This window comes from Euleptes europaea, chromosome 7 (assembly GCF_029931775.1).
Source record: "Euleptes europaea isolate rEulEur1 chromosome 7, rEulEur1.hap1, whole genome shotgun sequence".
NCBI classification, from domain to species: domain Eukaryota; kingdom Metazoa; phylum Chordata; class Lepidosauria; order Squamata; family Sphaerodactylidae; genus Euleptes; species Euleptes europaea.
Window position 1 is genome coordinate 73702532 of NC_079318.1, and position 144179 is coordinate 73846710.

Genomic DNA, 144179 nt, shown 5'->3' on the forward strand with positions numbered 1-144179 from the left:
GGATCACCTAGTTTGGCCCTTAGAGCACAATTCTTTCTGGCAGGGAGGGGAAAACAAGCTTCTTGTAGCTACTCATTCTCTGGCTAGTTGAAGGCTGCGGGCTGGCTGGTCTTTACCTGGACATAAGAACATAAGAAAAGCCATGCTGGATCAGCCAAGGTCCATCAAGTCCAGCGGTTTGTTCACACAGTGGCCAACCAGATGGTGTTCTTCATGGGCGGGAGCAGGTGCAGGCTCCCCCCTGGCCTGGAGGCATGCCCATAAACCATCCTAGCCCTAAAACATATCACACTATAGTGACTTCACCATGACATTGATGAGCTCTGGCTTTGTCTTCAAGAGAGCATGCTTATGCTGGGAAAATAGCGACTTGACCCAAATCATTGCAATCCAGTGTCCATATTACTGGAAGCCTTAGCTGTACTGTAGTTCATCATGGCTTACAGACAAGTTCAGGCATTAACAAACAGTGGAGTATGGGGGGGTACCCTTCCAGATTGCACACATTCTTCACCTTGTGTAGAAATTTGTGTACGAGGCAAGTGTGTCTTCGTGAGTCACCTGCTTTTCATGATCCGTACATTTCCATAAAGGAAGAGGAAAAACAGAAATCACACATACCCCACATGTTTACATTTTATTGTTACGGCCATTGGCCAGCACAAAACAACAGTGCCCCACATGTCACATACCTACGGTGCGATCCTAAACAGAGTTACTCTTCTTCCTCATTGACTTCAATGGGTTTAGAAAGGTATAAGTCTGTTTAGGATTGCACTGTTAGTTATGTATAACTTCCTGTATTCTAGGGCGGAGCTGGTGGTACGTGCATACTTCCCCAAAAGCTGCTTTTTCAGGCCACCAGCAGGAGAATTTCATGCTGGTCAGCGTTTGAACAGCCCATGGCTTGTCTATTGCTTAAAGTCGTGAGTTTGAAGAAACCTAAACCCCCAACCCTCAATGGGTTTTTCTCAGAAATCATGGCTATCGATTTCAGTGAACCTTCATACCAAGTAAGCATCATTCAATTGACATGTTAAGCTGCACAAAGCATTTCCCTTCTACCTAGATTTTTGTAAACATCCACTCCTTTCTGTGACTATTGCTTCTTGCTTCAGACCTAGACTGCATATAACTGCCTTTCCCCCGTTCCATGTGTACATTTATTTTTAAAAATTTCGGTGTAGTTTTTTTTTCTTTACTGATGAAACGTATCCTTAAAAAAAAAACCTGTCTAAATTGTCACTGTCACCTGCATAATATTCATTAAGTTTTTCTCCACCAAACTGTTTTCAATGAAAGTCAGTGGCTGTCTTCCCTTGGACAATAATGAATGTATATATTGTTAAGTGCAGAGTACCCAGGAGAGTGGTTGAGTAAAGGATCAGAGGGGGTTTTGTAAAGCCTGTTTATTTTTTTAAAATGAGTTGAAGCATTTACTATTTTACCACCATTTACGTGGTTTTGGGGAACCCCGATTATGTCAAGATCTCATGCCAAAACAAGCCAAAATTTGTTTGAGTTGAGCGTCTTTCTTCCACGAACCATATTTTAGATGATACTTTAAATGTCATTTTAAATGTTATTGAAACATGTACTGATGAAAAGAAACAAACAAAAAACCACAAAAAAACAAAAATGTCATCTTGACAAAAGATTTATACATGACTCAGAAAGTATTTATTTCAATTTTGTACCTTTCCATTTTAATACATTATACTGTATTGACTCAACTGAGATAATATAAACAGTTCATTTTAATAATAACCGTTCCTGTGGTGTGGCTTCTTCTTTCTCTTCACCTGGTCATTCGTGCTGCAGTGGTCAAACAACAGAATTATCAAGGGCAACTGGGGTACTTCCATTGCGACATATAAAATGAGACAGGTGATATGAAATGCAAAACTATATCCTGCACTTTGCTTGAGTATAAATTACTTGACATCCTACTTATAACCATGTTCCTTTGAAGAAAGCCCCACTGATTTTAGTTGCATTTGGTTCCAAGGAAACAATCACAGGAAAAGAGCAATTGCATTGTCCTGTCCTGTTCTTCCTAGCATCGCTACAGAGATGATAAAGTTGCCTGCTGTGTGATTAACCAGTTGTGGCCTTGTTGCCATTTTCTGCTCTCCAAAGAATATCATGATGGGGAGCATGGAAAAAATGAGGCATGTTTGGAAATGCCAGTGGTCCAAAGGTCTCTGAGCTGGATGCAATCGGAATGGCTAGAGACCAGCTGGCATCCGAAGGGAATCACTGCACAGGAATTTGCTAATCCAGCCAGCTACTGATGATCCAAGAACTGCATTGCACTGACCTGAAAGAAAAGATGTACCGCAGAAAATAGTACAGGGAGAAAAATGGAAGGAAGGTTGGCAGCATTTAGAGAAGAGACCGCCCGACACAGGAGATTATCTAAGGTACCAGTAAATACAGCTCGCATTCTGCACATGTGGGTATATTGCTGATTGCCACACAAACCCCCCATCCTCCAATCCAAGAACTGTGTAAAGAAAAAAGTTCCAGATACCATGCTGGAATTCTAGTACAATTGGTTCCATGGGGAACATAAAATGTGCCTTACACTAAGCAGGCAATTAGTCCATCCAGTCCAGTAACTGGCCATGGGCCGTTAAAAATTCAGAAAGATCTTTCCCAATACTGGCTAGCTGAGATCCTTCAAATGGAGATGCCTGGGACTGTCTGCAAGCAAAACAGGTGTTCTCCCACTGAGTCACAATTCCTCCTCTGATGTTTAAAGGTGTGGTACCACACAGGTAAGGCCATTTGCGTGAGTCCTTCCATTGGAATTAGCACCCCATTGGGATCAGAGATGTTAATTTCATTTTAAGGGCTCCCAAAATTAGCTCATCCATATGGTTGCAGGTCTCGAAATATGTCACCCGCACCAGGGAATAAATTCATAGAAAAGCGGATCCCACCATGTTCCTGTAATTTTAAAAAAGCCCCTCCATGTTGCAATTTTAGGCAATATTCAGTAAACAAAAAATGTTTAAAGTGCTGTTTTAACATTTCTAATAATCAAGGAGACTTGCAGCGCATTCCTGAGATCTAAGGGTGAAAGCCTTAGGAGGCCAGGAAGGCGCCACTACAGCGTCTGGGGCCCCCCACGCCGGCGTCCGGGCAACCACAAACCTCTGTGGCTCCCGGACCCTGGCGTGTTTGGCCCCACTCTGGCGTAGGTGCCACCTTATTCCATGATAAGGCAGCACCTACGTCAGCACAGTGTCACACTGGCTCCTATGGAGCTTTGCCCCCGACCCAGGAATGTGTTCATAGTCCTTAAGGTGCCACTGGGCTCTGGTTTCATTCTTCTGCTTAAAGAATATGGCTACTCATCTACGTGTTATTTATTTTAAATACCAAGGACTTCCAAGGACCAATACCAAGGACTTCCAACACAAAGCAACTGTAGAATAGTCCAGGGAAAGTAATAAAGTACCCATTGCAATATAAAGCATGGAATGGAACTTATAGCCTTTCTCGCCAGCAGATGGTAAAGAGGCAGACTCAGGGTCAGGATCAAATGAGACTGTTGTTAAAGGGACATGATTCTTGGTGCAGGCCCCCAACTGAAAGCCATGGACCTTTTAAAAATGTTGATCCTAGGCATGAAGCAGTACACCTCATACAAAAGAATCATCTCTCCATGTAAATATTTTTATTGTTAAAGAAATCAAATAATTTATTTTCGGACTTACTAATAAAACTGTAAATAAATTAGCACATTCGTGAATATCATGAGCGTTTCTTCGGACGTCCTCAGTAGAAGCCAAATAACCTACAGGGTATTTATCTCATGTTCGAAGGCTAAGGCCTATTCTTTGAAAAGAAGCTCTGGTGACCCCAGGAAAATGTTTATCAAATAATTTTATTTCTTCAAAAATATCCTTCATTACCAAAAGTTTAAAGCTGCTTACAGTAGGTAAAAGATAAAAACTGAGACATGCATATAATTTAACAAGCTAAAAAGCCTGTATGCTCAATAAAAACTGGCAGTAATCAGTCCAAGGACATTAGCCAGTGAAAGGATCTCTGGTAGCAGGTACTGAGACAGACCTTTCTCTGCCTGAGATCCTACAGAGCTGCTGCCAGTTACACTAGGCAATTTGGAGCTATATGGACTAAATGTCTGATTCCGTATAAGATTGTTCATATGCTCAATAGGACAGTTTTGCACAATCTGTGAAAAGCCAATCATGAAGGTGCCTTTCACACACACACACCATTCCGTAGAAATGGAGCTTCCATGAAAAAGGAATGTACCCTCACTGGATGTTCACACCTGAGCAAAAGGCACAGCCAGGGAACTTCATAGTTTGTGGGCTCATCATCAGATAGCAACCATAGTGTAACTAGAAGGGTATTTTCACAGGTTGCCAGAAGAATACCTCTGTGTGAAATGCATCAATTGAAAATGTTTAAGCAGAAGAGAAAACAGAAGATAGCCTTTTTTAAATTCAATGTCTATTCAAGCCTATGTATGGCCATCCAGATATGAGAACTAGGAAACTTTATCTGTGCCATTTATGGAAATAATAATTAAAAATGTATTATAAAGCTGAGATCCTTTTTCCTAAGGATACTCAACATTGTCAGCTAGTGGTTTACATGGTAATGCAAAAGACTTACAAAGAAAGGAAACGTTTTCTATTTTCCATAAAAATAAGAAATGCCCTGTCTGCGTTAAGTGCCATCAAGTCGCTTCCGACTCATGGCGACCCTATGATCAATGTCCTCCAAAATGTCCTATCCTTAACAGCCTCACTCAGATCTTCCAAACTGAGGGTGGTGGCTTCCTTTATAGAGTCAATCCATCTCTTGTTGGGTCTTCCTCTTTTCCTGCTGCCTTCAACTTTCCCAAGAAATGCCCTACTACATCAGAATACATTATATGGTCCAGGCTAGCTCAAGCATGGTCAGCCCTGGTTAGTCTTTCATTGAGAGACCACCAAGGAAGGCCAAGATCACTACACAGTGGCAGGCAATGGTAAACCACCTCTGAACGCCTCTTGCCTTGAAAACCCTATGGGCTCGTCATAAGTCAGCTGCAGCTTGATAGCAGTTTCCACCACCAGTCTAGCAATTCCCACCACCAGTCTAGCATTGTGTCTAGCCAGATGTCTCTAGAAAACCTGCAAGGGCATGAACGACCTATCTCTCTCCTGTTGATAATCCTTATTATTCTAAGGCATTTTGCCTTTCCAATTGGAGGTTCTGTTTAGGAATTACAGGTAATACCTGTTGTGACCCTACCCCTTATTAATTCAGCAGGGCTAGCGGCCACCATGACAAATTGCTAATGAGACACTGAGTGAAGTGGTTGGTTTTTGACAATCCCGGATCTATTACCAACTGTCCTCACTAGATGATGGATCCTAAATGCAATCAGGAAAATCCTTTCCAGAGAGTAAGCCAATTGAGTACAGTAGACCTGCCTAGGATTGCTCCTGTAACTTTTGAATCAGGGTCTGTATCTATATATCAACCTCTACCATCCCTACCCATTTCCATTGTCAACTTCAGAGCCCAACTTCTTTAGCCTTTCCACATACGGAAGGAGCTCCCGTTTGCCCGGAACACACATTAGGAGCAGAAAGGCTTTTAGTAGGGGTTTCGTGGCATTAGGTTGCAGAGCAAATAAAAGTTCTGATGTTAAGGACGGCCTTGTGGAGATATTTCGCCTGTTGAATTTCAGACTGGAGCAGCTGTTTTCAAACACAAGCGCTCTAAGCCCGAAAAGGGGAGAGAACCTAACATCTTATTAGAAGCCCAGCAGCGCCTCCTCCCTGCCAAGTCCCGGCCTCTTACAGAAATCAGTGCTGGCCACCACATTGCCTGTTCTATTCTACAAAGCAGAGCTGGGAGTAAACCTCTTTCAGGCTAACTCCCCGCCTTCCTCCACCGCGACCTCAGTTGCTGCCTCCGTAGCCTTGTTTTGCAAGCCAAACCTGCGCACTCGACTTCTCTTTGTTTTGATCAGGCGCGGTTTAGACAGCCCAATCGGGCGCCTCGCCGGAAAGGGCAGTGCCGCGCTTGACGTCGTCGCGCGCCCGCTTTCGAAGAAGGCCCCTAAAGGGCAGCGCTTGACGTCGTCGCGCGCCCGCTTTCGAAGAAGGCCCCTTTGCCGGCCAAAGATGGCGATGCTGGCAGAACGTGAGTGTGAAGTCGGCGTGGCTGGGTGCCGTGGCTCTTGTGTGCGGCGGGACAACCGAGAGGGGGAGAGAGAGAAGCGGGTCCGCGTCCCCCGGGGATCGGCCGCTGAGATTCGGCACGGTGGCTGGCACGGCAGGGGAGAAGCTTGGTAGCGAAGGGGCGGCGCTTTGGTGGGCGCGGAGGAAATCGCCTATGGCCGTTCAACAGACGTTCCTGGTGCTAGAGGATGTCGCCTGATGGATACAGAGAAGCAAACTTCTCTTAAGCCAAACCCAAAAAAGCTCCTACCCTACCAGAAAATGTTTTTGTTAGTCTTTAAGGTGCTACTGGACTCTTGCCCTTTTTGACCAAAATAGCCTGTGCCCTTGATTCTGTCCCTTCCGTGTCGGCGGCAGAGCCTGCCTGCCTGCCCTGTGGTTCACGGGCTGAGCGCGATGGACTTCGGGGTTGAGTAACTAGTGAGTACCCAGCTTGCTGGGGGTCAAGGGAAGATGACTGGGGAAGGCACTGGCAAACCACCCCGCAAACACAGTCTGCCTAGGAAACGTCGGGATGGGACGTCACCCCATGGGTCAGGAATGACCCGGTGCTTGCACAGGAGACCTTTACCTCTTTAACTAGTGAAAACTCTTATCAAGCCCATCAGAAAATCGCTTCCCCCTCCCTTGATCGTGGTTCCTCAACTTCTTTCCCTGAGATGCCAAATGAATGAAGATCTAACGTGTTCCTCAAACAATTTTAACAATTTTACATAAAGATGCCTTATTGCTGTGTAGTGGAAAAGAGCAAGAGTCCAGTAGCATGTAAAGACTAACAACATTTCTGGCAGGGTATGAACTTTTTTGCTGTGTGGTATTCAATAAGGTCCCATTTTACGTAGCAAAAGTCACTTCTTTGATGTATTCGTTTACTTATCTCAGAGGTGTGTTGTGGAGGTAAAGTAACAATATGCGCCATATATGTCACAAATTTTTTGAAAGAGATGGTACACCATTCTGCTTGGGTGTTTGTGATGGATGGATTTAGCAATACAGAGTTGCCTTTATTGTGGCAGTATGAGGTTCCGTACACTGAATGCCATAGAGTCTTGGGATTTTCTTTTTTGCCTGGGAGGAGTGAAGAAATGAACAATCATGAAGAAAGTTGTGATTTCAGTTCAGCTTGTATTTAGCATTATCAGTTGTTCCAGGGTTGAGACCTTGGCTTTTGTTTTCATTGCTGAATCTTAAGAGACATGATAGTTCTAAAAAGACGCTCTTTGACTTTGGGCTGGGAGTTTTTCGAGTAAGGAGCAGTCAGGGCAGATGGAAGGGTGGCTCTCATTCTAGTAGTTAAGAAAAGAAAATGTAACAATGAGGCAGCCCTTCCAAACAGGACTTTTGTTCTATCGTAGGGGGAAAGGTCAGTGGGAAGAAGTTGACCAATAAGTGCTGTGCATTAATACAAGAGAGTAGATGGAGCAGGTGAACAGAGGTGGGGGGACGTAGTTCAGTTGGGGAGTATTGCCTTGAATGCTGAAGGTCTCAGGTTCAATCCTCAGAATTTCTACTTGAAGGATCTCTAATAGCAGCCGTCTGAGATGCCAGAAGGCTGCTCCCAGCCAGAATAGACAACATTGAGTTAGTTGGCCATAACCCTCTCATTGTAAGGCAGCCTCATAAAGTAAAGTAGGGATGCTGGTATGGTGGGCGTGGAATCGCTGTTTCCTTGTTTATTCTATTTAAATTATTTCTGCTCCGTATTGATGACAAAGGTTCTCAAGACTGCTTACAAGTCATTGTGAAGTACACTAAACACAATACCATAATTTACCACAAGTACCTTTAAGCAAGCAGCCTAAGAATGAGAGTCAAAAAACAAGGAAACAAAGACAGTAAAAACAATAAAAGACCACAGAGAGAGCCAAGCAGAAGTGTGTGGATATGCGCAAGTGTGTATGCTGAGGAGGGCTAATGTATGCCAAGCAGAAGTGCCAAAAGCTTTCATGTTGTTCCTGTGCTTTTGAATTCCTTGGCCAGAACACTGGATGCAGGTTTAACTAAACCATGGGATAAAATTCTGTCTGCACAGTTTCCCTTACCTTTCCAAGACTAGGAAGATGCAGGGCATACTTCAGCTACGGAGATGAGTCCCAGTGGTGCCAGTATACGAAATTTTAGTTGACACTTAATTCTCCCACTGTAAAGCAATAAAATTCTGAGTGGTCACTTTATTGCGTCATCCTTTAAAAAAAAAGCTGACAATGCAGGGAAGGGGCCTAAATGTCCATGTACGTCTGGCTTTTCCAAATTGCCTTGCCCTGTTTCTCACCCAACAGAGTTGGAGTCTGAGTTACTCCTCTTTCTATAAGCAGATCACAGAAGGTTACTGGTCTGTTGATCTCCTTAAAAAAAAAATGACTCGTCAGTGGGGGAGAGTTGGCCAGATGGAACGTTCATTGCTTCTCTCCCTTTTGTAGCGCGTCGCAAACAGAAATGGTCTGTGGATCCCCGAAATAGTTCATGGAGTAAAGATGAATCAAAATTTGGCCAGAAGATGTTGGAAAAGATGGGCTGGTCGAAAGGCAAGGTAATTTTTGTGGCAAGAAATGAATGAATCAGGGATTTTTATTTATTTATGTCATTTGTAGTCTGCCTTTCTCACTGAGACTTAAGACTGATTACACAATTTGAATCAATGCAATTGATAGGATGATACCTCTATTAAGCAATGAATAATTCTAGGATTACAGAAATTTGAAACACCACAATGCAGAATGTGTTGTTATGTAAATAGTAACCCAGTACTTTTTCTTGGACCAATCCTTTATGATGTAGCCCTGTTTCCTTTATACTAACTCCCTCCTGAACAATTATGTTTTACATAGTTTGAACGTGTCAGGAGAGTGGAGAACGTCCTGACCTCAGGCAGGTCATTTCACAGAATGGGGGCCACTACAGAGAAGGCATGTGTACAGGAAGTTGTTGATCTTGCCCACTTGCAGAGTGTCACTTACAGAAGACCCTGCTCAGATAAGTGAGGCTGTCTTGGTGGAGCATAGGGGGAGAGGCAGTCTTGCAGGTATGAGGGTCCATGGAGGGCTTTGTACTCGATAGCCAGTACCTTTAATTGAGCTTGGTAACTCATAGGTAGCCAATGGAGTGACTGCAAAATGGGTGTAATATGCATACGCTGCCCAGTTCCCAATAGTAACCAAGCTGCAGCATTCTTCACTAGTTGGAGACTCCAAGTTGATTTCGAGGGGAGACCTATTTAGAGGGCATTACAGTAGTAACAAGAATATGGCAACAAATCAGGAAAACAAAAAATGACCCACAGATATGAAACGCTCAATCTACATTCCAGTTCCGAAAAAAAGAGATGTCAAAGACTGCAGCAGCTATCAGATCATTGTATTAATTTCCCATGGGAATAAAGTGTTTCTCAAAATCTTACAACAAAGACTGTTATCATTATATAGAACAAGAAATGCCAGATGTTCATGCTGGATTCAGAAAAGTAACAAGCACTGGTGTTCATATGGCAAATTTACATTTGTTACTGGAGCGTACGAGAGAATTTCTGAAGAAAATCAGCTTGTGTTTCATAGATTTCAGCAAAGCTTTTCACTTTGGATCATGAAAAGTTATGGTTGGTATTAACAGAAATCAGTGTGCCACAACATCTGACTGTTTTAATGTGCAACCTGTACTCTGGACAAGTGGCTACTATTAGGACAGAATATGCAGAAACAGAATGGTTCTCACACCCATTAATTAAACAGGGTTGAATATAAATAACCTATATAGTAATGTTGCCAAGAAGTTCCCATAGCAGCTGAGCTTCAGAGAAAAGAGTACAAGCAGAACAGAGTTTTTTTTTAATCTAATATATGCTGTAGCAACTCCAAACTTTCATTAAACTCATCAGGGACCAGAGCTTCAGTCTCAAAATCCACTGTGCCTCTTTTTTCAATAACATTCCGTTGTTATGGCCCAAAATACAAAGTCTAATTGTGCTCTAAGAAAGGAGCACTTTTTTTTTTAGATGAATGTTGCTTTTATGTTCAGCAGAGCAACTGGGTTGAGTTGAATCCTGATACAGACATAGCTGGTTTAGCAGGGATGAAGTCTAGTACGGTAGCCTTGTTGGTCATTTGAATCCAGTACAACCAAGAATCTTCTGGCGCCATAAAGATTAACATTTTTTTGTGAACCAAAGAGCAATCCTAAGCAGTTGTACTTGGAAGTGAATCCCACGTTTTAAATAATATATGCTTTTTAAAAAATTTAAAATCTGGGATTCGCTTCCAAATAATTATAATATTTAATGTGGCTTACCCCCAGGAAAGTGTCCTTAGGATTGTAGTGAAAGTTTACTGCAACTGCTCACATACGATAGGATATTTAAATTTATTTGGAAATTCACAGTTTCTGCTGGCACTACAGATCTGTAGCAGTGTATTACAGGTTCCTTGTGGCACAATTTTGTGTGTATCTGCTCAAATTGTAGAACTTTTCTTATTTTTAAAAAAAAAAATTTCAGCAGCTTCTTAAAAGGGGGGGTTATCTTAAATTGGGTTACAAATTTGTACAGATCCCTGCAGAGAAAGGCAAGAGGGTGTGCAGCTTGGCCAAGCAGGCTGGAAGTGCTGCCGGTGCACCCTTTTTGCTAATGCTTTCTGGCTTGGCCAAAAGGCACAGAGGGAGAGATCAGCTGGGGAGGGGCTGGGAGCTGCCTGTGCAGGCCAGCCTGTCTGTCAGCTACAGAGGGGCTGGAAGCCTTGATGGCTTTCCCCGAGGTAGTGTTTGTGTGATGTAGTGGTTAAGAGCGGCGGACTCTAATCTGGAGAACTGGGTTTGATTCCCCCACTCCTGCATATAAAGCCAGCCGGATGACATTGGGCTAGTCACAAGTCGCTCTGAACTCTCTCAGCCCCACCTACCTCACAAGGTGCCTGTTGTGGGGAGGGAAGAGAAAGAGATTGTAAGCCGGTTTTATTCTCCTTAAAAAGGTAGAGAAAGTTGGCATATAAAAAACCAGCTCCTCTTCTCTAGCTGCAGCAGTGCTAGTCACTTTCAAACTGATAGCAGGTTGCAGCATCCCCTTATTTGACATTGCTGCTTGCCTCCTGTTTCCTCGTAGGGGCTTGGGGCTCAAGAGCAAGGGAACACGGAACACATCAGAGTCCGGGTGAAGAACAACAATCTTGGCTTAGGAGCATCTGTCAACCATGAGGTGAGCAGAACAAAATTAGGCCTGAATCTGCCTTGGAAGCTGTCAGATTCAGCTTTTCATTAAATGCAAATATAATCTGTGCTGAAATATTTTCTGGATGCAGGGCTTCCATGCTGTCCAGATCTCTTTGTCCTTCTCTGTGGCTCACAGAATTAGTCATGCAAAACTGTCAGTACGCAAATGCACTTGATTTGCATTGTGAAGGCACAGTCTTCGGCTTTCCTTGGCATCAGAATTTGTGTCTTGAAGTGAGTTTGAGGATGGCTGCATCAGATTAGATTTTGATTTTAGCGGAGAGCTACTGATCTGGTTTGGATATAACTGTCAAAAACGGCCTATTTTCAGGTCTGTGCTACATCTCTTCTTCCACCACCTGTGCCCTGGTGCACCTCCTGGATTTCCTGTTTTGTTGCAATCCCTTTTCATGGTTTCCAGTTCAGGTTTGGAGGACAAGTACAATATAGCAGTGGCAAGCTCTAGTTTGCCATGAAAGGAAGGGAATTGAAGCACATGGGGAAGCAGACGAGCCGAAGGTTCACTGAAACTGTTTTGAGAGCCAGTGTGGTGTAGCGCTTTAAGTACAAGACTAGGATTTGGAAGACCTGGTTTGAACCGCACTGTGCCCTGGAAACTAAACTGGTGACATTGAACCAGTCACTCTCTGAGCCTAACCTGCCTCATAGGGTTGCCAGTGTGGTGTAGTGGTTAGTGTTTAGTGCTGTAGTGGGTAGGAGCGGTGGACTCTAATCTGGAGAACCGGGTTCGATTCCCTGCTCCTCCACATGAAGCTTGCTGGGTGACCTTGGGCTAGTCACAGTTCTCTCAGAACTCTCTCAGCGCCAGCTACCTTACAAGGTGTCTGTGGTGGAAAGGGGAAGGTGATTATAAGCCGGTTTGAGACTCCTTAAAGATAGAGAAAAGGGGGGTGTAAAAACCAACTCTTCTTGTGAGGATAGAATGGAGGAGGGGAGAATGATGTTATTAACCACCTTGGGTCCCCATTGGGGAGAAAAGCAGGATATAAATATCTAAATCAATAAAAATTTAGAACATAAGCCACGAATTGGTGTTACATGTGAATGAAATAATTGAGTTAGTTTCATTCATCAGAAAAAAAACCACGGGAAGCTTAACCATGCTTTGGTATCATGTCCAAACTGACAACCTATAACTTGTGATCAGCCAGAAAGCCAAGATGGGAACCTGGGTGGGTTTTGCTAATCACAGTTTGTTCTAACTGTGGTTTAGTGGGACCCAAATTGACAAGCCTCAGTATCCGCCCTTTGCTCCAGAGGCTGTTATGTCGTGAAGACAGGGATGATTACGTGATGCAGAATGCAGAAAAGACTGGCAGCTAAAGCTAATGAGCAGCACTAAACCATGGATTCTCTGTACATTTTGAAACTCAAGCCATGGTGTGGGTTCTGAACTGTGGGCAGTGATGTATGAGCTTACACAGTATCTGGAAGGAATTGTCCTAAAATATCTAGGCACATAAATAATTCCAGTTCCCAGTTCCCTTTTCTCCTTTTCCTTTGCTGGTTCTCCTTCTGTGCCAATATAGATTGTAATCTTCTTGGGGTGTGGAACTGTCTTTTTTTTAACTTACGCTACTCTATAAAGATCTATGCGACTTAAAAAAGTAAAAATGCAGCCTGCTTCTTGTGTGATGTTTGTAGGACAACTGGATTGCCCATCAGGATGACTTCAATCAGCTTCTGACAGACCTGAACAACTGCCATGGACAAAACGATGCAGGTACATTAGCAAACCTTGCAAAGGCGTGCCAACTGTAATGTGTCCTCCAAGAATCCCATGTTCTGGGAAATTCTTAATGTAATGGAATTCCTCCTCTTAGCCACTCGAGGGCGCTAGTGCCACTTGTTGAGGAAGCTTATTGCCAAGATCAAAACCACAACACTGTAATCTCTTTCCTGCGATTAAAATATAGGGCAGCTGTAAGCCATGCTGCATGTTTCCAGGTGGATGCCGAAGACACTTTTAAGTGAAGACTGTGGAGTGTGAATGCAACAAACAAATATCTGACAGCCAAACTAGAAATGATGAAGGCAGCCATGTTACTTCATACAAGCAAACCCCATTCATGGTGGGGATTGACTTCTTAAAACAAAAGATAATGGGAGCTAAATCATCCTCCCACCATTTTATTTGCCAGCTGCTGTCTGTTGCTTCAAGCACTTTTATCCCCAGCTTAGCTCACTCTGGGTATTGGAGGCCAGCTGAGATACCATCTACCGCTGAAGTGCAGCAGGGAACGGCAGAGGCTTGGTGGCAAAGGTTATGAGTGGCGTCGGGAACATAGAAATTCCTACACAGGGAGTGGTTGTGGGAAATAGCCTGTAACCTGCAGGTCAGTCATTGTATGTGGGGAACAGCATGTATGTTTCTGCCTCCACACCAAGTCTATGAGCTTGGATCTAGTGGATATTTCAGTGGATGGAAGGGATCTCTGCCCACAGATTGCAACTTCACCTTCCTCCTGCTACTGCAGCCGAGAATATACCACCCCCAATGCTGCTCTTGGGTAAAAGGGAACCCCTTCAGGAGCAGCATAGGAGAAGTCAAGAGGTCTGCTGCTGGAGGGATGGATTGGTGAAAATCGCCCCCACCTTTCATCTGCAGAAATCCTCCAAGGGATCGAAGCCAGTATTAGGGAAACTCTGATTGGGTTCTGCTTTTCCTGCTCACAGGCTCTTTGCCAAAGACACACATGTGGGCGATTGTTATACATGGCTACCTAAGCATGAGTTGCTCCCTATTTTTCACGTAGTTTCATTTACATTGGTCTCCGTTTGTAGAAGGCAGCAGTAGTAGAAGGCATGAAAACATATTCTGTTGGCTAATAACTGAGGGCGGGGGTGGTCTTCATCATGGCTGGGTATGAATCAAAGAGGAAGAGCAGCAGTTTCATCCTGACTGAAGTAGTCGTGTGACCCGCACAGAACTGACGTTCTTCACAGCGAGGGTCCCCAGTGTGAATGAACCGTGAAAGCGTAACATGGAAAAAGTATCTCGGATCAGACTCCAGCAGTGTCCTATAGAAGTGAGGAGGCCATAAACACAAGAAGCTGCCTTCTTATGGGTCAGAGCATTGGTCTGTCAAAGTCCATATTGTCTATTCTGACTGGCAGAGGTCTTTCACATCACTACTACCTGATCCTTTATTTTATGAGCTGGAGATGCCTGGGATTGAACTTGGGATCCTCTGCGAGCAAAGCAGATGCTCTACCATTGAGCCATGGCCCCTTTCCTTTACCCCTTCTTCCAGGTATTTATTGTGTGTGTTAAGTGCCATCAAGTTGCTTCCTTGATCGAGTTAATCCATCTCATGTTGGGCCTTCCTCTTTTCCTGCTGCCTTCAACTTTTCCTAGCGTTATTGTCTTTTCCAGTGACTCTTGTCTTCTCATAATGTGACCTAAGTACGGTAAATTAAGTTTAGTCATTTTAGGGACATTTCAAGCTTGATTTTCTAGGGACATTTCAAGCTTGATTTGATGTAGAACCCACTGATTTGTCTTTTTGGCGGCCCCCAGTATCCACAAAACTCTCCTCCAACACCACATTTTAAGTGAATCAACTTTAGGCATTTATTTGTCTCACACAATGTTCTATGTTTGTGTTTTAGAGTCTGCATCTGGGGAGCAGAAGAAAACATTTAATCTTGAGGAGAAATCCAAGATCTCTCGGAAACGGGTTCATTATGTGAAATTTGCCAAAGGTACAATGGAGGCAACTAAGTGTGGTGTAGAGCCATCGTGGTGTAGTGGTTAAGAGTGGTGGTTTGAAGCGGTGGATTCTGATTCTGGAACGGGGTTTGATTCCCCACTCCTCCACATGAGCGGCGGAGGCTAATCTGGTGAACTGGATTTGTTTCCCCACTCCTACACATGAAGCCAGCAAGGTGACCTTGGGCTAGCCATACTCTCTCAGCCCCACCCACCTCACAGGGTGTCTGTTGTGGGGAGGGGAAGGGAAGGTGATTGTAAGCTGGTTTGAGTCTCCCTTAAGTGGTAGAGAAAGTTGGTATATAAAAACCAACTCTTCTTCTTCAAAACTTGAAAGTGATGCTGGGTTGGCAGAATAGTTTTCTGGATGGCTGGATTCCTGACAACACCTAATTGTAAAGGAGGTCCCATATATTCTTTTTATATATACATATTCTTTGTAAATACATACATATTCTTTTTACAGACAGACAAGCAGAGAGAGAGGGAATATGTGTGTGTATGTAGCCTTACTAGCATACTAGAACTAAACATGATATAGAAGTCTCCCTTCTCCCAGACTATCTTAAGTGGGCAAAATGGGGTGGAGGGTGTGGTCAGAATTTGATGGTGTATTGGGTCGGGGACTATTAGTGCAGGAACTGAGAAACTGCTCCTTTTCATGCCTAATTCAAGCAGAATAAATTATGTATGAAAAACAGATATATTCCAATGCGGTTTATCTGCACATTGTTATAAGTTGCAGAATAAAGGCCTCATCTAACAAGAATTTCTACTGAGTGAACCCCACTGAAATTAACGGGAGCTGCACAGAAGCATTACTGTCTTGGCCCAGACCTTTGTTACTTTCTGGGGAAATTTGGAGGGTTCGTTTCGTCTTTTGAACAGAGTGAACACTGCCCTAACTATATTTCTCAGGAACACAGCTAATTGCTCTGTTCTCCATCACTCTCTTCAGGAAAAGATCTCTCTTCCCGAAGTGAAGATGACTTGTCCTGCATTTTTGGGAAACGTCAGAAGAGCAAGAAAACTCTGGTATGTGATTCGCTTGGTAGTTTTCTCTTTGGGAGAAAGCAAGACTTTTAACTGCACTTATTCCAGCTTTTCCACAATCAGGATACCAATGAAAGTCTAGCTTAAGCTTCTGTTGATATCGGTGCCACAGCATATTTGCATGAATTTGAAAGTTATAGTCTTCACAGTGTTGCTGCTGTGCTTGTTTCTCATACTCTAGTTGCTTTTACACTAGGTGTTTTGGTTGGAATTACCTTGATTCATTCACACAGCTACAACAGAGAATCCAGCTGCTGCCCAACCATGGCAGTCAAGTGTTTTCTGTGTTGACCTCCTGACTTTTTTCTGGCCTAGTCTGCAGCGATGTTGTGGCTTTGAATGGGACTGTAGCACTCAGTTTGGGGTAGCAAAACACAGCTGATGACCTGACAGGAAGAGTCGTGGGTTTAATGATATCACCTGAGGGTAGACAGGTGGCAACCTCAGAAAGGGCCTTCTCAATTGTGGCACCAAAATTATGGACTTCCCTCCTCAGGAGATTCGTCTGTCCCCTTTGATCACTATCTCCTGCCAGTGCATGAAGACCTTTCTATTTCATCTGGCATTCCTTTACTTACCCTCTTTCTTGTTTTATTTTTAATTGCTAGTTTTGTAGATATACACTGTTTCTAAAATTGCTTATTAATGTCTTTTTAATTGGTTGCCACTTTGTGGGCCCTAACTGGGTGGAAAGACTGGACAGAAATAAATAATGACTTTAAATAAATAATGGTCGGGAATAGATGAGTGAATATCAATATGCCAGAATTTTTTAAAAACCCGAAAAATACCTTTTCAGTATTTTAGTTTTTTAAAAAAAATGGGCATTTAAAAAGGCAGCGATAATGGAAACAATTGCTCATTCCAGATAAAGAAGAATGGAAAGACAAATTAATAGAATGTGTTACCTTGGCAAAAATGACCAATATGTTAAACGCAAGTAATGATACGACCATTGAACAACATCATGAGATATGGAAACTATTCTATAAGTGTGTTGAGGCTCACAACTAACAAATTTTAAGTGAGAAATTAGACAATATTTAGTGGTATAGCAAGATAGTTTTAATTCTATATTTAGATAATTATGTGGAGTGGGGAGACATTAAACAGCCACAGATGATGACTATTCAATGACTATGCTATTTGTATAACTAGCAAAATTCCGAAATGCAAAGCAATGTTGTTTGTTTGATCTGCGTTGAAACTGGGTTTTTTTAGTCTGTTAACGGGATGTTAGACATTTCTATTCTTCCCCTTTCCCTTCTGTATCCCTCTATTATATAATAAAAAATTAAAATTAAAAAATAAATAAAAAGGCGGCAATAATGGGAGCCAAATAAGCAGATCCCAAATAATGCCAGTTTTTTTTAGCATTATTTGGGCCACTGTGGCCCCGCCACCATTTTCATCCCCCTCCCCTCTTCCCCCTCCCCCTCTGCTGCACGGAGTCAACAGAGCCCGCCTGCAGCGAGAACAGGAAGGCTCCTGCCTTCCTCTCCGTGCTGCCTGCCGTGTTTTCCGGATTTGTTGGAAATTTTCCGGGTTTGATAAACCCAAACCCAAAAAATACCGGGGTGGGGAATTGCACAGCCCTAGTTGGGAATGCCCTGCTATTTCCTGGCCATGGTGTCATTTTAAAATGTCCTGCAGGGTACCCCCTTAGTGTGATTGCAAAGAAGAGAGATCAGGGGATTTTGATTAAAAGACCAATTAGGGGAATGGGTCCGTGAGCATGAGTTTGTGATGTTTTTAAGCTTGTACAAATATAACTATTACTTGCTTGTAAGATTCAGTTCAGAAGGTGGGCAACAATGTAACTTGTAAAAGTTTCCTGAAATTTACCAGAACCTTGCCCATTTTATATTTGAAGAAAGGGGTGGTCGAGCAAGGGGGTTTGGGGAAGTTTTCCCCAAGGTGTTGCATGCCTGGAGATAGTCCTTCTGCATTAATCCACTGCTGAGAGAGGGGAGGGAGGCAGAAGGGCTTCCTTAGCTGATTTTCTGGTGACCAGTCTGAGAGGAGCTGGTAATGCCCTGGCTGCTTTTGCTTCTGCCGTGGAGGAGAGCATTGCTTTTGAATAAGAAAATATTCCTGTTTTAAGTGTTGCTGTTGATTCTGTTTACCCACTGATAACCAAACAGTGACAGTACTAAATGTGGAATTGAGCTCTCTTAATTTGGTAGGGGGGTGGAAAAATCTGACTTCCCCCTCCCAGATAACATAGGGCCTTCAGTTAGGGGGAGGGGCAGGGAGGGAGAGACAGGGGCTACCTTAGGACCAAGCAGGTAAGAGAGAAGGGAAGGCAGAAGCAGGGAGACTTCATGGCAACTAAGAGCCATGAGCAGAGAGTTCGTATGCTGCTCAGGCAAGGATGGAAGCTCCAGCTGAAAAAGGACTGAGGTTCGCTGGCATGGGGACTGGTTGCCGATTTCACGGGTGTGCAGTTGGCCTAAAACTCATAAACTTGCACCAGAATTCAGAACACAAATAGAAAACTTCAACCTGGAAGTGTCTGGTATTGTTGAAACCACATCTCGTCCCTCATCTTGTTTTCAACATCAGTTACCACAACAAGCGCTCCCCCCCGCCCCCAACACAGGGAAGCCATAGGTGACACTGTGCTGTTTTTTTCTGGATTAGTAGCTGTGGAGGGTCACTCTGAGCCCGCTCGTGCTTACTGAGTTGGGTGTTGGGAGAGGGACAGCGAAGGAGGTATTTTTAAGGAAAACCACAAATGGAAAAAAAATGTCATTTCCATGCAGGTGTTCATCTTCTGTGATCAACGGTTTGGCACGATTCACAAAGCTGTTTTGCTTTTCCCCATGGGGTAGCGAAAAGGGTAGCAGGGAATGTGTTTGGAAGAGTGCTCACCACCCCGTACTGCCCTGTGTGCAGTCAGGATATGGATGCTCGTGGACTGTTCCGAGTGTGACGGGGCTGCCTCAGGTTGGGTCATTTCCCCAGAGCTGCAGTGATCTTTGATGGCCAAAGTTCCAGTCGCACAGGTCCGTGCGGCCACTCATACGCCTCTGAGCTGTCTTCCAGACCTTGCCTGGTTGGCTCTTAAAATGCCTCACTCTCGCATCCTGGAGTGTGTCACTGTCATGCCTACAGGAGCAGGGAAACGCTGGAAGAGAACAGCCCTGTATTTTTTCCTGTGCAGATAAACCGAGTGGAGTGCTGCTGCCTGTCAGAGGCTGGGGTTTTTCTGTCAGACTGACTTAGCTCAGCCTTCACTCAAGCCACCACCAGGTGGGCCAACCAGGTGAGGAACAAGTTCTTCTACCACCACACACATAACTTGTTACCTGCCTTGCTTGTTTTTTAGATCTCTCGGCTCCAGGGGCGGTGGTGATCTGGGCTCTGAGAGTCTCTGCTGTGCCTTGGGGAGGTTGACTCTCCCCCTCTTCCTCTGCTTATCCAACAGCTGCTTGGCTGGTTACATAATACTGACAACTGCTGGAATCGCTTTCCAGTTCCAGTGGGACTTGGGCACGTCAAAATTTACCCTAACCAGTGGTGTTTCCTACTGAGAGAGTTCAGCAGGAGGGCCAGCACAAGGGAGAAGGAGCTCTGCTTTGCTTTTCTGAACAAACATCCATACCAGGGATGACCAGCTTCAGCACCCCAGAGTCTGCTTTTCCCCCACCAGATATCAGTCTGGGGTCTGTAGCTGTCCAAGCCCCTCATTGACAGTAAGCCTGTCATCTGTGTCTGCTGTTCTCAGAGGCAGTGCTCAACCTTTTCTGGATTTCTTTATTTTAAGACCTTTATAACCTGCAGTCTCAGTTTCTAAGGTTCTCAAGGCAGTTTATTAGTAAGCTAGAAATTACAATAAAGCTTATTGGGAGCATGAAAGAACCATAGAAACGCTCAGCAATGTATCTTTAAACATAAAAATCAGCAGAAATCTTCATTCTCCCCACCCCCAATACCAAAAAGCACCAAAACAATACCTACTTGTATTTTTTGCATTATAATAGGAGCAAAAATCTCAGAGTACTTTAAAACTAGCAGGCCTAAAACATTCAGAACAGGATTTATCTAAGGGTTTTATCTTTTTAGCTGTTTATGCTCTGCTACTGGTCTGAGGTCTGTTCTATTGATATTCTTAGGGTGCTTAGTGGTTGTTTTATGCTGTTCTCGTGTCCCTGTCTTGTTTTAATGACTCATTTTGTGATTATATTGCTAGTTTGTGAGGATTTTATGGTATTGTTTCTACTTGTAAACCACCTCAAACAGTGTTGTGGAGAGACAGTGTAAAAGTGTTCTAAATAAATATACACAGGACAAAGGGATACCCTACACACCACTACCAATCAGCAGAATCCCTCAGAGAACAAACACACATTAACCAAGTGCCAAAGAACTACCTGCTTCCCTAGGAGATGATCTTAGGAGACCCTGCTCCAGCTGTTCATCTTTAGAAGTTAGAAGAATGGACTAGGACTTTTCTGTGATGACACCCCTCTCACAAAACTCCCTACCTCAAGAGGTTGAGATGGCACACTAGTTTGCTAGCATCTAGGCACCAAGTTAAAATGGGCTATGGCTCATCAGTAGAGCATCTGGTTTGCCTGCAGAAGGTCTCCGGGGTAGTCTCCAGCATCTCCAGTTAAAAGGATCATGTAGAAGGTTATTTGAAAGACCTGAAAACTTGGGAGAGCTGCTGCCAGTCAGGGTAAATGATACTGATGTTGATAGACCTTTGATCTGATGCAATATAAGGTATGTGTCCTCACTGTCGGCAGACCTGAGGGCCAGAGGTGGGTAGCGTAGACAGATAGCAGTCCAAGGGTCAATCCCTATAGAGTCCGTATCAGAAGCAAAGTCCAAATGCCAAGTCAAAGTCCGTTCTGAGGTCAAGGCCACAAGAGTCTCAGCATCAGGCGCAAAATCCAAATGCTAAGTCAAGGTCCATTCCAAGGTCAAGGCCACAGCAGTCTCAGGAGTAATCAAGGTCCATAGAGAGCACAGAGTGGCAGTGACAAGTTGTTCCTACACTGGCCTGGATGCAAGTGCCTGCTTAAATAGGTCTAAGGTGAACCAGCTGTAGCTTGTTCCTTTGTCTCAGCATCCGCTGCCTGGTGGAAAGCCTCACCACTGTCAGCAGGGAGTGTTCTTCGCTGGGCTTGCAGTCTAGCATTCCTCCTACGATCATGTAGTAGTGATCTGAGCCTTTGGCGCCTCTGCTGCAGTGGCTTTGGGGGCTCTCTGGTGACACTGCCTGTGGCTGGCCCTCTGACACAGGTACGTCCCCTGGCTGGGCAGTTGTAGACCTGGGGAAGCCTCATGTGTCTGTGGCCGCTCAGTCTGCTGCTGTTCCACTGTCTGCTGCTTCAAGGTCATCAGCAACTGAAGAAGTCTCGGCAGGCTGCCAGATGACAGTATGTTTGTTGCATTACATAATGGAAGAGGCATAGTTCAGTGGTAGGGCATATTCTTTGCACCCAGAAAGTCCCAGGTTCAGTCCTCAGCATATCCAGCTAAAAAGATCAGGTAGCGTGTGATGTGGAAAACTACCTGAGATCCTGCAGAGTTGCTGGCAGCCAGATTCTACTGACCTTTAGACCAATGGTCTGACTCCGTATAAGGCAGTGTCACGAGTGTTTTCATATAATTTCAAGCATTTGAGGGAAATATTGTAGCATTATTGGGTACATGTTGCTGCTTGCTGGCTTTCAACTGCTATCTTTATAGTAGCTGTTTTTATTAATTTTACCTTTTTAACAAATTGCTTCATGTTTTGTTTAGTGTGAGGATTCGGCCACTCCCACCCACCCACCCCCGATCTGGTGGGTCCACAGTCCCGACCTCCTGTAGTGCGTCAGTTTCCTTGGCCTCAGATAGGGGAGAGAAGTCCAGACTCAACCCCATCTCTTTCCTCGGAATGTGTATTTCCCGTGCCGGACTGAACACAGCAGCCCTTTCTCCTCCCTGGCCTCAGCGTCTGCTTCCATTTTACAGCCGTTGCTCCACCCCTCACCCTTCCCACCACCTGATAGGCCCCTCCTCCTCTTGAAGGCTTATAGGGCCCAGTGCCTGGGACCTTGCTTTTCCCTCACTCTGGCCTGCTCCTCCCCATCTCTCAGCATCTTCAGCAGCTCCTTTTAGTCAGAGACACCTGGGGCCACCAGCTGCTTGGTGAGCCTGTTGGCCCCACCTGGGTTCTGAGCCATGGCCGCATCTCCTCTCACCAGGGCAGGCGGAGTGCCTCTCTCTGATGCTGGCATCTGTTCTGGATGGCTTCTTCCAGCTTCCTCCTCCCCCTACCCCGGCACGGTAGCCAGGGTTGAAACAGCCAAGAAATATCCCTCCAAATGCCGCATAGCTCCCTTTCTCTTTGGCAAACGTTGGGCTCATTCCAGTGTGAGAGCTTGAGTTCTTCGAGACAAACGCCGGGGCTAAATGAAACTACAGAGAGGTCTGTCTGTTCCTCTATTCCCCCTTTTAACATCAAAACAATGGCTTGACCATTTTGTGCATACTAAATTGGAATTGTCGGCAGTTTACTCGGGGAGACAATGAAGCACTTGAAAATATTGATTGGCCATTAGACCGTTCTCCAGAGACCTCCTTTGGGGTCCCAAGCCCCCTCGGGTTTAGAATGGGGAATTCATTATGTGGCTTCCCCTGTTCTCCTTTGCCTTGAAATTTCCTCACTTCCAAGCCTGGGAGGCAAAAAAACAAATTCCTTTATTTCCTATCTGGTTGAACTTCCTGGAACCCGCCCCCCCCCTTACTAAAAATATACGTTTTTAATTTCTGCTCCCTGTTTCCTTCCTCCATCCAGCTGTATTTCCTGACAAGGCCTTATCACTGACAAAAGTGTTCCTGAAAGAGTCAGAGGATTTGGGAAAGGGGCTGCATTTTGGGAACTGACTAACATGATTTGGGTATCGCTTGGCCTCACCAGGGAAGGATACATACATTTGAAAGAACACTTAAGAAAAAACACTTAAGGCGTCACAATTCTAACACATCATGCAAACCTTTTTTTTTTAAGTGCCGTCTTGGTGTATGATATGTGTACAGCCCGTGTAGCAAAAGCTGTCCTTTCAGGCTTGTAGTTGAAAGCAAGGTGTGGCTTCTTGTTGCAAGGCAACCTCGCTGCCTTCTGCTTTCTGAGGTGATCTCTTCCCATGTTTAGTCAGGCTGGATTACTGTTCCCCTAACTCCTTCTCTCAGCTTCCAGCAATTTCCTGATCATTAGCTTATTTTTCTCTCCAACGTTTCCTCCTCTGGCTTGCATTTCCTGGTCGTTACCAGCAGCGTTGAGCGAGGGGGCGCTGCTCGTTTGGCTCTGAAAACTGTGTTGGCCATTTTTGCAACTGCACGGGCCCTGGTGGCTGAAACAGTGAGAGCTAGAAAGTAAGTAACGGTGGGGTGGGGGAATCCTAAGTGGAGGAGAGAATGGTTTGTTAAGGCCACCAAGAGAGGTCACAACAGACAAGATTCAAACTGTTGACTTCCTAATGTGCATCTCAGCAGCTACTGTGAAACACTGCCAGATTGAAGGAACCGTGTAGAAACTCCAGTGGAGAGTAAGACAGGCAGGACAACAATACTGTTCGCTGTCATGCTAAAGGAATGGATGTAAACAATTGTCCTCACCAAGAGCCAGCATTGCAGCAAATGCTTGCTGGAAGAAGAAAGAAATTAAGCGTGTCTTGAAGACGGTAGATGGGGGAGGCAAAGTATAAGCTTGGTGAGAGCGGCAGGCCAGAGAGACAGTGCCACCATTGTGGGTGCTCCTGGGCCCTGTGTCTGCAGCCTAACACACTAAGGTGCATTCACAGCCATTGTGTATTTCTGGTGCCGGAGGAAAAAATTGGTGCTCCCTTAGCTTTGGGCAGCATCAGTTCATGGGCTTTTTGAGCCACAAGAACGTAGAATTTCCTCAGCAGCTCTTCACTTGAACTGGTGCCTGTTCAGGGGATTGGGTGGGGGGTACACTTAGGAAACTGCCCCCTGACATTTGGCATCATTGGGGGGGGGTTTCCTGAGGAATGAAAGGAGCCAAGATTTGATGGGCTGTTGCTTCTTATATAGGTACTGAGTTGATCAAGAAGAGGAGGAAGGTGATCACTGCACAGAAACCAATGCAGGGCCATTGTAGACCTTGCAGGGGGTTTTTTTCCTGCTTCCTCCCCCCCCCCTTATTGGTGAAGAATCTTCCCTCTAGCTGTTCATTCCTTGGGGGTTTTGTTAGAGACCGAAGGAAAACTGAGAGGGGGGGAGAGTTGGTTTTGATTTATCATCTTGCCTTCCCATTCGGTCACTTCGATAGGCTAAAAGAGCCGAGTTGGCTTTAATGTGTCGCCATTAGAGACCAAACATTAGCTGGGATAACCCATCATGCCTCACAGTGAAAAATGTCCCCTGATTGGCTAATTAATCAGTCAAAGGGGAATGACACAACTCTTCGGCTTGAGGGACTCCGCTGCGGAGGTAAGCAGCCACGTTGATAAATGGTTTCCCCACAAATTCATATATCAAGAAAACTTAGTCATTTTTTAACTGTACTTTGGCTGAAAGCTGGATTACTACTTTTTTGCTATGTGTTCTCTCCCCCCCCTTTTATTTGCCCCTTCTCTCTCTCCCGTTTTGCTGCCCTTGCTTTTTACAGCATGAAAAATTGTGAAGGAGGACAAAAACCCTGTGGTGAAGGTGATCGAAGGTGGCTATTGGATTGGTAATGGGGGATGGTGCCCACAAGTTACCTTTGGGATTGAATTTAAGCCCAGAATCTTGTTTTCTGTACCAGAGCCCAGTCTTGGCTCAATATTAAGAAGCTGTAAAAGAATGTGTCTGAGCGTGTACAGAATGTCTTATCTTTCCACCACCACCCCAAAACATCTAGGAGCAGGAGAGGCTTCCAGGCTGGAATCTGACACCATAGTTGAAACCCTTATTGGCCTAGATAAGTTTAAAAGGGAATTAGACAAATATATGGAAAATAGCTGAATCATCAAATTTTAGCCATGATAGCTAAATGAAACCTCCATGTTCAGGAGCAGTGAACTTCTGACTACAAGTTGCTTGGAGGCAAGCTGCGGAAAACTGGTGTTTCACGTCCAGCATGTGGGCTTATGGAAACAGAGTACTGGATTAGATGGACTGATCCAGCAGGATTTTTTTATGTTGCCACGGTTCTCTGGATGTTTTATGAGAAAGTTTCACAGGCTTATTTATGTTTTGTGGGTGTAGATATTTAGACTTTAGGCCTGCCCTATCCCAAAAAACTATGAGTTGGTAATAATACATTAAAATATACAAAGAATAGCAAATCAAAGTGGATAAAACTTCACATCTTAAATCTCTTCCCTTGCTTAACTCTGGCCACCAAAAACCAGAAAGTCTTCCAAACTTTGAAAAGTTGCCCAGGATTAGACTTGTGTGGGATCGTCAAGGTTGAAGAGAGCTTTGCAGTGTTTGAGAGTGCCATGGGAAGGGGCGGTGGCTCAGTGGTAGAGCATCTGCTTGGCATGCAGAAGGTCCCAGATTCAATCCCCGGCATCTCCCGTTAAGGGGACTAGGCAGGTAGGTGATATGAAAGACCCCTGGAGAGCCACTGCTGGTCTGAGTGGACAGTACTGACTTTGATGGACCAAGGGTCTGATTCAGTATAAGGCAGCTTCATGTATTCATGTGTGCCATTTAAATTACTTCCCTTTGGCTTCCTTGGCTCTTGTATTTGGTACGTGTTTGGATTTTATTGCAGACCAACAGTTCACTCTTGTCTTGTGGTCTCAAGAGTGGTTTGTGTTCAGTTTCCCAGGCATGGGCATTTCTGTCTCTAAAAAGCTAGGATCTTTATAGCCCAACCTCCTGTGCATGTTTTCTCAAGTGTACACAGCTTTGCCGTAAGAGTGGCGATCACCCAGGTTAGTGTGTTTAGGATTGCAGTTGAAAACAATGATGGAACCTATGAAATATAGGAGGTCAAACAAGGTCAGTAGTCTTCAGCCTCTTCCAGCCTGACAACCAGTTTTAATTGTTTTTTAAAGGGGGGAAGGGGCCATGGCTCAGTGGTAGAGCCTCTGCTTGGCATGCAGAAGGTCCCAGGTTCAATCCCCGGCAGCTCCAGTTAAAGGGACTAGGCAAGAAGGTGGTGTGAAAAACTGCCTGAGACCCTGGAGAGCCGCTGGCAGTCTGAGTAGACAATACTGACTTTGATGGACCAAGGGTCTGATTCAGTATAAGGCAGCTTCATATGTTCATATGTAAACTTACTTTGCTGTTTCTCATTCTCCCTCTGCCATTCTTGGGGTGTACCTACATTGCTGCAAACATAAGTCATTCCTTACTCCTAAGGAATTCTGGGAACTGTAGTTCTGATCCCTGTCTCCAGCCCAGACTCCAGTTCCTGGTATTCTGGAGGGAAAACAAGTTAAACTACTGTAGAACCAGTACAAATGTAGAGTAGACATACTTGCCCTCTCTCTTCTTTATATCCCAGTTTCCCCCCCACACACACACACCTTTCTTTTTAGTTTTAATGTTGTGATGACGTGATGCATCACACTTTGTTGGTCTCAGTTCCCAAGTAGAAGACCAGAGTTCTGTAGGTCACTCTTCAGGAAATGGGGTAACAGAAAGCCCCAACAGGCTTAACTGCTGTCCTGCGTTAACTGTGTGCGTGCGCCCTGTGATGCACCCCAGAATCCTGCATGCAGGGTTTCTGTGATGGACACTACACAGTTCCTGGCCAGAAAAGCAAATGAGGAAGCATATCCCAACATTTGGGAACCACTGTTTTAAGCAATACCCGCTAGTTAGGAACAAGTTCTATTCTAGTGGTGCCAAACTGTATATACCGTATGTGTAGAGAGGTCATTCTGATTGGATCGTCTTGTTTGTTAAAGTAGAGGTCAAAGAGCGAGTGACGGAGTGTCTGGGAAGAGTGTTTGTGTAAATGGGTTGGTCTAGTCAAGTGAAGGAGCAGGTCCAGTTGTGACAGGTTGAGCTTCATGCATCACTTGGGCCGTTTGACTTCCTGACGTATATTCATGACGACAAGACTCTACGTCTCTGCTTTTGGAGGTGGCAAAGTAATTTTCTCTCCTTCTCATTCCTTTATTTGAAGAAGAAAAATAAGAGCCTGGGATTTTACAGTTAACTCTTGTCGAAGGAATGCTGCTTCATGGTACATTGCAGTGGAGTTTCTCCAAGGGCCTGCATTCTTATTTGTTGTTTGAATGAAAATTGACTTCTTCAGATAAATTTCATGGCCTGAGCAAAACTGCAGGATTTTCAAGTCCTGTTGGCAGTTGGGAACCTCTGTTGCTTTGATAGCAGGGCAGCCTTAAGGAAACAGCAGATAGAAAAATAGTTATAGACAAAGGGAGTGGCATAGCGGAGAGAGTGTATGTCTAGGAATGGGGAGACCTCAATTTAAATCCTTGCTTGGTCATAAAGTTCCCTGGATGGCCTTGGATTAATTACCTCCCCCCCCCTTCCAACCTCACAGGGTGGTTGTGGGTGAGCTCCTTGAAGGGGAAGACAAATAAATAATGAATCACAGGGAACAAAGGGATCAGGATTCAGCATTAGGTATGACATTGCAATATCCACATAAAGCCAAAAAAGAGCCCTAATTAAAATTATTCTCTCTGTAACTAGCTACAGAACATCCTTATTCAAATCAGAGTTAGGGATCAGCGAGCAAATGAGAATAAAAGGAAAGGTTAACAGGGAAAGGGGAGAATTGGTCGAGCCCTACTCAGAATCCTTTTTCAGGAGCTAAGAGTTCGCTGCTGTCGCAGGCAACCTCTTTTCATGCTGTTGTTTCTTCTGTCAGTGTATATCTTTCTCTTCCATTTTTATCCCACTCATCCTCCAAGGAGCTCTGGGTGGTATACATGGCTATTGTCACAATAACTGTGAAGAAGAAGAAGAGTTGGTTTTTATACCCTGCTTTTTCTCTGCCTTTAAAGAGTCTCAAAGTGGCTTACTATAGCCTTCCCTTCCCCGCTCACCACAACAGGCAACCTGAGAGGTAGGTGGGGCTGAGAGAGTTCAGAGAGAACCGTGACTAGCTCAAGGTCACCCAGCAGGCTGCATGTGGAGGAGTGGAGAATCAAACCCAGTTCTCAAGATTAGAATCCACCACTCTTAACCGCTACATCACACTGAAGTGTGTGTGATTGATCACAACTGAATGGGAATTTGAACTTGAGTCTCGAAGTTGAACACTGTATTAGCTATACCACTGGCTCATGAGTCTTCTGTATTCTAAATGTACCCATTTTGTTCAGTTTCTCCTTACGCTACTTATCCTCCAGGATCTTTGCTATGCTTGTAGTCTTCTTCCAAATCCATTGTGGTTTGCCAGCCTTCTCTTCAAACTTGTGCCCAAACCTGAACTCAGTATTTTAGCAGTGCGCCTCCTTGTTGAAGTACTTTTTAAAGAGATAAATATATCTGGGCGCCAAGGAAGAAAATGGAGTGCAGTTGAGGCTTGGGTGGTCCAGGTGAGGATGAGATGGGTCTTGAGCTGTGCCTTCTCCGCACAGCCTGCTTGTCCTGGGTTCATGCTGGTGGGAAGTAGGTTTTGTTCCCCAGCTCGTCTCTGATCTTTCCCAAACCTGCGTTGCTGCAAAGTTTTAGGAAAGATTGCAGCAAAGCCTGGATAGGCTGCAGTATGGACAGGAAAGTTGGGATTTTTCCAGTTTGGCCACATGGCAGCCATTTTCTCTGCCTCTGCCCTGGCAGTGGTCATTCCGGGGGGTGGGGGAGGTTGAAATTAAATCAAAAGAGTGTCCGTCTAAACATTAGGAAGAACTTTCTAACAGAGCGGTTCCTCAGTGGAACAGGCTTCCTCGGGAGGTGGTGAGCTCTCCTTCCCTCGAAGGTTTTTAAGCAGAGGCTAGATGGCCATCTGTCAACAATGCTGATTCTAAGACAGGCAGATCATGAGAGGGAGGGCATCTTGGCCATCTTCTGGGCATGGAGTAGGGGGTCACTAGGGATGGGGGAGGAGGTAGTTGTGAATTTCATGCATTGTGCAGGGGGTTGGACTAAATGACCCTTCCAACTCTGAGTATGTGATTCTAAGGGGTTAGAGAGTTGCTTTTTAATGAAACCTGGGAAGTTAGAGAACCTGACATACCGATTGTTATAATGTTATGTTGATATTCAATTGCTGATTAAAAAAATAATAACTGAAAAAGCCCTGGCAGTGGAAACCCTGTCTGCTGTTGCTTTGTTTGGCAGCCACAGCAGCAACAGGGAAACCACACAAGCCTATCCCTGTGTGGAAAGCATCAAAGAGAGGCACTGAGAAGCAGTGGTTAAAGGTGGGAAAACATTCAATTCCCCAATCAGGTACGAAACTGGCAAGTTTCTTTTGGCCTAATCTACATCTTGGATTTGTTGTGAGGATGAAATGCAGCTCTGAGCTTTGGCAAGGTAGGTGGAAATCTGGAGGTAAACATAGTGGGTAAGACGGAGACAGTCACTTGACATACAGAAGTTGCATAGCAGAAGACTAGATATAATTACTTAGATTTATTTGCTATTTGTATTACATGAGTTTACATTATTTTTATTACACAATTTTGATAGGCTGAAATGTTTAATAGTAGATCTATAGAATAACAATCATATACTGCTATCTATTAAGGACATAAGTATATCGAATATAATATATTTACTAGAATTAAATAATAGTAATTAAATATCATTACTTATGTATACAGTGGAAGACAGGAGAATATGCCCAGGTCTGTCTCTCCCTTTTAAAGACTTGTTTTACCTTTGATCCACAAATAAGTAAACAGGTTTGGTATGATTTAGACCTGCTCCAAAAAGTAGCTGATGGGTATTTTGTAACAGGTACTTAGTTGTGTTTATGTATAATTTGTGTACTTTGTTTTGTCTGCCTTGTTTTATCTTGTTTTGAAAATAAAAAAATATTTAAAAGAAAAGGAAGTGACAGGAAAAGGAAATGAGTTTCGAGGGGGATGTACCGATAAATGAGAGCAAAAACCACACCTGCCAAAAGTTTTTCTGTTGCTGTGACCCACCATGGTCATCCCAACATTGGAGATGGCAGGGTGAGAGAGGTGGACTTATTAAAAGCTGCTTCATGGGTTTCTGGCTGTGGTGAGGTTTGAACCAGGGATTCCCTGGCTCACAGCTTCTCTCTCTTGCTCATGGCAACTTCAGCCCTCAGTGTTGGGGAAGAATCTGCAGTAGAAATCCCCATGGCCATGATCTGGTGTCTGTTCTCCACCTGAACTGCATGGCAGCCTTTCTGGGAGCCCGCTAGCTTGCAAGCTGAGCCCTGCGCAAGGGCCTTAGTCAGCTGATCCCAAGGGCCAATCCAGTTCCAGCAGGCCTTATAAAGCCCCAAGGCTTGCTTTTCAACTTGAGCAGTTTATCTCATGGGAGATGACCCTGACAGGCTAAGCTTCCCCCCCCCCCCGCTTCCCTCAAAATTCAACTCACGTCTGTCTTCAGTCTTGGGTTGCCAACTCCAGGTTGGCAAATTCTCGGAGATTTGGGGTCAGTGTCTGGGGAGGGTGGGATTTGAGGAGGGCAGGGATCATGGTGGGGTGCGGTTCCTATGGTACCTCACAGAATACACCCTCCGAAACTGTTGCTTCCTCCAGGAGAACTAATCTCTGAAGTCTGGCTATCACTTGTAATTTCAGGAGAACCCCAGGCCCCACCAAGTAGGTTGGCAACCCTACTTGGATCATGCCACCTGCTTGTAGCCCTCCTGATCTGTGGCGGCCATTTTTCAACATGCCTTCTGCCTGCCTGAGACCATGTGACTCCCCTCTGGCCTGTGGGTCCAGCTTCCTTTGACCCCTTGTGGCCTGTCCCCTGACAGAGCCCGACACTCGGTTCTCTGCTAGGTAACCTGTTCTCAAGTCAGCTGGCAGAGCAAGCAAGGAATTACCCAATAGGGAGTGCCTGGCGAATCGTCACCTTTTATGCATAAGGAGCTTGGGGTGGCAGTGTAGCGTGAATGCCCCGTAATTTATGGGCTCAGCCAAGCCTACATTTTCCTCAGAATCGTTGCCCGGAATTTCTTAAGGGGAGGGCATTACTCTGTCTCTTGTCTTAAGTATTTGGAAATGCCCAGCACACATTAATTATTTGGGGGGGGGGAACCCACCAAAGTTTTATTTTTGAGGGCTGTTGTTCATTTCTGGCAGCGTTGCCCCTCTCCCCCCACCCACCATTTCCACCTTGACACAAAGGTGGAAATCTGGTTAAATGGGCATTGTTCCTTAAGAAAGTTTGGGCCACCGTCTTCCAAATCTGGTACCAGAGGAAAGGGGAAGAATGTTAGGCAGCACTCAGCTTAGGGTTTTGAAAAGCTGATCTTGCTTGTTAGCCTGGATTTAGGTTGCCCGGGCTGACAAAGAGGAAGAAAGGTTTTGCTAAGTGCTGTTTTGTTTTGTGGTGTTGTATTCTAGTAAAAAAGTGATGGTTGAAACTTTTTTTTTTTTAGAAGAGTTGGTTTTTATATGCTGACTTCCTCTACCACTTAAGGAAGAATCAAACTGGCTTACAGTCACCTTCCCTTCCCCTCTTCACAACAGACTCCCTATGAGGTAGGTGGGGTTGAGAGAGTTTGGAGAGAACTGTGATTGGCCCAAGGTCACCTGGCTGGCTTCATGTGGAAGAGTGGGGAATCAAACCCGGTTCTCCAGATTAGAGTCCACCGCTCCTAACCACAGGTCTTGACCACTACACCACACTGGCTCTCAAAGGATATTAAAGGTGACTGTCAGGTCTCAGATGTGCTAGAAAGGTGTAGCTGGGGCCATTGTCCTGGAGTCAGGCAAGTCACTCCCCCAAGGAGATTACAGAAATCGAAAAGGGGCAGGGGAGGTATAGCTGAGAAGGGGTGAACATGGGCAAATTGGTTGGTTTGCTTAAAAGAGCTGGTGAAGCACAGTGGCTAAGGCATGGCCATACAACACATGGTCCATGGGCCAAATGTGCAGCCCACTTGACCCCAAGGGTGTGGCTTGCCTGAGATTGTTAGGGGAGGAAATGTTTGAGTTGTTCATGTTTTAATTCCATAACAATTACATTATGAAACTGGGGCATTCTGAAGAATTACTGACAAAAAGAAAACGGGCATGAATATAGCCTCCAGTGCACTTTAACTCACGTTTGTTCCAACACTCATATGCCAAGCATAGATCTTCTCAATGACAGTGTTGGAGTTATTGAGTGGTGAAGATTGGGCACACGCACGATGCAGAGTCTCATAGATCATGTGGTCAACTGTTGAAAAAACTGGGATGCGCTGGGCTAAGGAAAAGAGTTGTGATCCGGGCATTGCCTGGCTTGAATTTCTCCAGTGCTGTGAACTCACTAGGAGGCCTTGGGCAGGGCAGTCTCTCTCAGTCTTTGCGAGCCTGTTGTGTAGGAAGGTAGTATACGTGAAGCACTTTGAACACTTGAAAGCATTATACAAATGCCAAGTTTGTTATTGATTTTACCGTATGTTTTAAGGGAAAGGGGGAAGAGGTACAACAGTAAAAGGTGTGTTGGGGAGTCCTACATCCCCCCTGATGGCCAAACTGCATGCAAAAATGAGTACCTGGCTACTACTGCTACTTCTACTCCCTGTGGCTGCTGGAAGGAGGGAGCGTCTCAGGTGGATTCACCCATAACAGATGGGTGTCTGGCTGTTCTACATTTTTAAAATTAATTAAGGTTGGAGGTAAGGACTGAGCAGAGAAGTCAGAGGACGTGTGGAAAAGCAGGTCGAGCCGATGTAAGGACAGAATATTGAGGTTCTGGCTGAAAAATCCTTTCTTTGGGCCAGCACATATGTTGGGTAGCTGCCTCTCCACCCCAACTGGCTCAAACCAAAAGCTCGTCCAGTCCACCATTCTGTTTCCCAAGGCAGCCAGCCAGATGCTTCTGGGAGGGCAGAAGCAGGGCAAAAAGGCAACAGGCATCTCCTCTTTGACTACAACATCTAGTTACTGAAGGCATACTGCTTCTGAACATGGAGGTTCCATTTTAGTTAACATGCACTGTTTGCAAGAATTTTGGGCTAATTTGTATGCATTTGGGGTGTTGCCTGAAAAAATAAGACCAGAGTCTTGGTCAGGTCCACAGGTAGATTGATTAGAACTCAGGTTTTCTGCCAGACGTTTGTTTATTTGCTCTTCTCTTGCTGTTGGGGGAGGTAATTAAGAAGAAATGCATAGTTTATAAATTTAAGTTTTGATTTTTGATTTTTTTGTTTAAATGCGATATACGGTAACTAATCTACCCAGCATCTTAATTTATTTTGGGGTGAGGGGAATAGAAGCTATTTTGACCCTGGTGATACTTGATTAATGGAGCCACTCCCACCTACTTCTGTTGCTGAGAGACTAGATTTGTTTTTACTATTTTCAAATTCTGCCTTCAAAAGTCTTATTTCTCTTTATTATTCGTTTACCATCTCCACCATCTCTTTTATTTTAGATTTGGAGCAGGTCACTAGCATTTTTTGGTATGTGAAACTTAAAGAATATTTAGTAAAAGGAAAAATGCAGACATACAATTCAGTCTATCCCTTTCCTAATCTGGTTGAGGCAAACTCTTTTTAAAAAGTCTTTCCTCGCATCTGGCAAATACCCAAGTTCTGACTTTGGTGAGCCACCAGGCTGGAATCTGCAGCTGCCAAAGCAGTTCACTCTTGTGTATCTTCTCGTCTCAATTAAGGAAGTAAAGCTTTAGCTTGTATTGGGGGTAGGGGTTGTACTTACAGCTTCTGTTTTAAAAAAAAAAACGTTATCCACAACCGGTACACATCATGCAGCAAGGTTCATTCAGAGTTCAGTTTCATGAAACTCCTGGTTGAGTTTGCTCAACTGTACCCCATCAGATAGGGCAGGTTTTGGCTGCTGTTCTTTGACAGTGCTATCACAAGTGTCAAAAATGTTGTGCTCGTTCAGCCAAAGGAGCAGCAGTAACACGCACACCGTCCCCACCACTCTGGGCTGCTTTTTGCCTCCCGCAGTCATCCTGTGTTTGTTTTACTGCTCTCAGCTCTCGGAAGACAAATGCCTGGCTAGCTCCTGCTGTTTGCTGCTTATGGAGAATGTCTGTCTAAAAGAAATTGGCCAGCTTCTCTCTTTGGAACACTTTTCTTGGCTCATGTTCCAAACTTTTCCTGTTCTGGACTCTCAGTATCTAGAAATAAACATACGCGCGCCAGATCAGTTGCAGAAAATTTAATGAATGGTACTACATCGTTTTCCTTTGATCACTAGCGTAGAAGAATCTTTTTTTTGTTGTTGTTGTTTTGAAAATTCAGTTTTTGAGGATGCTGGCCTGGCGTTCTGATAAGGGCAGTACCTTCTCTTGCTGTAAGGAGCCCTCGTCTGACACAAGAGGTGAGCCTCTTATGTCATAGGCAGGTGTCTTGTATCGAGAGGAGGGGGGCGTTGTCATTAACAGATTTGCAAAATTCAGCCCACTGTTTCCTGATCAGCTAAATGCTTGAACACTGTTGTAGCTCATCTTTTTAATTACCTTGTGTAAGCACGTGTATATGTGTCATTTGTAAACATTCTGTGTTGTCAGTGGAAGATAGCCTATGGTAGGCAAGGTGCATTCTCTGCTTGTCTCCCCCACCCCCGACAGTGGCATTGTTCAGCCATAAAAATTATCCATGGTTTGTCTTTTTGTGAAAGCTGGAGATCATCAAGTTTGCACATGGCTATCTAATTAGGGTTCTGTTTTCGTGGCAATCTAGTTTGTCATTATTGGCAGACCACAAACCACAGTTTGCACTCTTTCCCTTAAGAGCTGAGATTTCAAACCTTGGTTTAATCAGTGCACACAAGGTTGCGGATCTCCCAGACTCATTGAACAAATCACGGTTCATAATGATGTGTGATGGTGGTGGAACAAACTCTCAAAAGAGGTTTTTGTCCCTTTTAATCTTCCGAAGGTCACCTAATGCTCAAGTTTAATTGGTCTTGATTGGTTTACTGAAAAACGAGTGTGTGGTTCTAGTATGGTGGATTTGTTAATTCTTTAACTGTGTTTTATTGATTGGGAAACCACCTTGAGCCGAGGAGAGGCAAGGTTTTTTAAAAAGTTATGAAATGTGTGTTGGCAAGCTGAAAAAGATTCAGGGGAGAGGTCTCCAAGATTCCCAAAGGTCTCAACTGGATCATAAAAACTAAAGATATGTAAAAAATAAAAAGGAGGGGGGTCTCAAAACAGAGAGGAGGCATGTTGTTAAATATCAAGGTTCTAGACCTCATGGTGATGGGGAAAGCTTGCATCCCTCATTCATCCTACACCACTTTGCTCTTCACTGCGCTAGGCAAGAAAGCATATAATAGGCAGATGTTGGAATGTGCACTACTTGAACTGACTTCTGAGATGTATGAACAGAGCTGCTCATCCTCTGTGCCGAAAGAGCTCATAATTAAGCGAGTCAATGAAATTGCTTAGTTTGCATATTCCTGCCCTGTTCGCATGCTTTACTAACCATTTAATGAGGATGATAAAGGGTCTAGAGAGCTAATAGTATGAGGAACAGTTAAAGGAACTGTGCTTAGCCAACAGAAAGGAAAACAGAAGGATTTATCACATTTCCTTATGGGCATCCTTCTAAATATTGGAATAGGGAAAACAACCCTGGGTTGATAGGGCAAGTAGCAGGACATTTCACGGCAGTGCTAAAATGTAATACTGTAGCCTTGCCATACAAGTAGGATCCCTCTCTTCCCCTTCCATCCTTACAGCAGCCGTTTTTTTATGTGCCTAAATTTCAGGAGAGATTAGGGGGCACACATAAAAAGAGGCTGCTCTTCAGGATTCACCGTGCGGCCTTCTGGATTGGAACCTAGATAGCCTGTTGAAGCCTGGCTAGCTCCATGGCTTCAATCCAGGACCGGCATTTTTCCAAAATTAGGGATGTGAGTACCAGGCAGTGGGAGGGGAAGAAGTAGAGGTAAATTAGATGCAGTCATGAGTAGACATAAAGGGTAATATAGCAGAAGGCCATTGGGAAAGAGGGGACAGTAGCCAGACTGAACAGAAACTGTTCAAGAGCCAGCGTGGGAATGTGTTTAAGACATCGGACTAGGATCTGGGAGACCCGGGTTCAAATCCCCACTCTGTTGTTGAAGCTTGCTGGGTCACCTTGGGCCAGTCACACCCTCTCAGCCTAACCTACTTCACATGGTTGTTGCGAGAATACTAGGGAGGAGAGGGGAAGGATGTAAGCTGCTTTGGAACCCCATTGGGGAGAAAGTAAATAAATCTCTCATCCAAGAGAATGGAGTCCTTTTTAATGCTTCCTCTGAACTTTCTCCTTAATTGCAATAGAGATTTTAGTGCCCACCTGGTAGAGAAAATGTATTCATTGAACTTCTGGTTTGCATGCACTGAGGAGAAGAAAAAGAGGAGTTGGTTTTTATCTGCCGACTTCCTCTGTCACTTAAGGAAGAATTAAACCTTACAATCACCTTCCCTTCCCCTCCCCACAACAGACACCCTGTGAGGCAGGTGGGGCTGAGAGAGCTCTAGGAGAGCTGTGATTAGCCCAAGGTCACCAACTGGCTTAATCTGTAGGAGTGAGGAAACCAATCTAGTTCACCAGATTAGTGTCCGCTGCTCTTGTGGGGGAGTGGCGAATCAAACCCAGTTCTCCAGATTAGAGTCCACCGCTCCAAACCACCACTCTTAACCACTACACCACGCTGGCTGTCTCTGAGGGCAGATAACATGGTGGTAGTTCTACTCCATCTCCTCTCTTTGGCTTTTACAGATCTCCAGGAAAAGACAATTCCACCATTATGGCAAAAGCATGAAGAACATCTCTCTAGTTGCCCTTGTGGACCTGATTTGCTATATGGACTGTGTACTTGAATGTTTTTCATCTTTTTTTGAAGGTTGTGTAGGAATATTGTGGTGGTATCTTAGCTAGGCTGGGCCTTTGGGGCTTTCTAGCAACCCCCTGGCTTGAAGGTGATACAGAGCAGAAAAGATGCTGGAGCGCAGGCTTTTCTGATTGCCTACCTCTGTTTGATTGCAGCTCCAGCACTGCATACCAGTTTAAGCTTATGAAATTTAATGAATGACAGCTCAGCTTAAAGTATATTATAAATGTGGGCTCTCCATTGGGAGAAACCCTTCCAGTGCAGAAGAAGGATAATATTCCTTGAAGTACTGCAAGGCTGGTATTTCTGAAGGAAATGAAGTAGACAAACTTGGCATTTAGGTGACCTGATGAATAATCGGGCTGCTAAGTCCATTAGTAGGGGAATTGGCATGCCAGGAAGCAGGTACAGGCAGAGAGCACTCTTTGCTGAAGGGAAAGTTGTTCCGACTGGGGATTCAGGCCAGAGTTAGAAGTTTTAGAGGACCGATTAAAATCTCATTGGCCCCTCTATATCACCTGATCACTGTAGTACTAATAGCTGTAGTACCACCCTCTGGCCATTTGAGGCAGTAAAGAGCACATGAACATCTGCTTCTCCTAGCAAGCTGTCGTGGTGGCATAGAGAGGAAAGAACTTAATTGAGCCACACACGCACAGTGCTTACAAGACAAATATAAATTTGGTACTATTATTGGGTTTGAAACAGAGTTTTTCCTCTGGTTACTACAGAATTCTACATACCTGAATGTGAAGTTGGGGGGTTTATGGTGGAATCGGAGAGACAGAAGGCAGTGGAGGATAAGGGAAGGCCAGGATGGATCCGGAACGGCATTGTTTAAATCAGACCTTAGAGAAATACTTAAAGCTGGTTCATGTTCCAGCATGTTCTTTGCTCCGTGACAAGTCTCATGACTTGGTCTAAATGAGCCATTGAAGGTTAATTGCCGCAAAAAGCATTTTTTATATCATCCACATGCCAACAGCAAACATTTTTCTGCTTGAGTATGTTCACACATACACCCAGAAGACATCAAGGCCTGGCACAGACATTGGTCCCTGCACTGTCGTCCTTTACATGATGGGAACTGGGAAATAAAAACCTGCTCCCAACCATCACATGAAAGACACCTGGAGTGAGCTGGATGGTGAGGCACCTTTCTTGAGGCATGTGATCCTCCCACATAACAGCTGGAAGAAAAGGACTACATATGCTGCATGGATACAGTTGTCCAGCTCCCACAAGATGCTACTCTAGCCAGCGTGGTGTAGTGGTTAAGAGTGGTGGACTCTAATCTGGAGAACCAGGTTTGGTTCCCCACTCCTCCACATGAGCGGCAGACGCTAATCTGGTGAACTAGGTTTGTTTCCCCACACCTCCATATAAAGCCAGCTGGGTGACCCTGGGCCAGTCACAGCTCTCTTAGAGCTCTCACAGGGTGTCTGTTGTGGGAAGAGGAAGGGAAGGAGAATGTAAGCCGGTTTGATTCTCCTTAAAAGGTAGAGAGAATCAGCATATAAAAACCAACTCTCCTTGTCCTTCTCCTCCTCCTCCTCTTACGGTGCCCAGTATGCCCCTTTCTGAAGCCTGGGCCCTGGCTCCATTGCACAAAAGACATTGCCATGAGGGAATGAATATCTGTGCAGTTCAGTGGTGAGTGAGCTGCTGACAGACATACTCGTGTGAATCAGGTTTTTGAGGAAGCACATGAAGCTACTTTATACAGTCAGACCACTGCTCTACCAAGAATTGTCTACTCTGACTGGCAGCATCTCTTCAGGGTCTGAGGTGGAGTGCCTGAAAATCACCCCCTGCCGAATCCTTTCAACTGGCAAACTCAGGGATTGAACCTGGGGACCTTCTGCGGGCAAAGCAGATGCTCCGCCACTGAACCACGACCCTTCTCTGAAAGGGCAGCAGCTTACCGCTTACAAGTGTTCAAGCCTTGGGAGCGGAGCATGTCACTTGTGGGCCGGGGGTGGGGAACGTCTCCTTTGTTTCAACACAAATCTCCAAAGCCGTCTTTTAAAAATAACACATTTTTTGCCTTTTATTCCTGTGTTCGTGACACACGCGCACATACCCCATCGCTCGAATGAGTTAAAGCTTTCCTTGCCAGTCTCGGTGCAGTGGGCTGTGCTGGAGAGTAGCCGGAAAAGCCGATAAGGCTCCCAGGACAGAACTCTTTGTGCTTATCTCGGCGGAGCACATGGATGCTGAGAGTGCATCCTCTTCCTGTCCTCGGATCGGGAGACGTAAACTGACCATCTCCCGACAGCCCAGACTTCAAACGGGGGGCTGAAGCGTCTGCGGAGCAGGAGTCTTCTCCCGCACGACTTGTGCAGCCAGAGAGGCGAAAGTGGGTCACTCCTTGTTTAGGAAGCAGCGGGGGGGAAGGTCCCAGCCTGTGAAAATTTCTGATAACAGCTGGGCCTAAAGAGAAAGCGTCTGAGTGTATATTTTATTTTATTAAACAAGTGTAAATTTAACAGGTTTCTCAGCTTGTTTGTTCAAGATGTTTCCCATAAGGGGAAAGCATTATTTTTAAATTTAGTATGTGTGTTTTTGGTCTTCTCTGCTTAGGTCAGAATTGTACTTAAATCAAGCCCTGTGAAGGGACTTGTGTTGTGAAAAATCCTTATAAGAACTGCCCCATGTTAAATTACTTTGGCCACAAGGTTGTTTCTGTGTATGGGATTGTGGCATTTGGGGAGAAAACATTCCAGATAACATCTGAATATGCCCTCAAACAGGACATTTTGAACTTACCACCCTTTGCTGTGTGCATACTTTTGATTTTTGTTTGTTCTAAAGCTTTTTTTTTTAGTCCATCTCTTAAACAGAGTTCTTAAGGTAGTTCACACAGAAAGTAATACTCAGATATACAGTAAATGTTCGCTGTTACAAAAATATCCAAAGTTCAGCAACCTTCCAGGCAGCATAAAGGGTAGTTAAAAGACCACGTGGCCTAGTATTGTCCGCTCTGACTGGCAGCAGCAGCCTTGGGTCAAAAGAGGTCTTTCCAGACATCTGCTGCTTAGGATCCTTGGGTTAGAGCTGTCAGGGATTGAATTTGGGACCTTCTGCTTGCAAACCAAGGGCTCTAGTAATGGGCTATTTCCTTCCCCCAAAATAATGCCCAAAAGCTTTTCAAAAAAAATCTCATCAGGGACAGTCCACAGAAAAGCTAGATTCTAGTAGCCTTGTCATTTGTGCTTGGTTTGCATTTTTAGTGTTTTTTTCACCTTTGCTTTCACTAGTCAACAGACGGTGAACTAAGCAGGGAACCAAAGCTCCACCAAGGAGTCATCCTGTTCCCTTCTCAATACCCTAACCCACAAACTCCTGAGGTTTCATCAGGTTTCACACCCACACACACTTTGGAACATAGCAAATCATTTGTGCACAGTGTACCACCACCTTGATCAGGTGAATTTCACCAGGACACTACAGGCCTATCTTTGTGGCTGTTTGCAAGCATGAGATGAAGAGAAGCTGATCTGAGAAATGAAGGGCTACAGAGAACCATCCATGCAGAAAGACTGAAAGTGCATTCCACTCAGCAGTCATTTATACATAAACTGGGTCTGGCCATGAGGTCCACAGCTTGCATTTATGCACCCATGTATCAGAGACAGCAAGCTGGAACAAATTGCAAGAGAGAGCATCCTTCCAAAGTGCCAACAACTGGCTGTAGAATTTTTGTGTTGACCCCACATTAGAAATATAGGGTACCTTCTTAACCAGGAAAGGATCCAGCTTACACAGCCTGAATAACACAGTTATTTCACGGACAATACCATTTTGAGCTGCATTTTGTAACCCTAGCCTATGTTTGAAAATTCTCCTGCCCATGGAAGCTTAACAAGGAGGACGGAGCTATCAATGGCTACTAGACATGATGGATTTCTACTCCCTCCAGTATCAGAGGCAATATGATTTAAAATCAGTTGCTGAGGAGCGCAGCCTGGATAATGCAGTCATCTTGCTTGTGGGCTTCCTAGAGGCAGCTGGTTGCCTCTGTATGAAGAGAATTCTGGACTAGATGGGCCTGTGGTCTGATTCAGCATGGATCTACTTCGGTTCTTACGTTCTTAACTTGGGGAGTGGCCCTGGTTCAGTGGTAGTGCATCTGCTTTACATGCAAAAGGTCCCTGGTTCAGTCCCTGGCATCTCCAGTTAGAACGTTTAGGTTGCAGTGTGGTGAGCGTCCTCAACCAGAGACACTAGAGAGCTGCTGCCACTCGGAGTAGACAGTACTGACCTTGAGAGATCAAGGGTCTGACTCTGTTCAAAAGTGCTTCATGTGTTCATGTCAGACCTTATCATGGCCTTTTTCTGTCTGCAGAAAAATGTTTTCCTTGTGAGGCGCACTGAAATGTTTGGCACCCTCTCCTGCAACCTGAGGTGATAGTTTAGGAAGAGCATTATCACTATCGTAGTGATTTAACTGGTCCTTTCCTAACAAAATCGCAGCCGCGCTTAGGCTACCAACTTTCCTGTATTATAAAAAATAAATCCAAAGAATCTGGTGGCTGTTCATTGTTGAATGCCACTGCTTGTGCCTTGCTACAAGGAACCTGCTTTGCCCTGGGATAATTTATGGGCTGCTGGGTTTAATTTGGCTCACTTCCCAGAGGTCTGAATCTTTGATCACTTCTGGTATTTTGTTCAAACGGGGTTGGGGGTGGAGTTGGTTTTGAGGAAAGAGCTGGAGTTAACACTTGCCTTCTGAGCAGTCCTGATCTTGAGTGATGTGACTCAGTGCATGAACCAGAGTTATACAGGTAATCCCTCCTCCCCGCCCCATGCCTGCGGATATCTTGGGAAGTGCGGGAGATCCTTCCAGCTCCTGTCTTCCTCCTGCTGCAGGTTGCCTGACTGTCTTGAGTAATACCTTGGTTACTTGAGCACTGGTTGCCACAAAACAGTTGCCAAACATATTTGTGTCTGCATCTTTCCTCTTCCCCCCCACCCCTGCCAGCAGTGACTTGCACTCTGAGTAGCTATCAACTCAAATGGGGATGGGGGACACAACAATTCAGTCTGTTCATATTTGCCCTTTTGTGGTCTTGGAACAATTCACCTAGCCGGGTACCTTTGGATATTACTCTCTGTTCAGGCTTATTTGAGAGTGGTATGCGAACACTGCAGTTTGGTGTTGAGTGTAAGGAGACCCCAGCATCCTGTTCCCCCACAGTGGCCAACCAGATGCCCCTGGAAGGCCCACAAGTAGAAGCATAGAGGCCAAAGCCACCTTCTAATGGTGCCCCCTCACAACTGTTATCACAACTGTATACTGCCTCTGAACATGAGGTTCACCTTAGCCATTATGGTCACCAGCTGTTGATGGACCTGTCTTGTATGGATCTGACTAATCTCCTTTTTAAAATTGTTATTTTTATTTTAAAGTCACAGATACCTTGCCCTTTGAAAGATCTTAGCAGATTTTCTTCGGGAAGTCGTAGGAAACCATTCAATTTTTTCTTCCCACTCAGGTACTCTGAGGATGCTGAGATGTAAGCAGAGAGAACGCAGACAATGTAGCCAGCAGTGAAAATGAGCTGCTCAGGTCAGGTGTGGGAAAATACCTGAAGATGTAGCCTGATCTTGAGTATCTGAAGAAGTGAGCTGTGGCTCACAAAAGCTCATACCCTGCCAGAAATTGCGTTAGTCTTTAAGGTGCTACTGGGCTCTTGCTCTTTTCTATGGCTAGTGACAGACTAACACAGCTACCCATCGTGAAGGTGTAGCAGTGGTAGACATGTCACTGTAAGCTATGCCAGTGGTACCATCCATTGCAAAAGTCAAAGATCAACTTGTTCTAATGGTCTGTGTCCAAAGAGAAGAGGGTGATGTTGAGTTTGCAAACAGAGAGGCGTAGTAATTCAGGGTGGGGTGATTGCCTTGGATGAAAGTTCTGCTGCTTAATTCTAAGCATGCAGGATGAGCTGCAGTTGCTCAGTGGTGAGAGGGAAAGTACTCTGTATGTACTCAGAGAAACTATCACTTCCATTCTGTTCAGTGGTGTTTTTTTAAGCAATATGGCTAAAGAGGTGTTGGCTTGATGTTAAATAGGTAAGATGAAAGTGAGAGAAAGATGGACCTGTAAGCCCAGTACCCACTTGCAAGAGATTTCTTTTCTCCATTAAGTATTTATTTGAATGGTATGTATTTATCGCATTTGTATCCAGGCCTTCCTCCAAAGAGCACGAGGTAGCATCCATGGCGTTATCCTGTTTCCGATCCTCACAGCAGCCCTGTGTGGTGGATGGCCTGAAAGAGAGAGTGATTTATCCAAAGCCATTCAGATAAGCCTTGTGGTAGAGGAGACATCTTCTTAGGGTTGCCAACCTCCAGGTGGTGGCTGGAGATCTCTCGCTATTACAACTGATCTCCAGGCAACAGCGATCAGTTCCCCTGGAGAAAACGGCCACTTTGGCAGTTGGACTCTATGGAATTGAAGTCCCCCCCTCTCCAAACCCCACCCTCCTCAGACTCCACCCCCGAAATCTCCAGGTATTTCCCAACCCAAAGCTGGCAACCCTGCGTCTTACCCAGCCTGCTTTCCTCAGCAGGCTGCCTCTCAGTGCAACGAGTGGGAGCTTAAAATCTTGGAAGTGAGCTTTTTGAGTCATGCTGGTTCATGCATGCACTACTTGGTATTTCTTCCCTGGGTGACTAATCATTTAGTAACTTCTAGTAAAAAGTGTGAACTGCCTTTGCAAGCGGGGGGAGTAGGAAAATCAGCTCAGAGAAGATGGACTTTGCCGTTTCCTATATAGTGGGATGGGGTCTGTTCCTTGGGGCAACATCCTTCCCTTCATGCTACCATGTCTGGAAAGCAAAGCAGAGTAGAAGGGGGCTTTCCTTAACATCACTGAGCATGATTCATCCTTAGGGAAGACCTGCGGATGGTGGGCCGGTACCCAAAGTATGGGTGAAGAGGGCAGAGGTATCCAATTCTCCTGCCACACAAAGGGAGACTTCGATTTCATGTCTGCTTATCTTAAAAAACTTCGTCTGCTTTTTAGCTTTTGTTCACAAATTAGGTGTACGCAAAAACTGTAAAAAAGGTTTCAAAAATCCATTAAAATCCAAGTCTTAGTATTTTTCCTGTTGTAGCCCAACTACAGAGGATCATTTACAGAAGTGTAAAGGAGAAAGACTAGCTTTTCTCCTTAGCATAAAACACAGGAAGAAGCATTCTTATAGAATAGTGTCCCAAAGCTCTGGGGCCACAACACACAAGGCCCTGCTTCTCACGGGGGCCAATCCATCCTCCAGGAAAGTTGAATCTGAAGTGGGACCCCAGTGTGGGTGCAACTGAGCAATTCAGAATACGCGCCCCACCCCCAGTATCTCCATTCATGTTCAGGACTGTTGGTGTGGTTGTTGAGCCAGCTTTAAATGAGCTACAAGGAAATGACGCTGATGAATAATTAACTTTTTTCTTGATGTACTCTGACGTTCCTGCCTCTGGGCTCCCTTCTGACACTTTCCCCAGCTCTTCTCTCTAGGGCTTGCTAGCCTGGCTTGCTCTGCATTGCCTGTGGCTAAAGAATTATGCAACAGCTGAGGTGCTTTCTTCTTATCCTGTTCCAGTGGCTCTCTTGTGCCAGCATTTATTGCCCCTCGGCATGCCATAGCCCCATTGCTTATATAAAGTCCTCCGTTGAATTCCTCAACAAGTTTTCCTGCTAAGGAATGCCAGCCAGCCCTTCTCCCAGTGAGAAGCACCTGTTTTGGGGGACATTGCCACAGCCTGTCAAATGCAGCAATTGCCACCAAATATGTAAGGGCTGCATCAATGTTTGGCTCTCATGGCCCTTTCTTGCATGCCCAGGGTAATGCTGATCCCCACTTTGGGGTCACTCCCTAGCAAGCATGCAGATTGCAGTTGTCTCCCCAACTCACAAAGGGATGCTGCCAGGTATTGCCGGGGTCCATGCGCTCCTCCACTCCGTCGCCTGGCTTGGAAGGGTCCCGGAGGCGGGTGGAGAGCCTGCCGAGGAAGAAGGGGCACCGGAAGGAAGGGAGTCGACCCACATGATGAAACGCACCAGCAAGCACTCGTTGTTAAAGCGAGTCTTTATTTTAAGTCGGGACAACACTGGCATTGTAAAACCTGGTAAAGTTTCGCGAGGGAAGTGTGTTGGCGCCGCAGGAGGGAGACAACCGTGCGTTTGGGCGATGGATATTTGCTACATTCGCGGGAGACTTGGAGGACAAAACAGCCATGTGTTTTTGACCCGAGAGAAGAGAAGAAATTTGAGGAAGATACTCCTTGATCCACTGCTTCATCTCTTATCCACTCAGTGAGTTCTCAAGGACATGCCGTCCATATGAAACAACTTGAAGTGAAACGGGTGAATACATAACTGTTTTTGAATAATCCTGCAAATTTAAATTTAATTTAAATTTGATATTCCTCAAGCCTAGGGCATGTGCAGTGGTTCTTATCGGATGCTAGGTCTTTGAGGGATTCATAATGATCAAAGCAACAGGCCAAGGAACAGGCTGGCATGGCATTCTGTACCCATCGAGACTGACATGACATCTAGATGCGAACTGTCAGTCAGCTTTTCTGACTAGAGGTAGCCAAGGTTAGTATTGGAGGATAGAGTTCAGTTGTTGCCTGGGGATGGTGTTGCCTCTACAGAGGTGAGTATCCCGTGGGAACTACATGTCCCAGCATGCCCTTCTGTCTTGATGCAAAGCTTGGGTCGGATTTACTGCATGCCTTGTCGGGGCCTGCCGGTTCCCCTGCGGAGCCCCACCTCCGTGTGAACAGTGGCAGTAGCAACTTCCTCTTGGCAACAGCATGAAAGTCTGGGGTGTTTTTTCTCCCTCTGGACCTCTCATTTGTTTTAAGAACAAAACGTTACAGTTCAAGGTGCTTGTGGATTCGTGCAGCTACTTGTGTCTGTTATGGGTTGTCGATCCAATACGAGATCTCAGGGTCAACCTGGAACATTGATTGGCAGTAGGTTCAAGACCAGTGGGAGAAAGTGGTGTGTTTTTGTTTTTTTGTACAGGATATAAAGTAGGGTAGTCGATAAAGGTTGGGATTGGATTGAGAAGACCCAGGTTCAAATCCCCATGGAAGCTTGACTTGCACTGGGTGACTCTGAACCAGCCATCTGTCAGCATAACTACCTCACAGGGTTGTTGTGAGGATAAAATGGGGGGAACAGCAAGATAAAAACAGAACTTGTGTTAGAACTCGCTACCACAAGAGGTTTGAACTGAGTATTTGACAAAATGGATAAGAGATAGGTCTGTCCTTGATGGTTAAATGGAAGCTCCATGTTCATCTGGATCCCACTTATGGAAGGAGGGTTTTAAAAAGCAGAGGCGAGAAGCAGAATGCTGAACTAGATAGACCCCCAGCTGTGATCTAGTCAGAGGTACCGACAGTGTGTACAGGTGTGGTGAGCAGAACATAGGACTGAGCTGGTTCTTACCTTGAAGACAAGGCACAGCCCTGAGGCTAACACAAAGGCCAAAAACGCATGGTCCCTTAGCCCACTTTATTCCCTGTTTCATCCAGGATCAAATTTACTGTACGCATTACCTTGAAAAGCAGGGACGAAACTGTGCCAGTCGATCCATGTAAACAGAAAGTGTGGGAGACATGAAGTTCCTGTTTAGTTTGGCACACACCCCACGCCCCCAGTGATTGGTCGTTTCAAATTGACCAATGAGGGCCTTCCCTGCCCCGGGAAACGACCAATCACCGGGGTCAGGGGTGTTGCAAGCTAAACAGGAACTGTGCACGTCTCCCGCACTTTCTGTTTACATGGATTGGTTTGCACACAGTTTTGTCCCTGCTTTTCAAGATAATGCATACAATTTCCCCCCAGCCCGGGTCAATTTGATCCTGGCTGAAACGGGGAATAAAGTGGGTTAAGGGACCATGCGTTTTTGGCCAAAAGCCCCCCTTAAAGGAGAAGGAGAGCTTCTCCCGCTTCTTTATTGGAAGTTGTCCTGTCCATTGTGGAGGGGAAGAAGCTGCCTGCTTTAGAGTAGCTCTGCGTTTGCTGATGTGTTTAAATCCATCTTGCACAACCAAAGAGAAATGACGAGGCCGGGTGAATTGGCAAGAGTTTGGCTCCCTACTTTCCCAGCCCTTGGCATGCAAACTTGCATTTGACAGATGAGTCTCCCACTATACTTACAGGCAATCTAGTGGCTTTTAAGGGCAAACTCTGGGATGTTCTCGCAGGCCATGCCTCGTCTCAGTCGCCTGGGCTGCAAAACAGGAAATGCCTGTTGCCATTTCTACCCTGGGACAGGATTGGCTGCACTGCACAAACTTAAAATTCTTCCCACCCCCAAACTCCAAATCTGTGCAGTTAAAAAAAAATTGCCTTTTACTGCTTCTGAGAACTTTCTGTTTTAAGAGGAAAAGAGCGCATCTGCTGACACAAACACACAAGTTGCTATAATTCATTTGCTGAGATAGACAGACAGACAGACAGTTGGGTTTTTTTACTTTTTCTCCATTCCCTCCCTGAATGTTACAACCAAAGCTCCCCATTGTTGCCCGATTATTTCCAATTTCAAAAGCAACGTGGTTTCCTCATCTCTTAGAAGCCTAGCCCTTTCTCTTGGTGACACAGCTTCCTCTTCTGCAGTCTGTTGAATCCTTTTCCGTCTCCAGGGTTTTTCCAAGCCCACTATGGCATCATTTTTTCCAAACAGCTTTATCTTGACAATCTAACTTGACATCTCATGGTCAACTTCCACCATATGCTTAGCTAGATTGGGCCTTCTTGTGCTTTTTTCCCCTTCTTTGAATTGATTCTGTAGTGAGGTTGTTGTGGAGTTTCCCCCCTCTTTTTTTGTAACAGATGTTTCATTACTTATTCTTTAATCGTGATTAAGATGTTTTGGAAGTTTTTAAGATGTTGTGTTAGAGAAGAATATGTGGTACAAAGAGTACAAAGAGAGTTTAATACGGTCCAAGACCAGCATAAAAACATACCAAATATGTGGTAAGAGCTGTATAGAAAACGGGTGTATTGAATGGAATTGAGCAGTGGACATTGCCTTAAAACTGGAAGAAGAAATGACTAAGTGTTTAAGGTACAGTTAGAGCACCCTTGGAAGGACAGACCATTGGTCTGTCAAGTTTTGGAGAGCCAGCGTGGTGTAGTGGTTAAGAGTGGCGGACTCTAATCTGGAGAACCAGGTTTGTTTCCCCAATCCTCCCCATGAGGCCTGGTGTGTGACCTTGGGCAGATCACACTTTTGGAGTGCACAGGAGGTCATGCTTTGACTTGATCTACGCCACTGCACGAATCAAAATGCAAAAAGATATTCATCAAAGGGAGTGTCTGCTCCTCTCACTTCGCAAAACAGTCACTCTCACTCTCCCCACCACCACCATCACGTAGTCCCAGCTAGATGTGCGTCCGTACCATTTTCATACCTTGCTATGTATCTGAGGGAGGCTTGCGCCGCAATAAACATGTCAGCAAATCTCAAGCGGGTTCGTGTGCTGCAAAAAATAACCCTTAAAAACAAACTATAGTCTCCTGGGAGCTGGAGCACCCAGACACAGAAGAGGCTGTTCACTCTGTGTTTGCATGAATTCTCTGATCTGGCTTTGCAATCTTGCAATCGTCCTTCACAAAGGGCAGGTCATTCTGTCACTTCTCTGCCATTAGGTGTTATTGGTTCATTCAATCACTCTTGATGCAGAGAGACAGCAGAACTAGCTGTCCAGAACAGTAACTCATACAGAAAGCATACCAGGAAGTGGGGGGGGGGGAGGTCTTGAGACCGGAGGCCTAGCAGAGATGCTGGAATTTGTATCCTTTAAGATTTGCAAAAAGTTCCATTTACTTTTATTTCATAACATTTGCTTCTTGCCCTTCTTTCAAAGTGCTCAGAGATATGCAGTTTTTCCTATCAGTTTTTATCTAACAGCAACCATGTAAGGTATGGTGGGGTGAGAATTAGTAACTGAACGAGGTAAGCTTTGTGTCTGAGTGGGAATTTGAACCCACATTTCCCTGCTTGCTTTCCATTTTTATTGTAATGCAGCCAGAAATCTCATGGCTGTGAGGAAGAAGCTTCTGGCAGTGATTGGGTATATTATCCTGATGTCACGGAGAGGCAAGGCGGGCAAAAGGGCCTCTGGATGCCATTGGCTGCTCAGATTTTACAGAGAGGCAGGGCAGAGAGAAGGCCGTAGGAAAGATGGAAAATGGACTTTGGAAAGGGGAAACAAAATGATAAAGGGGGCAGGTGCAGGGTGGAAAATAAGATATGGGAAAGGGAGTGGCCCCAAAAAAGGGGGAGAAAGCCAAGAAGAGAAATCTGAGGAGAGACCTTCAGTGGGCAGGAGAAAGTACATTGCTTTGAAATAACCACCCGTATCTTTGGCTGGCTGCTTGTAGTTACCTGGCATGCTTTAAGGGGGTTATAGGTGTTTAAGATAGTTTACTATAAATTTTGAAGTACATAAAGCCAAAGCATGAGTTTGCACACTTAAAAAAACAGATATGGGGTTAAATACACCCAGGTTTTCTGCAGGTGAAAGGGGGAGGATGGTATGCTGAGGTTCATGGGACCAGCAGGGACAAAAGCCATGTAGGAAGGTGGCTACAGTAAGAAACAGAATTTGGGTGAGGTTGAATAATAAAGCTAGCTTCATCTAACCCACAGACTTTCTTAAAATGAAATTCCAAAAGAACAGAAATTCCCCCAAATGTGCTGTAATTCATATTATTTTATCAGAGCAAAACCATTCCACTGCTACTTAATTCAGGTTGAATTACTCCAAAGCTAACAAAAAGGCCCGGTGTTTCCTAAAACTCTTGCTGTCACGATGTTACCTACAATTTAAGTTTACTAACATAGGTTATAAGCTTCCAGTTATTAAGTGGAATTTTTTGTTTGCTCTTGAAAAGTTTCTTGGATTTTTGCTGTTACAAGCATATTCTCCTCCAGGCGTAAATTTAGTGCTTCAACATACACTGCTTGATCATTTTTAAGGAATAACTCCAGGACTTCGTGGAATTACACTCTTAATAATACATTCAATATATTGGATTGTATCTGCCCAATAATTCTTAAGTTATGTGCAATTCAACATATGTGTCCAAAGCTGGCCACATCAATGCTGCCGCTCTTTGGACAGTTTGGCCTAGTCGATTTATAGATCTCCTGTGGCTTGTCAGGAGTCAAATTTCCATTCACATAAAATTTTATAATGGTTTTCTTTTATTATTCACACTCTGGGAAGTGTCTAGAGCAGACGTACAAACAGATTTCCACTGCTCATCAGATCACTGAGTCCATAAAATCGTTCCCTAACTCTTCTTGGTTGGGTCCCTGGATGGATTTCTGATTCTCTCATCATCTTATAATACTGGCTTCTGGGCAGAGCACAGGAATTTGTTGGCCCAATGGATCATTTCTAGTTGGACAAAGGAAAGGCCTCCCTCATTCTTGTAATTCTTGCCGTCACTTCTCTCCCTTCATCTAGCACACTCTTCGTGCTAGGGGAACAATCTCTTCCCACTGTGCTTCTCCTAGTGCCAAACCTGTAGGTTTTCAGTGCCAAACAAAAACATTTTCTTCTTCTGAGTTTTTATTGTATTTGTTTAGACGTTTATACCTCACCTTTCTCCCTAGTGGGGCTTTAAAGTGTTTATCCTCAACAACCCAGCAAAGTAGGTTAGTCTGAGAGAGTTTGACTGGCCAAAAGTCATCCAGTGAATGTGCATGGGAGAGTGGGGATTGGAACTTGGGTCTCCCAGTACACAGTTTTGCACTCTAAGCACTTCACCATCCTGGCTGTCCTGTTTGAGTTAACGAGTTTAATCTCCTTCTGAGCTATACTGAATTTTGTTTAATGTTATGCTTTTAGAAATCCATTTTATTCTGGCCCATGGTTTTACAGTTGTTATCTAGCTCATTTGTTGTCTTATGTGATTTGGGGTCTGGGGCTGTTTTACTGTGTTCTGATTTTTAACTTTTGTTTGTCAGCCATCTTGGGTGCCAGCCTTGATGACTATATAGTACAACAAGCACTGGGTCATTCCTGACCCATGGGGTGACATCACATCCCAATGTTTACTAGACAGACTTCGTTTATGGGGTGGTTTGCCATTGCCTTCCCCAGTCATCTACGCTTTACCCCCAGCAAGCCGGGTACTCATTTTACCGATCTTGGATGGATGGAAGGCTGAGTCAACCTTGAGCCGGCTGCCTGAAACCGACTTCCATTGGGATTGAACTCAGGTCGTGAGCAGAGCTTGGACTGCAATACTGCAGCTTACCACTTACTACAAGGGTATAAATGTCTTAGATAAATCTGAGCTACCAGACGAGCAGCCCAGAAGATTGTTTGGCCAGTAGGGGTGGATGTAGTTCTCAGCTGCTGCTGAGCAGTGACACAGGAGACCTACATCCTGCCCAGTGGGTAGTGAAAGGTGGCATCTGAGAGAGGAGCAGCTGTGGGTATGGGGCACTTGCTGGCCATTCAGCAGCCAAACATCTGTTCAGTGTTGACCCTGCTTCCAGTGGCCACCACAAAAGACTTGGGGGATCCTCCCCTTTGGTCACCCCTTGATAGTGGCAGCACAGTAGAGCCTCCCACCCAACTTTCAGTGGCCACAGCAGTCCGTTTGAAAGCAAGATGAACCTTTGGGTTGATGGTTTGGGTGCCCGCTTCACAATGGCTGGACTCCGTTCTGCCTGGTTTCCGTGACTTCCTGCAGAGGTCTGTCATGCAAAGAGGTGGGGAGTGTTCCTGGCATTTGCCTGTATTTGTCAAGTGATTAATGACTCTCTCCGAGTGCCCCAGAATTGAATGTGTGAGTTTTGATTTGGGCCTGACATGGCTTTTACCTGTCTCCATGCCCCGCTGGCTCCTTGTTCAGCAGCCCGTGGTTATTAAAATTCCTATCGATACCAGAGTTTCTGGCTGGCGTTCTTGCTTTCAGGCATCATGGGTTTCTCTGAACTCCACTGTTCAGGGCAGAGACGGAGTTTGTGCTTGTCTCCTGTTGGTTTGGAAGTAATTAAATCCTGGTCTCCTTCTGTTTAATTTTCTCTCCCCATACCTCCTTCATCCACACTCAATTACCGCCATTACCTTGTCGATGGAGGCATTCGCAAAGGAAGTTAAACAACAAAAAAGTTTGTAAAGGCGGCTTATCTGTGGTGGGGCAGGCCTTGGTTGTTGAAGTAATTGGTGGTGTTGAGGGGGAGAAGGCGTTCATCATGGTGTAAAATGTGGCGTCAGTCATTCTGAGGTTGGAAGGACAACAAACGCACAAAGATGGGCCAAAATGTCCTTTGCTACCACCCCTGCCCCTTCCACAATCCAAGACGCTAATTCGAGAAATTTGGTTTGTTTGCAGCACACCAACAGGCAAGGCTAGAAAATGCCGTATTAAATGTGACTGAAAAGTAACGTCAACACAAAATGCGCACAGTTTGGCTGGATCTAAGTCCAATTGGATTCAGCAGGAGTGAGCTAAGCAGGCGCTTCACTTTTGTTTTCACTGAGACCGTGCGTTGATTTGAAAGCATCTTAACTTGGGCTGAATCATTCGGACGGCTTAAAAATACAACAGGCAGGAGGCAAGGGCAGTAACAGTTAGGGTTGCCAAGTCCGGCTTGGGAAATTCCTGGAGGATTTGGGAGGGTGAGGGAGCTCAGCAGAGGCATGATGCCAAAGAGTCCGCCTGCCAAAGCTGCCATTTCCACCAGGGGAGCTTACCTCTGCAAGCCAGGAGATCAGCTGTTATTCAAGGAGAACTGCAGGCCCCTCCTTGAGCTCTAGTACAGCAGCCAGGGGCATCTAGCTTCTCAATCAAGGTCAGAAAGAGAACAATGAAGTGGGTTGGTAAAGAGGTTCCAAAGAGTGGCTTCTGCAGCAGCAATGGCCCTCGCTCACAGGGTGGATCATAATCTCTTAAATCATGATTTGAATCACTAGCTGGAAGAGTTGATTTAATCATGGTTCTCAAAAAGTCCATCCTTGCTGGTTGTTATAACCTTGATACACCTTCTTAACTCAGAGATAGATGCTGGTTTCGTTTTTAGAGGGGAGGCGCTACACATTTTAACATAATTTGTTGTGAAACTTTTCAGTTTTGTTTTATAGCTGTATCAGAAAACAAAGACTCAAATCCAGTTTAACAACTGTAGGAGTAAGCATCTTCTAGACTGTACACTAACCCATCTTATTGGGTAGACAGAAGATATTAGCCTAAATAATCTTTACAGAAGTCTCTGGGACAACATGGAATTGGGCCCCTAATTCATGAATGACTAGAACTCTATAAAAAAATTTCAAATATCACATGAATATATTGTCTCATACTAAATAATTACAAATTAATAATCCCTATTTCATGATGGACAGCCAGTGTGGTGTATCAGTTAAGGCTTCAGACTAGGATCTGGGAAACCCAGGTTCAGATCCCCATTCTCATCATAGAAGCTTGCCGGTTGACCTTGGGCCATTAAAACGCTCTCAGCCCCAACCCTGGTTAGTATTTGGGTGCAAGACCTCCAAGAAATACCTGGGTTGTGACATGGAAGCAGGCAATAGCAAGCTACCTCAAGAGGTTTCTTTCCTTGAAAACCCAGTGGGGTCATCATAAATCAGCTATGACATGACAGCAAAAAAAAACAAATGCATTCCATGGTGAGATACCTTAGAACTATAGATAAAGGTAAAGGTAGTCCCCTGTGCAAGCACCAGGTCATTACTGACCCATGGGGTGACGTCACATCCCGACGTTTACTAGGCAGACTATGTTTACAGGGTGGTTTGCCATTGCCTTCCCCACCTTAGAACTATAATTATCTTAATTAAAAACTATCTTTAGATAGATAAAAATCAATGCTTTTTTTAAAAAAAATCTTGATTTAAATCAGGTGTTTAAAATTTAAACCAGATTTTTTTAAAATAAAATGCTTTTGCAGGAAAAATCTATCAGGCTAACCCATGTCCCCATCAATCTGGGAAGGGGGTGTCATGGAGCTTCTACTCTGAGAAGATGGGTGGGAATATAAAACGTACCCCTTTCCCCCTGCCAGGACATACCCCATGCCAAGTATGCACAGTGTAAGGGTGAGTAGGTGTCGAGGGCAACTCCTCTCCCCTTTACAAATAGAGATGTGAAGTCCTAAAAATTTGGACATTTGAGGGAAACACTGAAAAAACTCCTGTGAAATATTTTCTTTTATTGAAAGAATGCAATTCTTCTTAAGACAAGGTTTGGCTCTTTCAGAATACTTTCTAAAACTGTATAGTTGGAAGATTTTTATGGAAAACAAGCTACAGAATTAGACCGTTACTGTGTAAATCGCTTCCCCTTTCCTACGGGTAGGAGGTTGAGTAAATCACTTCTGCAGTAGCTGCCACAAGCAGGAACAGCCTGTCGTGATAGCCCAGTCATCCGACTCGCAAGGAGTTGGGCCGATTTATGTTCTTAAATCAGTCGCATAAGTTTAATGTGATAAGAAAATAAGTACTGCATGTATTTCAGTTTCCCCCAGATTTCTGATTTCTCCCCTACGGCTTCAAAATTTCTGTTTTGGGGTGGGAAGTCCAAATACCTATTATTAGTGGCGCTTCCTCAGCTCTTTGAGGGGTCATCTGAGACCCCTCCCCTGATCATCCATATTCTGCATTGCTCTTCTTCTGCCTGGATTCTGAGACACATAGTGGAATTGGCAGCTCCTCCCCCGGCACGCCCCAGGAACGCCCCCCCCCCGGGATGCCGGCGTGTAGCTTTGCGCCAGCGGAAGGCCCAGCGTTCCTGGGTGGCACTGCCATGGCAGCACCAGGAGACCGGCATCCAGGTCCCCCCACTGGTGTCCGTGCCAACCTGGACAGCATAAGTGGCACGGCTGCCGACAGCTGTGCCACTTAGCCGGTGCAGCCCCTTTTGGGCCTCCAAAGGACTTTTGTCCTTTGAGGTCAGGAATGGGCTGTGTTACAGAGTGCACCAGAAGAGGTTACGGTACAGGTGCTGAATTTAATATGGGATGAGTCCCTGCAAAGCTGCCATACAGGGCTGGTAAAAAGAAACCTTGTCTGGGAGAAAGGACGGGATATAAGTTAAAAAATTTAAAATAATCAAAATAATTAAAGGCCTGTCTTACTAGCGTTGAGAGACAGAACAGGAACTGGCCGCAGAAGTCTGTCCATTAAAAGAAATTATGGTCCGTTAGCTGTCCTCATTTCAAACCAACCATTTCTCACCTCATTTCCTCTTTTACTTCTTAGGCTGATGCTGCTGATGCCGACTCTCTAGAGGAGGACCCAAAGGAGGGAAATTACTCACCTGAGCATGTCGACACGGACAATACTGTGACTAGTGCTCTTACCGTGCAAGAATATTTTGCTAAGCGCATGGCGAAACTGAAGAAAGCCCAGGATGGGGGGGACATCATGTCACCTGATCCACCTCCAGTGGTGGGAGAGCAGCAGGAGCATTTGGGAGCCCAATCAAAGAAGAAGAGAAAGACCCACAAGCACGCCAGGCCTGAGAATGAGGACAGCCATGATGAACCAAAGGTGAAATGTCCCAGGATGCTTGATTCAAGTGGTGAAGAAGTGGGCGAGCGGGACTCAGGGAAGCCAAAGAAGAAGAAGAAATCTAAGCGCTTGGGCCTGGGGGGCAGTCTTACCCCCAGTGAATCCCAGCATGGCACCCAAGAGAGAGGATCATGTTTCACTGGAACATCTAGTGTGGAAAACAGTGACTCTGAAGTACCAAAACCAAAGAAGAAGAACAAGAAGAAGCACACAAAGCTCAGTAGAGATACAGCTGAAGATGTCGGAGAAGGCAGCCAGAAAAAGAAAAAGAAGAAACACTCCAGTTGACACAACTCTTGAGACCTTTGACACTAGGTTATCTTTTGATGTTAGATTATCTTTTGGTTGTACAAACACATTCGCCTGGTATCCACATGTATCCTGATTTGTGTAAGATTATTTTGATTACCTCACCAGAGTAGTGTTGGAACTGTTTTTATGGCTGTGACTGGTTGATTGCTCCTTCTCACCATTGCGATTTAAGATCTGGTGCTGTAAGCAGAGGAAAAGCAGTATCAGGAAAGTGATCAGGGTGTTACAAGCAGTGTTCTGTCTTGTTCAAGACCATTTCTGTAAATGAGGTTTTCCAATTGGCTAAGGAACCCTTCTTTAATTCCTACTCCACTAATATCCAGGGATGGAGCCCTTTATCATACCGGGAAAATTCCTGGTGGGCCGTTGGCAGCCAGGAGGAGGCCAAGACGCCCTGCAGTGCCATTTCTCTCGGTTTTCTCCAGGGCTGTTTTTAACATCCCTGTCTGCCCCTGTTAATAGCTATCCCTCTGCAAAATAGATAGGATTCAGTTTTTGATTCAAACATTTCATCTCTTGAAGTCTTGGCACAGTTGCACACTCCCATGTGTATGGCAGGCCTGGCAAAATGCACCCCACCCAGTTGCAGCTTCATATTTCCAGCCATGGGGAGGGGTCACGGAATGGGGGGGGGGAGTCCCCTTTTTGTCTTGCAGCCACTCCTGTTTCAAATACGTGAAACTCCAGCATTTGATAATCTTGAGAAACTGCCAAAATTGTCCTTGATTACTCCCTCTGTAAGAGGCATTTGGCCTTCTGGTGTGTTTTGGGCTACCATTTCACAAATTTCCCTGTCTCTTCTGGAAAGCAAAGCCTAATTTATGAGTATATGGTTTTAACTATACTGTTTAGGATGACTTTTTAAAAAAGTGAGAGATGCACACACAAGCTAGATCCTGGCTTTCACATATTGAGGAATATTATACTTTTATTCAAAAATCAGATGGATTCTTATGCTTCAGTGGTACATGGGCCATTCTACTTCATACAAAGCTTGGAGCTAGCAAGATTCTGCTTCCAGGCTGGTTATAATGCCAGTCAAGGGTCCTAAATCCCACTCTGAATAAAATAAGAATGTCCCTAAGAAAGAATCTTCTTTGCTACCTACAATATGGCAATGTGTGAACAATTCTATTTGGCCCTAGTTTTATACCATGCTGAGACCTTGACCTGCTTGCGCTGACATTCCTCTGAAAATCCATCCCAACGGTTTGGGATGGAGAGGTGGGTTATCAAATAATTAAGTAAAACCAAGTGGCCTGTAGAGGATCCAATTATCATGTGCTAAACAGAAAAATGAGGACATTGATACTTTATGGAGATTGTGTTGTGCCTACAGTAATTCTTCTAAATATCTAGCAAAATAACAAAACATGTTTCGATGTTTCATTTCCTCAGTGCCAGGTTTATTCATAAAATGTATTGATTTAATGGAATTCTCAAGTTGCTTTTACAAGGCAATGTACAAATGTCCTTGGCAACTTCAATGGCATCGGATATGGCCTTGCTACCATGCTTTTTTGAGTTTTGTACCCCTGAGCCATCAACGGTCTACAGCAGAGCTCTAGGTAAATGGTGCGGCAGAGATTATGGGGGGGAGGGGATGGTTGTAATTTGCAAAATCTGCATTCCTTTCATTTTGTATACACACTTCAAAAGTATGGTACATTTGGGTGCAGGGAATAAATTACTCCAGGTGAAACGCGCCCCCTGCCTATTAATGCATTAACCAAAAGATACCCTTTGACCTTGATTTCTAACTCAAGATTTGTCATTTGTGACTTTCTTCCCCCCCTTTATAGTCTTCAGAAGAACAAAATAAAACTTAGGCCAAAGGCCTTAAGTGAATATTTTGTGTGCCTTTTCCCCTCCTTTATAGCTCTAATCTATTACTGGTAATTTGTGAGGTTTACCATACAAATGAAATTTGGCCGAAAGGAGAGTTTCCATTCTAGAAGCAAAAAGCTACCTAAGCCATCTTCGCTCAACAAGTAGTTAAAGTGTGGAGTTCCCTTCCAGTGGATGACAGCCATATGCATAGATAACTCTACAAAGGGATAGACAGATTTGTGGAATAGCTACCTGCACAGTGACTACAGAGGCAGCAAATCTCCAAACTCCAGTGGTGGAGGCAGCGGGGAGGGGGGGAGGTTGGCCTATGCGCCCTCTTTCCTGGCCCTCCAGGGCAATTGGTTGGACACCCAGTGGAACAGGATGCTGAACTAAATGGATGGACCCCTGTCTGATCCAGCAGGGTACCCCTTTCATTGTTGCAAGATGCATTGAGGGCAATTACTTGTGTCAGTGAATTCGACAATTAAGTACTTGCTGGCTGAAAAAATTGCTTTTGTCTGTTCCGAATCTGTTGTATCAACCTCAAAAGTTGCAGTTTTATGGGAGAAGAAGGAAAAATTCTCTAAATCTGTTTCCATCTCATGCATAGTAGTGTAAGTCTGGGTTCTGTCCTCCTCAGCCATCTTTTCTATAAACTGAAAAAACCACAAACTCCTTAGCTGTGCTTCACAAGGAAGGTGATCCAACTCCCTTAACATTTGAGTTTCCCTTTTCTGCACCTTCTCTTGCTCTACGATACCCTTTTCCAGATATGGCAGCTAGGACATAGTGTTCCAAATGTGACCACTCTGCGAATGGATACAAGGGCATTTAAAAAATTAAAGAAATTTTAAATAGCTTTTTTCTTAATTTCTAGCAATGTATTCATATTCTTTTCCCACTCCTCTGATTGTCAGCTTACATTTGTTTTGCCACAATACATGTGTGTTTGTTTATATGCCTTTCTTCTGAGCATCTCAGGATCCTTTGTTTTCATCTTGTTTGGTCAAGATCTCTGTTAAAGGAATCCTCCTTGCCTTTTATGGCTTCCTTAATTCTGCTTGCTAACCAGCTATACTGGCACCCTCTTAAATTGATGGTACCTTTTCTAATCTGTAGTATACAGTCCAACTAAGCTTCAATTTAAAAGGTAAAGGTCCCCTGTGAAAGCACCGGGTCATTCCTGACCCATGGGGTGATGTCACATCCCGACATTTACTAGGCAGACTTTGCGGGGTGGTTTGCCAGTGCCTTCCCCAGTCTTCCCTTACCCCCAGCAAGCTGGGTACTCATCTTACCGACCTCGGAAGGATGGAAGGCTGAATCAACCTTGAGCCGGCTACCTGAACTCAACTTCCGTCGGGATCAAACTCAGGTCGTGAGCAGAGCTTGGACTGCAGTACTGCAGCTTACCACTCTGCGCCACGGGGCTCTTCAAGCTTCAATTACTGTGACTTAAATTAATCATAAGAATCCTGAAAGCTTTTAAGCCTCTGGACTCTCCCTTTGAGTTTTTTGGGTTTTGTTTGTTTGGGGGTTTTTTTGCCATCAAGTCACATCTCACTGGTGGGGTTTTCAAGGCAAGATACGTTCAGAGGTGATTTGCCATTGCCTGCCTCCGCATCACGACCCTGGTATTCCTTGGAGGCCTCCCATCCAAATACTTGCCAGGGTTGACCCTGCTTAGCTTCCGAGATCTGACAAGATCAGACTGGGCTGATCTTGGTTAGGGCTTCCCTTTCAGTTACCTGTTGACTAATCCTCTTGTTTTTTAGAGGTGTCCTCTTCTGAAATAGCATGTGGTTGGGTTGGACTTTGGGGGCAACCTTTCCTTTGCATACATGCTGGCCTTAATAGCATAGTGGTCACTGTTCCCTGTGTAGCAGCACAACATTCAAAAAACAGTGGGGGAACATTTTAACTTTTAGTTGCTGATTTAAGAGTAGCAGTTCTGTTACAAAGGGATTTCGAAGAGAGTTTAGAAATAGAGACTGCTGAACTAATAATGAACTTCAAGACAATCCATTCTCCCAGATTGACTAGAGACCTGGGATTCATGTCTCATTAGCAATGCTGATTTCTCCACGCCTACTACCCCTCTCATCATAGGAAAAGTTTAGGGCAGCAGGAAAAGAGAAAGACCCAACAAGAGATGGATTGACTCAATAAAGGAAGTCACAGCCCTCAATTTGCAAGATCTGAGCAAGGCTGTCAAAGATAGGACATTTTGGAGGACTTTGATTCATAGGGTCGCCATGAGTTGGAAGCGACTTGACATCACCTAACACACACACTACCCCTCTGCATATCACACCTAGTCCAGTCATGCCTGCTAATGTCATTTACCTGCTATTGACATTTACATGCTATTGCTATTGGGTATCCTAATTCACTCTTCTCTACTTGAAGGCAGATGGACTCACATTCTAGCTGTATCTGAAGAAGTGAGCTGTAGCTCACGAAAGCGCACACCCTGCCAGAAATTTTGTCAGTCTTTAAGGTGCTACAGGACTCTTGCTCTTTTCTACTTTTTAACTGGAAATGCCATGATTGAACCCAGGACCTTCTGCATGCATAAGCAAATGCTCTGCAGCTGAGCCAAAAGTGGGCTGCCGCAGTCTTACAGGCTGGTTGTGAGGCCAGAAGGGAAGAAAAGGAACAGGGTGAGCTGGGAGAGGAAGTTCTGAGGAGCTTGATGAGCATAATGGTCAAAATATAATTTGTGTACAGTCAAGTTGCAACTGACTTACAGAGTTCCCATGAAGGTCCACCCCGGAGGGTTTTCAAGGCGAGAGATGAACAGAGGTGGTTTGCCATTGCCTTCCTCTGCCCAGCAACCCTGATCTTCCTTGGTGGTCTCCCATCCAAGGACTGACCCTGCTTAGTTTTCAAATTCTGATGAGATCAGGCAATGAGGCTGATAATGGGCTGAATACCTGTGAGATATAACCTGTTGCTCAATAGGGCTATATTTTTGTCAGCCCAGCCTTTGGTTGGGGAGGGCGGCAGGGTAGAAATGCAATGAAATAAATAATATAATGTATTTATAAATACTAGAAACTATAAATGTGTTCAGAGAGGAGGGCTAATAAGAGTTAGTGAGGGAACAACAAACAAAACCAAAAATCTTCACCTGCTGGCAGAAGACTGCAATAGAGGGAGACACATTAATTTCCCTGGGAAAAGAGTTACAAAGTTTTGGTGCCATGACCAAGAAGTCCCTTTCTCAGGTTGACACTCATCTAGCCTCAGATGGAAGAGGTACCCAAAGCAGAAGATGGAAAATGTTACCCTAGTTTTTCTGACCCGCCTAACCAAGGGCTCTGAGTGATCTGAAAGCTTGCATGATTTTTTGATCGTCCAAAGAGAGACAATTAATGCCTCACTTGTCTCTGGTCCTGGATGCTTATTCTATGAATCCTTGACCTGCCATTGGAGTGTGTGGGCTAGCTGAGGTTACCCAGGACGGCAAAGGAAAATCACTCTCTAGCTTCTCAAGAGTTTTTCCTCTTCTTGCATCCTGCAGCTGTCAAAACCTCTGACTCAAACTATGGCCAGGGGTGTTGAGAGAGAGGGGAGGAAGAGGAAAGGAATAATTTGCGCAATGTGTTTCTTGTGGGTAAATGCATATCCTATGTCTTTGCCCAGGTCGGTCTGCAGTGACTTTCTTTCCATTTTAAGGGATGGAGCCACTACAGACTTGTGGTTACAGTGCTCAATTTGGAGTGTGGAGATGTGGGGGGGAGGGGTCTAGCCGCTCTTGAAACTTCCCAGTGGCTTTGGGCTGGTCACTGTCCTTCAGCCTAACCTACCTCATAGGGTTGTTGTAAGGAAAACAGGCTAACCCCATCCATATCCACCACCCAGAGTTCCTTTGAAGAACTGTGGGATATAAATGGGGAGGAATGAATGAAAAGCACAAGAGTGGGGTGCTTGGGTTGACCCACTGCCTCCCATGAACAGGCAGTGTTCTCTTCCTATTGGGGGGAACGCTAGAAGAGGTGGGGGTTCTGTTGGAAAAAAAGAGGCTGAGACTTAGCTCTGTCTAGAACGGTCATCCTCTGAAGGGAAAGCTCCTTCTCCCAGTTCCCTGGTGGTTTGGGGGGGGGGGCGGACATGAATAGAGGTCTATAAAATTATGCATGGTCTGGAGAGAGTGGACAGGGATAAGCTTTTCACCCTCTCTCATAATACCAGAATGCAGGGTCATCTGCTAAAGCTGGAGGGTGAGACATTCAAAACTGATAAAAGGAAGTATTTCTTCATGCAACGCATCGTAAGTGTGGAACTCCCTGCCCCAGGATCTGGTGATGGCTGCCAACTTGGAAGGCTTTAAGGGGAGAGAGGACATGTTCATGGAGGACAGGGCTATCCATAGCTACTAGTCAAAATGGATACTAGTCATGACACATACCTATTCTCTCCAGTATCAGAGGAGTATGCCTATTACTGTGGAACACAGAGAGTGGCAAATCCAAGGCAAAACCTCCCTTGCATCAATGCCCATGAGTTGATTGGGATGCCTTTGGTAGCACTGGGAAGACTAGCTGCGTGGAGTTGCCCTGACAGCTTTGGCGGGGGGCGGGGTCTTGGGCCCATTTCTCCCACTTTTCTAACAGAGCGGTTCCTCAGTGGAACGGCCTTCCTTGGGAGGTGGTAAGTGCTCCTTCCCTGGAGGTTTTTAAGCAGAGGCTAGATGGCCATCTGTCAGCGATGCTGATTCTGTGACCTTAGGCAGATCTTGGGCACTTTTCACACAAGCCAAATAATGCACTTTCAGTCCACTGCCAATGCACTTTGCAGCTGGATTTTACTGTGTGAAAGGGCGAAATCCACTTGCAAACCATCATTAAAGTGGATTGAAGGTGGATTGAAAGTGCATTATTCAGTATGTGTGAAAGTGCCACATGAGAGGGGGGCATCTCGGCCATCTTCTGGACATGGAGTGGGGGTCATTGGGGGCGGGGGGGGCAGAGGTTGTTTGGAATTCCCTGCATCGTGCAGGGGGTCGGACTAGATGACCCTGGTGGTCCCTTCCAACTGGATGATTCTCGGGGCGCCGGGAGCGGACCCTGGCCCCTCTACTTGTCGTACAGAGCCCGGATCCGCAAGAAGGGGCGGCGGAAAATGTTACCCTAGTTTTTCTGACCCGCCTAACCAAGGGCTCTGAGTGATCTGAAAGCTTGCGTGACTTTTGGGTCGTCCAAAGAGAGACAATCAACGCCTCACTTGCCTCTGGTCCTGGATGCTCATTCTATGAATCCTTGACCTGCCATTGGAGTGTGTGGGCTAGCTGTGGTCACACAGGATGGCAAAGGGAAATCACTCTCTAGCTTCTCCAGAGTTTTTCCTCGTCTTGCGTCCCGCAGCTGTCGAAAACCCCGACTCAAACTATGGCCAGGGGTGTTGAGAGAGAGAGGGGAGGGAGAGGAAAGGAATACTTGATGCGATGGGTTGCTTGCGGGTATTCATGGAAGGTTTTGCATTGGATTTGCCACTCTTTAGATGCACTTTCCCCCCATCCATATTCTCAAAACTCAACAATAAGCCGCCATGCAGAGTTTTGAGACTTCAGATGGGGAAAATGTGCATCTATAGAGGGACAAATCCAATGCAAAACCTCCCATGAATAAATGGCACCTCCTGTGTCTTTGCCCAGGTCGGCCTGCGGTGACTTTCTTTCCATTTGAAAGGATGGAGCCACTACAGACAGCGCTCAGTTTGGAGGGTGGAGGTGCGGGGGGGAGGGGGCTGCGGCTCCTCGGGGCGGGGGGGTGGGGGGCGAGCCGCGATCGGGAGCCGCCCGGCCGGCTTCCCCTCCCGCGGTGGGGCGGAGCGGAGCCGGGCGCTGCCCAGGCGCGGGCGAAGGGAGCGCATAAAGGGAGCGCGCAGCGGGCGCGGGGAGCCCTGGACGGCGGGCCATGGCTTCTCTGCTGGGGGGCTACGGCTGGTCGGAGCGGCTGGACGGGCCGCCTCTGGAGCTGCCCGACGGCGCGGCGGCGGCGGCCCGGCCCGAGAAGGGGGGCCCGGAGAGCCGCATCCGACGGCCCATGAACGCCTTCATGGTGTGGGCCAAGGACGAGAGGAAGCGGCTGGCCGTCCAGAACCCCGACCTCCACAACGCCGAGCTCAGCAAGATGCTAGGTGAGCAGGGGGCTCGGGGTGGGGGGGGACTGCAAGCCCCCGGGCTTGCACGCCGCCGGGGCGACCCCCGAGGGAAGCGAAGCGAGAGCGAAGCTCTCGCTTCGCTTCCCTCGGGGGTCGCCCCGGCGGCGTGCAAGCCCGGGGGCTTCGCCCGTCGGCTCTTCCCAACCAACTTGTCCTACTCATGCACGGCCCAAAAAAACCCCAAATCAGTGGGTTCTAGATCAAATCAAGCCTGAACTGACCCTAGAGGCTAAAACGACTAAACTGGGCGGCTGTCGTCTTTTGGTCATGTCATGAGACGACAAGAGTCCCTGGAAAAGACATGCTAGGAAAAGCGGAGGGCAGCAGGACAAGAGGAAGACCCAACAAGAGGTGGACGGACTCAATCAAGGAAGCCACGGCCCTCAATTTAGAAGCTCCAATTGCTAAACTGAGGCTATCGTGTTTTGGTCATGGCACGAGACGACAAGAAGTCCCTGGAAAAGACAGTCATGCTAGGAGAAGTGGAGGGCAGCAGGACAAGAGGAAGACCCAACAAGAGGTGGACGGACCCGATCAAGGAAGCCCCAGCCTTCAGTTGGCAAGATCTGAGCAAGGCTGTCCAAGGCAGGACTTTTTGGAGGACTTTCATTCGTAGGGTCGCCGTGAGTCGGAAGCGACTTGACGGCACTTCACACACACACACACACACACCGTCGCCCCCAAGTCAGCGCCCCAGAGCGTCTCAATCCCCCCACCACCACCACCACCACGGTCGCTCTCCATGGGAGAGGGACGCTTGGACGCCCAACGCGGCTCCTAGACGGCCGGGTCCGCCGAGCTCCGTCGGAACGGAGGCGGGATTCGGGCTGGACCCCGGGGATGGGGTCGGTCGGTGGCATGGCATCCACCCCCCCACACCGGAGATCGACGGGGCTTCGAAGGGGCGGCGGGATCCCTCGGAAAGCCAAGCGCTGCTCGGCGCGATGCGGGGTTTCCTTTCCTTGGGGAAGCTCCGGAGAAACCCAAGGTTTTGGCTCCGAGGGTTTGAGATTGGGGTCCCCCCCCAGAGCGGAGGCTTTTCTTTCCCTTTTGGGACGACAGGAGCCCTTGCGGACGAAAAGATCTGTGGCAGGAACGGCTGGAAAGCATAAATTCCCCCCACCACCCCACACACGCGAAGTTTTTTAAAATGTGCTGGCGACATAAATGTAAAAACCCTGGTGCCTTTTTTCTCTCTCTTAAAGATAACTTATTGTTGAATGTTCGCAGTTGCAAAGAACTCACTGGGCAAACGAAGACGACTAACCAATTACAGAAAAACGGGGGAGGGGGGAAATCGCCCAAATTTAGAGGGCGAAAACGCATGGGAGGTTTTGCCTTGGATTTGCCACTCTCTAGATCAGTGGTTCTCAACCTTTTTTTGCTCCGTTCCCCCCTCTCACCATTGTTCAGAATATAATTCCCCCCTTCCCAAAATAGTCTAACACAGTGGTTTCCAAGGTGGGGCACACGCCCCACAGGGGGGCAATTTGATTTTTAAGGGGGGGCCATTCGAGAATGAGTTATTAACAGAGAATTTTTTTTTTGCATTTCTTATAGTTCTAGGGGCCTCATACACAGTATATAAATATATATTGTGACATACACCAGGTTAATGGCCTTTTAGATTTCCTCCACGTAAATAGGAGTTCACTTTTTGAATAATAAGAACTATATGTCACGGGGGGAGGGGGCATCAGGATTTTAGAGATGCTTAGGTGGGGCATGGTCAAAAAAAGGTTGGGAACCACTGCTCTAGATGCACATTTCCCCCTTCTGAATTCTCAGAACTCTGCATGGGAGCTTATTTTTGAGTTCTGTGAATTTGGCTGGGGGAAATGAGCATTTAGAGAGCAGCAAACCCACGGCAAAACCTCCCATGCATTTTCGCCCATTACGTTTTGTCTCTTGCTACAAAACTCTTTTATTATTAGGCGGTTGACAATTTAGCACGTTCCAAACGCAGGAAATCTTTTCTCAGCAATAGTCAAGATCACTGATAACATGTTCAGGGCAGAATTTGGTAAGAGGGAAGGGAAAGGGACTGCGAGATCGCCTTGGGGACACTTTTGAAGTTCATAAATCTGCAATATGCATTTCCAGTTTTCTATCCAAAATAATGTTAATAAGAAAATAGGGAAAGGGGGAGAGGAAATTTCTGCAGTGCTTGACTTCTACCTAGGAAGTTAACTGAGTAAGGTTAGAGCATTTATTGATGTTTTAGTTTGGATGCTGAATTGACCACATTTAAAAAAAAAAGGATTCTGCTAGTAAGGTGGACAAATAATTTAGAATAATCTAAAGTTGGAAGCAGAAATGTCATTTTGGTGACATTTCCAGTCATCTGCTTGGGATTCAGACAGCATGCGCTAAAAATCTTTATTTTCAATGTGTTCTGCCTATGCTTCCTCTCAAACAAGTGCCAGAAGCAAAAATAAAAGCATTAGAACTACAAATGAAAAGAAGGTGTAAAAGAGCCATGAATACAGGAAAGAAATCAACGACAGTATCACATCCACGAAATCAGGACAAAGCCAACAAATTCAGCGCTTATCAGCCTACAAGCCAAGCAAATCATTAACGTCCTAAAAAACCTCCAATTCGGGAAGCAGGGGAGACCAACTTCCTCATTTGCAATCTTGTCTGTTTTCTCTCTCTGCCTTTCAAAATAAAATTGCTTGGTTTGCAATGGAATTTACTAGAACTGGAAGTTTTTTTGTTTTGTTTTTTTAATGATGGAGGGGAAAAATGGCATTGAAGAGTTATGCCAATTTTTCCAAGATCTATTTTATCTTTCCAGACTCCTGGACCTCTCAGTTTATTTATTTAATTTATAATATTTTTATGCTGCTTTTCTCTTGAAACACAAGACCCAAAGTGGTTGACAAACTTAATCTAAAACAGTGTGCTGACTCAAAATCCAAATACATTAATAACTCCATTACTGATGCCACTATTATTATAAGCCTCTAGACAACACACAGTCCTTTCTTGAAATCATTCACAATTGCAAAAAATAAAAAAATCAAAATACAGCAGAAATTGGTCTTGGAAGAAAATACTAAAACTGTTATCCTAAAGTTACTTCCTTTGAAGTACATCCCACCAAAAGCAATAACAAATCTGTTTGGATCGGCATTTAAAAGTTGCCTTGGTCTAATCTAATTTAGCTGAAATTTATTACCGATTTTGATGTGGTTCACTTCCAAGTAAGTATGCACAGCATTGCAGCCATGGGACACAGGGGAGAAAATTTGCAAACATTTCTATGCTTTAAAAGTTGGATTGCCATTAAGCTTTCTTTCTTTCTTTCTTTCTTTCTTTCTTTCTTTCTTTCTTTCTTTCTTTCTTTCTTTCTTTCTTTCTTCTTCTTTCTTTCTTTCTTTCTTTCTTTCTTCAAAACATTGTGAATTCAGTATAAACATGCATATTTTCTCCATAATGTTCATAATTTTATTAACCTCTGTCATGTTCCCACTTAATCATCAGTTCTCTAAATGAAAAAAAAACCCTGAACTCTTTAGCTTTTCCTCGTAGGGAAACGGCTGTGACTCCTTAATCGTTTCAGTTGCTCTTTTTCTGAGCTTTTTACCAGTTCTGGGATATCCTTTCTGAAATGGAGAGTACAGAACTGAGCACTTTTGACACTGGATGTTTTATTTTTAAATCTTTTCTTATGAATCCTAAATATGAAATCCGAACATAAGAAAAATCCCTCTAGATCAGGTGAACGGTCCACCCTGTCGGGCACCCTTTTTCCCATAGTGGCCAAACCAATGTCTCTGGGAAGCTCTTAAGCAGGAAATAGAGAAAATAGCCTTCCCCCTGGTATTGCCCCCCCAAAGCAACTGCTAGTGAAAGGTACTCTGCCTCTACACATGGAGGTTTAATTTAGTTCACATGGCTAACAGGCACTACATATATCCTCCATGAATCTGTCTAGTGACCTTTTAAAGCCATCTAAGTCATTGCTACCATTAACTCTTGTGGCAGTAAGTTCCACAAGTTGATTACACAGTGAGCAAAGAAGTCATTCCTTTTGTCTGCCTCAAATCTACTTTCCATCAACTTCATTGGATGCCCCTAGGTTGTAGTATTACAGGAGAGGAGGAAAGTGTTCTCTGTATCTATTTTTCATGTGCCATATATAATTTTATAAGCCTCTATCCCCTTTGCATCTTTTTTCTAAAGTTTGGAAAGTCAACTTAGATAAAGGGTAGAAGTTTCTAAAAATTATGTTTGGAATATAACCATTAAAAAAGCATTTCCACCTTTCCTTATAAGATTACCAGATCATGAAGGTTTCCCTTTTTTGCAACTTTGCCATATCTACAATATCTTTTTTTTAAAGATTTAACAACCAACTGTACTTAGTAGTCTAAATTTTAATGGGACTGTACCATAAAATTTGTGCAAGGGCATTACAGTACTGCCTGATTTATTTCCCATCCCTTTCCTTAAGAATCAGTCATACAGAATTTGCATTTTTTATGTGATTACAGGCTGAGTTGATATTTTCATTGGGCTATGAACTCTCCCTAGAAGGTAAAATGACTAAACTGTGGCTAACATACTTTGGTCACATTATGAGAAGACAGGAGTCACTGGAAAAGACAATATTGGTAGGAAAAGTAGAAGACATCAGGAAAAGAGGAAGACCCAATATGAGATGGATTGACTCAATCAAGGAAGCCACAGCCCTCAGTTTGCATGACCTGAGCAAGGCTGTTAAAGATAGGACGTTTTGGAGGACGTTGATTCATAGGGTCGCCATGAGTCGGAAGCAACTTGACAGCACTTAACACACATACATCTACCACAACTCTTAAGATGTCTTCCTTGGTTTATCACGGCCAATTCAAGCCTCACCCATTTATTGGTGAAGGTTTAGGTTTTTTGCCCAGTATATATTGCTTTACCCGCACTTCCACTGAATCTCATTAGCCGTTTTGGTATCTATTTGGATAAATGTTTTTGGAGCAATCCTTCTGGAAATCCCTTGCAGAATGACTCTGAGATTTTGCCATCCTGAACCATTTGATGTCATCTGCCAGGTTGGTCACTTCACAGCTTACCTGGACTCCAGATCTCCAAACCCAAGGGTCAGTGTTAGCATCTGAAGTAAATGTCTCTCTACTATGAATACACAAATCTTGACGCTGGGAAGTTTGTGCTGGTAATAAATGATGCAAGGCAGAATTATTTGCATATTTGGATTTAATTTCCACATTCAGTATGCATTTTCTGGAAGACTGGCTGTGTTAATGTGTCATGATGAAAAGAAATAAAGAGCCAGGCACCTACCGTGTTCTGACTGTGCTGCGAAATAAGGAAAGGAGGTTTCTTACGGTGATTATGATAAAATGGTTTGGCTCATTAGTCTTCTCTGAGTGTCCCTCAGAAATAAAACATCCCAAATTGAAGTTTGATGTTTTCATCATTTGAAATGTCAGATTCGGATCCTAACGAAACCTCTTCTGTAGAATAATTTTATTGGAACAGACCTCAATGAATTGCCGTGTGATTACAGCCTCCGTAGAGATGCTGGATTTTTTCCTCTTCAAATCTTAAGGAAGTAAAAGAGAACTCCCTCTTAAATAAACTAAAACAATCACTCAATGTTAGAAGGAATGGCCATCTGCGGGTATTTTAATTTTAAATCCACCATTGTACTAACATCGCAGGAGCAAAAGAGGTTTTCACTTGCAGCCTCCTTGATTAAAATGCACATTTTAAAAAATTGTTTTTTTTAATTCATTTCTACCCCATTTTTCTCCCCAATGGGGGAATCTGAGCCGCTTATGTCACTCTCCTCACCTTCATTTTATCCTCGCAACAACCCTGTGAGGTTGATTAGGCTGGCAGTGTGTGACTGCCCCAAGGTCACCCAGCAAGCTTCCTTGATAGAGTGGGGATTTGAACCTGGGCCTCCTAGATCTTAGTCCAACACTCCAACCATTACACCATACTGGCAGTGCAAGCCTACGCATGTTTATTCTGAAGTAAGTCCTACTGTTCAGTGGGCTTATTCCCAAGTAAGTACGCATAGGATTGCAGCCTAACCAACTGAACAGCATGTCTTCTGTCCTTGAACTATGATGTCTCTGTGTGTGTTCCTTCCCTTTCATTTCCCCAATATTTGTAGTCCCATTCCTAAGCACAGTTACACCGTTTTAAATCCATTGAAGTCAGTGGGCCTAAGAAAGTCACAGCTCTTCTTAGGACGGCACGGTTTGATTGTCTGATGGCACCAATCTACTGCGTCTTTTATTTGTTAAGTTCTATGCATTGAAAATAAGCCTTGGTGTTCAACAAATTGTGATAGGGTACAGATTTCTTCACGAAGGTATCCAGGTCCTTTCTAGGTGTTCGGATTGTACCAAGTTCCAGAGCTTATCTACTCCTTCTTCCATCTCATATTCCACACAATCTCTCAGGTCCTGAGAACTAGATTTCAAATATCATGAGCTCTAAAGTTAACTCTGAAATTTTTACCTACTTTTGAAGTTCTGGGTATATTGGTTCAGGAAATGTATATACCACCTTCCTATCACAAATGTGGGTCTCTGCGTAACTTACAAGAATTAAACACCCTAATCATAAAAAGGCAATGCTAAAATTAAACAAAGCAATGAAATAAATAGCGGCCAAGGTGGGGAAGGGGATGGGGGAAACACAGCACATTAACCAGCATATTAAAAAACTACAATATTTGTTTTAAGTACAACAAATACAACGGCAGGTTTTTTAAAAAGGCATTGAGGTTCCAATCGAGAAGGATTAAAAGAATGATAAACTAGTACCGATAAAACACTAATAATTATTGCCGTGAAATAAAAACAGATTTTACAGCTTACCAAAAAGCCACAAGAGGGGTCAGGCAAACTTCTTGGGAAAGGAAATTCCAAGCCAGGGTGTCACAGCCGAAAAATCCCTTTCCTGAAAATTTCATCTCACCCCACCTATTCAGGGCATTCTCATCAAATCTTAAGCTATGAGCAACGTTTCATTTAAAAGAAACAATTATATACTTGTTATGAAAAGGAGAGATTAAATGATAGCACAGTGGGCACATTTATGATATTTAAATATGAAAATGGGTTCTCTGGGTTGAATGGTTACCATATATGCGTGAAGTTCATTTTAAAAATGAATTCACTGAGATATCATAGGAGAGTTAACTACAAGGAAAGGCTAAAGCACTTGGGGGCTTAAAAGATGACCTGGGCATTATCAGGTGGGGGGAGACGTGGTGGGAATTGATAAAATCATGAATGATATGGAGAAATTGGTTACAGAAAAACATTTTTCCCACTAGCATAAATAAAATGTTTGAATTTGTTTATTCATCTTGTTGATTTTTATATTTTATTTTATAATTTTACTTATAAGAATGCTTTCCATTGCAGTTTCCACTTTGCTAGCAGTACACAAAGTAACACCTAAAAACAACATCAGATCAAAATGAGAGTGAGCACGAGTCTAGAAGTTGGGGAGTTGCCCAGTGCAAATCAGCTGCAGTTTGAGGATGGGAAAAGGAATTACTTCTTTGTGCAATGAATAATTAACCCATGGGATTCACTGCCACATGACGTGGCACTAGCTCAGATGGCGTCTGAAAATGGAAAATAAAACAGAAGTCTGGAAGCACCTTAAAGACTAACAACCTTTATTATTGTTACTGAGTGGGATGTAAGCTGCCCTGAGCCCGACTTTGGCTGGGAAGGGACAGGATATTAAACAAACAAACAAACAAATTGTATTATTGCTGGAATAAATGCTGTTAGTTTTTAAGGTGCCACCGGACTTCTTTTTTATTTTGCTACAACAAACTAACACCGTCTAAAAAATGGACCAATTCATGGAAGATCTCATGAATGGTTATGATAGCTAAAAGTATACAGGAGGAATACTTCAGAGTAGTAAATGCTGGGGACAGACATAGGATAACCATCACCGTCAGATTCCCAAGGCCATTCTTAAACAAAACTTGGACTACATTGACCTTTGATCCAGCAAGGAAGTTGTTAGAGCTATCACTGGCCACTGGTCACGATAGCTAAAGAGGACCCCAAGAACAGAGGCAGCATGGCTCTGAATGCCAAATACTGAAGACAGACAACAGGGACTGGCTGTCATTCCCATGTCTTGCCTGTGACCGAGTTCCCCAGAGGCATCTGGTTGGCTGCAGCCGGAAACAGCTGAACTAAATGGTCTCGTTGAGCACAGCAAATATTTTCTTATTTGAATGTGACCCCATGCTTAATAGATTTTGTGCAGCACTGTCCATGTGCAAAGTTCACAGCCTTTATCTTGTTCTTTTTCCCAACATCTTTGCAGGGTGGGCCATTATTCTTCGCAGGTGGTACACTGAGGCTGAGGAAGACAGAGGGAAAGGGCGAAAAATACCTGTTGATGGCCACTTAGTGCGACCAAGCACACATCTCTTAGATCCAAGACTTGATACTGTCCTTGTCACCCTGCAGTGGATCATGGCAAAAGTGGTTGGCACATCTGGTTTCTCTCTACAGCCCTGTGAGCTTAACAGGAACAAATCCCTAACTGACTGGGTACAATCCAGTGGGTAGAATCTCTTGCACAACACGCCATACATTTCTGTGAATTTGGCGCTAGGAAACTTCCCGCCAGATTGCACCCAATATATTGAACTGTCATTATTGTCCTACTCTTAAAATGCCACCACTGTCCATGGCACTTTATATAGTAAAGTGAAACTGATAAATAAATAACAGTCCCACATCCCAAAGAAAAATTGCAATCCATGAGAGCCAACATGATTAAGAGCGGTGGTTTGGAGTGGTGGATTCTGATTTGGAGAACCGGGTTTGATTCCCCACTCCTCCACATGAGCAGCAGAGGCTAATTTGGTAAACTGGATTTGTTTCCCCACTCTTCTACATGAAGCCAGCTGGGTGACCTTGGGCCAGTCACACTCTCTCAGCCCCACCCACCTCACAGGGTGTCTGTTGTGGGGAGGGGAAGGGAAGGTGATCGTAAGCCGGTTTGAGTCTCCCTTAAGTGGTAGAGAAAGTCAGCATATAAAAACCAACTCTTCTTCTTTTTCAAATTTGAACAGGGTAAAAAGACAGAAGGGAAGGGTCATGAAAATAATGGGACTGGGAGAGGCAAGGATAGTAAGAGATGGACATGAGCAGAGGCAGCTAATCCGGTTGGCAGTTTGCCCCGGTTACTCCCATCTGTGTGGTGTAAAAGGGAACTCTCCTTGTCATTGCAGGCAAGTCATGGAAGGCTTTGACCCCTTCTCAGAAGAGGCCGTATGTAGAAGAGGCGGAGAGGCTGAGGGTGCAACACATGCGAGACTACCCGAACTACAAGTATCGGCCCAGAAGGAAGAAACAGGTCAAACGGATCTGCAAGCGGGTGGATCCAGGCTTCCTGCTGGGGAATCTCTCCAGGGATCAGGATCCCATACCAGAGAAGAGGGTGTGCAGCAGGGCAGCAGGAGAGGATGTTCCGGCTGAATATTCAACCGGTTCAGTTCTGCCGAACCTGGGGAGATACCGGGAGGCCCATAGCAACAATGCTTGCACTCCCATGGACACCTATCCCTATGGTTTGCCCACCCCACCAGAGATGTCTCCTTTGGATGTGATAGACCCTGAACAGAGCTTTTTCTCTTCCCCTTGCCCGGAAGACCCCCACCATCCTCACATGCCGGGTGGGCCTTACTCTCTGGAATATTCCACCGGCTCTCTGCAGTGTAATCACCCTCTAGGCCACCTGCCAGTCTCTTCAGCAGGCCCCTCCATCCTCCCTGCTCCTTCCAGCTGCCCAGCTCCCTCCTCGGCCAGTTATTATGCTCCAGCCTTCCATCCTGCCATCCAGTCCTCCAACCTCCATGCTCACCTGGGCCAGCTCTCGCCTCCCCCTGAACAACAGAACTTCGACAGCCTGGACCAACTGAGCCAAGCAGAGCTCTTGGAGGAGATGGACCGCAATGAGTTTGACCAGTATCTCAATGCTACCAGCCATCCAGAGCCCGGTGGGCTGATCATCAATGGACACATCCAGGTGTCTCCAACCGTGGGCGTCTCACATTCGTCGGAGACCAGTCTCATTTCCGTCCTAGCAGATGCTACAGCTACTTACTACAATAACTACAGCATTTCCTAGGCCTGAGGAGAAGGGGATGTGCCCCATGGACCAGACAAGGAAGGACTTTACAGTTTTACTGGCCTGCGGGTGCCTCCAAATTTTCTACCCCCTTCACCTCAGGATTGCCCAGGCTGAACTGAAAATAGCTTTGGAGTTTTATCTACTAGGTAATTACTCTGATTTATCACACACATACACCCCCGAGCACACACTAAATATTAAGTATCTGACTTCAAAACGGTGCTTCTATCCCACTCTAAAGAAGCAGCGAGTCAAATCTTTATGACGGGTAGAGCGTCTCATCAGATAAGATGAAAAGAATCCTCTCTCTTCAGTGAAGGTCTGGTTTCCCAAACAATCCCAAGTTATGGGGATAACAGAAAGTGGCTTCCACAGTTTCCCCACTGATCTCTGTAGTCTGGAGATCAATTGTAATAGCAGGTGCCATCTGGAGGTTGAAACCCCTAGTTTGAAGGAGTGTAAGAAAGTAACCCTCAGCTTTCTCCAGTGAATCCACAGTTAGACGAGAAGAAGAGAACACCAATTGAAAGGGGTGTTATAGAGCCACAATAGAGGAGGGGAGGGCATGGTCAGAAACCTGAGCTTCTACTACTAGCATTCAGTTGTCAGTGAAGTGAGAATTAGCAAACGAACCTGTTCTGCCTCTACAGGCAGAAAGTGATCCAGGGACTGTAAATAACCACCACTGCTCTTGCCTTCCTAAACCGTAGCCCCTTAATGGAAGATGTCCTGAATTCAACTGCCCAGGAACAACTCCTAGGCAAGCGTAAAAATAAGCATGCAATTGTGCAAGTCCCATTTATTTTAATGGAGCGTATGCAGGAGGACTTCACAATAGACTCCAATTTTTCCCCTCATACTTGTCCAGGTTTTTTTTTTCTTTCAGAATTCTTGTCCAATATCCATTCATTTCTCCTGGCTGCACAGGAGACTTTCCCAAACTAAAAGCAGCTAGAAGGGGTATGAAAGAGACACTGCAGCCTTTGGAGTAAATGTGTGCTTGTTTTCTGAGCAGAGATTGAAGGGTTACCCTCCTCTTTCTTCTGTCCACGTCCCTGAGGCAAATTGAGGCAGCACAAACATGCAATTTGCATTTTATGGTGTAGTGGTGTGGTGAAGTGGTTGGGATGTCAGACTAGGGGCCGGGATACCGTGGTTCAAATCCCTGCTCTGCTGTGGAACCTCGCTGGGTTTTGTAAGGATAAAATGGAGGAGAGGAGAATGATGTAAGCCCCTTTGTGAGTGTTAAGTGCCACCAAGTCACTTCAGACCTATGGCGACCCTACAAATTAATGACCTCCCCATTAAGAAGAAAGGCAGGGTATAAATGAAGTAATGAACCTGATACTATGTCACTGACATCTTTGGGGCATTAAGGGGTGGACTCTGATCCGGAGAACTGGGTTTGATTCCCCCCTCCTCCACATAAGCGACAGAGGCTAATCTGGTGAACTGGATTTGTTTCCCCACTCCTACACATGAATCCAGCTGGGTGACCTTGGGCTAGTCACAGCTCTCTTGGAGCTCTCTCAGCCCCACCTACCTAACAGGGTGTCTGTTGTGGGGAGGGGAAGGGAAGGGAAGGTGATTGTAAGCTGGTCTGATTCTCTCTTAAGAGAAAGTCGGGATATAAAAATCAACTCTTCTTCTTCATTGTGAAAATAGCCATATGCCACCATTACCCATGGGATTTCTGCCAAGTATTTAAACTTGAATTTTAGACATGCTCGGAACTAGTCAGAAACAATCCATTGACAGTCACCCAGCACTCTGCCCCAAGAAGAATTTACTTGCACTAGAATTAAAGCCTCCTAGACAGGCAAACCTGCAGTGCACATCTTTCCTAGCCAGCAAGTGCCACTGTCGAACACAGAAGGGTCCTCCTAACCATTCAACCTTCTTGTCGTTGAAGACTCCTGCTGCTGTAGTTAAAGCGAACAATTCCAGCTTGTCATCCTTTCTTTGTCAGGAGCTGAGAATCGTTGTCAAGCTGACCACTCCCTTCATCTGGCTCCCTGGCAAAATATTAATTCAGTACACCAGACCATGATCTAACTTGAAGCAAGTCCATGATTGATGCTCCATGTTTGATGCATCCTCCTCCAGCACTGGCTATCATGCTTTGGAAAACTAGGGAAGGGGATGGAGCTCAGTAGAAAGATACTAGGGAAGCGGCTGGAGCTCAGTACAAAGATACAGGCTTAGCATGCAGAAGGACACACGTTTGATCCCTGGTGTCTCCAGCTTGAAGGCTCTCTGGGACCAGATACTGCCTCAGACTCTGGAGAGACACTGCCAGTCAGAGAAGATAACATGAGATTGACCGGTGTTCTACTTTGGTATAAGGCAGCTTTATACATTTGTGCACATATGGGTGTGCATTTACTATATCACGAGCTGAGTTCTCGAACCTGATATGTCTACCCACTGTGGAAGAGCTGTGCTAAGTTAACCACCTGCTTTCCTGAAAGTAATCTTGCAGGACTATGGTTTTGGTTTTCTTTCTGGGTCTTGTCACAAATGAAGCTGCCTTATACTGAGTTGGACTAAGATCAGTATTGACTGACTGGCAGCAGCCCTCTGGGATCTCAGGAGGCCTTTCACATCATTTACTACCTGAGTCTGGAGGTGCTAGAGTGGTCTAGGATCTGGGAGACCCAATTTCAAATCCCTTTCCTGATATGGAAGCTTTTGGGATGGCGCTCTCAGCCTCACCTGCCTCGCAGGGTTTTTGTGAGGATAGGATAGAGGAAAGAACAATGATATAAACCCTTTTGGGTCCCCACTGGGGAGAAAGGTGGGGATATAAATGAATAAATAGATCCATGCCAGAGATTGAACCTGGGACATTCCACATGTAAAGAAGATGCTCGACCATTTAGCCATGCCCCCACATCATATACATTATGCAGCAACATCCTATGTACAGTATGGTAGACTCCGCAGAGATCTGTGGCCAAATGCTGCTTCCTAAAGAGCATACGTGTTTGATACGCATGGCTGACCCATTCGCACATTGAATTTTTGAGGTGTTTTAAGGTGACGTTTTATGTGTACACTTAAACACAGAATGTGTATAGCAGCTTCCTGATCAGTCTGCAAATTATCTCACAGTATCTCACAGGCAGGCAGATCTTTGTATAAGCAGCTGCTCCAAAGATTTTGCTGTCTGGAGAGATAAGATCTTATTCAGTGATCTAGAGAACATGATTCATTGACTGCTTGCGCTGTTGCAACCCCACTGGCCTTAGTGGGATTACGCCAGTGTAAACGATTTATAGCCGAGCCCTAGAACAGGCTGTGCAAGTAATTGTGCTCTTTGGGTGGGGTATATCATCTGCTATTGCCGCCCAGTGTAGCCAAACTCAAGGCTGTGGATGGCACAGCCGAAATGCCACACCAGCTTGGCAGGAGGCTGTGTCCCAGTGCAAAAGTTCAGCAGTGTGCTATTCAGAGACTCATGGCTAGCAAAAGAGGTGCTGGGGCTTAGGTCTACTAGGAAGAAAGCATGTCTTCGGAGCTGGATGTCTTGTTCCTACACTTTGATGCGCAGAGGCTGCCTGAGGGGTGGGTTCAGCATGGCAAGGAGAGAACGCGGCTCATGTTCAGTGATATCCTTTTCATGTTTCCATTATTCCAAGTGTTCTGAAGCTGACACTTGGTTCCAGTCAAGGCCTGGGTTCTGTGAACTAAATAGCAATCTTTCTCTCTTCCCCCACCCTTTACAGCTCCCCTCCCCACTTTCTGATTATGGGCACAAAGTTTGGGGGACACTCCATCGACAAGGTTTGATAAGATCCATCCTCCCGTTGTATCAAAGCATCTTTGAAGGCAGACACTTTAATATTCAGAAAGAAAACGGCTACCTTTTTTATTTCAGTCTGTTTCTGCCAGAAAGGATCTCTGTACATACATTTCACCATGTTCCCCTCCCCCGCCTTGCATTTTGTATTGCTAGAGTTTTCTTGTATTGACAGAACTCTTTTTAAATCAGTTATTTAACAGAGTTAATCTTAATGTAAAGGTTAGTTAGCTGGTTTATATCATGCTGGTTTGTTTTTGTTTTCTAATTTTGTTCACGAAATGTGTGGTTAATTGCCAAATTATTGCTTTTATATATATATAAAAATAAAAGAATCCAACATCTCAAATCGTTAAGCTAAACCATTCTTCTTCTTCTTCCATTGTCTTTTCTTCTTCTTTTTCTTTTTGCACTACCCCATATGGTGGAGCAAGTGTCGAAAATGTCACTTTGCTTTTAAAATGTTTAATTTAAATAAATACTTTTTTATATGAAGGTTGTCAGTCTTTTGAGACAGTGGCAGGGGAGAAGGCTTAGAAGGTTCTGTGTTCCCATATTTATTTTTCTCTGTTTATGTATATTTAAAAACCTGTTGCATATATTTAAAATCCTTTTGAGCTCACTGTAAAATCTGTAGTGGATCAGCCTGGTCTGGATCAGGGAATGTGGTTATAAATAATACTTCACACTTTTGAACACTTGGCTGCTAGTGCTGGGCAAACAACAGGGGGGGCTTGCTATGCCCTGTGACCATGGGCTTCCATGAAAAATCTGTCTATCCACTCTTGGAAACAAGATGCTAGACTAGATGGAGAGCCGGCGTGGCACAGTGGTTGAGAGCGGTGGACTCTAATCTGGAGAACAGGGTTTGATTCCCCACCCCTACACATGAAGCCAGCTAGGTGACTTTGGGCTAGTCACAGTTCTCTCAGAACTTTCTCAGCCCCAAGGTGTCTGTTGTGGGGAGAGGAAGGGAAGGAGAATGTAAGCCGGTTTGATTCTCATTACAAGATAGAGAAAGTCGGCATATAAAAACCAACTCTTCTTCTTCAGTCTGATCCAGCTGGGCTTGTTCAAATGTCCTTAGGAATTGAAGGAAACATGTTATTTGCCAGAATTTTACATGGCCATGAAATATATTACAGCGATGAAAGTGATTTTTGAAAGCTGTTTGGTTAAATCTGAATACCCCCCTTCCAGTAGGTTCTTTCTAGTGAGAAACAAACTTGCAGGTTTTTCTTTTCACTCCTGTTTTTTTTTCATGCTGCGTATTCCCCATTTAAATGAACATATTTTCAATTTTTAAAAATCAACTGTGCATAAATTCAGCCCTCATGGTATACCAGTGAGAATGCTGGACCATGATCTGGAAACCCCAGATTCAAATCCTGACTCTGCTATGGACCATGCTGGGTGATGTTGGACCAGTCACATTCTACAAAACCGCTTAACATTCTTTACAGGGCTGTTGTGAGATGGAGAAAGGAGCACCCTGAGCTCCAAGAAAGGTGGGCTAAAGACAGAGAGAGAGAGACAGCATATAAAACATGAATGGTATTAAAGAAACAAAAACCAGGCAAAAGGATGACAACATACAAAATTACAAGGAAAGTAAAAGTCCAATCCTAAATAGAGTTGTCTATGGACTTGGAAAAGTATAATTCTGTTTAGGATTGCACTGTCAAAGAGTCCTGTTAGCATGGTGGTGGTGGTGGAAACACCCGTCAAGTCACAGATGACTTGTGGAAACTCCATAGGGTTTTCAAGGCAAGAGATGTATTGACCCTAATAGCAGAAGCAAGAGCTGTCGCGCACACATGTGCACTAATGTGTCACGTTAGGCTGGTGTATTTTTATGTGTTTTAGGAATTTAGTGCATTATGAATATGAATGCATGCACAGACAGTACTGCTAAGGAAGTAAGAAAAATGTATGCTCCCCAAAGAGCAGATAGTGGTTCCTCAGGTTGGGTTTCGGGTTGGGAAAACGACACTAGGAAAACCCCCTCTTCCTGAATAGTCCAGTCCCAATCTAAACTGGCCCCAGGATCCAAGTGCCTGCCTGCTTCACATAACTTGGGGCAGATCCAGGAATGGACCTGAAACAGTGTATCATGTAGGTAGGGTTGCCAGCTCTGGGTTGGGAAATACCTGGAGATTGTGGGAGTAGAGTCTGAGGAGGGCAAGGTTTGGAGAGGGGAGGGATGTAGATGTGTATGATCTATGCCACTCCTTTCTCTTGGAGACTGACTAATAGCGGGAGATCTCCAGCTACCACCTGGAGGTTGGCAACCCTATATGTAGGCAGGCCCTGAGATCTGCCCCATTGCAAGAGGAATGGGGCACCCTTTTAGGGGGTGCATTGGACATGTGTTAGCATCCTAGCCAAGGTTTATTTTCCCCACAAAGGAAACACTTATGGATATAGGAAACTGCTGCCTTGTATGCCACAGCTCCTCCCAAGCACACGACCAGGGATCTTTTCTGTTACCTAACCGCAATAAACAGGGCATCTGGAGCTCACATGCTTTGCCTGCAGAAAATTCCAGAGTCTTGGCCCTGGAGAAAGCCAAGGAAAAGTCTTTCCTCAGGTCTGTTATCTGATAACCATTAACTCAAGATGCCAAGGATTGAACCTGGGACCTTTGACATGCAAGACAAGGAACCTACCACTGAGCTGAGGCCCCTCCTAACAAAGCTGGATTTATGCACAGCCTAAGTAAACTACAGTTTAGGGCCTCGGATTATGATATAAACTACAAAGTATGAAAATTACTAAATCACTCTTTTCTAGGTAATGCAACGGGGCCTGTGAAACTTGACATAGCTTAGAGCCTCTGCCAGCCTTAATGCAGCCCTGCCTCCCAAACACAGGAGCATTTTCCATTCCAGAAATAGCCAGGGTGGGCTTTCAAGAAATGAAGTATCTCTACCAGTTGTCAGGAAGAGAGCTGCTGTAGATCTAATACTACATACACAAAACCACACCCTTGTCTTCAGCTTTAATTAAGCAATAAAAACTCATACAGGATTTAAACACACCAACCTGGATTACAGTCCCACCTTTACCTGCAAGCATGGAAATGTCAGAGGAGAATCTGTTTTCTAAAGTTATGTCAGCACTAGGGTTGCCAGGCCAACTCCAGCTTGTGAAATGCCTGGAGATTTGGGCATGGCCTGGGGAATGCAGAGTTTGCGAATGCAAGGAAGCTCAGCATGGATACGATGCCATAGAGTTAGGGTTGCCAACCTCCAGGTTGTGGCTGGGGATCTCCTGCTATTACAACTGACCCCCAGGCAATAGATCAGTTCACCTGGAGATAGGGTTGCCAACTTCCAGGTCCTGTAAAAAATACTCACGATACTAGTAACAACAAGTAGAGCAAAAAAGAACTAGCACGACTCAATCATGAAATTAAATAATAATAATTCATTAAGTGCTATTATATAAACCACCACAAGTGTACAATACTTACAAATTAAACACTATAAACATTATAAACAGCTATAAACGAGAGATAGAAACAAATGGAAAAAAAGTCCAAAGTCCAAATGTCTTATCCTATTCAATCCTCTTCTGATCAAAACGTGGATACAAAGTCCGTGTAGGTCCAAGGATATTATAAAGACAACGGAGGAAACGCTATTCCGGATATCTTAGCGCTTTCACCAAAGCACGGCTTCATCAGCCTATAAAATTCATACAATCATTTTTATAATATTTTACATTTTTATAATTTTACAAACAATCAATGATAATTAATAATAGTTATAAGGATAGACAATAATATTATGCAAAAGCTTACCTCTTAGTGTGATATAAGGCAAACCCATTGGGAGAAATATATTCCATATAATTTCAATTTTCTTTCTTTTTCATAGAACGTATTAGTTTCTTATAATGTGCTATTTTTGCAATTTTTAATTAATTTTTATGCTCCCAAAGAAAAGGGCTGCTAAACCTTCCGGTCTATAGTAGACTATGTGGGTAGATATAGAGCTAATGGGTCACATGCTGCTATACTTACTGATTATTTAAAGGCGCAGTGTCAAAAAAAGGGGGGGGAAGTCACTCAATTCATAGAAAACAGGACAAATCAAATTCATTGTTTAACCCGTTGGGGGCTAAGGTGTTAAATAAATGTATAAAGCGCATTTCATTCTGAAGAAGCACTTTCTGTGCATCCCTATGGTCATGTGGATGGTCATGATAAACCCACAACACAAAGAATCTCATGTCGGTTTCAGAATGTTTATATTTCACAAAATGGCTCGTTAGTGGAGCCTCAAAATTTAAGGAGCGCAATCTCGATCTGTGTTCTCCTATGCGCAACCGAACTGGGCGCATAGTGCTGCCAATATATAATTTAGAACATTTACATGTGACCGCGTAAATTACGCGGCTAGTGGCACAGTTAGAGAAGTGTCTTAATTGAAATCTGAAGTCTGAGGTTGTTGAGCGAAATTCCTTAACAGGAAGACTCAGCGGGCACACGGAGCATTTCCCGCATTTAAAATGGCCGACGGCCGAGACGTGTGACACAGGTTTTTTAAGAAAATCAGAATGTACTAGACGGTCCCTAAGAGCTTGGGTCTTACGCATTCCAAAAATCGGAGGAACATTACATCCAGGAATATCTCTAATAATGTGCCAATGTCTCCTAATAGCTTGTTTAATTGCAAAAGAGTGTTTACTATAAGTTAAAGAGCAATAGACATTCTGCTTCGGAGTTGGTGCTTTTTTGGAGAACAAAGATTGACGTTCTCTTTCATTGGCTCTATTCCATGCTTGAGAGACAACCTGAGATGGATAACCCCTATTTGTTAAAGCAACAGTCATATTCTCAGAGGCTTTTTCAAAGTCAACAGCACAGGTTGCATTTCTTTTTAATCTCAGAAAATTACTAAAGGGAAGATTATTTTTTAAGTGGATCGGATGATTGGAAGCGTAATGTAACCCAGAATCCTTGGACATACTTTTTTTATAGGGTCTTACAGCTAGCTTCCTATCGGGTCTAACAAAAACTTCTAGATCTAAAAAAGGTATACTTACAGGGTCACATTGACCAGTAAACGTCAGGTGTTCATTGATGGTATTTAACCATGTAGCAAATTTATCAAATGTTTCAGAGCAATCAAAAAGAAAAAATAAATCATCCACATACCGTTTGTAAATAAATAAATGTGATGCAAAAGGATTATTATTAATAATGTGAGCCAATTCAAAATCGATCATGAAAAGATTCGCGATTGCAGGGGCACACGCAGCGCCCATTGCTACACCTTTTTTCTGCAGAAAAAACTGGGAGCCGAATCTAAAAAAATTATTATCAAACATGAGATCAACCAACTGTAACAAAAAATGTGTAGGGGGGGAAGGATCAGATCTAGAGTCTAATCTGTCTGCAATGATATTCCTAGCATCGTCCAGGGGCACGTTAGTGTATAACGCGCTAACGTCAAGTGTAGCCATAACTCCTCCAACAGGCAAAAAGTAATCCTCAACATGTTGTATAAAGTCTCTAGAGTCTAAGACATAGGAAGGGGTCAGAGTAACAAATGGTTGTAAATAATAATCAAGAAATTTGGATATAGGCTCAAGCAAGGATCCGCATGATGACACGATAGGTCTCCCTAAGACCGGCCGGGTGTCTTTGTGAATTTTAGGGAGGGTGTAAAAAGTCGGAACCTTGGGAAACGCAACAGTGAGGAAATCTGCTACTTGCTGGTTTATATAGCCGAGATTCAAACCTTCAGTAATCACTACCTGAATCAATTTGGATAATTTATTGGTAATATTGCCTGAGATTTTAGTATAAAAATTATGGTCATTTAATTGTCTCATGATTTCTGTTTGATATGCGTCTGTATCTTGGAGAACAACAGCCCCTCCCTTATCCGCAGAGCGGATTACAATGGAATCATCTTCAGCCAAATTGGCAAGAATATCAGTTTGCTCACGAGTAAGATTGGAGGGAGATTGCCATTTATGATTTTCAATTTTTTCTATATCGCGCATTACCAGATGTTGAAAGGTACTAATCAACGGGTTAGCTCTAACCCGTTGATTAGTACCTTTCAACATCTGGTAATGCGCGATATAGAAAAAATTGAAAATCATAAATGGCAATCTCCCTCCAATCTTACTCGTGAGCAAACTGATATTCTTGCCAATTTGGCTGAAGATGATTCCATTGTAATCCGCTCTGCGGATAAGGGAGGGGCTGTTGTTCTCCAAGATACAGACGCATATCAAACAGAAATCATGAGACAATTAAATGACCATAATTTTTATACTAAAATCTCAGGCAATATTACCAATAAATTATCCAAATTGATTCAGGTAGTGATTACTGAAGGTTTGAATCTCGGCTATATAAACCAGCAAGTAGCAGATTTCCTCACTGTTGCGTTTCCCAAGGTTCCGACTTTTTACACCCTCCCTAAAATTCACAAAGACACCCGGCCGGTCTTAGGGAGACCTATCGTGTCATCATGCGGATCCTTGCTTGAGCCTATATCCAAATTTCTTGATTATTATTTACAACCATTTGTTACTCTGACCCCTTCCTATGTCTTAGACTCTAGAGACTTTATACAACATGTTGAGGATTACTTTTTGCCTGTTGGAGGAGTTATGGCTACACTTGACGTTAGCGCGTTATACACTAACGTGCCCCTGGACGATGCTAGGAATATCATTGCAGACAGATTAGACTCTAGATCTGATCCTTCCCCCCCTACACATTTTTTGTTACAGTTGGTTGATCTCATGTTTGATAATAATTTTTTTAGATTCGGCTCCCAGTTTTTTCTGCAGAAAAAAGGTGTAGCAATGGGCGCTGCGTGTGCCCCTGCAATCGCGAATCTTTTCATGATCGATTTTGAATTGGCTCACATTATTAATAATAATCCTTTTGCATCACATTTATTTATTTACAAACGGTATGTGGATGATTTATTTTTTCTTTTTGATTGCTCTGAAACATTTGATAAATTTGCTACATGGTTAAATACCATCAATGAACACCTGACGTTTACTGGTCAATGTGACCCTGTAAGTATACCTTTTTTAGATCTAGAAGTTTTTGTTAGACCCGATAGGAAGCTAGCTGTAAGACCCTATAAAAAAAGTATGTCCAAGGATTCTGGGTTACATTACGCTTCCAATCATCCGATCCACTTAAAAAATAATCTTCCCTTTAGTAATTTTCTGAGATTAAAAAGAAATGCAACCTGTGCTGTTGACTTTGAAAAAGCCTCTGAGAATATGACTGTTGCTTTAACAAATAGGGGTTATCCATCTCAGGTTGTCTCTCAAGCATGGAATAGAGCCAATGAAAGAGAACGTCAATCTTTGTTCTCCAAAAAAGCACCAACTCCGAAGCAGAATGTCTATTGCTCTTTAACTTATAGTAAACACTCTTTTGCAATTAAACAAGCTATTAGGAGACATTGGCACATTATTAGAGATATTCCTGGATGTAATGTTCCTCCGATTTTTGGAATGCGTAAGACCCAAGCTCTTAGGGACCGTCTAGTACATTCTGATTTTCTTAAAAAACCTGTGTCACACGTCTCGGCCGTCGGCCATTTTAAATGCGGGAAATGCTCCGTGTGCCCGCTGAGTCTTCCTGTTAAGGAATTTCGCTCAACAACCTCAGACTTCAGATTTCAATTAAGACACTTCTCTAACTGTGCCACTAGCCGCGTAATTTACGCGGTCACATGTAAATGTTCTAAATTATATATTGGCAGCACTATGCGCCCAGTTCGGTTGCGCATAGGAGAACACAGATCGAGATTGCGCTCCTTAAATTTTGAGGCTCCACTAACGAGCCATTTTGTGAAATATAAACATTCTGAAACCGACATGAGATTCTTTGTGTTGTGGGTTTATCATGACCATCCACATGACCATAGGGATGCACAGAAAGTGCTTCTTCAGAATGAAATGCGCTTTATACATTTATTTAACACCTTAGCCCCCAACGGGTTAAACAATGAATTTGATTTGTCCTGTTTTCTATGAATTGAGTGACTTCCCCCCCCTTTTTTTGACACTGCGCCTTTAAATAATCAGTAAGTATAGCAGCATGTGACCCATTAGCTCTATATCTACCCACATAGTCTACTATAGACCGGAAGGTTTAGCAGCCCTTTTCTTTGGGAGCATAAAAATTAATTAAAAATTGCAAAAATAGCACATTATAAGAAACTAATACGTTCTATGAAAAAGAAAGAAAATTGAAATTATATGGAATATATTTCTCCCAATGGGTTTGCCTTATATCACACTAAGAGGTAAGCTTTTGCATAATATTATTGTCTATCCTTATAACTATTATTAATTATCATTGATTGTTTGTAAAATTATAAAAATGTAAAATATTATAAAAATGATTGTATGAATTTTATAGGCTGATGAAGCCGTGCTTTGGTGAAAGCGCTAAGATATCCGGAATAGCGTTTCCTCCGTTGTCTTTATAATATCCTTGGACCTACACGGACTTTGTATCCACGTTTTGATCAGAAGAGGATTGAATAGGATAAGACATTTGGACTTTGGACTTTTTTTCCATTTGTTTCTATCTCTCGTTTATAGCTGTTTATAATGTTTATAGTGTTTAATTTGTAAGTATTGTACACTTGTGGTGGTTTATATAATAGCACTTAATGAATTATTATTATTTAATTTCATGATTGAGTCGTGCTAGTTCTTTTTTGCTCAACTTCCAGGTCCTAGCTGGAGATCTACCGCTATTACAACTGATCTACAGACGATAGAGATCAGTTCACCTGGAGAAAATGGCCACTTTGGACTCTATAGCATTGAAGTCCCTCCTTTCCTCCAACCCCGCCCTCCTCAGGCTCTCCCCCAAAACTGTTGGGGTGCAAAGGGACCTGGCAACCCTACCTGGAGAAAATGGCTGCTTTGGAAGGTGGACTCTATGGCATTATTCCCCATTGAAGTCCCTCACTTCCCCAAGACCTGCCCTCCTCAGGCTCCACTCCCAAAATCTCCAGGTATTTCCTAACCCAGAGCTGGCAACCCTACATAGAGTCCATCTGCCAGAGTTGCCATTCCCTCCCGGGGAACTGATCTTTGTAATCTGGAGATCAGTTGCAATTCAGAGAGAATGCCAGGCCCAACCTGGAGTTTGGTAACCCTAATCAGCAGACAATCAGTGCTAAAATTCCCTATGGAAGGATCCTTGAAGGACATGTCTAATCCCATTGAATTGTTCATTGCATGTCTTATTTATTAACAAAATGTAGACCCTGCTTTACGTATGCTGTCTGAATCCACTGTTTTTCTGTTTTGTAATCTGCCTTGGGTTTCTCAGTGAGAATGGCTGGCTATAAATGAAGTAACTAAAAAATATCTACATTACAAACATATCCATTTAACTCCCATGGCTTCCTCCAAAGAATCCGGGAAACGGTTTAGTGAGGGTGTTGAGAATTCTGTTATAGCAACTTAGCCCCCCCCCCCCTTTACTCCTCACAGAGTTCTTTGGAGAATGGCTAGGTTTACAAAGTACTATTTTTATTTATTACATTTCTAGCTACCTTCACATACATTAAAAGTATTACACTTTTATTCCACTCTTCCTCCAAGAAACTCGGGCAGCTTATATGGTCCTTCCCATCTTACCCCCCAGAACAACCTTGCTGATTGTTGAGAGGTTTTGGTCCAGGTCTCCCAAGGAGGTTAATTTCAGAGTGAAGATTTGAAGCAAGCTCTTCCTGGTTGTAGTCTGATGCAATGCAATGCTGTCTCCTGCTTTATCCTGACAACAACCCTAAGAGGTAGGTTTGGTTGTGTGTGTGTGTGTGTGTGTGTGAGAGAGAGAGAGAGAGAGAGAATGTCCAGGGACACTCAATGAGCATCACTGCTGGCTAGAGATTTGAAACCTGATCTCCTCAGTGCTCAAAGCCAACACACTAACCCCTACCTTATACTGTCTCTGAACAGGACCCAACATTGCAAGAACTCAAGTCTCTTTATAATGCAATTATGACTGTTGTTTGGAATGTTTTGAGAAATACATTTAAATGTGTCATTACTTTTATGAAATGTTCTGCGGCATTTAACTTCTTTATTAAGTGCCACGCCTGGGAACTGCTGATGGAGCCCGCCTAATAAAAGTTGAATTGCATTAATCAAACCTGCCTGTTAAGTCCCATTGATGGCTTATTGACTGAGACAGGTGCGTACGGAGGAATGGAGCATTGTGCAACAAACACTTTGGTCTTTCCAACCCTACCTGAGATGCAAAAAAAAAGAGGCCTTGCTAAAAGCACAGGTGTCTAGATTGCCCAGGAGACAGAAGGTGTCCTGTCAGTAACTCCATTATCACACAGAAACCATCTTGCCACCTGGTGATTACATAAACTCTCATCAAAGCAAGGCAAGGAAGCTAATCGCAAGCCGCCCCCAGGTTGTGTTCTTGTGGCTTTCCACATGCTCCAAACCTCTAGCTATTTTAGATCATGCCTCATATATTGTACAGCTCCTGTGGCAAGCCAGAAGCTCAGGCAGAAAAAGAGGCATTAACATTGGGTGTTTAATCTCATGCAATCGCTGCGCTCTTATTTAGCACACAGCTCACTGTTCGCTTCCCCTGGAGAAGTAAGGCTGCAGTCCTAAGCATGCATGCCTGGCAGTGATTCACTCTTGTGCTAAACAAGCAGAGCAGCCAGTGTGGTGGCTGGAGTCTATAATTGCATTCAAATCAGTTGCGAAGCTGACCAGGTGACCTCCAGCCAGGTGACCTCCAACCTCAGACTCACCTGCCTCACAAGGTTGTTGTGATGATCAAATGGGGGAAGGGAACAACCATATATGCCATCCTGAATACTTGAACGTGCAGCCCACCCACATCCCCAATGGGGCAAATAATGCCTCCCCAGCACCGTTTTGGTTCAGGAAAATGGTAAGAGCCACAGTCCTGATCCTGGCATTTTTAAATAGTGTTCCTGCCTGGAATTCACAGGTGCAATATGGCTGCGAGACCCTGTGGCAGATTCATGTATGTTGTAATGTGTAGTTTGGCCCTGGAAGCAACTGGCCCAAGATAGGGTTGCCAGGTCCCTCTTTGCCACTGGCGGGAGATTTTGGGGACTTCAAGGCCATAAAGTAGGGTTGCCAACCTCCCACTTCCCAAATCCCACCCTCCACAGGCTCCGCCCCAAAAATCTCCAGGTATTTCCCAACCTGGAGCTGGCAACCCTACCACAGAGTCCAATTGCCAAAGTGGCCGTTTTCTCCAGGGGAACTGATCTCTATCGGCTGGAGATCAGTTGTAATAGCAGGAGATCTCCAGCTAGTACCTGGCGGTTGGCAATCGTAGCCCAAGATCACCCAGCAAGCTTTCATGGCAGAGTAGGGATTCAAACCCGGGTCTCCCAGTTAGTCCAGCGCTAACTACTATACTACACTGGGTCTCATCAGCCAGTGGGAGGGAGTAGAATAGGTATTATACAATGCAGAATCCAATCATGGATCCTCAATTTCACACCTAGTTTGGCTCTAATGCTAATATGTGGATCTCCAGGTTTTGACTCTGATGAATTATAAGGGCGCTTTCACACATACTGAATAAGGCATTCAATCCACTTTCAATGCACTTTAATGATCATTTGTAAGTGGATTTTGCCATTTCACACAGTAAAATTCAACTGCAAAGTGGATTGAAAGTGCATTATTTGGCATGTGTGAAAGCGCCCTTCGTTTAATTATTCAGAGCCAAAACCTGGAAACCCACATATTGTTATTTTAAATTTTATCAGCCACTTTATTTACTGGTTTGTCGCCCACAGTGGTTTTCAATTTAAAAAAATTACAATAAAACAATTACAACAGCTATAAAAAGAGCCATAAAAAGATTACAGCAGCACTAAATCAGACCACAGTAAAACCTCAGCTGTCTTTTCATACAAAAGATCCACTGATGCACCATGAGTTTCTTCCATTCTTTGCCATGGCACTCTACAGCATCAAATACAGCCAGCCAGTGTGGCGTAGTGGTCAGAGTGCTGGATTGGATTTCCACTCTGCCATGAGGTCACTTGTGTGACCTTGGGCCAGTCCCTCTCAGCCGAACCTACCTCAAAGGGTTGTTGTGAGGAGGGAGATTGATGTAAGCTGCCCTGAGCTCCTTGGAGAAAGGGTGGGATAAAAAGGTAGTAAATAAAGGCAAAACAAAAGTACTTTCCTAGTGAAGCATCTAAACCAAATATAATTCCAGATGGATAGCTATGGCAATCAGAAGCGGGAAAATAATACAGGAGTCCAGTTCTATCTTACAAACGACCAGACGGAACACTGGACTCAGTTTTATTTTCCATATGAGATGAGGAAACAAGTGAGGGAAAGGACTGGAAATGGTCTGTATCTCACTTAGGGTTGCCAACCTCCAGGTGGTGCCTGGAGATCTCCCATAATTACAATTGATCTCCAGATGACAGAGATTGGTTCCCTTGGTTTGGAGGGTGGACTCGATGGCATTAAATCCCACTAAGGGCCCTCTCCAGGCTCCACCCCCAAATCTTCAGGAATTTCCCAACCCAAATTTGGCAACGCTACATTTCAGCAGTTTCCGCTTGGCAGTGTTTTTAAGACTGTGACTTGGCAAAGACTGTCCACTTTCAGTTCCAGCCAGTTTGCCACAAGAATCTGAAGGCACTATGGAGCGGGGCGAAAATCCCAGTCCAACTCAGTTTTGACCTGTATCACATAGATCTTTTTGTCAGTTTATATTTTAAGCACAAAAGTGTCCTTTGTTGTCATGCTATAGTTATAGCACAACAGGAAGAATATGAGCAAATGCAGTTATGGGCTTGGTGCATGCAAAGAAGATGCTCTACAACTCAGCCAAAGCCCCTCCTTGCCAGATAGTTTAGTAATAAATGATAACATCTCACATGGGTAAATCACTAATAACGCTTGTCTATGCATACTTGAGGCTATGTTGACACACAGGCAGGATTATTTAGAGGATGCTCTTGGTTGTGAGTTTTGGGTTCTTCCAGATGAAGAGGGTTTGACTGTTGGGGCGTGCAACATTCACAAGCCAGACTCCTCTGTGACTACCAGCCACAGCTAGGGTTGCCAACTCTGAGCTGGGAAATTCCTGGAGATTTGGGGGTGGGTGGAGCCTGGGAAGGATGAGGTTTGGGGAGAGGAGAGACCTCAGCATGGTATAATGCCAGAGTCCACCCTCCAAAGCAGCCACTTTCTCCAGGGGGAAATGGAGATCAGTTGTAATACTAGGAGATCTCCAGGAGGTTGGCAACCCAAACCACAGCACAAGCAGTGTGGTAGGTGACCATCACAGCAAAATTGTGCGCTGCTGGATTTGACCCTGGTTGTCCCTTCCAACTCTATGATTCTATGTCTCCTTTTCCCGGTCTCTGCTTCTTCTGCTTTCAGTTTAGTGCTGCAAAGATCAGCCAGGTGAGTGGGGGAAAACTACTGTCTAGACAGCACCTCCAAAGCTATGTTGACTCAAAAGGGAAGGAAGTGACTGACCTCTTTGTATGATTTTCAGTGGTGGCTCTATTATGAGGTCCTCCAGCAGTGGGTTTGGAGTGCCCTGAAGTGGGAGACCAACACGTCTGACCCACAAGGACATTTTCCTGCATAAGCAGCACTGAAATGCACGGGAGCTGTTTCAAGATCATGGAAGAACACTGAAGATGGGGAAAGGGTTACTTAAAAAAAATTAAGGCCACTCAGACTACAGCCCAATAGTTTGTTTTGTAAATTACTCTGGTAGTGTAGTGATCATGAGACATCATTACATCACCTTTCCCGGATGGCCCCTGGAACTGAGCCCATGAACGAATGACTGTGTTTCCCTGAGCGATCATTTCCTTGAAGTCAAAGAAACAGGTGGCGATCTTCCTTGATTGCCAAACCTGGAATTTATGGAGGTAGAAAACTAACAGCCAAAAAAGGAAACAGGGATGCTGCTTCACTTTTCTGCAGCCTTCTGATCTGGAGCCCTCGAAAGGCTTGCTTCTAAAACTTCTCCCCTGAGTTTAGACCCTTGGCTAGCTTACATGAGCCAAGGCCTTGCAAAACAGGCTGAGGAACTGAGCTATCATACAAAGTGCTTTGTTTTGGCCTCTAGGGAACTTTACTATAGAGATAAGTAAATAGCTACTTCAGGAGGTTCCTGTTTAACCCCTTATCCCAGGGACCCCTCCCTATTAATCACTTGGACTGCTCCCCCCACCCCTGCAGGGCATTTACGGTTGCCAACCTCCAGGTACTAGCTGGAAATCTCCTGCTATTACAACCGATCTCCAGCCGATAGAGATCACCTGGAGAAAACGGCCGCTTTGGCAATTGGAGTCTATGCCATTGAAGTCCCTCCCCTCCCCAAACCCCACCCTCCTCAGGCTCCACTCCAAAAATCTCCAGGTATTTCCCAACCTGGAGCTGGCAACCCTAAAGGCTCTTTAACACCTTCCTGCCCAGTATGAATAGCCATGAGACTTTGGCAGCGTTCTCTTCTCATGCATCTCAACCCTTCTCTCCCATTTGTCTGTTTCTTGGCTCATGCAGGGGAAGGACAAAACTAGACATAATGCTGGAGTTGTGTGAACAGAGCTCTTGGCTTATTTTTCTGTATATAACAGATTAACAGGGGCCTGATTCAGATTGGGAGCCAAGGTGTGAGGGGAGGGAAATTTATTTCAGGTGGTGAAAATGCCATGGAGGACAGACTTAAACCTCTTTGCCCTTGCCCTCCTGGCTCAGTATGAATCGGCCCCACATCTGCCAGATTTATGGGGTGGGCGAGTGGGGAGCTCCATTCACAGGACTCCCAGCACCTCAGGAGAGGGTTCTGCCAACTTTGTTCATACTGGAAAGGCAGGGGTTAAAGTGCCCTTTGCCCATGCCCCAGCTGTGTGTGAGTACATCTGATGCTGGAAGCCCTTCAAACTATGTGTCACACAGTTAAAAATTAGTTGCTGACTTGGGACTTACTTTAATTGCTTGTAATAACAATTCGAACAAGGAAAAGTTCACTGGTGGTAGCCAGAAGCTATGCTAAATCAGGAGATCGGGTTCCAAAAAAGGAAGGAGAAAGATTTGAGGGAGAGGTGGCTTTTCTGCATTTACAAGTCAGTTAGAAAGACCAAGCTGGCAGCTCTTGCTAAGAAAACTTTCTCCCATTCTGATCTGTCAGGCGAAGGAAAGGAGTGTCATTTTCCCAAAGGACCGGCAGGCTCCTGCCGCGTTACGAAGAAGGAATAAGACGCTCTGCTGTGTGTTTTCCTGCCAAATCCTGCCGCTGAAGGTGGCTTTTGCTGCTGAGACTAAGAAAAGGATGTGTCCAGCGCTGTTTCCTGTCTGATAACAGTAGCCAGCCCCTCCAACCGGATGTTATGAGTCCTGGTGCTACCTTTATGTTTTAAGCTGAGGGCTGAGGGAAAATCAGGAATTGTTTGTGCTTTGGGGGGGGGATGTTCTCTCTCTCCTTCTTCCTCTCTGGGTATACACTTACAGCGCAAAACTCACAAAATATCACGTGCAAAATGATGTCAAGTACTTATAATGGACTATAAGGATTTGGGATCCCCCCCCCCCCGCACCCATAAGGGTTGATAAGCTAGGGCAGAGTTTTCCGAACTTTTTGAGTCATGGAGCACTTTTCCGGAGAGACATTTGTCACAGAGCACTCATTTTCACCTAGCACCTATATACTAAACCGAACAACAGTAGTATTTTTCTTCACGGAGCACTGGGAGATGTTTCACAGAGCACCAAGTGCTCCTTGGAGCACAGTTTGGGAACCCCTGTGCTAGGGGAGTAAAAGCAACAACAGGAGGAGGAAGAATTTGAGCATCCTCACCCCTTCCAACTTTCCCTCTCAACCTGTCTTGTACGTTTTTAGGAGATTGAGCAGACTGAGTTTCCCCACTCACCCCCTTTAACCGGCTCTCAGCTGATCGCAACATTCAGTCCCTTTCAGAACATGTTTAGTTCTCATCAGCCAGTATTTGTAGGTTGCTTTTCTTTTCTGATTTACAAGGTCATATTTTTGTACATACTTGAGAAGTCCCCTGAATGCAAAGAGACCTGAGGGCATAACTTCACAACACACTGTGGACGTTGGAGATCAGAGTTTAAAAAAAAAACACTCCCAAGGCAGACAGGTTCATTCTCCCATGAAGAACTGTAATCTGCTATAATGGCAATAATATTTTTCTTCTGGAAGTGTCCTAGAAACAATACTACCTGTAGCACAGAGGTTCCCCTGTAATTTTTTCCATCATCAACAGTTGCTACAAGGAAGCCATTTTATTTCAGCATCCCACCCTAAAGTAGGTGCCTTGCTCATTTTACTTGCCTCTACCATATTGTTTTTTTCTGCATACCACTACTTTTGATTTGCAGAAAGCTCTAGGCCCTTGTCATTCAGCATCATTTCTCCTCAAGAGCATTGGAGTTAGTAAAACACCCCGTGTTTATCAGGAAGGAAACTGCCAGATCTGCTCAGATGATGGGGATTAGCCGAAATAGTGTCTGATCTTCCCCTAAGATTCCAGGGAGGGGTGGGGGAGGGGAAGAGGCTAAAACAGGGATGGCTAAGAAGCCTAAAAGCAACAGGGGAGAAAGGTGGAACTCAGCATGTGACCCTACTTTCCTGTTTGACTCGCTGATGAAAGAGCGAAAGAAGCTATGGAAATAGGCCTCCAAAGAGGAAGAAGTGGGTGGGAAAAGAGAGGGCAAATGCCATCTTGACATGTACTGGCTTTTGCCTAAAACATCTGGGGTTGTTGTTGTTTTTTAAAGCATGCCATTCACTCTGCTCTACTATGTATCTTGTCAAATGTATTGTATTTATTATTTGGATTTTAAAATTCTATCCCTAAAGGCTAGGAGTTGCCAGGACCCTCTTTGCCACTGGCGGGAGGTTTTTGGGGCAGAGCCTGAGGAGGGTGGGGTTTGGGGAGGGGAGGGACTTCAATGCCATAGAGTCCAATTGCCAAAGCAGCCATTTTCTCCAGGGGAAGTGGTCTCTATTAGCTGGAGATCAGTTGTAATAGCAGGAGATCTCCTGCTAGTACCCAGAGGTTGGCAACCCTACTAAAGGCCCAGGATTAGTTAAGGACTCTTAAGAAAGCCAGCAGGAGAACTACACATACTGGCTGGAGGACCAATGAGATCTGCTGAGATCAGCTGACAGGAAGAGCCAACGAAATGTACCCTGGAGGTATAATGGTGTTACCTTCAGGCTGGACCCTTTAGTTTGATCTTCTTGTTGGTAGTTGAGGACTCTGTGATCTCTTTTGGAGCCTAGTACCTGATCCTTGCCTGAACTGATTCTTGGGTCCTGCCTCTGCCACAAGCTGGCTTATAGATTCTGACTCCAATTTTGTTAGAACTGGCATCTCTAGAGGCCAAAGCCTAGATTATATCTGCAGGAGTTTGAAGAGGAGGGAACTTGGAGAGGGTTCTAAATGTGACATGACATATAGTCCAGGTAGAATTTAAAGGGAACCTATAAAACCCTATACGGATTAGGTCAAGGGGATGAGAGGAACCACTTCCACTCATGCAAGCCTGCCTGTGATATAATTTTGGCAGTCCGTGGTCTACTCTGTGTATCCACAGCGACTTTTTAAGGCTTAGCCCCCAGACTTTGGACTCTCCTGCTCATGAATCCCATCTTATTCCTTTGCCTCAGGACATTCTAGAAACCTGTAAAACCCATTCAGAAGGCATTTGAACTGAACTCCTGACATGATGTCGACTGTTCTGTCTACCGGCAGCTTATGCTGTTGATGAGTGCATTTATGGCTTCTATTATTTTATCACTGTTTTTACAACTGACAGCTGTGCTCCTTGGTATTTCTTTTCTTGTCTAGATTTTTCTATTATATTACTTCGCTCTGTTTTTAAGCTTTTAATGTAAGCTGTCTTGAGTGTTATTTTAGTAGAAAAGCAGGGTAGACCTTTTCTAAATAATAAAATAAGGCAGAGTAGAGCTTTCAGGTAAGAGTAATGGGGAAGAAGACATGATCATGGGCACAAGAATGGGAGGGCATTCGAAACATGACCCTGTTTTTGCTTGTGAGATGTTGGCAATTGTGTCAGTGGAATTTCATGGAACAACAAAGCTTTTTTTTTAAAAAAAGAATGAGTTTAAAAGGATAATAAAACTTTCACTTTATTAGGAACAGCTTTTCAGTGTGGACCATAAGAACAGTTAGAGCACCATTCAGCATTGGGTACCATCCTAAGGACCAACGGCTACAAATTTCAACACTAGAGATACTTGGTGACATCCATACACCAGCATGCGTTTAGGCGCACACAGGCTTGGCTTCTTTGGGTTGTAGACTTCTGTTCTCTTCCTGAGAACAAAGAGTTTCAGACCAAGTTCTCAGAGAGGTAGTCAAACCTATGCCTGGGCTATACCACTTCAGACTGCTAGTGGAGACTCCCTGCCCATAGAAAATTAGCATGCCTTGGAAATTAGGCTATAATTCTTCCCCCATTTAATGTATTAAGGGCTTTGTTGGTATATGTGCATTCAATCCTGTGAGACACCACCTGAAATTTGACGAGGTACATCCCAGTCAGAGGTTAACCATATCATCTCTTAGACTCCAATACAGAGAAAGCGGAACTGGGAAGGTAAGTATGGCTTCATGTGTAAGCCTCAAAATGAATTATTTCTTCTTTTTCTTCTTTTTCTCTTCCTTGCCCTCATCCTTGCCCTTTGTTTTCTCCTGCTTCTTCTGACTTTTGCTGGATCTCCTTTTGTCTTCAGGGCTGGGTGGTGGAGGATACGGGACTGGGGGGCTGAGCATCAGGGCCTTCTTCTGGAGCTTCAATTGCAAGATTTCAAAGGTGGCCTGGATCTCAGTCTGAAGAATTTCACACAGATTCTGGACCTGGGTCTTAATTACTTCTTTGACAAGGCACACCAGAGCCTGAAAAGCAAACCATTGTTCACCTCAGTTTCTACTTCATGAACATGGATGATTCAGATTTATTATTAATATGGCGAAGCCATTAAAATATTCATATCAATTACAAGATAGAATTAAAGATACAATATTTAAAACTATGGGATATATAATTCTTAAATACCGGTAAGTTAAACAAATTACTATTAGCTAAAAGCCTCAGATTAATAAACATTTTCCGTTTTAGGTTAGATTGGCAAGCCCCCGCTTTGTCTGATGGATCTTGTATATTGCAGCACAGAATTTAGCTACTTGTTTCATCGTCTGGGCTGACCCTGCCGAACATAGATGACAACAGGACATTTACCCAGGGAGTGCTGGAATCTATTTGTCAAACTGGTCATCTTCATTTCCCTCTGAAGGGGTATAGGAGGAAAATCTTACTGCCCTTTAGCTTACCTGTAACTCTTGGATGAATATAGATGACTACTCACCATGAGGTAGGATACCAGGATTTGTATGCAACTATATATGATCCTCTCAATGCCTCTTCTCTATTTGTGTGAATATGGACAACATTTTCTGGCTTGAGTATGCACAGTCAGAAGCCCAAATTTTGAAGGGTACATGTTCATGCATAGCGAAAGTGGGAAATTGGTATGTTGCCCTGTTCACAAGTAGCATGCTCTCCTGTGATACAGCGTTGGAGCACCAAAACTGTAATGACTAAAGAGGGCTACAACAGGACCTGAACCCACACCCATTATACCACTTCTTGCTCTGTTGCAGCAAGCATTCTTATGTCAGATTGGCTCTGATACTAGAAGTGAGCTGTGATGAACAGAAGATGGGGGCTGCAGACTCAGCCCTCTCTGCCAGCGTTTGCTTGTAAAACATAGATCCTGACCCTCTGCTCTATTCATGAATGGGGCAGGCATGTGAACAACAGACATCACGACTGGTATAACTTCAAGAAGAAACACTTCCCACATGGTTACTTCACAGTGGGACTTCATATCAAGCTAGTAATTACTTACTAATAGGTAGATTGGTATCACTATATGTGTTCTATATGTAAAATGCACAATGAGGATTGTATACTATATGCTATTTTTCTACTTTGCAAATTTGTTACTTTTATTATTCAAGAGTTAGTTGTTTAAATCCAGATAGTGTAGGATGGAGCAGAGAAGCTACACAGGTCCCATTACACGGACCAGCAAAGAGTGGGGGTGGGGGAGTTCAGGGACAGATAAATTACTATTGAGGTTGGGGCAGAGAGAACCTATAGCTAAGACAAGGCAGTTTAGGGAAAGGATTGATAAAGACATGAATCTTCAGATGGAAAAGAAGGGGTAGAAACATATGAAACAGCTTTATACTAAGACCATTTCCATATGGGTTATCTGCCCTGGGTTCAATGATCTGGGAAAGTGTTTTTTTTTCCTGCTTCCCCACTCCATCATGGTGCATTTGTGTACCTCCTGATTCTGTGACCTTAGACAGATGATGAGAGGGCATCTTGGCCATCTTCTGGTCACTGGGGGTGTGGGGGGGGGGAGGTAGTTGTGAATTTCCTGCTTGGAAATTTGGGGGTTAGACTTGATGACCCTGGTGGTCCCTTCCAACTCTATGATTCTGGATCCACTTTCTCCTCCATGCATTGAAACTCCTAATCTCCTAGTCTAGCTGGCCCTGCATGTGGAACCAGTAGCAATTCTGAGAACTCTACCTTTGATGTCCCGGCCTTTAACATTCTCCCTAGTAACCTAAAAATTTTTCCTCCAGGACCACAGGACTAAATTTCCCAGTGCAGAATCATAGAACCAAAAAGTTGAAAGGGGCACAGAGACCATCCAGTCAAACCCCCTGCAGTATGCAGGATGACCTAAAGCATCCCTGACAATCATCCATCCTCTGATTAAATACCTCCCAGGAGAGAGAACCCACAATACCTTTGGGCAACTGCTTCCACCACTGAACTGCCCTTATTGTTAAAAAGGTTTTCCTCATATCCCGCCGACAGCTCCCAACAGTAATTTAAACCTATTATTAGGAGTTCTCTCCTCCACTACCAGCTGAGGCAGGTCCCTACCCTTGCGTATGTTAAAATTAGACTACACTTTTACTCACTTTCTATAAGAGCAAGGCAGATACCTAAACAAACATGGCCACCACCAACACACCTGCTTTGGCCCTCAGCCCTCTGATGTTTGCAAGATACGTTCTCAATGACTTTATGCTTTTCCTCTGTGCATACACAGGGTGTGGCTTGGGAACAGAGCTTTGTGCTGACAAGGCTGGAAAGCAGCCAAGGACAAATTGTAGGGGCCTACAGTTTCAAGTGGGTCAGGAAGGTAGCCAGCCGTTATGCTCGCAAAACTTGCCAAAAGCAGTCAACAGGCTAGATTACTGTAACTATGCAGGGTTCCCTTGAAGATAACTCAGACACTTCCGTTTTTTCCTGAACGAGACAGGTAGCTTGTTGACAGGGACCTGTTGGTATGTCCATATTTCTCCAGTATTAAAACAATGATACTGGCTGCCAATCAGCTTCTGGGTTCAGTTCATGCCCTTTAAAACCCTTCATGGCCTGGGACACAAAGACTTGAAGGCCCACCTCTCCTTGTATGAACCTATACAACAACTCCGCTCAGCTCAGCAGTTCCTTTTCACTTTGTCTTCACAGTCTGTACTGCTTGTTGCCACCTGTTTGGGTAGGGTTGCCAACTTCCAGGTGGTGGTTGGAGATCTCCCACTATTACAACTGATCTCCAGGAGACAGAGATCAGTTCCCCTGGAGAAAATGGCCACTTTGGCAATTGGACTCTATCACATTGAAGTCCCTCCCCCCATCCTCCTCAGGCTCCACCCCGAAAATCTCCAGGTATTTCCCAACCTGGAGCTAGCAACCCTATATTTGAAAGGGTTTTAGTGGATACCATTTGGAAGGCCTCACATCATCCCATCTTTATGAATAAGGTTGCCAACCTCCAGGTGGTGAGAGGGAGGGCATCTTGGCCATCTTCTGGTCACTAGGGGTGGGGGGGAGGTAGTTGTAAATTTCCTGCATTGTGCAGGGGGTTGGACTTGATGGCCCTGGTGGTCCCTTCCAACTCTATGATTCTATGATTCTAGGTGATGGCTGGAGATTTCCCTCTATTACAACTGATCTCCAGCCAATAGAGATCAGTTCTCCTGAAGAAAATGGCCACTTTGGCAACTGGGCTCTATGGCATTTAAGTCCCTCCCCTCTCCAAACCCCACCCTCCTCAGGCTCCACCCACAAAATCTCTAGATACTTCCCTACCCGAAGCTGGCAACCCTATTTATGACGACCTGTAAGCCTGTGTTATTTGATAGGGCTTTTCTTTGAGACCTTGGAATTGATCTGTCTGGAATGGATTTGTTTTAGTGAGAGGCCTCTTTCTATTGAGGGTTATTCCCTGTGCAAATGGGAATTTATTGCTTTTTTTTTTTTTTTTTTTTTTTTGCACTGTTGTAGCCATCCTGAGCTTTGGGAGAATTGGGCAACAAATAAATAAATAAAGCAAGCAAGCAAGCATGCAGCAGTGACTAGCCTCCAGGCAACCTCCTGGGAGCTTCTGATTGGAAGGGGTTCATAAATCCTGAAGGCCTTGAGTTTAGTGTGGCAAAATCCAGGCCTTGGGAAGACCAAGCGTGGGCATTTCCTGTTAATGTATACGGTGGTACATTGAACAACCCATTATACCCTCTGGGACTGACGCTTCAGCTCTTCACTGGAGTTCAAAAGGTGACGCTCTCTGACTTTGCTTGAACTCACCTACCATTGCCGGCGGCACAGTGAGACATACACGCGTGGGCATTAATGACCCATTAATTCCACTCAACAGACAGCCTGACAATCAAAAACCGCCTCAGAGTTTCATTAAATTCTCCCAACAAATTTGCTTCCAGGCGGAGGAGACCTAGCAAAGCATGCCTAGGCAGGAGGACGTTTTCCGTCCCAAGCGTGATATGGCTTGATTATGCAGATTGAGACCAGGGAAAAAGGGCGGGAGAGAGAGAGTCGGTTTGGAAGAAGCAACCAAAGGCCTAGCCTGAAGTCCTGTATTAACTACAGAGATCCACATTCTGTCAGTTCTGTCAGTTCTGAAGACATTTGCAAGTAGTGACTGATTGCTGGCTGAGTGCAGAAACTCGGTCCGGCATTTGTGGATGAAGCAACAGTGCCTCTAAAATCCTAGTGAAGTGCAAGGATTTGATACTTTGAATCATGACCCTCTACTTTGAATCATGAACACTACTTTGAATCATGACCCTCTGCTTTCTTGTAAGATTTGACTGGGCCAGGAGAGGAAATGCAAATCACTCAGGCCAAGTAGTACTATTGGGAGTATGGTGTGGGGCTGTGGACTGATGGGGACAACACAACCTGTTGTCACCTGGCATTGGCGGCTATTGGGGGGGGTCATTAGAGACAACACATACATAAAGTCGGCCACACACCACTGGGGCAGTATTTGTCTACACTGACTGGAAATTACTCTCCAAGGTCTTAGGCAGGGTTTCCCCAGCATCTATTAATATCTTTTTAACTTGCTATGCTGGGACTTCAACCTGAGTCTTAATGTAGGCAAAGTACATGCTGTCCCCCTTATCTACAGCCCCCCTTCATGAATATATTGAGTCAAGGGGAGAGCTTGGGGCAGAGGAACAGCAAGACTGTGAAGATCAGGGCTGGAACCTATCTGTATCCCTCTTCTGGTAATTTAGTTATTGCTATATAAGAAAGAACTTTCAGAGTCTTCCAGAGCTATTTGGTTCTACACATGGCCTTTTTCACAGCACACTGTAGGCTGGATTTTTATTTAATTCAGTTAATTTATGTGATACAGTGGGGGGGGGAGAACAAGTATGCTGATCTTTCTGCTTCTTGGCAGAGTTCAAAAGGATTCTCAAGCCTTTCATTCTGTGATAATTTGAGAGTTATACCAAGAACCAGGAGGCAGCTCTATTCCAAACATTACCTACTTTTTAGCTGCCAGGGCTTCTTCCCTTCAGAACTAGCTTTACCATTTATGGTAAAGCTAGTCCCTTGTGCAAGCACCAGGTGGTTACTGACCCATGGGGTGAAGTCACATCACAATGTTTACTATGTTTATGGGGTAGTTTGCCATTGCCTTCCCCAGTCATCTACAGTTGACCCCCAGCAAGCTGGGTACTCATTTTACCGACCTCGGAAGGATGGAAGGCGGAGTCAACCTTGAGCCGGCTACCTGAAACCATCTTCCCTCGTGATCAAACTCAGGTCATGAGCAGAGCTTGGACTGCAGTACTGCAGCTTACCTCTGTGTGCCACAAAGCTCTATTATTTATGTTAGGAGGCGTAAAAAACAAATTTGTGATAAAAATTTCTTTGTAAAAAACCGCTAAACTAATACTAGTCAAATCCATTCAGAGCCTATTCAAGTATGAGCCAGTGTGGTGTATGGTGTAGCGGTTAAACTGTCAGACTAGAGAATCTGGGAGGCCCAGGTTTGAATCCCCACTCTGCCATTGAAGCTTGCTGGATGACCTTGGGCTTGCCATTTTCTTTCATCCTAACCTACCTCACAGATTGTTGTGAGGATAAAATGAAGGGGAAACTGACTTTAAAAAAGACGCCTCCTTCTCTGGGCACCCTCTGCGTTTTTTTCCCTTCTGCTCTGATGGAATATTGACATATCATCAAATCAACCAAAATACTAATCAAAATCACAGAGAGAGGCAGCGGAGCCTAGGATTGTGCACTTGCTTCCCCCCCCCCCATGCGTAATTCATCATCCAAATGCAGGGGGGGGAGCGAACACATGATCCTAGCCTCCACTGCCTCTCTCTGCAATTTTGATTAGTATTTTGGAAGATTTGATGATATATCGATATTTCATCAGAACAGAAGGAAAAAAAGGAAGGGCACCCAGAGAGGGAGGCATCCATCCTGACCTCCTCCTTCTCTGGTATGGCTTCCTGGGGCATTGCAGAAGGGATTGCTGAAGGCTGACTGAAGGAGGCATTGCAGGAGGAGTTGGAGAATGGGGGCGTGTCGGGATGTGGGAAGATCGACCTGCGGCTGAACTATGCACCTTCTGGTAACTGAGATAAGTTTGGAACTAAACTAAATAGCATGATAAAACAGGGATTGGAAAACCCTGGGAAGTTGCGGGTTAGAAGCCAGCTGAGCCCCCAGGGAGGAAAACATCATGCATAACCCCAACAGAGAACCAAGACAATTGTGGGAGAATCGTGAGACAAACCAACCATGCTTAAACACTCTTTTGGATCCCTTTGGGGGAGAAAAGTGGGGTATAAATCAGTCAGTACCATAGCTATCTATGTCTGTTCAGGGCATCTTTGTACATTCCATTCCTCCAATTTACCTCTTTGCTAAGGACCTTTTCTTGTCGTCGGACATCAGTGTAAACTTTCTGCAGCATACGTTCCCTCTCCCGGGCCAAGGTTTCTCGGATTACCACCATCTCAGCCCTCTTCTGGGCTTCTGTCTCAGAGAGGGTGGCCAACTGTTGCTGGTACTTCCAGACTTCAACATCTATGCCTTCCATCAGAGGCAGAGGTGTGGGCGGACAGTAAACTTCGAGGCTGGTAAAGGTCTGACAGCGGTCTCTCTCCCGCCCTAATGTGAACTGGTACAGCCAGTAATGCTTGATGAAAGTGTTATAAAAGTAATCACACACAGCGCGAGCTTTGTCAGCGGGCAGCCTCACTCGGAAGGCAGTTAGCTTCTCTTGTAGGAGCCGGATGGCCAGTGAAATGGGCAAACCTGTGGAGGGGGGAGGGAAAACAGATGTTATGGAAGTTATCCGCTTATTTCATCATTGCATTTACATCCCACACTTCTTTCAAGGAAACTCAGAAAAGTTGCAAGTCTGGTTATGCTTGAAAGGCACATGGTATGGTAATCATGGTGAAGGTGTGGGGTCAGGATCCGGTCAGAGCGATGGTGTCAAGTGCTGTCAAGTCACAGCTGACCTTTGGTGAGCTTGTAGGGTTTTCAACAAAGGGGTTTGCCATTGCCTGCCTCTGCATAGCAACCCTGGACTTCCTTAATGGTCTCCCATCCAAGTACTAACCAGGGCCAGTCATGCTGAGCTTCCGAGATCTGACAAGATCAGGCTAGCCTGGGCCATCCACATCAGGGTGAGAGCCAGAGACCTCCTGGGAATCCTGCATAAGACTGATGGAGGAAAAGTGGGGCAAAAGCCAGTTCAGATGACCACCTGCGTGACGCTATGCACAAACGAAGATGAGGATCATGCCTGCCCTGTCCTACTTCTGGTTCTAACCAGCTATACTGCTAGTCATAAAGGAAACGGTATCCTTTTCACCACCAAAACAGAACTGTGGGGGGATCAGAGGACCTGCATGGACAAAAAGCCATGTGTTAGAACATAAGAAAGGCCCTGCTGGATCAGACCAAGGCCCATCAAGTCCAGCAGTCTGTTCACACAGTGGCCAACCAGGTGCCTCTAGGAAGCCACGAACAAGACGACTGCAGCAGCACCATCCTGCCTGTGTTCCACCGCATCCAAAATAATAGGCATGCTCCTCTGATACTAGAGAGAATAGGTATGCAGCATGACTAGTATCCATTCTAACTAATAGCCATGAATACCCCTCTCCTCCATGAATATGTCCACTCCCCTCTTAAAGCCCTCCAAGCTGGCATCACCACATCCTGGGGCAGGGAGTTCCACAATTTAACTATGCGTTGTGTGAAAAAATACTTCCTTTTATCTGTTTTGAATCTCTCACCCTCCAGCTTTAGAAGATGACCCCGTGTTCTAGTATTATGGGAGAGGGAGAAAAACTTCTCCCTGTCCACTCTCTCCAAACCATGCATAATTTTATAGACCTCTATCATGTCTCCCCTCAGCCGCCTTCTTTCCAAGCTAAACAGCCCTAAGAGTCTTAACCGCTCCCCTTAGGACAGTTGCTCTAGTCCCCTAATCATTTTAGTTGTTCTTTTCTGCATCTTCTCAAGCTCTGTAATATCCTTTTTTAGGTGTGGTGACCAGAACTGTACACAGTATTCCAAGTGTGGTCTCACCATAGATTCGTACAAGGGCAGTATGATATCAGCAGTTTTATTCTCTATTCCTCGTCTAATTATGGCCAGCATTGAATTTGCCTTTTTTACAGCAGCTGCACACTGGGTTGACATCTTCATTGAGATATCCACTACCACCCCACGATCCCTTTCTTGGTCTGTTGCTGCCGGCACAGATCCCATCAGTGTATATGTGAAGTTGGGATTTTTTGCCCCAATATGCATCACTTTACACTTACTCACATTGAATCTCATTTGCCATTTTAATGCCCATTCTTCTAGGATGCAGAGATCCTTCTGGAAGTCTTCACAGTCCGATTTTGTTTTAACCACCCTAAATAATTTGGTGTCATCTGCAAACTTTGGCTACTTCACTGTTTAACCCCAACTCCAGGTCATTGATGAACAGGTTGAAAAGCACCGGTCCCAACACAGATCCCTGAGGCACCCCACTGCTCACATCCCGCCATTGTGAGAAGAACTGACCATTGATTCCTACTCTCAGCTTCCTATTTTTCAGCCAGCTCTCAATCCATAAGAGGACTTGTCCTCTTATCCAATGACTATGAAGTTTGCTTAGCAATCTTTGGTGGGGAACTTTGTCAAAAGCTTTTTGGAAACCCGAATACACAATATCCACAGGCTCATTCCTGTCCACATGCTTATTGGCGCCTCCCCTAGAGACATCATGCCATCATCTATGATGTCCCCCCATGTTGGTCTCCCACTGTTTTAAAAAGCAACCAGACGCGAAGCAGATTAAATACACGTACTACTCAATAGGTAGTGTTGCCAGGTCCTTCACCACTGGCGGGAGGTTTCTGGGGTGGAGGCTGAGGAGGGTGGGGTTTAGGAAGGGGAGGGACTTCAACGCCATAGCATCCAATCGCCAAAGTGGCCATTTTTCTCCAGGGGAACTGATCTCTGTCGGCTGGAGACCAATTGTAATAGCAGGAGATCTCCAGGTAGTACCTGGAGGCTGGCAACCCTATCAATAGGATGTATCCCAGTCTTTTACCCTGGCATCGAGGCTTGCTTGACGCCAGGAGAATGGCTGAGGCCACTGCACAGCAAGGCACCATAATGGAGGAGGCTGTGTCACCTGCTTGACTTTAAAAGGTTTCTGTGGGGGGGGGGGAACACAGAGCAGAGCCCCAGAGATGACCCCAAACAACAGGTAGCTTGTAGGGTACCTTTTGCTTGAGGATGTCATTTCGCTGAGCAGAAGCAAGTGTTCAAATCCTCTTCTGTTGACAGAACGCACAGCGAAAGCAAGAAGAGCCCCAAAAAAGGCCTTGAAAAAGCACGACCTATAATCGGCCCAGTTTTCCAGGTTAATCATACAACGTCAGATGAATATTTAACTGAAAATAAAGCCTGGTGTGAATTTTATCTGCTGACGTGGGAGGGGGACAAGGCAATGTATATAGTTTTCCTTTTTCTCAGTAATGTATATAGTTTTCCTTTTTCCCAGTTTATATTGACAATAACCTTGTGAGGTAGGTTAGGAGGCAAAAGAGTAGCCGGCGGAAGGTCACCCAGTAAGCTTCATGACTGAGTGGAGATTTGAAACTGGGTCTCTTGATTCTGATAGTTTAATCATTGGCTGTATCCCTACCATGAGCACCCATCTTTTTATCACCAGGTCCTATCTGCTTAAGCAGGGAAGCCACAAAGGATGCCCCAGACGATGCAGTGTTTGGGTTAAGGACATTTTTTCCTCTGTGACTTGAGCTACTTTATGCATTCAGACTAATCCGTGACTGTGATCATTTTCATGTGGTTGGTGTAAATGCATTACAAGGAGTGATTTTTTAAGAAGTGTTGGTTTTTATACCCTGATTTTCTCTGCCTTCAAGGAGTCTCAAACCTGCTTACAGTTGCCTTCTCTTCCTCTCCCCACAACAGACGCCTTGTGAGGTAGGTGTGGCTGAGAGAGTTCCGAGAGAAGTGTGACTAGCCCAAGGTCACCCAGCAGGCTTCGTGTGGAGGAGTGGGGAATCAAACCTGGTTCTCCAGATGCCTACAACTCTTAACCACTACACCATGCTCTTAACCATTCTAGGAGTTTTCTGCAATTCTCCTTTTCTTCCTCAGGGTATTCTCTCTGGCATGTTAGGGTTGCGAGGTCCCTCTTTGCCACTGGTGGAGATTTTTGGGGTGGAGCCTAAGGAGGGCGGGGTTTGGGGAGGGGAAGGACTTCAGTGCCATAGAGTCCCATTGCCAAAGCAGCCATTTTCTCCAGGGGAACTAATCTCTATCGGCTGGAGATCAGCTGTAATAGCAGGAAATCTCCAGCTAGTACCTGGAGGTTGGCAACCCTACATGAGGTATATGGAAGGCACAGGACCCACATTAGTTTAACATTATGTATTCTTTACCTACCAGGATTTCCATTGAAGATTGGGAAGGCTGCTTTCCTCTGTTATATATTTTACAGGGTACAGAGCTCCTTACATTAGAGAGGGCAAGAAAGGAGAGTGTATGAATTCAAGAAAGTGTTACAGTTTAAGAGAACCCCAAAAAGAGGAAGTGAGAACAGACTACGAATGACAGGAGAAGAGGTAGGAACACAATACTGCAGCTCACATTTTTTTTGCACCCAAAACTGAAGTCAGCAAATACCCGATGTAGATTCACGCAAGTGTCACAAACGAGAGATACGGAAGGAAAGACGTTTCGGAGCCGTTGTGCTGGAACAAAGAAATTGGCGCGAAGCAATATTTGCTTAATGGGACACATCAGGATGACAGCATTGATTATCCAGCCCTATTTATTTTTAAAGTTGCTCCTCTAAGGGTCGGGTGGGGCTGAGAAGCTGCATCTTTCTTCAGCCTATTGTTTGAAGAGATCTGATGGGTCAATAAGATAGCCCTATAAAGATCCCAATAAATATGGATTTGGGATTTGTATTAGTTGAAACAAAACAGGGCAGTGATCCATCCACAAAGCTTGTAATAAATTAAACAGTCTGAGAACGGTTTTAGGCAGACCATGAGAAGCGATTTTCACAGCATCTCTTTATCCACTGATGGCATCCATCATTTGATAGAAGTGAAAAGAATTACCTCCAGAGAGCAAGCACCCTTGTTCTAATAGTATCTTGAAGAGCTGTAGACAGCAGTATCCACAGAAGCAGGTAGCACAGAGAGTGGCAACCCTGTCACAAACTGATGGCTGACATGGAAAAGAATGTCGGTAATTTAGTTTTTTATTGATTTTTTTAAAAAACCCAGCCTCAGGTTTGATATACACACGATGCAGAACAGGGTGGAAGAAGCATCCATTGTGTGTTTTATAGCAGAACGCATCAGGGCTGTAATACAACTTTACAGCAGTTTTTCAGCACTGTGATTCAGTAACATATGTATGGTGGCAACCTAAACAAGATGCATGTTTTTGTTACTTAATTACATCAGTCTAATTTTTCCAGATACCGTTTGTAAATAAATAATTCCTGGCTAAAGACAGAGGTGTCTCAGGTTGTGTCTGCCATTCCACAACATAACAGAATCCTGAGTCATAAAGTAGACTGTCCCTTTCAATCAGTAGGTAAGAGATACCATTTGAATGTGCTCTACGTTAAAAAAAAAAATCCAGCAAGGGGAAAAAAATAACCCTCAGCGCATTAGGGAGAACGTTTCGAGCCCCGCCTGCAGTACTCACAGTTGTGCTAGTTTTCTGCTTTCGTGGAATTTGTCCCTAGAAGGGAGCATTCAAAAACGTTCTCCACCACGTGCAGCCTGAAGCATTCTTCCAGCACGGGTCTCTCCCACCTCATTGCTGCTGTGGTGTGCTACATGTATAGGCTAGGCCTCAGCCTTCTGGCGAGCAGAGAGGTAGGGTTGCCAGCTCGGGGTTGGGAAACCCCTGGATAGTTTTGGGGTGGCGTCTGAGGCGGGTGGGGTTTGAGGAGGAGAGGAACTTCAGTGCAATACAGTCCACTTTCCAAAGCGGTCGTTTTCTCCAGGTGAACTGATCTCCATCTCCTGGAGATTAGTTGTCATCCCAGGAGATCTCCAGCCACCACCTGGAGGTTGGCAACCCTACAGAGAGGGCATTAAGGCATGGTAATATATTGAGAAGTACTCTCATTATAGGGCCTGGAGGATGCGCAAGAGTAACTTGGTAAGCCTCCATGTAGCAGACTTTTTCCTTTTATTTTTATTCCCTTTTTTCTTTTTTCTTTCCTTTATATGATATTATTAACTATTAATCTTTCCTTTTTTTCCCTTGAAAAATACAAATGTTAAAGACACCAATAAATTTTAACAATAGTATTAGGATTAGAATTTTGTGCAAAGGAGATTACTAATTTATGACAAGTTGAAGGGAGGTGTAGGGGAAGTCAATAATTCTTGATTATGTATAGATTTTTTTTAACAATGTTACTTATTTGTTTTTAACTTTATATTCTTTATGTTATTGTTAAACTATGTGATTAATAATTTTGGAAAAATAATAAAAAAATTATTTTTTTAAAAAAAAGCCTCCATGTAGCAGGGAGGTGTCCTTTGCCTCACCTCTTCGCTGCACACATTCTCCCTCTGGGTTTGCATGTGTCGCCAGAACGCTCTACATCCATATCAGTGTAAAAGCAACAAGCCTTCACATTTCCCAGCTGAGAGCCAAGTGCCTGCTAATGGCTATTTGGCTGGGGTTATGATTTCCTCTGCCACAACCACCTCCTCTGGCATCTCTTGGCCCTCTGAGGCCCTGAATGGAGAGAAAACATCTTAAAATTAGGCATCTTGAATGTAAAAGGAAAAACAATAAAGAGAGCTGGAAGGGATCAAAGGTGTCCTATATAAACACGGCCTCCTGAAGCCCACCCATTGGTGAGGGGAAAGAACAGGAGCCTGGGGCCAATTTGCAGTAAAAAACCCCCAAAAAACCATCCAGCTGGGAGCGGATTAAGCAACCCCTATCTCCCCCCTCCCCAGTCAAGCTTCCCCTCCTGATCATCCTCTTTTGAAGCTGCTTTGGGTTAAAAAGTTTCTTTTTCAAAAAATGCCATGAGGGAATTTTACACACATCTGTGCACACCACCTCATTTGGCCCTAAGCCGAGGGAGAAAGCTTTCGGGTGGTGGGTGGTACGGCTCTGTCGAAAGCCCAATGGGTGTTTTAAGCCCTCGAAAAACATTGGTTCAGAGGATGAGCTGTTCCGATCGGTTGTAAAGTTATATGCTTAATCTGAAATGGATTTTTGTTTGTTTTTCCCCCCACCAAGTTTGATTTCTGGAGATTAACTCCTGGCTCGCTCTGTCTTTTTTTTTTCCTTTTTCTTTTTAACAAGACTTCAATCAGTCATTATCTTCTCGTCCGTGATTCAGCTGGGCTGATCACAGAACAAGGTTGATGTATACAGAACCAAAGGTTTGGCAAGGAAAGGACAGGACAGGTTTGTTTTCCACTGTGTCAACATGCCTCCATGACTTTTCTCGCCCGCCCTTACATACGCCCTCCAACACTTGTCAGATGAAAGCAGGTACCTTAGATTTTCATGATGAGGCTAACTCTTCCTCGTGATCAAAGGCATCAGCAGCAGGGGCTGGTAGATGGCATATTCCGTAAAACGTATGTGGTTCTAAGTTTGAAATACACACTTACTATGACCAGAGAAGCATCTGCACATTTAGACTTAAACATGTCATGGGATGGCCCAGGATCGCCCGATCTTGTCCAATGTCGGAAGCTAAGCAGGGGCTGCTTAGTACTTGGACAGGAGACCACCGAGAAGTCCAGGGTCACTACGCAGAAGCAGGCAATGGCAAACCACCTCTGAACGCCTCTTGCCTTGAAAACCCTACGGGGTCACCATAAGTTGGCTGTGACTTGAAGCACTTTCCTTGACAGCACTTTCCACCATGTCATGGGAAGTTGTGTGGATTCCAGTGATCTATGTCACCCCAGTAAAGTAACCTGGGCCTCAGGTGCCACAAATCTGCCTACTTTTCAAGACTTTTTAATTTAATTTTTTAAATTGTCATTAATAGTCCACCTTTCTCACTGACACCCAAAGTGAATTAGATGTGTAAATCAATGCAATCAATAGGATGATTAATCTATGACATAGGCACTGAACCAATTTGTTGCCACGGAATTTTCTTGAATTTTCTAGCTGCCTACTGAGAACTACAGAACAACAACAGAACACATGGTCATTTAGCCTCCTTTATTCCCTGTTTCAGCCAGGATTCACCCAGGATCGAACGCATGCGTTTTCGCCGAATGTGCGTTCGATCCTGGCTGAATCCTGGCTGAAACAGGGAATAAAGCAACCATGCGTTTTTGACCATACAGTGTATCGGCTGTGACAGTCTGATTCATGGGGTCTGATTCATGGGGGGCAAAAATTAACAGGTGCCCCAAGTGGGGTGGGAACTGGTGTGCTGCTGACTGGAAGAGAGTGATGAGGCTGGGTGTTGGAAAGCTGAGTAGGAAGAGGATCACAAAGTAAGAAACAGGTTGCCCAGTAGGCTGGGGCTGACAAGCACTGTGTGAGAGTACAGTATGTAGACAAGACAGGTTTGGCACAAGAGAAGCCAAGGAGGAAGGAGGGGTGAAGGGAAAAAAAATCTTACAGCTGTTGGCAAGAACTGTGTTGACTGGAAAGGGAGCTTTGGAGGCTTTCTTGTCAAAGGTATTATTTACTTACTTTCTAGTCCACCTTTCTTGCTGAGATTCAAGATAGTTTACCAAACTTAAAATAATATAATAGGAACAATATACGATGACATATTAGAAGTGCAAAAACTGTAAGAACAAGATAAGGCACTCTGCCGTGGAAGTTTGCGGGGTGACCTTCAGCCAGTCACACAGTCTCATCCTAACCTACCTCACAGGGTTTTTTTGTGAGGATAAAATTGAGGAGAGTAAAGGGAGACATGACAGATAAAATTATGCATTATGTGAAGGGAGTAGACAAGAGAAGGTTTTCTCCCTTTCCGATAATACTAGACACTGGGGTCAATCGCTGAAGGGTGGTAAATTTAGGACAGACAAAAGGAACTACTTCTTCACACAGTGTACTGTTAACTTGTGGAACTCACTGCCACAGGATGTGGTCATGGCCGCCAACTTGAAAGGCTTTAAAATGGGAGAGGACACATTTATATAGGACTGGGCTATCTATGGCTACCATTCATGATGGATATCTACTCCCTCCAGAACCAGAGGAAGTATGCCTCTTCAAAACAGTTGCTGGGGAGCACAGGCAGGGTGATGCTGTTGCAGCCTTCCTGTTTGTGGCCTTCCTAGCTGGTTGGTCACTGTGTGAACAGAACACTGGACTCGGTGGGCCTTTGGTCTGACCCAGCATGGCTTTTCTTATGTTCTTATGTTTTTAAGCTGCCTGGCAGGGCAAATAACACCCCACAGTGTTGTTTTGGTCAGAACAGCAAGGGGGAGCCCCTCCACCCCCTCCCAGCAGTCCCGACCAGAATCAGGGAGTTCTCCATGGGGAATAGCAGCTGGTGTATGGTTGCCAGTCCCCTTGCAGAACCCATGACAGGTATCATGTCTAGTTAGGCCCTAATTCGTTATCAATGGAGCAACTGCAGAACAGATGTAGTATACTTAGCTTCCAACTTTAACTGAGCTGCAGCATTCTTTACCAGCTGGCGTTTCCAGGTAGGCTTCAAGGGCTGATCCATGAAGAGTGCATTACAATAGTCTAGCCTTGAGGTTACTATGGCATGGATCGACTTGACCAGACTGATTAGGTCAAGGAAGGAAACCAACGTCTGGGCTAAATAAAGATCAAAGAAAGGTTTTTTTTGTTTGTTTGTTTGTTTGTTTTGCAGCAGAACTAACTTGCTTCTCCAACAATAATGCTGGGTCCAGTATAACCCCTAGAAGTTAGTATACTCAGTGTACACTTGTCACCTTAGACTTTCAAATTGTTCGGATGCATTTTGGCACTTGAAGCATGTACCAAAATAATTACATATCACAACAAAGAATCCAGTTAGGGTGCCAAGAACGGCACTTTCTGAAACCAGAATAAATTATGCACAGCAAGCAAATCTGCATAGATCCTTTTTAAATTAAAGCCTCTCCTAAACGGAAGTGTGGTGATGAGGCCTCAATCCAAGTGCCTTCGTTGCCTGATGCCAGAACGGTCACTGCTTCCAGTCCTGGCTCTCCCCAGACAGCTTTAAGTGGCCCATGCTGCATTCACTGCCTTGCCATGAGATCTGTACCAAATGTTTTGTAATGAGGAGCATCTGAAGAGCTTAGTGATTTTTTTCCCAATTGCAATGAGATTTCGCTGCGGCTGCTGTGTTGTTCTTATGGCTTTTACTACAAGGTTTTTAAAAATGGCTATTTAATTGGTTTTTAATAATTTATGGAAAGTTTTAGAATCATAGAGTTGGAAGGGTGCATACAGGCCATCTAGTCCAACCCCCTGCTTAATGCAGGATCAGCCTAGAGCATCCCTGACAAGTGCTTGTCCAGCCTCTGCTGAAAGACTGCCAGTGAGGGGGAGCTCACCACCTCCCTAGGTAGTTGATTCCACTGTCGAACAACTCTTACTGTAAAAAAAAAAAAAAAAATCAAATATCCAGCCACTACCTTTCCACCCACAATATAAACCCATTATTGTGAGTCTTATCCTCTGCTGCACACAGGAACAGCTCCCTGACCTCCTCTGACAGCCCTTTAAATACTTAAAGAGAGCAATCATGTCCCCCCACAAGCTCCTCTTCTCCAGAGTAAACATTCCCAAGTCCCTCAGCCGTTCCTCATAGGGCGTGGTTTCTAGGCCCCTGATCATCCTCATCACTCTCCTCTGCACCCATTCGATTCTGTCCACATCCTTTTTGAAGTGAGGCCTCCAGAACTGCACACCATTCTCCAGGGGCAGCCTGACCAATGCAGTGTACAGCAGAACTATGACATCTTTTACATGTTGCTTGACTCACTGCTCATTCTCCTTTGAAGCAATGAGCTGAGACACAAAATTTCAACACTAAAACATATGAATTCAATATGCTATTTGGCTTTTCGACATCCAGGCTTTCTAAGAATATACAATTTAGGCAAATAGTAAAAGAAGGGAGGGCTATTGAGATCAGGTACAGGTAAGCCATAGGGAAATTATCTGAAAGAAGCAACGTATCAGGAAGAAAAGGAACTGCACAGAAGTTTTACAAACCACCCCCCCTTCTGCCATAAAAAGAAATCTTTGCTATGATCCTTTCCAGATTTACACATTTAACCAAATGAGACATTCCTAGAAGTTTATCTCAACAAGCCATCCAAAAGTTCACTTAGACAATTAGATAGTATGCTAACGCCTACTTCAGACTGTACCAGTTCTGAACACACAAAATTAAATGCTCCTTCAAGTAAAAATGCCAAAATATGGGGAGGTTCTGTGGCTCACGGGCACACAACAAAGGCTGTGAAAGTCTTTGGTCCCAGGTCCAATCCACACCATCCTCCGTGCAAGGAGCTCAGAGTCAAACTAGATGTTACATGTGAAACATGTCAGGATATGGGTGCCTGGCCTGTCCCAAAAAACTTTTTTAAATATAGGGAAACATTCAACAAGATAAGCCCCCATCCCACATCAGTATTTCTCAGGAATAATGTGTCATGCAAAGTTTTTTGAGTGTGCAGACTAGGTTCAAATAATTAAGCCTGCCCAGAGAGGGTTGCCAACCTCCAGGTACTAGCTGGAGATCTCCTGCTATTACAATTGATCTCCAGCCAACAGAGATCAGTTCACCTGGAGAAAATGGCCACTTTGGCAATTGGACTCTATGGCATTGAAGTCCCTCCCCTCCCCAAACCCTGCCCTCCTCAGGCTCCTCCCCAAAAACCTCCCACCAGTTACAAAGAGGGACCTGGCAACCCTATGCCCAGATATTCCAAAAGGTGACTCAGGCCCAAACTACACATTACATTTTACACATGATCACCACAGGGACTTGCAGCCATACAGCAACTGCAAGTTCCCCATGGCAACTCAGTTTAGAAGCACAGCAGGGCCCTTGTGGTTGGAACTATGGGGGGTGGGTGGGAGGAGAGGTTCCTCTTTCCCTCTGAGCTGTGTTCCCAACTTGCAATGGCCCCAGGGATGGTATTTGGCCCCATGCAGCTCCCTCCCCCAACATAGCCAATAACATGGGGCAGGGAGAAGGAGGAGCCCCTCCATCTCTTGTGCTTTGGTCCTCACAAGCATCAGGCCCCTGCGCACTTCTTGAATCGCCATGGAGAACTCACGGCTGACATCCTGCTGCAAGTCCCCATTGGCACCACATGTTAATCGTAACATGTGGTTTGGCCTTCATTTGGCAGATCTTGAGCCTGTCCTAGACCCAGGGCTACATGCCACTGTAGAAAAACATGAGCCCTAAATGCCACTGGTATATCTGAAGCAGTCAGTGGTCCATCTAGGGCCCTGCTAGCTGAAAGCCCTTGAAATGGCAACCAGGATCATCACTATGTTAAAGATGTTGTCTCCTGCCCTCCACCCCAGCCTTCTTTTAAATCTACATGCAAAACATGCACTCTTCCAGGGTTCTACCAGATTGGTTTATGGTTCTTCGTTTAGCATTTTATTGTTGCTGAGTTTTGGGCTTTTCCTTGATTATTTATTCTGTATGCCCGCCCCCTCAAATGTTTAGCTTGTAAAGCGGAAGGGGGAAATTTAAATCAAGACTGAGGGTTGGGTCCAGCCAGTTGTTTTTTTTTTTCGTTTGATCTTACCCAATTCCCCTCCATTCTACAGCCCTTGCCCCACATGGCTTTTGACCATGCAGGTCCCGTGATCCCCATCATAATCTTTCGGTCACCTCCTCCGCTTTTCACAAGCAAAAAAGCTGGCTGGAGCCAACCCGATTAGAGTTCTGACCCTCTTCCCGCTTTCTTCTTCACCATCCTCAAAGCCTCCAAAGTTTACCTGAGATAGGACAGCTCAAATATACAAGATGATGTTCAAACAGTTTACCCATCACGCGGGGCCTTCAAATTCTGCATTAGGCAAACAGGACCCACCCTAAAGATGCCTTGACTATCTTATGAATAAACACTCGTTGGAGGGGGTGACACCCCCCCCCATCCACATCAGTCCGTTTCTAATCAGAGAGATGACCCATGTCCCCGTTTACACCAGAAAGGACAAACTAGGTTTTGATTACTAGTGGGAGTGGCTGCGGAACTTTGCAGCTGGAACGCTCTCACACACGCCCAGAGGTATCACGTCGAAGCAAACTGCAGAGCATGGATGAGCGCATGTGCTGAGGAGGGGGAGAGACATGTAAACATGCAACAGGCAAGCGTTGTGAAATGCCGAGTGACAGTAAATATGGCACTGGGAGGCTCTCTGCTCTCCACCCAGGCATTCTCTGTAGTGGAAGGTGGATCTTTCTCAGTAGCAGGTCAGGCTGTTTTATCAGACTCTCCTGTGTAGGTGGAATCTTGTCACATCACCCAGAGATAAGATGAAGGGGAAGGGACTGGGGCATCTGGAAGATCACCCAGCTCAAGATGGCAATGTTTCATGGCCCCTCAGCCAATGCATCAGAAGCCACACACGCGCGCACACACATACAGGCTGGTTCAGAACATTTTCTCACCCCAAGTAAAATGCATCCATTGCCCCCTCTTGCATCACCGCTGCTCAGCTCTGAGATGAACCCCATACATAGGGTTGCCAACCTCCAGGTAGTAGCTGGCGATCTTCTGCTATTACAACTGACCTCCAGCCGATAGGGATCAGTTCACCTGGAGAAAATGGCCACTTTGGCAATTGGACTCTATGGCATTGAAGTCCCTCCCCTCCCCAAACCACACCCTCCTCAGGCTCCACCCCCAAAACCTCCCACCAGTAGCAAAGAGGGACCTGGCAGCCCTACCCATACTGCAACCACTCAGCCCCATCTGTCACCAGAAAGAGATACAGGAGGCAAAGCCCCTCACCTCGCATTCTGCAAGAAGCTGAACCCAGCTGAAACCCTCCTTGCTATGCTGCCCTAAGCAGTCTTTTGAGTGTCTTGCCCAAAGAACCGGCCCTGCCTCCAGCTTCCTGCTTGTACAGAAGTACCCAACATGAGCACTATCTGGGAGGCCCAGGCATGAACATTCAGAGCCAAAGGACTGCAATGAGAAAATTCACACCAAGACCCAAATCCAGAGGCTTTTGTGGCTTCTGGAAACCATCTCGTCTTTAAAAAAACCTGTGTTAAGTAAACACATGCCACACCTAGATGGTGTGAACTGAAGGTATTATCTCATAAGTAAACAAGGGCCCCCGCATTAGCTCTAATTTGCTTCTTGGCAGCAAAGTGGGGGCAAAAGCAAAGAGGGAGAAAAGAGGAGAGAGGAAAACACACAAGGATTTGGAGGTCAGCAGAAAATGCACGTGTTTATTGAGAGGCAGTGTACACAACCCATGGCAAAACAGATCCTTAGAATGCAAAACCCTGCCCAGAGGTGCGTGTGTTTGCATGCTGGATGCCAAGCCGTTAATGGGACTGAATAGATATCAACAAGGTTTGATCCTGCGGTGGGGTGGGGGTGGGCGGCTCAAATATCTTGCAGGAACTAGCCCTAAATTATATCAGGAGGCATGGAAGGCACAACTTTGTTTGCCCTGGATCAGCTTTCAGCTGGTATCACCCACAGACACAGGGGACGTGCTCAGAGGTATGTGAAGGAGAGCTGCAATCAGTTGGGGGGAAAGAACATCTCCATCCAATTCTCGAAATCTGAATACGCGCCGCTACAAACATTCCACTTTAGATTCCCACTAAGATGTTTTGTTTTTTCCCAGCAGCCCCCAAGGGCAAGTACTGTTCAATCTAAGGCTTTGCCTACCCACTCCTTTCAGCTATAATTGTTTCAGATGAACAGTGGCCCCAGAAGGGGTTCATGGAGCAATTCGTGAGAGATAGCAGGTATTAGATATATGGAATCACCAGGTTCAAAAGAAGTGTACCTCTAAAACCCAGGACAGAAAACCCAGGGAGAGCTGCGAGCTTCATGCCCTGCTTCTCGGCTTCCCAGAAATATCTCAGTTGGCCACCAAATTGAATGCTGGACTAGAGGATCTGATTCAACAGGGCTTCTGTTTTGTTCGTGCGCCCTATCAGACACTTTCGCCAAGTTCAGAGAGGATCAGATGACATTGCAATCTGTGCTCTTTATTAGCCATGCACACAAATCTCCCCTTGCTGGTTCAGATCACGGGTTTCAAGCCGCTCACCACTATCCAACTAGAGCCATAAATGACTGGAAGCCTGTTCTTCTAGCTGGCTGAGGTACTGAACATGCAAGTGGATGCCCAGCATCAAGGAGCTGTACACACACCCCTAACATTGCATTGTGGCTGTTAACAGTTTGACCAGGCTGAGGGGCAGAATCAGAGAGGCATTGTAGTTCAGCTGCCATTGCCCCATGGCCCTACCTGGCAATTACAGCCTGCCCTCTCTCTCTCTCCCTCTTTCTCTCTCACTCTGCATAATGGCAGCAGCGGTATTGGGCCTCCCAGAAGAACTCCTTCACTTGGTTTTCATGAAGCTGCCCCAGATGAAGGGGGTGGCTCTTCCTCTTCCCTCCTTCTCCTCGGCCAGATAGTCAGAGGGCAGGTGGCACCGTCTGCTCCTTTCATCTGTTGGGACTCACGGGGGGGGGGCATGGGGGTGAGCAGGGGGCGATGATTGGTTTCCTAGGCTTACCAAGTTGCCAGTTCCGGGGGGCAACTGCCTGCCAATTAACTAAGCTGCTTGCAGTGGCGATCCCATGTGATGAGGTCTCTTTCTGGTTTCCCCCGGAAGCGGCAGCATCATGACGGGGACGCTCTAGCAGGCTCTCCCCAAAAACTCTATGGTTTTTTGGGGTGCATGCTGGAGCATCCCATTCCATACGATGCCGATGCTTCTGCGATAAACATGGAAGTCACATCATTGCGTTGCGTGCAGCTGGGTATGGGGGATTGCTGCCCCACCCCTTTTCCAAAAAGCCCCTGCCAGTGGAGAACATTTTTGGAGTACAGGTTTTTGAGAGCCAAAGCTCCCTTTGTCAGATACCAGATATCTCATATCTGTTGAAGAGAGCTTTGACTCTCGAAAGCTTAGACCCCCCCCCAAAAAAAAATCTTGTTGGTCTTTACGGAGCTACTGGACTCAAATCTAGCTGTTCTACTGCAGACCAACATGACTGTCCAATGAAACTGATATCCAAATGACAAAATCAGTTCCCCAGAAGAAAATGGCTGCTTTGGAGGGTGGAGTCTCTGGCATTATACCCTGCTGAGGTCCCTCCCTTCCCAAACCCTGCCATCTGCAGACTCTAGCCCCAAATATCCAGACATTTCCCAGCCTGGAGTGGGCAACCCTACACAGAAGGGCAGATTGCCCATTAAGGCAACTGGGAAAAGTTCCCATGGGTTGATGTCCTGGAGGGTGGCCCCTTATTGGTGCCCCTCGGTCCCAGAGCAGATGGGCAAGGACCACCACTGGCACAAGCCAGCAGCCCTTGTTTTGCACAAGGTGGGCAGGCTTCAAGCCTATTCTTCCTCTTTCCCCCTGTTGGGGGTGGGGCTCTTCTCCAGGGCTGTTTTGGCCTCCCAGTTTGCCCCTGCCTGTCAATCTGCATCATGGCTGTGCTTGGGAACAGACCCACTCAATAGTTAGGGTTGCCAGGTCCCTCTTTGCCACTGGTGGGAGGTTTTTGGGGCGGAGCCAGAGGAGGGCAGGGTTTGAGGAGGGGACTTCAATGCCCTAGAGTCCAATTGCCAAAGCGGCCATTTTCTTCAGGTGAACTGATCTCTGTCAGCTGGAGATCAGTTGTAATAGCAGGAGATCTCCAGCTAGTACCTGGAGGTTGGCAACCCTATCAAGAAGATAGGGAGACCCTGCTTGGCATACAAAAGGTCTCAGGTTCAATCCCTGGCATCTCCAGTTAAAAGGACCAGTAAGATGACCTGAAAGACCCTTGCCTGAGACCCTGGAGAGCTGATGCTAGTCTGAGTAGACAATACTCACCTTGATGGGCCAATGGTCTGATTCAGTATAAGGTAGCTTCATGTGTAATGGCTTGTTTTTAATATTATGACATTGTTTTAATTATAAGCCGCCTCAAGCAGGACTCTGAACAGGCAGCAGAGAAATATCATCAATAAATAAACAGTGTACCAAAAACAAGCCTAGGAGGGGGAAGACTAGGCTACAACCTTCCTCTCTGAGAAGGTAATTTTCTGTTGTTGCAAATCTGTAATATGGAGAGGAATCCAGTCATGTGAGCCCTTTTATTCTGAAAGCAGTATAGTCCAGACACAGGGTTACCATCCCAGTGAAGGCCAAACTAGATGCAATGCCAGTTCCATTATCAGAACTCAGAGCAGAGTCACCGTATGTGTGTGAGGGCAGGGTAAATAACAGTTCGGGATGAGGCAGCATTTAAATTGGGGAAACGGCCTGGTGAGGTTGCACAGTCGCCCACTCTGTATTCAATGTAGGGCTTTCTAGAGTTGCTATCAGAGGCAGGCTATGGCAAACCACCTCGGAACATCTGTTGCCGTGAAAATCCCACCAGGGGTCACCATAAATCAGATGTGACTTGATGGCAAAAGGATGGATGGATGGATGGATGGATGAAAGAAAGAAAGAAAGAAAGAAAGAAAGAAAGAAAGAAAGAAAGAAAGAAAGAAAGAAAGAAAGAAAGAAAGAAAGAAAGAGTTGCTTCTCAAGAAACCATAAATCTCCTGGCTCCATGTCTGTTTGCAACCTAAGAGACAGGTCTTTGTTTTATTTTGGGCTTTACATCCTCTTTTTTCTTAATTTTTTTCCAGCAGCAAGCCAAGAGGATCCATTTCTGGCTAGGCCGGAAAATTAAATTTTAGCTGGACAGTGATTTTATCTTCTGCCTTCCTCCTCCATAGACTGAATATGCAGATTCTGACCAGACCTTTGGCCTAGTTGTTCAATGCAGACATTTTGACTCGATGGATTCCCCTCTGACTCAGTTCCCAAACACCATGATGTGTTTCCACTTGTTGGCCACTCTCCTGAGATATCGGGGAACCATGTGTATGACTGAGTCATGAAATGTCTTTGCCCTCCTATCCAGTCACCACAGAGATTGCTTCTGGAAGCCTTAATCCTTGAATCAGTCATGAGTGTTGATAGGAGGGGGCCATCTTTGGGTTTCCCCCTTTTCCATTCTTATCAGAGAGGTGAGTGTAGAATTTCTTTTGTTACAGGCAGGCATCCCAGCCACAAGAGGGAGATGTGACACAGATTTCTGTAAACTCAAAGGAAAGCAGATTCGTATGAACTTCTGAAAATTAAAGCCTGGTCTGAAGTCCACCACAAAGTATCAGAATAACGAATATAAGCCTGGCTGGAGCATTCCCCCCGCCCCATTTTGGCCACATGCTGTTTTGTAAAATAAAAAAACTCTTAAGTCAGCTCAAATGTTACGTTAATTGGAGGTGTGACAATTTCTTCAGTGTTCCTTTTTTAAAAGAAAGGGGTAAAGACAAACCTCTACAAAGATAAGCAGAAACAAAGCACAAAATGACGGCATTGTACAAATAAAATTACTACCCACCAACCAACCTATGTTTTATTTGTCCTCATCTTCAGCTATATTCATTATTTATTTATTTCATTTGTACCCCACTTTCCCCTCCAATGGGAACCCAACCATCTTACATCAGTCTACTCTCCTCCATTTTATCCTTACAACAACCCTGTGAGTTATGCTAGGCTGACAATGTATGACTGGTCCAAAGTTACTCATCAAGATTCCATGAAAGAGTAGGGATTCAAACCTGAGCCTCCATGAAGTACATAGCAATGGGGAATAGTATAGTATGAATTATCTTGGTCTCCAGCGACACCTCCTTACACTTAAGGATCTTTTCTAGCTTCTTCCTGGCTGCCCTTTCCAGTCACAGTCTCCTTCTGATTTCTTAGTTGCTGTCTCTCTTTTTATTGGTGATGGTGCCAAGGAACAGAAAATCTTTAACAATTTCAGTTTCTTCATAACTCTATAACTGTGTAATTTCTCATAATGATGTATAATATTAAGTAAAAAGCAGGAAGAGGGAAGGCAGCATGGTATAGCCCAATCTTGTCAATCTTGGAAGCTAAGCAGGGTCGGTACCTGGAAGGGAGACCTCCAAGGAAGACTCTTAGGAAGGCAATGGAAAACCGCCTCTGCTTCTCACTTGCTTTGAACGCCCCTTGACGGCACTTTACACACACAAAAAAGCACGACTATCTCCTCTCTGCCTACAAACACAGATGCAGAATAACCTATGAAAATTCAGGTCAGTAGCAGAGAGCAGAAACAGAAAGGTGCCAACACTAAATGACTCACACAAGCAAGCCAAGCCACGGGCTGTTAGAGAGAAAGTGTGAATCTTGGAAATATATTTGCTTTGCTGTGCTTTGAAGATACCTGAAGAACATGAAAAATGCCAGCCATGGAAACAGGGACAGGAGCACCTTCCCACCACACCCCACAGTCAGCCTCTTTGCATTTCTAAAGGGCATCAGCTTCTCAGCCCTGAAGATGGTTTAACAGACCATGTGGAGCAACGAAGGGTCACAGTGAAGAACACAAGAAGACCTGAGAAGTCCCCCAAGCCTTCTACTGGGCACTCCAAGCAGTAAATCAACTCCTAGAGAAGGACTGTAGTAATATGATACCCAGGATGGAGAAAATGAAGGTCCTTATGGCAAGTCGACTGTGTGGACCATGAAAAGCTATGGCTGGTTTTAAAGGAAATGGATGTGCCTCTACATCTGATTGTTTTGATGCACAACCTGTACTCTGGAGGCCACAGAACAGAATATGGAGAAACGGAATGGTTTCCAATTGGCAAAGGAGTCAGACAAGGATGTATTTTATCTCCCTATCTCTTCAATGTATATGCAGAACATATAATTAGGAAAGCTGGGTTAGATTTAGATGAAGGTGGAGTGAAAATTGGAGGGAGGAACATTAATAATTTGAGATATGCCGATGACACTACATTATTGGCAGGAAATAGTGAAGATCTGAAACGACTACTGCTGAAAGTTAAAAGAGAAAGTGCCAAAGCAGGACTACAGCTGAACATCAAGAAAACAAAAGTAATGACTACAGGAGAATTACACAACTTTAAGGTTGACAATGAGGAAATTGAAATTGTTCAAGACTTTCTATTCCTTGGCTCCACCATCAACCAAAAGGGAGACTGCAGCCAAGAAATCAGAAGGCGATTGAGACTAGGAAAGGCAGCCATGAAGGAGCTAGAAAAGATTTTGAAGTGTAAGGATGTGTCACCAAGACTAGATTAATTCATTCACAGTGGGTAGCCGTGTTAGTCTGTCTGCAGTAGTAGAAAAGGGCAAGAGTCCAGTAGCACCTTAAAGACTAACAAAAATATTTTATGGTAGAGTATGAGCTTTCGTGAGTCACAGCTCATATCCTACCAGAAAATATTTTTGTTAGTCTTTAAGGTGCTACTGGACTCTTGCCCTATTCTACTAGATTAATTCATGCCATCGTATTCCCTATTACTATGTATGGGTGTGAAAGCTGGACAGTGAAGAAAGCTGATAGGAAGAAAATAGATTCCTTTGAAATGTGGTGTTGGAGGAGAGCGTTACGGATACCGTGGACTGCCAAAAAAACAAATCAGTGGGTTATAGATCAAAGCAAGCCTGAACTGACCCTAGAGGCTAAAATGGCTAAATTGAGGCTGTCGTATTTTGGCCACATTATGAGAAGACAAGAGTCACTGGAAAAGACAGTCATGCTAGGAAAAGTTGAGGACAGCAGGAAAAGAGGAAGACCCAACAAGAGATGGACTGACTCAATTTGCAAGTTCTGAGCAAGGCTGTCAAAGATAGGACATTTTGGAGGACTTTCATTCATAGGGTCGCCATGAGTCGGAAGCGACTTGACGGCACTTAACACACACACGGCAAGTCGAATAAGCACACAACTCATACATCTGCGGGGGAAGGGGACACAAAAAACCTGTGGTTTCACAAATCCTCGGGTGAAGAGGTAAAACCTTGTGGTAAAACGTGGGAAGAGATCTGCAGTACAAATCAAAGGAACATCCCCAGAGTGCTCCCCAGATAACTCATGCAAGAAACCCAAGTCCAACACTGGTGTGGAGGTTTATATAGACATTTAACTGAATGCCTTAAGAAACAAGATAGAGGGGGACGCAGCAGGGACCAGATATTGCCTCAAACTGAAGGCCGTGCTCTCCAGACCTTTACCAACCCCCTCCCTAACCCACTATCAGGGCTCTAGTCACTATCCTCGGACACTGAATGCACCAAGGGCAAACTTACATCAGTTTAAATACAAGCACACACACCCCTCCATTTCTTTGTGCCCCAAATCAGGTCACCCGAGGACAGCATTTCAGTTCTTAATTAGAAACTGATAGATTGGCAGTCTCGGCTTGCGCAAGATCTAGCCCCATGCTAATACAGATGTCAGCCTGGGACAGGGCGGAGTTCATCTCCTATATCTGTGACCTGGATCACACACACATACACACACACACACACATACACTACCCAGACAATGGGGGAAGCCTCTCTGCAGGCAGCAAGTATATATGTCCTTAACTTCGCTTGTGCCTCAGAAACACCTGCACCGGCTCTCCGGGAATGCTGAGTTCAGCTGCTTCCACCATAAGCATACCAACTTTACTGCTCTGGGCATCAGCCCTGCCAATGACAAGGGCTGAGCTACCGCCCTGCTGCCTTTGAACCTTATCCACCATCGTAATTTTACAGGCTCACCTCTCCTTGGCTTGTACAACCAGGAAATAGTTGTGTGATGAGGTGGGGAGGAGACGGGGCTTTAGGCCTGCAGCAGACGTCGAATACGGGAAACTCTGGCAGGTGCAACTTGGCATCCAGGGCCGAGAGAAGCTGCGCCACCGAAACTCCCTCTTCTGCCGAACTATTAAAAACACAGGAGCCAGGCCTTCCTTTGCCAGCCTCCTCGGTGGTTTCCCAATGGTCTCTCTCCTCCAGTTTATAATGTGATCCATGTCGCTGTCATTAATCAGATAACTACTTGTAATTAATTAGAAGGTGCATTCCCACAAACCGTTTCAACAAGCAGCAATTTATTTCATATTAACTTGAGCAGCATGACTCGGGTTTGCCAGCTATTTTTTATGTGGCCCTGTTATCTCCCTTCAATAGCAGCCTGACAAATAAAATAAAAAAAACATGCAAAGCATTTTTTCTCAACACAAACCTCCAGACTGGAGAGTATTTTGCCTGCTTAATTATCATGTTGTCACACTGCTCTTAAAAGTACCGCAAAAACAGGTAGCATCTTCCAAGAGCAGCTGCCTGATATTCCTTTGCATTGCATAAGGAAGCACGACAGACAATGTCTTCGGAAAACTGTACACACATGAACACATGAAGCTGCCTTCTACTGAATCACACCCTTGGTCCATCAAAGTCAGTATTGTCTACTCAGACCGGCAGCGGCTCTTCAGGGTCTCAGGCAGAGGTCTTTCACATCACCTACGTGCCTGGTTCTTTTAACTGGAGATGCCGGGGATTGAACCTGGGGCCTTCTGCATGCCAAGCAGTTGCTCTGCCACTGAGCCACAGCCCCTCTACCCCTCTACCCATCTCTTCCAGTTCAGGAGAACAGGAATCGCTACTCCAAATTGGCTGATCTATTTGTTTCTAATTAAGTTCTGAAACACTCTCATCACTCTGGAACTGTCCCTACTACACTGCAGGATTATAAATATTATTTGTGTCCATTTGCTTCTGGGTTCAATTCAAGGTGCTGGTTAGGACCTTTAAGGCCCTTTGTGGCCTGGAGCCCGGTCCACCTGTCTGAAGGACTGTCACTCCCCATACCTGCTTGCGTGACAATTGTGGTCTACCAGCTGCCACCTTCTTGCTGTCTCCCCACTTAAGGTTGCCTGCCTGCATCTACCAGAGCACATTCCTTTTTAATAGTGGCTTCCTCCTTGTGGAACAGGGTCCTCGAGGAAGTGAGGAGGGCATCATCCATACAAGTTTCTAGGAGGTGCTGTAGGCCTTTTATTTGTAGGGTTGCCAACCTCCAGGTAGTAGCTGCCGATCTCCTGCTATTACAACTGATCTCCAGCCGATAGAGATCAGTTCACCTGCAGAAAATAGCCGCTTTGGCAATTGGAGTCTATGGCATTGAAGTCCCTCCCCTCCCCAAACCTCGCCCTCCTCAGGCTCCACCCCAAAAACCTCCCACCAGTTGTGAAGAGGGACCTGGCAACCCTATTTATTTGGTATGGCTTTCAATGGGGTTTCAGGTGTAGGCATTTTCTTGCAGGGACTTAATGGAGTTTTACTCCCTTATGGGTGCTTTTAATTTCCTTGTAAGCTATCTTGAGCCACAAGAGAAAGGTAAAGGCAGTCCCTTGAGCAAGCACCAGGTCATTACTGACCCATGGGGTGATGTCACATCATGATATTTACCAGGCAGACTGTGTTTACTGGGTGGTTTGCCATTGCCTTCCCCAGTCGTCTACACTTTACCCTTAGCAAGCTGGGTAGTCATTTTACCCACCTCAGAAGGATGGAAGGCTGAGTCATCCTTGAGGCCAGAAATTGTGCGCAGGTCCTCCTGATATGCAGAGTCCCCATATTGTCTGAAATAGGCATTGAACAGATTTCCAGTTTTGGTATATTTGAATCAGAACTCTGGAAAAAAATCAAAACTTGGCGTAGCATGTACAAAGACGTATGTACCAAATCCATACACTGTCTCTTTCAAACAACATGGGAGGACATAGGTAGCAGATGCACCTGATTTGAATGGCTGAAAGGCTCCAGTGATGTTAGGGTTGCCAACCTCCAGGTTGTGCAGGGATTGCTGGAATTACTGAGATATAACGGACAACACACAAGTGCGACAAAGTGTATCAAAGTGTATCAAGTGTACAAATTAACATATAACAAACACACAATATAATACAAAACTCTTTCAAAGTCCAAGGTACAAAATGCTAGTTTTAGAGCCAAGCATCAAGGAATTCTTCATACAGAAGTTGCTAGGAAGACGAACGTTTCTGTATTCTTCATCAGTTCCATTTAGTTCAAGTTTCTCTTATATGCACATAAGGTTATCCAATTTAAATACAGTCTCTTTCTCAAACTGATAGGAGATCAAGCGGTGTATGGTCTTTCAAATTAAGGTTCCAATACAGGATACAACATTGTCAATACACAGATTGTACAGACAAATTCAACATTTCAACTGTTCCCACCGGGATACTGATGAAGAATACAGAAATGATCGTCTTCCTAGCAACTTCTATATGAAGAATTCCTTGATGCTTGGCTCTAAAACTAGCATTTTGTACCTTGGACTTTGAAAGACTTCTGTATTATATTGTGTGTTTGTTATATGTTAATTTGTACACTTGATACACTTTGATACACTTTGTCACACTTGTGTGTTGTCCGTTATATCTCAGTAATTCCAGCAATTCCTGCATTTTTCTTCCTTACCTGTGGTATCAGTGCAGTGGTGTTTATTTTGGTTGCTTAACCTCCAGGTAGTAGCTGGAGATCTCCTGGGATTACATCTGATCTCCAGCCGATAAACATCAGTTCGCCTGGAGAAAATGGCTGCATTGGAGAGTGGATTCTATGGCATTATACCCCACTGAAGTCCCTCCCCTCTCCAAACCCTGCCCTCCTCAGGCTCTGCCCCAAAAATCTGCAAGTATTTCCATCCCAGAACTAGCAACCCTAGGTGATGCACAGTCATAACATCTTAAAAGGGCTACTTTGTTGTGATACCTGCATGCAGGCGTAGCATTTGCAGAGTGGCTGAGAGACTGAGCTATGACTCGGGAAATCCTATTTGTATCTTGCTTCTGCCATCCACTCTCTATGCAAACTGCTCTCACTTAGTCCCTGGCGCCTGCACTATGGAGATAATAACGCTGGCGTAATTTGCAGGGTTGTTGCAAGGATTACAAAACATTAATGTATATAAAGTGCTTTCAAGACGACATATAAATGTGAAATGCTACTTGTGTCCTCATTTGGGAGGGCCTAGCTCCTCCTGACTCCGAGTTTATCGAACAAATTGTAGCCAAACTACACAGTGTCTGCGGCAGCTGAGTCATCGTGTTGCCAACCTCTGAGGCTACGGAAAGACACAACATTATCCATTGAACATATGAAGCCGCCTTATACTGAATCAGACCCTTGGACCATCACAGTCAGCATTGTCTTTTCGGACTGGCAGCTGCTCTCCAGGGTCTCAGGCAGAGGTCTTTCTCATCACCTACTGCTTTGTCCTTTTTAACTGGAGATGTTGGGGATTGAACGTGGGACCTCCTGCATGCCAAGCAGATGCTCTACCACTGGTAAGGTTGCCAACCTCCAGGTGGTGGCAGGAGATCTCCTGCTATTACAACTGATCTCCAGCCAATAGAGATCAGTTCCCCTGGAGAAAATGGATTTGGACTCTATGGCATTGAACTCCCTCCCCTCCCTCCTCAGGCTCCACCCCCAAAATCTCCCACCAGTGGCAACCCTAACCACTGAGCCATGGCCTCTCCCTGTTGACCCTTTTCTCATTCCTCAAATGCTTACATATAGCCCCTTGCTTATTTGGTTCAATTTTATGGGGGGTGGGGTTGGACGGAAGGGTACATCTTTCCACTCTATAAAGCTTACCTTTGGTTTCATCCAGCAGTTCGACTGTCAAGTTCCCGACTTCGGCCACAGCTGACCAGGGCAAGCCTTTCTCGGCAGCAAACACCAGGCTGTAGTAGATGGTGTCAAGTTGGATGCTTCGACTCAAATCCCGGATTTCGTCAAACTCCTTCCATTGCAGAAGCTCTCTCAGATACTTGCGCCCCCGTTTCTGCTGGCAAAGGCAAATGTCATCTGCTCAGGCCTGGTTCACACATGCAGGAGAATTAGGTGGAAATGATGTGGCATAAGGGTGAGGAGATAGGGATGCCAACTCTGAGTTGGAAAATTCTTGGAGATTTGTAGGGTTGCCAGGTACCTCTTTGCCACCTGCGGGAGATTTTTGGGGTGGAGCCTGAGGAGGACAGGGTTTGGGGAGGGGAGGAACTTGAATGCCATAGAATCCAATTGCCAAAGCGGCCATTTTCTCCAGGGGAACTGATCTCCATCGGCTGGAGATCAGTTGTAATCCCAGGAGATCTTAAACTACTACCTGGAGGTAGAGATTTGGGAGCCTGGGAAGGGGAGGGACCTCAGTGGGGTATAATACCATAGAGCCTGTTACAGTAGGAAGGGGGAAATGGTGCCTTTCCTTGATGGGAAACTCCCTTAGATCAAGCGTTCCTGGAAAGTACCCTGGTAACCCACCGCCACCACGCAAGGCCTCCTGAGAACCTCTAGACTGACCTGCTGAGAAAGCCCTCTTCCAGCGCAGTACTAGAGCAATAACAAAATAACTTATAACCAACCTGGTAGCACTGTGCAGTCTAGCACATGGGGAAGGGATTAAGAGAAATATCCCAGAGAAATACATTGTACTAAGTGAAGCCCAAAAATGTAAATTGGGTCCACAGGAAGTTGGGTAGGGGTTAAGGACTCCTTTAACTTCTTGTTACCACACAAAACTCTGCACAGGCTCTGAGGAACCAGCTACAGCACAGGTAATGTGTTTAGCTGAGTTAGTGCAACTGTATGCCACAAAGGAGATAGGTCTTGCACAATACTTTGTGGTATAAGATACCTATTTTCAATTGCAAAGTATTGTAGATTACATTCCTGTTTCCAGAACATTGACAATAATTTAAAAAGGCACAATACTTGTTTTTTTACATTCAAAACAAGCCTCCCCCCACCCACAAAGACACCCTAAGCTTACTCTGAAAAAAAGAAAAGAAAACATTGAATTGACCAAATGGCTTTTCAAAATTAGGAATTTTGCATGTGTGTGTGTAATGTGAATTTCCACAAGCAAATTCAAAACATGAGTATGCAGGTGAGTGCCTTGGCTCAAAATGGAATTATCCAAAGACAACCTTTGCAAGATATGGACTTAGTAAGATTTTCCAGATCAGCCCCAACTGCTAGGTACTTAAGAGCATGATGGTGATGATGATGATGATCCTGCTTCATCAGATTCAGGCAGCCTGCAGAACCACTGATCACAGACAAAAAATATATATTCCCAAAAAAGCAGCAACAAAAATATCAAAACCCAAGACAGGGTTTTTATTTTTGTGTTTCAAAAATGTTGTACAAAACTCCAAGCTTACTATCAATATTCGGCTCTGTCTCCCTCCCTTACATTCAACTAGGGTTGTCAGGTCCCTCTTCACCACTGGTGGGAGGTTTTTGGGGCGGAGCCTGAAGAGGGCAGGGTTTGGGGAGGGGAGGGACTTCAATGCCAAAGAGTTTAAGCGTCCGTTTTCTCCAGGTGAACTGATCTCTATTGGCTGGAGAGCAATTGTAACAGCAGGAGATCTCCAGCTATTACCCGGAGGCTGGCAACCCTACATTCAACAAATGCTAAAATTGTTTCCCAAACGAAAGATCCCATTGGTATTTTAACCTTGAACACCCCACTTCGAATAGCTCACAACCTGTACTCCTCCGAGATTCCACTTGCAAATCCAACCAATATATTCTGCCTTTATCCTGGTTACCAGGAGATCAGAGCTTGGATGCTTATTTAAAATATTATATTTCCGGGATTCCCCTCCCCTCCTTGTAGCAAGAGTCAGTTCCAACTTTTTGGTATTTACCTGCAGCTCAATGACTGTCGCAACGCCCTCAGCCGACAGGTTGGCCATCCTTTGCTGAGACGGTTGCTAGGAGACGTTGGCTTGTGATGCACAACCATGGAATGGGGAAAGGGAAAGCTTCAGTTAGCTCTCCCTTCCATGCAGGGTGACCAAGGGAACATTGCAAAGGCCACAATCATGTTTCGGGACGGCACAACTCCTGGAGGGTTTGGACAGGCGCTGGTGATATCCAGCTCTGCTTTTACATTGCTTGAGAACTAGCACAGAGCAGCAAATTCAGAAACTCCTGGGAGGAAAATTGATATCCAGCCTCTTTTTAAAACTGCCTCGCCGCTTCAAACCTCTGTGGGGAAGCAAGTTAACCCAGTGACATTTCAGAGCATTGTAAGGAGCTCGGCTAAACTGGCTTGGCAAGTTTTGGGGCACCGTTCGGAGTCGAACAAAACCCAGTTTTTCCTCTCAGGAGGCTGGCAGAGGCCTATTTTCTCACCAGGCTTGCCAAGAGGCTTGGGGGGGGTGTCCTGCCCCTTTAACAAAAGAGGGGGTGTTTCACTGTTTCCATGCAAGGCATTTTTTTTCCTGATCCAAATCAGCCTGTGTTGCTTTTTTTCCTCAGAAGGGAAAGATGGGAGCGAGAAAGCGGCTCGGGAGGGGGAGATTTGATTGCATAAACAGCCTGTGAAGAAGCCGCTTACATCCCCTCTCTCTAGGGCTGCCAACCTCCAGGTGGGGCCAGGAGATATCCTGGAATTCCAGCTGATCTCCAGGCAACAGAGATCAGTTCAGCTGGAGACAACTGCTGCTTTGGAGTGCGGACTCAATGTCCTTATACCCTGCTGAGGTGCCTCTCCTCCCCAAACCCTGCCTTCACCGGGCTCCTCCCCCCAACTCTCCAGGAATTTCCCAGACTCGAGTTGGCAACCCCACACTCTCTCCTATCCCACCGAGCCACTCAAACAGAGGGCATTGTTAAATAGCCAGTGTGGTGTAGTGATTGGAGAGTCTGATTAGGACTAAAGAGGTGGGTTCAAATCCCTACTCATCTGTTAAATAAATTGGATGACCTTGGGCCAGTCACTGTAGTTCAGAGGTTACTTCCTTATGCAGCTCTTGTCCTTCCCCCCACAACTACAGTGGATATTTGGGGGGGGTTATATATTAATCGGGTTATTTAGAAGAGTTTAATTTCCACTTTGATTTGATTTATTGGATTTATAGGCTGCCCTTTCCTGGCCAAAGCCAGGCTCAGAGCAGCTCACACCCCTTTTAAACAATTTAAAACAATTCCATAAATTGCATAACATTTCCAACAATAAAACTAGGCGCCCTCAACTGTAGCAGCAAACAATACATCTATAATAATGACATAACCAGCAATACATTTATACTAGTGTACTAAGTAGCAGCTATGGACAGAATTACATGTTTCAAAGTAGAGGATGGAAAGTCCTCTTTTTGCCTTATAACACTAATGTAAATGTGTGTGTGGAGGGGGGACATTTTCAAGGGAGAAGCAGTAGGTAGGAATGGATTGCTTAATACTTCCCTTACCACCTCTCCCTTGAAAATAATAAAGGCATTCAAACACCCAATGGCTTGGTTCATATTCTTCTCACCAGTCATGGTCAGGCAGCCAATTTTTCTTTTTTTCTTTTTCTTTTTTGCTAAGCAGTTTGGCTGTTCGGGAGCAGTTTGAACAAGTTTATTGGGTTACTTTTCCCGCACACTATAGTGCAATCAGCAGTATTTCATGTGTTCATGTTCTTAGGCAGCTTGATGGGAGGCTTACTGCTCCCCCCAGATCAGCTTCTTCACATACTATTTGGCAGCCAATTGCATAAATAATAAGTGAGCAAACGAATCAGTCAGAGATTATAAATAAGCATTATTTTTAAAACAGAAGAAGAAGAGTTGGCTTTTATACCTTGATTTTCTCTACCTTTAAGGAGTCTCAAGGCAGCTTACTATCGCCTTCCCTTCCCCCCCTCACAACAGGCACCTTGTCAGGTAGGTGGGTAGGGTTTCCAGGTCCCTCTTTGCCACCGGCGGGAGGTTTTTGGGGTGGAGCCTGAGGAGGGTGGGGTTTGGGGAGGGACTTCAATGCCATAGAGTCCAATTGCCAAAGCGGCCATTTCCCTCAGGGGAACATCTCTATCGGCTGGAGATCAGTTGTAATAGCAGGAGATCTCCAGCCACCACCTGGAGGTTGGCAACCCTATAGGTGGAGCTGAGAAAGTTTGGAGAGAAATGTGACCAGCCCAAGGTCACCCAGCAGGCTTCATGTGTAGGAGTGAGGAAACAAACTCTGTTCATCAGATTAGAGTCTGCCGCTGATGTGGAAGAGTGGGGAATCAAACCCAGTTCTCCAGATTAGAGTCCACCGCTCTTAACCACTACACCACGCTGGACCATTTGGTGTTCATTTAAAGTCTTGTTATCACTGAGGCTGTTTCACCCATCCACATCTTTCCACATCCTTAGAGCAGCCTAAATAGCCCTGACTAGGCTGAGGTTGTCAGAGCTTGGAAGCTAAGCAGGGTCAGCCATGGTATTATTCTTTTTTTTATTTAGAATATTTCTATGCCACATCTTCAGAGTCCTGCTCAAGCAGTTTACATTTAAAAACTTGGATGGGAGACCACCAAAGAAGACTGGGTTTGCTATGCAGAGGAAGGAGATGGCAAACTGTCTCACCATGAGTTGGTTTTGACTTGACAGCATTATTGTTGTTGTTGTTGTTGTTAGAGATTTTAAACTCATGATTCCCCAGCCAGGTCTAAGATAAGAAGAGAAAATCAAGAGGGAGGGGAGAAGGGATTTGCAGGGGGAAATTGGGGAGGAAGGATTAAGCAAACTTTCCTTCTTCGTACCACTTCTCCCCTTAAAATGGCCCCATCTCCTTAATTCCCCATACCTCTGCAAAGGCAGTTTTGGGAAGGGGTGTGTGCCAAAATAACAAGAAGTCACTCTAAAAGACTAGTTGCAGTCCTAAAAACACTTCCTGGGAGTAAGCCCTATTGACTAAAGTGGGACTTAATTCCAAGTAGACCTGTTTAAGATTACTCTCAAAATGGTGAGTTGAGAAGTCCCAGGTTCAAATTTCATCTCAGCTAACAGCTCATGAGATGGCCTTGGGCAAGCACCTATCTTTTAGTCTGAGCTCTTATCTATATTACACTAATACTGCTCTATCCAGGATGTGATGATGGCTGCCAACTTGGGAGGCTTTAAGAGGGGAGTGGACATTTTCATGGAGGAGAGGGCTATCCATGGCTACTAGTAAAAATGGATGATAGTCATGATGCAAACCTATTCTTTCCAGATTCAGATGAGCATGCCTATTATATTAGGTGCTTTGGAACACAGGCAGGATAATGCTGCTGCAGTCATCTTGTTTGGGGGCTTCCTGGAGGCACCTGGTTGGCCACTGTGTGAACAGACTGCTGGACTTGATGGGCCTTGTTCTGATCCAGCATGGCTTTTCTTATGTTCTTATGTTACCCTCCAGGGATGTTGAGAATGTGTATCTGAAGCACTGTGAACGCCAAAAGCACTATACAAATACCAAATATTATTTTCTCCTTTCCTGAAAGCCGTTTTTCACAACACCAACATTGTTTCTTCCATTTCTGGCTGATAAAATTTGGCATTTAAAATCTTGGTTGGTCTTACTACATCCACACAGAGCTGTCGGTGCTTTCTCTTATGCTGTCTCTAGAAGTGGCAACCCCATTTGCCTAAAAGGCAGAGGAGAATGCGAAGAGGCCCCGCCCAAGGTCTTCTTCTGGCTAATCAGGATTTCAGATTAACCAAGCTAATTATCAAGCCGGGTGAAAGAAACCCAGAGAGGCTGAGCGTCACCCAAGCAACGCCGAGTCGCTCAGCGAAAGCATTCCCAGCACCTGGCAAGGTTTCTATGGGAGCTGGCCACGCTGGCACTCATTCTGATGCCAGCTCCACCTTTCAATCCAGTGCCAGGTAAAGAGAGAAAACAGGAAAGGGGACGTCTCATCACAGAAACTTCATTTGGCTCTCAGCAGATAAAAGCAACTTCCCACTAGTGTGAGGGAGGGAAGGAGGGAAGGAGGGTGCGGCTTTGGCAATAACACCTCAGCTTAGATAGGGGTTGCCACCTGCAGGGCTTTAAAATAGGGAGTACATGGCAAGACCCTAAGAAAATGCATGGAAGGCAGGATAATATAGCCCCATCTCGTCAGATCTCGAAGCTAAGCAGGGTCGGCCCTGGTTAGTATTTGGATGGGAGACCACCAAGAAATACCAGGGTTGCTGTGCAGAGATAGGCAATGGCAAACCACCTCTGTTAGTCTCTTGCCTTAAAACCCCCAGAAGAGGTCTCCATAAGTTGGCTGCAAGAAAATGTGTATTTCAGAATATGAATTTACTTTCCTGGGAAATACATTAAATGAAAGTTGCAGTTATGGTGCATCTCCTCTGTTCCGTTAGCAGCACTAAATAAGGAGTAATTCCTTTAAATAAGGAATAGGTGGCACGGTTAGCCTGAACATGATTTAAAAATATGCATCAAAGGTCTTGTAATATATGGCAATGACAGCATGGTCACAATATTGGGATGGGGCTGTGTCTCCAAGGTACAGCATTTGCTTTGCATGCAGAAGCTCCCAGGTTCAATTACCAGCAATAAAGGATCAGGTCAAAGGTGATGTGGAAGACCTCAGCCTGAGACCCTGGAAAGCCACTGACCGGCAGATATGACAGTTTTGACCTTGAAAGACCAATAGTCTGGCTCAGCAAAAGGTTGTTTCATGTCTTCAGGAAACCTGGATTCAAATCTCTACTTGCAGAGTGACCTTTGTGAAATTCACTCTTTCTAAGCCTTGTCTGTAGGGTTGCCAGCCTCCAGGTACCAGCTGGAGATCTCCTGCTATTAGAACTGATCTCCAGCCAATAGAGATCAGTTCCCCTGGAGAAAATGGCTGCTTTGGCAATTGGACTCTATGGTATTAAAGTCCCTTCCCTCCCCAAACCCTGCCCTCCTCAGGCTCTGCCCCAAAAACCTCCCGCTGGTGGCAAAGAGGGACCTGGCAACCCTACTTGTCTGCCTTGCAGGATTGTTTTAAGGTTAAAAGGGTGGGCCATGTACATTGCTCTGTGCTCCTTTGTTGGAAGGGTATGATTAAAAAATAATAATCAAATAAATGGTATGCTGGCAGTGGTTAAAATAATACTGCATATTGCAGGGCTTTCCTATCCATCTGTAATAATTACATATCTTATCAAGATGACACATGAAAAGCCAGATATCAGCTTTTTTTTAGAGGCTTAGCAATGGCAGCTGGCCAGGTGTTGCTGCACCCTTGTGGTTACTCACTGATTCTGTGCCTGCCGTCTAAGACAATAAAGGAAAACCAACCACAGAATATGGCTTGTGGGCAGGGGGAAAGAGAGAAGATTGGAGACAGCTGACTGGTCTGCTGCTGCTGAATGGACAACAGCTTCTGAGCTGACTCACTATACAACAAGAAGAGCAGTCTATCTGAGAGGTGCTGTAAAACAGCAGCCATGAGACTGAGCTACCTCTGCCCTAAACTCACTAGCAAGTTTCAGGCAAGCCTCTCTTGTTCAGCCTCCCAACACCTCTACCACAGGGGGATGGGACTGGCCTACCTTACAGGGTTGTCCTTGGGACTGCAAGATAATGTACATGAAATGTTTTAAACACTCTGTAGAGCCATGCGTGCTACCTTAATCTCCTACAGCTTTAGCGATTGCAGCATTCTCCTCCCCAGTCCCCAGCCAAGGCCCTCGATAGAAGGGTTCCTTTCTGTTTGGGGACCACCATTTCTATCTTTTGATTTAAAAATAAACTTGGTCACTAGGTGGGGCTAAAGGCAGGTATTGACAGGTAAAGGGAGAAGCCTGTAAGATTTAGGTAGACCAGAATGTGGAGCCTGATATTTGGGGCTGGGTGGAGGGTGGCACTTGGCAGATTTTGATGCATCAAGAAATACAGCAAGGAGAATCAGGGTACAGAGTTAATAGGGGGGGAAACGTGGTTAACCAACAAAATACCCAATAAGGAACCAGCAGCAAAAATGTGTGTGAGAGAAAGGAAGGAGAAGATTTTTTTTTCTTGATGAAAGTTGTGAACAAACTGCTACAAACTCCCTCCATCACCCAAGAACCGACGCATGTTTGGACATGTTTTCTCCAAGGTGAAGACGTGCAGATCCTCTTCGTAGGACTCAGCCCATCCCTAGAGCAAGTGGTGGGAAGAGATCTACTGAACCTAATAAATGTTTAAGTAATCACTTTAACTCTTCAAAAAAGGCCATATAGGATAGGTATAATGCATAAACACTATACATTTAAAGCGCTTTACATACCTTTTTTGGGTAATCCTTACAACAACCCTATAAGGTATGTCAATACTATTATCTCCATATGGTGTGTTGCATTGTGGGGGCAGAGGGACTGAGAAAAATACTGGGTTCGCTCCCACTAGCTTCCTAATGGTGAAAAAGCAACTGACCATCCAAAAAAGGCGAGTGACCATACGACCTGCATGTACAAAAGCTATATGTGATGTATAGTAAGCAGGGGCACCGGTCGAGACTGGGTGGAAAAGCTGGATGGTTTATCGGAGGCCACCTAGGGATTGCAAGGCTGATCACTGTAGACAAAATGAAAGTATTGCTAAGGGGAACATGACAGTTTTTCCTCACTTCTCCTGCAAGCCTCATGGAGACAGTTGGAGGTCATAGTCAGCAGTACAGTAAGCACCAATGGATCATGTCCTGATTCTTGCAGGAGGGACTCAAAACAGCGCATTCTTTGAAGTAGGTTTGCCAACCTCCAGTTGGAGTCTGGAGATCTCCCAAAATTACCACTGATCTCTGGACCACAAAGATCCATTCCCCTGGAGGAAATGGCTGCTTTGGAGGGTGGACCACTATGGCATTACACCCTAGGGCTGTCAAAAAAAAAAAATTCGGTACAGTTTGGATTCGGCCGAATTTGGCCCTTGTGGGTTCGGTACGTGCCAAAGTCCGAACTCCCCCACTTCGGATCCGTTCAATTCGGTGGGAATTCAAAGTTCGGAAAAAAAAATTCGGCCGAATAAAGCCATTAAAAACACAATCGTGCCTTTCCGCGGCTCTGGGCTTTTTTTGGGCTTAGAGGTCCCAAACTTTCAGCAGAGCTTCAAAGGACGTATATTGAAAGACTCCCCAAGTTTTGTAAAGATTGGGTCAGGGGGGGCTGAGATATGGGCCCTGAAAGGGGTCCCCCCCACCCTTAATGTGTATCTCTCAGCAGAGCTTGCCGCCCATGCACAAAGCTCCCAGCCCCAACAAACAGCTGATGAGAGCAAGGGCGGGGCAGGTGCTAAGAACTTTGCAAAGCAACACAACTGAAAAGCAACACCTTTGCAAACATGCAAAGGGCGGGGCAGGTGTGAAGAATTTTGCAAAACAATACAACTGCAAAGCAACACAAGCACGCAATGCAACACCTTTGCAACAGTGCAAAGCAACACCTGACACCTGGGAGTTTGCATACCATGGAAAGGGACAGAGGCAGCTAGCTATGCATAATGAGCAGGAGGGGGTGGAATTTCTCCTTTTGCATTGGACTTGGGACCAGGCAGATGCATTCTTTAAGTCACCATTTGAAAACCAGTTTTGAGCAAGCATCAAAATAACCTAACTGATCTTATGAATGAGGAAAAACCTGAAGAATAAAAATGAAGCCCCCCCCTCAAACCAGGGAGAGAGAGACTGGAGGGGGAACACACACCCCAGGCAGAACCGGCAAAAGCCCCCTTTGGCTTCCCCCCCCCCACAGAAACTGCTCCCTCCCCACACACACACACAGACTCTGCTTTCCCACACACACACACACAGAAAAGAAAAATTATAGATTAAAGCCCCCAAAGGGGTCTTACTGTGGCTGTCTTCTGTTCCAGCAGGAGGGGCTGGGAGGCTGGGTAATCCAATATGATTCCATTTGTATCCAATATAAGATCCATATGTATGCATCTCTCGAGGGTGATCCATTCATCCCAATAGGGAAAAGGGGAAAGCCCATATCTCGGGGGGCCCTGACCCAATGTTTACAAAACTTGGGTGGTCTCTTAAAAAGCCTTGACTGAAGCTCCGCTGAAAGTTTGGGGTCGGCACACCCAAAAATGCGCCCCCTGCAGCCACGGAAAGAGAAAAGGGGGGAGCCGATATTTCAGCCCCCACTGAACCCATCTTTACAAAACTTGGGTGGTCTCTTAAGAGGGATTCTCTGAAGCTATGATAAAAGTTTGGGGGCTGCACCCCCAAAAAAGCGCCCCCTGCAGCCACGAAAATGAAAAAGGGGGGAGAGGAAAAAGGGGTGGAGCCCATATCTCGGGACCCCCTGACCCAATGTTTACAAAACTTGGGGGGTATATTAAGAAGCCTTGTCTGATGCTCCGCTGAATGTTTGGGGTCGGCACACCCAAAAATGCGCCCTCTGCAGCCATGGAAAGAAAAAGGGGGGAGCCCATCTCTCGGGACCCCCTGACCCAATGTTTACAAAACTTGGGTGGTCTCTTAAGAAAACTTGTCTGAATATCCCCTGAAAGTTTGGGGTCTGTACCCCAAAAAATGCACCCCCTGCAGCCACGGAAAGGAGTGAATGTGCACAAGCACCCCCTCACACACACATGAGGATTTCCCTCTCTCTCTCTCTTTCCCCGGCCGGCCGCACATCAGCTGATTCCTCCAGTACTCAATCCTGACTGATTGGCCAGAAGAAGACCCAGCTTGCCCACCGATTGGCCGTGGGAGGAGAATGCTGCTTACTGAAGGTTATGCTGCTTACTGACGGCCCCGAATTGGCCGAATTTATTCGCGAACTCCCGAACTCGCTGAATTCGGCCCCCCCGGTTGCCCGCCAGTTTTGAGTTCGGTTCCTCCTGAACTAAAAACCACCGAATCAAGGGAAATTCGGCTGATTTTCAGTTCGGGCCGAACCGAATTGACAGCCCTATTACACCCCACTGAAGTCTCTCTCCTTGTCAAACCCTGCCCTCCCCAGGATCCACCCCCTAGGGTTGCCAGCTCCAGGTTGGGAAATACCTGGAGATTTGGGGGTGGAACCTGAGGAGGCCAGGGTTTCAGGAGGGGAGGGACTTCAATGAGGTATAATGCCATAGAGTCCACCTTCCAAAGAGGCCATTTTCTCCAGGTGAACTGATGTTTATCGCCTGGAGATCAGTTGTAATAGCAGGAGATCTCCAGCTACCACCTGCAAGTTGGCAGCCCTACCACCCCCAGATCTCCAGGAATTTCCCAACCCTACTTCGACGCCACAGAGCCTGCTTTCCCACCAAAAAGGTATCCCACCACCCTTGCCCATCATAATGTTCTTTATAACCTCATTATACTCCTGCTTTGCAGATGGTGGCCGGCCCTAAGCAGCTTTTGTGCTCACCTAATCCTATTCAGAGTGGCTGCCTCCAGGGAAACAGCCCTCAGCTTTCTTTCCATATTTACAAGAGAAACAGTTCTTGTCTCATGTGAAGCCAGTATTTCCACAACTTCCCTTGGGGAAAGTGAATGGGTTGTCCTCCAGAATCTCAAACGGCGTGAAAAACAACCTTCTCTTTCAAAAACTCTGGATTTTCTATGTCATTGCTTGAAAAAGGGGGGAAAGGCCTTGGTTTGGATTGGGGACTGAACAGAGTGATGTTTTTGTGGACTGCTTTTGCTGTGGTAAGTCAAGGATTTCATTATAATTTCTGATTATGTCCCATTACAGGCAATAGGACCAGGACTGTAACCTACTACTCCTTTGCCCGTTGTTTAGGGTTGTCAGGTTGGCGTTTTCGGTGGGCAATTGCCTGCCAGTCCGCCACGCCACTTGGAGCGGCGATGCACAACGCGATTACATCACTTCCGGGAGTAAACTCGGAAGCGCCACATCATGATGGGATGCTTTCGCGCTCAACCCCCCGGGTGTTTGAGTGCTAAAGCATCCCTCCACGATGCAGTACTTCCAAGTTTACACCCAGAAGTGATGTAATCACATGACACGCGTCTTCATGCAATCGCCGCCCCATCCCCGTCCCCAAAAACCTCCCACTTTTATTGTTCTTTAAAAAGATCCTTGGTGAATTTTCAGGATGAAAATTGTCTTATTATTGTTTTATCATTGTGTTATTATTGTTCTCTTGATATCTTACATTGCACTTTTTGCTGGTCTGTTTTTTGAGTTGCTTTTTGTTGTTTCCACTATTTCTATTGTCTTCATATCTCCCATTTTGATCTTATTGCTTTTATGCATTTAACATAAGCCACTTTGAGCTGAAAAACGGAGAAGCAGCTAATACGCTCCATGTAGGGCTGCCCTTGAGACTGATCCAAAAACTCCAGCTGGTGCAGAATGTGGTAGCGAGGGTCCTCACTGGAACCCTGCTGAGAGCACACGTCTAACCAGTGCTCTGACAACAGGCTAGACTGGACATCCTGTAGGAGGTAAGGGGGTACACCAAATTCCAAAATGTTATCTTATGCAAGGCAGAAAATAGCTTGTCCTGTTGATTCTGTCTTTTCCCAATGCCCAAAACCTCCAATCCAGGGGGCTCTTTTTATAGGTCAGGCAGTATTCAAAATTTTCAAAACACCTGGGGTACAAGTCCTTATACTTCAGGAGGGAAGCTACCACCAGTCCCTTTCTCTAACCAACCAGCCAGAAGCCTGGGCTTAACAAAAGAAAGTCATCCCTGCGAGGTTGGCCACCTGCAGTGTGAGTTTCACCAATTAATCATCTGGTAGGTGGTCGAGGTACTTACATTAGATTGAAGCCACCTGAAGACATAAAAACCCCACACAAATATAAGTAAGGAATGTATTAAAATTGTGCAAGAATTTTTATAAGAGAACAAAAGCAAGTGAGGGGCTGTGGCTCAGTGGCAGAGCATCTGCTCGGCATGTAGAAGGTCCCAGGTTCAATCCCTGGCATCTCCAGTTAAAGGGACCGGGCACGTAGGTGATGTGAAAGACCTCTGTCTGAGACCCTGCAGAGCCGCTGCCAGTCTGAGTAGACAATACTGACTTTAGAATCATACAGTTGGAAGGGATCACCAGGGTCATCGAGTCCAACCCCGTGCACAATGCAGGAAACTTTGATGGACCTATGGTCTGATTCAGTATAAGGCAGCTTCATGTGTTCATGTGAGGCATTTAAAACAGCAAAACCTAGAGCAAGTAGCACTAGCTAAACAGTCAAACACAAATTCAAAAAACAAGATACAAAATTCAAAGTTCAAGATTCAAGAAGTTATCCATCAAAAGATACAGCCTATCCAGAGTCACGGGCTGATAGCATGTCCAAGCCTCATAGCAAGAATCACAAAGCCCAAAAGTGGCTCATGGAACCATGCCATTGGATCACAAAACAAACTGAATTGGGGAGGCAATTCTTTTATGCCAAAAAATAAAAATAAAATGCTGAATTGGCCGGAGCCTGGCCAGAGCTCTTGACCAATCAGATCTTTGGTTGATGCTCTCAATTAATTGCATTAGCTTGTTGCTGACCAGGTGATTGAAAGAGTCATCCTGAGTTAGAAGTGGGCTGTCTTTTCTGCAGCTAGAAACCTCCCATCCTCTCCCACGTGACAGACCTTAGTTTCTCTGCTAATTAAATCGAATGTCAATCTCCCACAACCGGAGTTCTTATCCCTGTTGCTAATGGTTACAGCTCACTAAAGTCCAAGCAATGACAGTGCAATTTTTTCCCCCTCTTCATGCACTTCTTACCATGTAGGCCTAGAAAAGCCTAACTTAGAGAACTAATGTTTGACAAAATCAAAACAAGAAACTTAGGGGGCTCGGTTTCTTGACACAGCCCCAAGACTTTCCCCACAGACCGGGAAGAGAGGCTCAATCCTGCACTTTCAGGTCAGCCCCTTCTAGGGTTGCCAGGTGCCCGGTGGTGGCGGGCAAACCCCCGGCAACCCACCCCCCTGCCCGCCGACCAGCCGTGGCACATCACTTCCAGTTTACAACCAGAAGAGCCACATCGCAAGGGGCCCTTTACTACTCAGACTCGGAGTTTGAGTGGTATAAGGTCCCTCGCGATGCAGGCTGCACGTGCCTGCGCGATCCCCTCAGCTGTGCCTTAAAAGCCTCCCACTGGAGGAGAGGGGGGACCTGGCAGCCCGAGCCCCTTCAGCCTGACATCCCTCACTGCACCATTCTTGAAAGAAAAAGTGCCAGGGGCCATTTATGCATGGCTGTTTCCTCACGGCGCCGACTAGTTCAGGGCTTTGCTTTGAATATGCATGGGTTTTCCGACCGTCAAAGGTTGCCTGGCTCTCTCTGCCCATTTCTGCACCTTTCCCCCACGTTTTCTGGATTCATATTTAACCAACGTCCAGAAAATGCAGGGGGAACGCGCAGAAATGCGTGCCGAGAGCGAGGCGACTTCTGACAGTCAGCAAATACATGCATAATCAAAGCAAAGCCCCGAAGCAGTTGGCAGGGTGACCTCGAGGAAACAGCCGTGCACCTAAGAGCCACACTCTGCTTCTGAGCAGTCAGCCACTCCTCGGCTGTTCCAGATTTACAGTGACGTGGAACCCTCTGTGGTCTTACTTCAGCAGTTGAAATGAGGGGATGAGGCTGGGAGGGATTATCTATTGCTTTTTCAAATGGATATGAAATATTCAATTTGATATGCTTGTTTAACTACAAGCAAACTCAGAACATGACACGTGGAGAGGTGACCTAATAAGCCAGCTTAGAAGCAATGCCTTGCTTCAGCCAGCAGCCATGTCATGTGAGGTCTTGCAGATGGGGACCAGATGTGGTCTCTGAGCCTTCCACTGATTGTCCCAGTAACAGATTTGAGCTACACAGCACAATTGTTCCAGAAGGCTTACAAATCTCTTGGTTGAGACAGTTGTGATGCCCCACAGCATCTTTTGGGGACTGGTCTAGATAAGAAAAAGAAGAAGAGTTGTTTTTTATATGCCAATTTTCTCTACATTTTAAGGAGAATCAAACCAGCTTACCATCACCTTCCCTTCCTCTCCCCACAACAGACACCTTGTGAGGTAGGTGAGGCTGAGAGAGCGCTAAGAGAACTATGACTAGCCCAAGGTCACCCAGTTGGCTTCATGTGCAGGAGCGGGGAAACCAACCTAGTTCACCAGATTAGAGTCTGTCACTCATGTGAAGGAGCAAGGAATCAAACCTGGTTCTCCAGATTAGAGTCCATCACTCTTAACCACTATGCCATGCTGGCTCCGACAGGATGCACTACATACGGACAGGAAGGGGATACGTGGTGTTTTAACGGCTTTGTTTTTTATGGACGTATTTGAATGGATTTGTATTATTATCCATAAGTCATATTGAGCAGGTCTCTGGAAGAAGCATCTAGTGTGGGAAGAATGGAGGTGGGGGGCAAAGTGAGGCCAGGGAAGCTCAAGAAAGGTCTTGCTAAAGCCAGCTGGTTTGGAAGGATGAAA

The 144179-nt window shown here is 45.1% G+C and overlaps 3 protein-coding genes across 3 annotated transcripts; 2 read left to right on the plus strand and 1 right to left on the minus strand.

Annotated features, from left to right (window-relative positions):
- Positions 1–6152: 6152 nt before the first annotated feature.
- On the plus strand, positions 6153–55996 carry PINX1 (PIN2 (TERF1) interacting telomerase inhibitor 1). The gene is made up of 7 exons (XM_056852722.1): positions 6153–6180; positions 8639–8748; positions 11305–11397; positions 13077–13155; positions 15045–15137; positions 16103–16179; positions 55342–55996. The coding sequence occupies exons 1-7, from the start codon at positions 6162–6164 to the stop codon at positions 55939–55941; spliced, it is 1071 nt and encodes a 356-aa protein (XP_056708700.1). The 5' UTR covers positions 6153–6161; the 3' UTR covers positions 55942–55996.
- A 7723-nt stretch (positions 55997–63719) lies between these two features.
- Positions 63720–74288, plus strand: SOX7 (SRY-box transcription factor 7). Its single transcript, XM_056852721.1, has 2 exons — positions 63720–63942; positions 73223–74288. Exons 1-2 carry the CDS (start codon positions 63720–63722, stop codon positions 74119–74121), a joined length of 1122 nt encoding a protein of 373 aa, XP_056708699.1. The 3' UTR covers positions 74122–74288.
- Positions 74289–96624: 22336 nt separating this feature from the next.
- On the minus strand, positions 96625–130779 carry C7H8orf74 (chromosome 7 C8orf74 homolog). Its single transcript, XM_056853739.1, has 4 exons — positions 130694–130779; positions 128637–128829; positions 103266–103666; positions 96625–96888 (listed from the first exon to the last, which is right to left on the minus strand). The coding sequence occupies exons 1-4, from the start codon at positions 130739–130741 to the stop codon at positions 96625–96627; spliced, it is 906 nt and encodes a 301-aa protein (XP_056709717.1). The 5' UTR covers positions 130742–130779.
- Positions 130780–144179: the final 13400 nt, after the last annotated feature.

Coding starts and splice junctions, on each gene's coding strand:
- PINX1 (XM_056852722.1), top strand. Junction 8,749..11,304: donor TGGGCTGGTCGAAAGGCAAG/GTAATTTTTGTG, acceptor GTTTCCTCGTAG/GGGCTTGGGGCTCAAGAGCA. Junction 16,180..55,341: donor AGAAGAGCAAGAAAACTCTG/GTATGTGATTCG, acceptor TTTACTTCTTAG/GCTGATGCTGCTGATGCCGA.
- SOX7 (XM_056852721.1), top strand. CDS start 63,720: ATGGCTTCTCTGCTGGGGGGCTACGGCTGGTCGGAGCGGCTGGACGGG. Junction 63,943..73,222: donor CGAGCTCAGCAAGATGCTAG/GTGAGCAGGGGG, acceptor TTGTCATTGCAG/GCAAGTCATGGAAGGCTTTG.
- C7H8orf74 (XM_056853739.1), bottom strand. CDS start 130,741: ATGGCCAACCTGTCGGCTGAGGGCGTTGCGACAGTCATTGAGCTGCAG. Junction 128,830..130,693: donor CGACAGTCATTGAGCTGCAG/GTAAATACCAAA, acceptor TGCCTTTGCCAG/CAGAAACGGGGGCGCAAGTA. Junction 103,667..128,636: donor ACTGCTGGATGAAACCAAAG/GTAAGCTTTATA, acceptor CCCCCTCCACAG/GTTTGCCCATTTCACTGGCC.